Consider the following 144,179-nt stretch of genomic DNA (forward strand, 5'->3'; position numbering starts at 1 on the left):
AAGGATGTAATTTAATAAGGAGTTTTTTAGTAAGAAAAAGTCTGGTTTTTTTCTGACATATGTTACTATATTTATAAAATAAATTGTGTTTAGAGGTCAGTTTATAAATTCAACATTACGTGTGGTATTTTCATCCTACTCCATTAAACTTTGATTTTCTTATGTAAATGGCATGGGAAGTCACATGATTTTTAGTCATGGTCTAGCTGTAAAAACTATACAGTCAGGTCTTTCCTATACTTTGTGTGGTTTAAGGGAGAGTGGTGTTTTGAAATTATATTCTGGTTCTGCTCCTGACAAATTGTGTAACTTTGAGGTCACATCAATTCTTGTAAATGTCGTTTTGTCATCTGCTAAATAGGGATAATTATGCCTGTCCTGTGGGTTGCTGCCTTTTATTAATTCAACAAAGTTCACTGCCATATGACAGGCACCCTGCTGGACATAGGATGCAAAGATGAAAAGATATTACCCATGTCCTAACAAATCATTGTCTCAGAAATAGTATGCAAACACACTATTCAAATAAAGTGTGATCATTTTTGTAATGGAAGGATTATATGGGAAATATATCATTTTAATGTATGTGACAGATTTTAAGTTCATGAAACAATTCTGAATCCCCCTTATATTTAAAGGTCTTTAAGTATATTAAGAATTAAAAACTAAAAAGGCCCATCAACTGGCTCAGCTACCAGGTGGGCTTGTAAAGTATACCTTGAATATAAGCTTTGGTCTACATGAGAATCTCTTTTGAATTATGAAGTCACTGACTAAGCAAACATCTCTGGTCTTCATGGAACTTGAAGCAAGTGGAACAGGCAACCCCAAATTACATAAAATAATATGAAAGAGTGTGTGATCTGATATATTTATTTGGCTTAATATGATAGATTTGTTTAACCCCAATAAATTTTAGAATTACATAAAAAAATCAAGTAGATACCAAGATCAAGAGTATATATTCTGAATCCAAAATACCAATGTTCAATTCTGTATCTGTCCTTACTAACTATATAAACTTAGGTGACTTACTTAAATTCTCTGTACATCCTGTTCCCTTATCTATAAAATGAAGAGTTATAGGACTGTTGTAAGGATAAAAAATGGTATCAGAATTATGGTAATTATATAAAAGTGTTTGTTGTTATAGTAGCATTTGTTGTTAATACTAATATTGAAACTAAATAGTACTAATCATGAACTTATTATTATTATTTTTTTAAATATATTTTATTGATTTTTTACAGAGAGGAAGGGAGAGAGATAGAGAGTCAGAAACATCGATGAGAGAGAAACATCGACCAGCCACCTCCTGCACATCCCCCACCGGGGATGTGCCCGCAACCCAGGTACATGCCCCTGACCGGAATCGAACCTGGGACCTTTCAGTCCGCAGGCCGACGCTCTATCCACTGAGCCAAACCGGCTTCGGCAAACTTATTATTTTTAAGTCAAGGAATTTGTATTCAAATTCCAGGCAGTTCAGCAGATAAAGAAAAAAAACAAAACATTAAAATCACAAAGCCTAGAAATTAGGAAATTAAACTTTATTATTTTCAGGTGATATGATTATGTACATAGAAATTTCAAAAGCATTTACAGACAAAATATTGGAAAAAGTAAAAAATAAATCAATATAAAAAACTCTATCCTATCTAATAAAAGAGAAACATGGTAATTGGCGTACGACCGCTATCCTTCCCATTGGCTAATCAGCGAGATATGTAATTTAACTGACAGCCAAGATGGCGGCCGGCAGCCAGGCAGCTTGAAACTAACATGCGGCTTGCTTGCTTCAGTGATGGAGGACTCCAACGTTCCACGCCTGCCTTGCCGGCCTCTGAGCCTGCAGTTTCAAACATTGTAACAAATATAGACGCTAAACAAAACCCCAGACACCAGCTTTCAGCCGGCTGGGATCTCAGAGCTGGAGTTGATACAGAGTTTCAATTATAGAACCGAAACAAACCAGATACCTGCTTTCAGGAGCGGAGGCCTAAGAGCTGGAGCCTCAGAGCTAAAGCTGGCCCAGAATTAAAAAAAGAAAAAAGAAAAAAAGGAGCAGTTGGAAGCTTCAGTCACCCACTAGCCTGAAAACAGCCCTCAGCCCCTCACCCAGACTGGCCAGGCACCCCAGTGGGGACCCCCACCCTGAAGGGTGTGTGACCAGCTGCAAGCAGCCATCATCCCCTCACCCAGGCTGGCCAGGCACCCCAGTGGGGACCCCCACCCTGATCCAGGACACCCTTCAGGGCAAACCAGCCAGCCCCCACCCATGCACCAGGCCTCTATTCTATATAGTAAAAGGGTAATATGCCTCCCAGCACTGGGATCAGTGGAGCTGAGAGGCCTCCCGGCACCGGATCAGTGTGATGGGGGCAGCACCCAAACCCCCTGATCGCCCTGCGGCTCTGTGTGTGACAGGGGGTGGGGCCACAACCTCCCTATTGGCCCTGCTCTGTTCGTGACAGGTGAAGGTGCCCCAACCTCCTGATCGCCCTGCTCTGTGCCTGATAGGGGGGAGCTCCCCAACCCCCTGATCAACCTGTGGCTCTGTGTGTGACAGGGTGCGGTGCCCCAACCCCCTCACCCCATGGGCCCTACTCTGTGTGTGACGGGGTAGAGTCATAACCTCACCATCGGCCCTGCCCTGAGTGTGACAGTGGCGGTGCCCCAACCTCCTGATCGGCCCTGCTCTGTGGGTGATAGAGGGCAGCACCCCAACCCCCTGATGGGCCCTGCTCTGTGTGTGACAGGGGGCGGTGTGCCAACTCCCCTATTGGCCCTACTCTGTGAGTGACAGGGGGGAGCCCCTCAACCCCCTGATGGGCCCTGCTCTGTGTGTGACAGGGGGTGGTGTGCCAACTCCCCTATCAGCCCTACTCTGTGAGTGACAGGGGGGAGCTCCTCAACCTCCTGATGGGCCCTGCTCTGTGCGTGACAGGGGGGAGCTCCCTAACCCCTTGATGGGCCCTGCTCTGTGCGTGACAGGAGGGAGCTCCCCAACCCCCTGATCGGCCCTGCTCTGTATGTGACAGGGGGTGGTGCCACAACCTCCCCATTGACTCTGTCTTGAGTGTGACAGGGGGCAGTGCCCCAACTCCCCAATCGGCCCTACCCTAAGCATGACTGAGGGTGGCATCGCAACCTCCTGATCCGCCCTGCTCTGTGCATGACAGGGGGTGGTGCCCCAACTCCCCAATCGGCCCTGCTCTGAGCCCAACCAGGGGCTGCACCTAGGGATTGGGCCTTCCCTCTGCCACCCGGTAGCAGGCCTAAGCCAGCAGGTCATTATCTCCCAAGGGGTCCCAGACTGCGAGAGGGCACAGGCCGGGCTGAGGGACCCCCCCACTCCTCCCCGAGTGCACAAATTTTTGTTCACCGGGCCTCTAGTTGTATTTATAAATACCAAACAAATATTGGCACCTGTTGTGTTGTTAATTACCTATGAGACCTTGAGCAAGTGATTCCACTTCTCTGGGCTTGGCATTTTATCTGTTTATCAGTTTATCTCTGTAAACTGAGGTCATTTATTCAGCCATTTATTTGTCCTTTATAGTTCTAATAGATGATGGATCATCAGATTGTCTGCCTTATCTCCTCTTGTTAGTGGTGTTTCCAGATGAAAAGACTGTGACATTTTTTTTAAGTGTATCACTTTATTTTACATGACAATTTTGATATACTCCTTGAATCCGCTGAGTTTATAACCTAGTAACAATAGAAATATTAATAACTAGAGGCCTGGTGCATGAAAATTCATGCACTGGAGTGGGGGATCCCTCAGCCTGGCCTGCCCCCTCTCACAGTCCGGGAGCCCTCAGGGGTGGGAGCTGACCCATTGATCAAGGGGAGGCGATGTTCCCATCACACCTCTACTGCTGCCACTGCCGGCAGTGCAAGCTTTGGCTGGCCCTGGTTACCTGAGCCTCGGGTGGCCCTGGGCAGCTGGGCAGCTGCCATTTGAGGCTTGCCTGCACCTCAGGCCCGCCCTGAGCAGCTGGGGGGCTGAAGGCAGGTCTGGCTGCACCATGTGCCTACTGCCCTTCCCCCCAGCTGGGCTAAAAGGACTGTGGGACTCCAGCGGGGCTAAGGGGACTGCATCTACCATTTGTGGCTATAGGCACTGCCATCTTTGTGATGGCATGACAGTCAATTTGCATATTTCCTCTTTATTAGATAGGATACCTAACATTTTCTTAGCTCATCAAAGTTAATAAAGTGCTTTCATTCATATGATGAAATATTAATGAGTATATAACAAGTATATAAATAATGTAAATACCACACAGATTGTATTAAGCTCAATTAAAGAGATAGAAACTGAATAGTATTTTGGAGAATATAAGTTAATATTGGCTGATTGGTCACTCATGTTTATTTCCCTTTTCTTTTTTTTTTAAAAATATATTTTATTGATTTTTTACAGAGAAGAAGGGAGAGAGATAGAGAGTTAGAAACATCGATGAGAGAGAAACATCGATCAGCTGCCTCCTGCACATCTCCTACTGGGGATGTGCCCACAACCCAGGTACATGCCCCTGACCGGAATCGAACCTGGGACCTTTCAGTCCGCAGGCCGACGCTCTATCCACTGAGCCAAACCGGTTTCAGCTATTTCCCTTTTCTTACTTGACTGTATAATTATAGTAAAGTCTTAAATTTAAAAACAAAAAACTATCAGCTCATAATGATAATAATGATTTATGCTCCATTATTTACTTATGTATTCCCAGAATGTAGAAAGTACTTGGTAACTGGTGGGCAATTAATAAATGTTATTTGCATGATGGATTAAATAAATACACAAAGAGATGAGGAGAGGCCATTAGCAGGTGGTATATTTCAACAAATTTATGAAAGTCAATGCAGGTGAAAAGTCTACTTCCAGTTATATGTCTGATCAGATAGCCTAATTGAACCTCATGCTGAAAAAAAAATAGAAATTTTATGCATATCTTTTAACATGAACTAATTAGCTAGTAAGAAAAGAGGTCAAAACCAACATGAAAATAGAAACCCAGAAAGATAGGCATGGCACTGCATACTACTTTTGCTCTCAAGGTATTTGGTGAACACTGATGACCTAATTTGCATGACTTTGAAGGCACCAGTTACAAGAGGTCAAGCCCATGGTCTAGGGACATTAAAATGGGAGATCCTGCTTCCCTTTCTTATAACTGAGGATACCTCTCAGTGCAGCCATTGGGTTAGTCAGAACTTCCTAACCTTGAGAAGACAGCAAGAAATGTGTCTGTTTTAATCTTTTGTGTTTGTTGGATATAAAAACTAAGAATTTTAACTACAAAATAGCTATCATAAAATTTTTTTTAGCCAAGTTGGCATTATCTGAGATGTTCAAAGAATATCTCAATTTGAGAATTTAGTTCAGAGTTCTAGATTTATATTACCCAAAATGCCTGGCAGAAGCAAATGTATCTACTCTGCAGAAATCCTCAAACTAGGCTTCAACAAATACCTAAAATTTTTAAGTTAATAGTTAAAAGTTAGAAAACAGAAGAAAATGCACACCAAAGAGTCAGCAGATTACAGATAATAGAAGCATATTCAACCTTCAACATTTCAGATATTGAAATTATTGGGCAGAATGTAAACTAAATGTATACGTACATTTTACATAAGTCTGTTTAATGAATTACCTCAAAATTTAGTGGCTAACAGAAATAAACATTAATTTCTTGCTGAGGAAAGAAACTGTTTAGACAAGATATGTGTTGGCTATTGCAGACAGCATGGGGAAGCTCAAACAGGTTTATATATTGTCTAGGAAAGGTACCATTTTTGAATGGGTTGCTGTGAAATTACATATTTAATACTAGTAAGTACATACCATGTGTATACTTTTGGCAGAACATGGCAAGAGAAGCAGGGTATCTCAGTTAGCTTGGGTTGCTTTAACACAATACAACAGACTATGTGACTTAAACAACAGAAATTATTTCTCAACAATTCAGTGTTCGAATTCCTCTAGTAACAGAAAGATTTATATGAAGAGTTTGCTATTTCATAAGTAGTTTCAACCATTTTTATCTCCATCCAAATTTCTCTGTCCTCTTATAATGCCCAGATTACTCTCTGTTTAGAGATTCTACAAAGAGAATATTCACACGCACTAAAATGACTGGACATGATTCCACTATTATTATAACAACTACTAGGGTGGATTTCAGTTTATATGTCTCAGTTGATTCTTGCTCTACTCTGTGAAGTTGGTGATGATGTTCTCATTTTTCACAGGAAGAAACTAGGGCACAAGGAAGTAAAAATAACTAAAATTATAATGGTAGTACAAAGGGCATTGAAGTTTTGAATTACATATTTTATCTGTATCATTTCCTTTGCTTTTTATGTGTTTAATCTATGTAAAAAAATAAAAGCCAGAGAAACATCCATTTATAGGAAGAATAGTCAGATATGAAGCCGTATGGTCAATTATAATCAAGTCCAGATGGTTAGTGCTCTGAGCTACTAGAGACCCCATTTGATGCCCCAGTTACCTACCATCATCATGATCAGGATGGGTATCAGCCGACACTTAATAAAGGAGCCGATATAATTTGTTGGAAAGAACATGAGCTTTGAAATCTGTCCCGGAATCAGTTTTCAGCTCTGCCACTTACTCATCATGTGATGTGAAATAATGAAGACTTAGCTCTTCTGAATCTCCATCCCCATATGTATAAAAGGTGAATAATTGTAATATTTACCTTATGAGAAGTAAGTGAAATAGCAAATAGGAAAGCACTTATGATTGTCCTTGATGCAGAGCAGTCATATCATAGGCATTCAATAAATGTTAGTTGAATCTGAATTATAGTGTTTTATGCTAATATTACTTAGTGTAAAATTCAATCTCTCCCTCACTGTGGTTTACTATCTAATTGGTGAGACTCTGAAGAATTAAGGCAGCAAAAACCAAGTGCCAAGTTAAAACAAATTTGTGGCAGGTCAAGTGGAGATTCTTGAGGACTAGGACAATTAGAACAACCGACTTTTCTAGGAGATCGGGCTCCTGAAGAAAGACAAACCCTTATTTAGGTAGACAGGAAGGAGGAACCATGTCTGTTGTGGAAAGGGAGAGAGGACTTGTAAGAGAAATGTGAATAGCTGAGTATGGGAAGAAGAGTTTACCACTGTGGGGGAAGCAGAGATACTGCAAGGTGGATTGTGCATTGTGCTTTAAAGTTTACAAAATAGTTTGCCTCATTGGAGCCTCTACTCATATGTAAGAGGAGGAGTGGGCAAATTTCAGTGCCTCCTTTTGAAGCATAAAGAAGAAAAAGAAACTGAGAGAGGACTGCCTTAGCAAAGGTGACACCTCTACTAGGTAGCAGAGTGGAGCCTCAAACTCCTATCTGCAGCCTCTTAGGACTTAGGGAAGTGGCAGGGGCAGGATAAGACTACAGAAGTTTAAGAAAAAATTGTGACTTTGAGTGACAGCCTTAGGAGTTTGGAATTTTTATTCTATAAGCATAGAAACTCACAAAAGCTCAGGACCAAATTTTTAAAGATTAGTAGAACAACAGGACCTGGGGTAGATGCCTATTCCTCAGATAAGACAGTGTTCTAGAATCTATCTTTTTTTCAAGACCATTGTCCAAATGAGTTTTAGGGCAAGCAGGGCTCTGTTCTTTATGCCATCTTGGAGAAAGCCCTCTTAATCAGGGAAATGGAGCTATTAGCACACTGGCAGGCTTTTCTGTTCTGCATTTTAAATTGTTAATTCAATTTATTTCTGGATAAAATATCTGTTTAAATCAGGCCAGTTTGCAAAACTGACAGCCCCGTGAAAAAAATGTTTTGGAGAAAAAGATTATACGCATGACTAAGCTATATTTTAATTTCAGCAAGTGTCCTGATTAAATCATAAAGGGAATAAAAATGGCATAACGGGAACATCATAACTCATTGAATTGGGGTCAGGTTCATCTTCCACACAGCACCAATGCAGTAAAGCATTACATTTGGTGAAAAGATTAAGGTTTTGAAGCAGGTCAGATCTGGGTTCAAATCTTGAACCTAAGCTCCAAGGAGTCAGAAACGTTTTGCCCATTGTTATATAACTTCAGCACCTATGAAACTATCTAACTCAGAGTAGGTACTGTACAAATATTTGCCAACATTTAATGAAATGAGAACTCAGCCCTACCATTCACCAGCTGGAAAACATTGGGTAAGTGACTTCATCTTACTTCTGTTCCTCATCTGAAAATAGAGATAACAATATATACTTTACAGAACTATTGTAAGAGCTAATCATAATGAAAGTAAGCAACATCTTGGCTTATGGAGTGGGATAGTTTGTTAGCCATTCCATGACCCCAGATTTTAACCTGGGGTTTCCCTTTCATGTGTTTCCCAGCATGCTTTGCTCGATGATAGAAATGTTCTAAAGGCCCTAACTGAGCCAGTCAATATTCAGGTTTATATCCTTCTCAGGATTAGCAGAGTACTTTTACTAATAGGTACTCTATGATTGAAATTAAAATTTTCACAATGGTAGAACTTTGAATCGAACTATTCTAATTATCAATTAGTTCATTTAGGAAGTTGATAGATGCCTACATAATGGATGCTTTTTATATAATTATTATTTTTTTAAATAATATTATTCTATGACCTCTGCCACCAAGAACATACTATAGTCCTTGATCTCATCTTTTTAATCCCTACAACAAAGTCCCTTCTAAAGTATTCCCATTTTGAAGATGAGGAAATAGTCTTGGAGAAACCAAGTAATAAGCCGACAATGACACACTAAATAAATGGCAGAGCTTACATTTGAGCCAGGACTTTTGGGTTCAAAGCCACAGTGCATTTTGATTGAATTAATGGTCAAAGGCCAGTCCTACACAGCTTTAACTTTCCTTCAGTCACAAGATGTTCTTTTAGCTCCCGCCATGAAAACATTAAAAAGAAGGAATCTGGCTTTGGTTCAGTAGCTAAAAGCATGTGTAGCCTGGAACTGTTAGGTATTTGTTAAACTATTCATAAGTATATATCAGTCTTACAAGAGCAAGGGCATCCTTTCGATTTATTATGTACCCTCCCTTCCACCAAAAGAAAGAGCAATGAAGTAAAATATGATGGAAAGGCTGTGGTAAGGGGGCTATGAATTTAATGTTCATAAAGACAGTAGCTAACATTTATTATGTACCAGTCATATAAATGGCCTTGTGCTATGTGCTTTACATACGTTATTTCATGATGACCCTCTGAGGGCATATTGTTGTCCAAAAGCTGTAAAATAAGAAACTGCTCCGAACTCTCCAGTGGTTTCCTGTCTTACTCAGGGTAGTCCCAAATGTTCTCACCACAGCCCAGAAAACCATTTTATGACCAATTTGATATCATAACCTGAGTGTAGGAAACACAATATTGTGAGTGAGATTAACACCTGAAACTTCAGCACTTCTGCAGATACAGGGATGCAACGAAATCGCAGGGAAGACCATGATATTCCCCTGCGATTTCCAGGTGAAGCTTGAACTCTTACTTGCTTTGAGCTCTGTGGAGAACAGGCTATAAGAGATGGAAGCAGAGCAGCTTAGACCTAGTGGAAGTGAGCTTCCCTAACCCACCGCCTGGATAAAGGGAGCAGTGGATCTACCGGCTGTGCCCTGCAAAACCTCCCCTGTGCAATGACTAAGGACTGGGCCAGGTGCTCATCAATCCTGGGTATGGCCTTACCACCAGCCCTCTGCCCTTCTCCTTTACCCTCTCCTGACAGGTAGAAAACAAATTTGCATAACAACCTGTTTAAACATTCCATTTTTATCCACCTCTAGGGCACTTTTTGTCCTCAGCAGTTCTAATGGTTAGTGACCCCTTCAAAATCAACATCATTTGTCAAATCAAATTAGGTTTGTTACTAACTGCAAGGCAGTGACATTCATCTTTGTGATGCTTTTAAACCAGTGTGAGGTCAAGTTCTCCTATGGACTAGGGCTTGGTTTGCTGAATGAGTCATTTCCTCAATGATGCAATTGTCAGAAAAATAGGAGACTTAGCTCTAAGGTAAATATTGTTGGGTCACTTGAAATGTATGCAGATTTGACATTTCCCTTCTGATTAGCATGTCTACACATTAAAGATTTTTGTATGTCACATCTTATAGTTCAGATGCTAGTGTAATGCCAGTGAACTCTTGATAGAAACTTAATTTTTGCTCCTGAAGAAGAAAATGGAAGGATTAAGGGGAAATTTTAAGTTGGGAATGTCATTTGGGGTGACATATGGAATATACTATAGGGGGAGTTCAGAACAAAAATAAAATGCTAGGAAGGGAGTAACATTATCTGCGATGTGCCAGTTGCTATATAGAACCTAATTTAATTCTTATAGGGATTATGATCCCCTTGAATAAATGAGAGAGGTGAAGCAGAGGAAGCAATGGGCCTATTGTTAAACAAATGGTAAAATAGCAGAGCTGAAATTTTAAACTCATGCCTGTGTGATGCCAGAGTCCAAGCTTCTTCCACTGTAACACGTTGCCTTCTTAAATTGCAAAATATTCAACGTAGCTCTGACAAGAAACCTTAATTGAAAATATTAAGCAGTGCCTAAGCATACTGGTTCTGTCCTTAGCTTGCAAATATTAAATCAGAAACTTACCCTCTGTGACAGCATGGAGGGACCTGGAGAGTATTATGCTAAGTGAAATAAGCCAGTCAAAGAAAGACAAGTATCATATGATTTTACTTATATGTGGAATCTAATGAACAAAATAAACCAACAAACAAAATAGAAACAGACACATAGATACTGAGAACAGACTGACAGCTGTCAGATGGGAGTGGGGTTGGAGTGCTGGGTGGAAAAGGAGAAGGGATTAAGTAAAAACAACAACAACAACAAAAACCTCATAGATACAGACAATAGGATGATGATTATCAGCAGGACCAGAGGGTAAAGGGGGAATAAGTGGTGATGGGAGGAGACTCAACTTAGGGTGGTGAACACAATACAATATGCAGATGATGTAGTATAGAATTGTACACCTGAAATCTATGTAATTTATTAACCAATGTCTCCCCAATAAATTCAATATAAACAAAAATCAGAAACACAGAGTATTTCTTGGTCCAATATATTCCTTTTGTAAATAATGAATATTCTGTCTTCATTTGAACACATCCACTGGCTAGGGGCCCACTATTTCATGATTCATTCATGTCTATATTTATTCCCATACTGCTATGTTTACTCATGTACCAATAGCTCTACTCGGGACCTTATATGCTTAGATGTACAATTGTATCTACATCTAATTATGACTTTGGAGTATTTGCTCTACTATTTTTTATAGATAATTATATGAGTTGTATTGATTGATTAAGGCATTACATATATGTCCTTATTTCACTATTGCCCCCCCCCAACTCATGCCCTCACCCCCCTGGTGTCTGTACCCATTGGTTAGGCTTATATGCATGCATACAAGTCCTTTGGCTGATCTCTCCCCCTTACCCCCACCCTCCCCTACCTTCCCTCTGAGGTTTGATGGCCTGATTGATGCTTCTCTGTCTCTAGATCTGTTTTTGTTCATCAGTTTATGTTGTTCATTATATTCCACAAATGAGTGAGATCATGTGATATTTATTTTTGTCTGACTGGCTTATTTTGCTTAGCATAATGCTCTCCAGTTCCATCCATGCTATTGCAAATGGTAAGAATTCCTTCTTTTTTTTTTTTTTTTACCACAGCATAGTATTCCATTGTGTAGATGTACCACAGTTTTTTAATCCACTCATGTGCTGATGGGCACTTAGGCTGTTTCCAAATCTTAGCTATGGTAAATTGTGCTGCTAGCTCTATTAGAGAATGTGCTGTGTCTTCCATTTATTTGATCATCATAATAAGCCAATAAGATATGTCTTAATATTATCCACACTTAATAGAAGAATTTGGATTTAAGAACATAAGTGACTTGCCCAAACACATAACTAAAGAGCAGTACATCTAAGTATTATTTCACCTCCCAGTTTCAAACTTTTTCCTAACTCAATGGCAATACACAGCCTATAAGATGCAATGAGAACATTCTCAGGAGAGAAAATGCAGCCTTTACTCTCAGTTTAAAATTGGATATCTAATCTTATCTCATTATTTCCTGCTGTCAATCTTATAAAATACTAGAGGCCCAGTGCATGAATTCGTGCACAGGTGGGGCCCCTTGGCCTGGCCTGCGATTGGGACCAATCAGGGCTGGCTGGCCAAGGGGAAGGGACCGAGAGAGGTTGGCTGTGGGAGCGCACTGACCACTAGGGGGCAGCTCTTGCATTGAGTGTCTGCCTCCTGGTGGTCAGTGAAAATCATAGCTACCCGTCGGTCATCTGGTCATCCAGTCATCTGGTTGTAATGGTCGCTTAGGCATATATATATATATATATATATATATATATATATATATATATATCACTAAAAGCAATGAAAAAATGATTGAGATAAATTCAGCTTTCACCCATCATCTGTACACAAAGGCTCCCAGTAGAGACCTTTCTTATGCTTTACACCATGCATTAGGTCAGGGGTTGGCAAACCATGGCCCACAAGCCAAATTCTGTTCACTTCCTGTATTTTTTTAAACAAAGTTTTATTGCAACATAGATATGTTCATTCACTTACAGATTATTTATGGTTTTCTCACTATAAGGGCAAAGTTGAATAATTGAGACAGAGACTACATAGCTTGCAAAGCCTTGTCACTTCTTTAATATTTATTACTCAAGTCAAAACATTGTGTAGATTCCTTACAAATAAACACCCAAACCTGTGTTTCATTGTCCTGCCAAATCCTTAAATGTTTATTGTTTCTTTATCTAATTAGTATAAGAAACTTCCTGCTTTGAGCACAATGTTCTGTTACAATTAAAAAACAAACAAACAAACCAAAAAAACACAAAGTTCTTACTTTGTCCTGCTAACTTGATCTGTTCTGGCTATTGCTGGAAAGCATCTATGTCACTCTTCTCTCCTGCCATTCATGCTAGTCTCATGGGTCTTCTCTTCTGTTCTCAAACACTAAGCTCATTTATTTCTCAGGGACTTTGTCCGTGCTGTTTCTTGAGCCTGGAAACCTTTTCACATCTAGTTCCTCATATCATCAGGATTCAGTTCAGAGAAGCCATTCCTGACTACCCTATCTAAAGAAACGACTTAAAGCAATATGTCACTGTTTTATTTCCACATAACTCTTATCTACATGAAATTGTTTGTGTACTTATTGTCTATCCTCATGCAATAGAATATGAGGGCCACAACAATACCCCAAGAGCCTATAACAATATGTAGTGTATAATTGCTGCTTAATTAATATTAATTAAATGAATAACTACTATTTTTCTTCTTAATCTTTTTTTTCAGGCTAAATCTTCCCATTTTTTCAAATACTTAGTAAACTACATGATCATAGTGTGAGTTCATTAGCTATAAACTGTTCCACTGTCACAAACTATCTATTCTAGCAAACTTTCTATATACTTTCTTAGAGCAGAAGCTGGTCTTTGCCTCCCTTTGAAACCTTCTTATTCATTTAGTACAGTATTGTATACATAGTGGGTATTGAATAAATGTTGATGAATGGATTATGTAATGGGCTTTGGGCTCCATACATCAAGGTCTTGGAGGACAGATAATTACTTCTACTTTATATCTGACATTTTAATATAACTGGTTGTGGTCATTATCCTTTGGAATTGCATCCTAGTCAATTCCTTCAAGAGAAAAAAAAAGAAGAAAATAAGGCAAAATTACCTTGTGAGCAATCCACAATTGGATTTGCATTTAAAAATTGCTGAGTGAGCACTCCTGCCTGATGGCCAAATGAAATTAATCTCTTGTAACTCAAGGTCTCATCTATTTGGAGTGATGGGGGCTGGGCTCAGGGAGGCTGCAGGCTTCCTAAATAGTGAAAATCATCTCTCTCATTATTTATATTTATCATGTGTCCACAATATTCTCACTGTGCTAGCCAGTGGGAATGTAAAGTTGGTCCAGACTGCCCCTCCATCTCTAGTTTACATGATCAAGGTCCCTGCAAACTCCTTGGAAGTGTCCCACAACCCTAGTGAAGGAAGGGGTTGGATGTTGATGACAGTTTGTCTCCTCTTCTGGACACAGCTGTTGGTTTATGGGTAGACACCAGACACAGTGGAGTCCATTTCTCTTTATTGAATGTTTGAATTAAAGAAACAAATACTGAGGGAGTTAGCCCTGAATTATATATATGGTTGAACACAGATGTCCATGAATTCCTTCTGTTCTGATCCTGGGGAAGGACTACTCCTTTTGTCCCGAGACCTGATTGTTTATTTTCCTTTTTGGATTTCAGTGAGGCCTTAAGAAAATTTAAATAGTCTCTTGTTTCTTGCAATAAAACTTCTATAAGGAACAATTATGTATATGAAGAGATATATAAACTGAATTGTATACTTCGGTGTGATCAGTGCTATGATAGAGGTTTGGGCAGGTTGCTATGTAAGCAAATTTGGAATGCTTCAACCTGGCCCAGGAAGGTCAGAGAAAGCTATACAAGGCATCACCTAAAGTGAGTTATGAAGAGTAATAATTATCTTAGTTAAAAATAGCAGGGAGGAAGAGGCAGGTTTATGCAGCATGAACAAATCCAAGGAACTGTGAAACAGCAGGTATATTTTGGGAAATTCAAGTTAATATAATTGGAGCTCAAAGTACAAGGTGATGAAGTGACTGGAAAAGTAGATACAAGTCAGACCATGGTATGTCTTTCTTTTTTAAAATTAAATTTATTAGGTTGACCTTGGTTAATAATATTGTACAAGTTTCAACTATAAAATGCTATAATACATAATCTGTATATTGCATTATGTGCTCACCACCTAGTCTATCTCCTTCTGTCACCATATATCTGATCCCCTTTACCCTCTTTATTCTCCCCCCACCTCCTTTCCCTCTGGTAACCATCAGTCTATTGTCTGTGTCTATGAATTTGTTTATTTTGTTTGTTTGTTGCTTTCTGTTTTATATCCCACATATGAGTGAAATCATATGGTTCTTTTCCTTTTTTGTCTGACTTATTTTGCCTAGCATAATACTCTCACAATCCATCTATGTTGTCTCAAATGGTGGTGTTTCATCATTTCTTGTGACTGAGTAGTATTCCATTGTGTATGTACCACATCTTCTTTATCCAATCATCTGTTGAAGGACACAGGTTGTTTCCATGTCTTGGCTACTGTGAATAATCCTGCAATGAACTTAGGGGTACATATATCTTTATGAATAAATGTTTTCAAATTTGGGGTTAGATACCCAGAAGAGGTATTAGTAGGTCATGTGGTAGCTCTATTCTTAACTTGTTGAGGAACCTTCATACTATTTTCCATAATGGCTCTAGAAGTTAAAATGCTAAGGAGTCCAGGCTTTATTTTTTAGGTTTCTAATCTGTCATACGACCAGTTTTGATCCTTTATCTGAGTAGATCCAGACTATATACCAGGGCATCCTCCAGCTATTTCATAACTCCTTTTTAGGAGTGACCTAAGGCAAATTAATGAAAAGAAACACATGGCATATAGAAAGCAGCCAAGATTCAAAACCAATAGTTAAGAGTTTCAGCTTCTGTTCATCTGCTCTCAAGCTAAGTAATATTGAATAAGGAATTTAATCTCTCTGAGACTCTGTTTCCTCATCTATAAAATGGAACTTAAAAAATACCTCCCAGAGTTGTAGTCAGATCCAATACATGTATTTTTGGTTTCCTACAATATGTCAGTTTCTGACCTTACTCTTCCACAGTCAGAATCTCAATGAATTACAGCCATCTCTTGAGGTAGATATTATTGTCTCCTCCTTCAAAGTGGGACAATAGGCTCATGGAGGTAAAGTCTCAGTTTGGTTTCATACAAGCTATATGTAGAAAAGCTATTTGAGATTATACCCATTGAATTTAAAAATCCAGTGCTATTTCCCCAAACCAGTGGTCAGCAAACTCATTAGTCAACAGAGCTAAATATCAACAGTACAACGATTGAAATTTCTTTTGAGAGCCAAATTTTTTAAACTTAAACTATATAGGTAGGTACATTGTTATTAACTTAATTAGGGTACTCCTAAGGCTTAGGAAGAGCCACACTCAAGGGGCCAAAGAGCCGCATGTGGCTTGCAAGCCATAGTTTGCTGAAGAATGCCCCAAACCACAGCTGCTTAATGATAAGGAAGCAAATGAGAATTTTAAAAATAACAGTATTTTAACTAAAAAATGTACATTTACTAGTTGTTGCTCTTCAGTGGGTAAAGTCAATGTCTGTTGAGCATCCACATCCTTATTTTGGGGGGCTCTTGTCACTCAAGTGCCTGGTGTCTTCTTGGGTTTACTTCTTGTTATAGACAAGAGGTATGCTTCCACATACCTTGGGGCACCACCTAAGCTGCCCACCAAGGCATCACCTGGGTTCAAAGTTCAATTGACCTTTTTCTGGTATTCTATTGCATTAGGGTCTTGCTAGAACCTAAACAGTCATCTGTTTAATTGATTTATTCTAAAGTATAAAATACTTTTATTAGCTTATTTTAGTGTCCCTTCCTTGTATCCTTTCTTTTAAACAGAGGTGCCTTGGAAACCCAGCTTCTTAAATCAGCATTTCTTAAAGCTGTTCTTAGAAATGTTAATGCAAGGAGCTGTTCGATTAAAGAAGAATTCTTAATATTGGTTGACATATTAAAGGTTCTGAGGAATCATGCAGATTTTTAAAAATTAGCTTTTCTAACTTAATAATTTTTATTTTTTTGAATAAAGTCTCTCTTTGTAGATAACCTATTAGTGTCTCAAAATCAGCATTTTGCAGAACACACTTTGGTAAACCCAGGGCCTTAATAAAAAACCATCTTTGTGGAAATTCTGGCATTGTGCTGCCTGGAAGGAGTGATTTTGTGAGAGTTGAATCACATGAGTATACTTCTCAAAATATAACATATTGGCATTATTCTAAGGAGCTTTATGGAACTTGAAGAGTATACAACTATACTTTCTAAAAATACAATTATGAATCAAAATTAGGTTTGTGAGGTGATTTGTGTAAATGAAGAGCCCTACAAATTAAGCTTCATTACCTTTATCATCAATTCACAAAGGACTGGCCTTTTCCAAGTTGGTAAAGCCAAGCCTGCCTTGTTTTCATGCAGAAAGTGAAAGGATAGTGGACCAGGTAACATAGGGCTTATATTCTTATTCAGAATTATCCACTTTACTTCCACTTACTAGATACTGTGAAGTTTTCCATCACATAGGTGTTAGTTTTCAAATGGGGCAATAATTGTCCTATTAATAATGAAAAATCATTTTGAAGAGGTAATTAATGGGGAAGCACTTAAAAAATACATAACCATGTAGCTCCATATAAATATAGGTTATGATTCTTGTAAAAATGCTTAATTCATTTGCTAACAATCATTAATGTTAATACTAACATATCAAATAAAAAACAAATTTGGACTTAAGTAATAAGAAATTTTATTTGAAAATAATATTGTAACAACGAAAGTGAGACTATAGCAATATAGGGAATGCTTTGACCATGAGATCTGCAAGCATCTCAGACTGAAAAGGAATTTTTGTTTACAGGGAGGAGTAAACACCACCGAAGTCAGCTGATTCTCAGGAGGGTCCCCTAAGGAGGGATGGTCCCAGTTCCATAGTCAATGAGAGCCAAAGGTTAGAGAACCCCGAGTAAAGTTTGGTCAAGGCAAGTTATGCACATTGTGTTAGATTGGTCAGTGGAAAGAAATCGTCCAGCTAATTCTGTATGAGATAAAAAATGGGGGTTTGGAAGGCCTGCTTCTGGTCTTTCCTTTCAATAAGAGGATCATCCATGAATCATGGGTAATGGTTCTTGGCAGTAAGTCATTTTTAAAAACGTAAAAGGGAGCTAAGGGGGCTTCTTGACCATTGATGTTTTCCAGGAGCACAAGCTTCGGGTATAAAGTTCAACGTAGTCAAGCATCATCATTATTGTTTTCCTTCTGTCTGGTTAGTCATCCAAAATACAACATCTTTGGGCAAGTTGCTAAACCTTTCAGACCTTCAGTTTTCTCATTAGCAAAATTGAATAATTATAATAATTACTAGTTCACTAGAATAAGGTGAAGCTTAAATGACCTACGAAAAATACAAGGGCCTCATTGATGCAGAAGATAACTTATTGTAACATTGTCTGAAAAAACAAATAAACCACAAACAAAATAAAATCAAAAAGCAAAAACAGCCCCAAACAAACAAAACATGCAACCATGACAAAATTTTGTCAACAATCTAGATTTAGAAATTTAAGACATTTGGAAAAGGAATAAAATATTCTACTTTTATTAGTTCTATCCTTGGACTTCATTAAGATTATTTGGTAGAAAAACTTTTTGCTGTAAGCTGATGGTTGCATTATTTAAGGGAATAGGGAGACACAAAGAGGAGCCTATTTTATTGGGAGATGGGGAGTTACTGATAAAGGGAGAAGAACTTACGCACATTTGGCATGAATAAGGTTTTTCTTTTTGCAGTCTGTGGCCTTGTGATGGCTAATGACACAGGCTTCTTATCAGCTCCACTCATAAAGGAAGAGGCAGTGCTATACGATCTCCTCCACTCTGTAGAACTCCTGCATTGTGGGCATTATTCACAACAAGTGAGTGGAAGGACAAAGGAGCTCCTAGTTGATGGAGCCTCCTACTGAGCCATGGCTGCATCAGACCCACAGCTTGCACTGGTGCCCACACAGCTCCCAGGAATATTATAGAAATGTTATTTATTTAATTTTTCATTATTATTGTTAGTGGCTCCATGAGCTCTGCCACTTTCTCCACTTTCCTCTTGTTCACCTTCTCCTGAATCTTCCTTCTTCCACTTTAATAAAGGTAAATCTCATTTGAGGCAGCAAAATCCCCAAATGCGTATTTATTATCCTTATATTACAAATGGGGAAACTGTGTCTTCGCAAGGTTTATGTGCCTAAGTTCACACAGTTCACACATGATAGAGGGAGATGATAAAGATCTAGAGGTGTCTGGCTCACTCTGTCTCTCTGCATGTAACATGACTGGCCATGTGCATGAAACAGCCCAATTTTATCTCAGGAATAAGGAATAGCGATGGAGAAAGACATCTCAGCTACATCTCCATGTGAATAACTGATTTTATTTTATTTGGAAAGCAATAAGCTTAGTCTCTTATATAGTTGTGTGGTGTGTGTGTGTGTGTGTGTGTGTGTGTGTGTGTGTGTGTGTGTGTTTCAAAGAAAATAATAAAGAGGAGAGAGAGAGAAAGAAAAAAATAAACTCATCAAGTCCATATTGCACGTTGGCTGCCAGCAATGTTTCTTTTAAAAATAAAATAAAAATGTTCAGTTGTAGATTATTTTTTTCTTTTGGAGAGATACCGGAATTGCAAAGAGAGTGCCAGACAGCACTAGCATATGCTTATTTTTCTAACTCAATGTGGGCAGCCTTTCTTAAACATTTTGTATAAATATATTTATTCTCTCACTGAGACCTTGCCTGCCAGGTTCAGGAACAACTGAGTAAGCAGATGTATTAAAAACCAAGAAAAGAAAAGGAGGAATTGCCATGGAAATGCTGATGGCCCCTTTATTCCAGTTGAGTACATTGCCCTGAAATAATAAATTAGTGGCTGATACATTGATGATAAATCTATAGTGGCTTTCATATACAAAGTAAAAGATATTTCACTCTGTCTTTGTTGGAGATGTAGTCGGAAAGCCAGGAAATGTTGACATCCGGTGGGCAGGATTGAAAAAAAACACACACACAAAAACCCTTTGGTGCACAACCCAGCCCACATTTGCAAGCTGTCTGCATTTCTTATATTGGCCTCAGCTTTGACAAATGTAAAAAAGTCACTAATATTTTGACACTCTCCCTGCCCAAGTCTGATACCAGCTGGCTGCGAAGCCACATACTCATTGTTCTGCTGGATTTTAAAGACTGGGTCCCAGCCAAAGGACTGGACTGGATCCATTCATTCATTTTCAAGATTGAAGCTGCAGCTTAACTGTAATGACTATTTCTCAACTCAATCTGGAAACCTCTTCCAAATCCAACAGATGCCTGAGAGGCAAATGTGCATTTGGATTGGAAACCATTCTCTCAGATAAAGCAACAAAAGGTGATCTTTGAATTCAAAAACAATTCCTTGTTTTGAGAGCAATTAATATCCTGTATATTAGTTAGGTCTTACTTAAAAAAATTTGTATGCTTTTACAATCTTTGTAGAAACACTTATTTTGCTATTTGAAATAAAAATGAACATTTTAATTGCAGATAGATTATGGATAAATGTGCCCAGAAAAAAAAAATTGGAAGGAAACAACCAAAATGTCAAACATGTTAACAGGGAAGATCTTTAAGTTTACAGTGGTTTTTTTTCTTTCTACTTTTATATAGTTTTATTCTATAATAAGTTTTAAATTTATAATTGAGGAATAAAGAAAATATACTATTTTTTTCCTTTGAAAACACGCTCTGTTTCTTTTACTATATTTTCAACTCTGGTGACCATATTGTTCTGGTAATCTTAGCAACGATTGCTAAATAGTGTGCTACAGCCATGGAAAATAAAACCACTCTAAGCTACAAAAAAATATCTTTGCTTTCTACTTCTTAAAAAAATGCTCCCCTGCTGTTGTTCCTGCTGTCCCATTTTTTTTCACTCACTTAATAATTGGAGACATTAACCCTGATCACTTGCAAATTTTCCTTTGAAATTTATTTTCAGGTTAGCAGAAACTTGGAAAACCTGCCATCATGGTGCTGTAGGAGAGAGGGAGTTAGTTATACCTTGATCCTTAAATCATGTGATGTGAGGGGATTATTTCCAAGGCTTGATGAGATGCCTATACTTTTTAGTTTCAGAGTAATGTTTGAGAAATTATTTGCTTTATTTCATATAAATAGAATTCATTGTATCCTCCTATGTGCCAGATACTGTGTGAAAGACTTACACGTACTATCCATGTACCCTGATGACAATTTTATAAATTATATGCCTTCGTCCTACCTATACACTTCAGTTGAGGAAGCTGATACTTACATAGACTAACATTTTGAACCTACTTCAGTTTGATTTCAGCCAGTGCCTTGTTTACCCTTAAACTATTGGGTTTTGCATTCAGAAAGACATGCCTTTTGATCTCAGTGGAGGCTCCAACCAATTCCTGTGCCTCTTTAAATCCCAGTTTCCCTGTCAGAAAAATGGGGATGATGAAGTTGAAGACACAGGGCAGTTGCAAGGATTAAAGTAGTTAATGCTATCGACATCGATTGAAGAAAACCCTCTGATTCCACCCAAATAAAAACTACTGACAATGAACACAGAGATAGGTGTCATTAAAAATATTTCTCTATCCTGCCTGTAAAATTTGACATTATTTCTCCACAGCCTGTCGCCATATTCAACCCTCTGGCTTGTGCAGCACTGATTAAAAACCGGGTTGCCAGCAGCCTTCCCTGATTGTCTACCAGGGGATGCCGCTCCTCTCTTCCTCCACCCAGTTGTCCCATGCACTATTCATGAGTTCTACAATATTCCAAACTTTAATTTCCGCAGATTAATTCTCACTAATTATTCACCATATGAACCTTCGCAGGAGAATTCCACTGGATGCTCTTCCATCCTGAGGCAGGGAAGGCAATGTCGAACCGCTTTCTGATTTCAAGTGGAAAACAAACTAATTATGTGGAAATATGATAATAGATGGCGCTGCAGGGACCAGTCCTCTGCAGGCTTCAAAATGTTTGCTTATGACCGGCTCCTCGTGTTATTTCTTCCAGGAGGAGCTGCCCTTTCAAATGCATCAACATTATTGACTGGCCTGTGATTCCTAACTTGGAGTTAAGGTGATTTGCATAATTGTATATTACTTCCGTCTGGTGGAAACAAACAAGATGTTCAGGTGCTAATGATCAAGCAGGCAGCAGTGACTGCTGGGAAAAATAGCATCAGTAAAATCCAAACAACCACGCATAGCAGCTTCTCTTTTTGGCATCTTCCACTACCTTCCTTTGACCCAGTTCTTTATTCCACGTGGCCACAGACATTGTTATTTTTCTGTCAGTCTAAGCATAGCCAGTGTCCTGGGCTAGGTATACATTCCAAATCTTCAAAAACATAAAGCATCCTAAGGCCATGAACTTTCCTACCTGTTTGTATTTGCTCAAGTCAAGTCTTCCTTCTTCTCTCCGGCATGAAGAGTCTTAGCTTCAAAATCCCACTGAATTGGTGCTCTCCTTTGGTGTCCCTCCAACTTTCCCACTTAGTATGGTTGTTCTCTAAATGAACAAGTATCAAATGGAGACAATGGGTGCTCAATAAATTCATCTCATTCATTTGCTTTAAAAAGTTGTTTATTTTTACAATTTGCTAGTTCTAGTCTAGGCACTCTGGATAGAGTGAACAAATAAGAAAAAATAAATATCCCTTCCCCCTTTTACCCCCCCCTTTTAAAATTCCTTAATGCTCCTTTTTTTCTGTAATCATTCCTATCTCTATTTAGCAATTATTTATTCTGCCTTGTGGTATACCTGATGGACAGGGCCATTGCTTAACTTATCTCTGTAACTCCATGATCAGGTACCTAGTAAGGGCTAAATAAATGTCTGTTGAATAGTCTTGAGGTTTCAGAAGAGTGGATGATGCAAACCATTTGATGAATTACACCAAGGATGCAAATGGGGTACCTTATTTGCCAACTCCAAATGATTTGTAGTGACCGCATGAAGTGCTGAGGAAGGATTTTTGAGGTAGCATATGCTTAGTGAAAAAGTTTTCTGTGATTAATTATTCATGGCTGCAACAGAACTATTAATAGCAAGCCACTTATCTTGTATTTGCATTCTTATAGAGATTTAAGCTTGGGCTTCTTCAAGAGTCTCAAGGGGTCTATCTGTGTAGGTTTTGTGGGTGGAGTTGATGAGTTTATCAGGTTGCCTACAGTTCAAGTGTTTAACAGGTTATGCTCTGTCAAGATTACAATATAGTAATTTTGAGCTTGAAGTGAAACATTTTGATTACTTTTTATGGCAGTAATAAGATCTGCCATTTTTGTGCTAGGCACCTCCCATATATCATTCCATTTATTTTTATTTTTTAAAAATATATTTTATTGATTTTTACAGAGAGGAAGGGAGAGGGATAGAGAGTTAGAAACATCAATGAGAGAGAAACATTGACGAGCTGCCTCCTGCACACTCCCCACTGGGGATGTTCCTGCAACCAAGGTACATGCCCTTGACTGGAATCGAACCTGGGACCCTTGAGTCCACAGGCCGACACTCTATCCACTGAGCTAAACCGGTTAGGGCTATATCATTCCATTTAATTTGTCATAGCAATACAGCACATTAGGTCATTTTATCCCATTTTACAGATGTAGAAACTGAAACTCAGAAACTTGACCATGATGAAAAACAATTGTGAATGGCAAATACAAAATTCAAGTTTGGTTCATCCTGACTCCAAAGTTTGTGCTTTCCCCCCCACTATCCTCAATACAAATTGTCATTTAGTCCTAATCTAAAGCATACTGATTTGCATTTCTGAGAAAGGAGTCACTTTGTTTTAGTGGATAATGAGCCAAGTAGATGAGAGGCATTCCAATGATTGCAGTCTTTGTGGGTATTTGAGGAGCAGGGACCTTGTGTGAGGGTCCTTGTACAGACAGACTGAAGGGGGAAGGTGGCTTCAAATGGAAAGAGGTTGAAATGGAAGAAGACTTATTCAGTGTGTTTAGAATGCCAGGCATCGTGTTACATCCTGAATGATTTTCTTCCTTTTTTTTACTTTTAAAAAAATGTATTTTTCAATGACAGTTTACATTCAATATTATTGTGTTTTAGTTTCAGGTGTACAGCATGGTGGTTTACAAAGGGTTCCCTCAAGTACCCACCTGACACCATACATAGTTATTACAATTTTCTTGACTATATTCCTTGTGCTATACTTTACATACCCATGACTGTTTTGTAACTAGCAGTTTGTACTTCTCAATCCCTTCACCTTTTCACCCAGCCCCTCAAACCCCTCCTCTCTGTCAATCATCAATCTTTTTTCAGTATTTATGAGTCTGTTCTGAATGATTTTCTTGAAGACCATTTAGATGAGTATTACTAGCTCCATTCTCAGAAAAAGGAAATATAGGTTCAGATAAGTTAAGTAACTACATTAATGACAGGAGGGATGTTGTTTATTCCACTTGTCAACTTTTATATCCATATTTCAATATAGTATCTTTTGCCCAGCACAAACTAGACTCTAAACAAACAAATAAATACATAGCAATATATTCTTTGAATGTTAATAAGTAAACCAGGTGTTAAATTCAGGTCTGTTCAACTCCAAAGCCTGTGCTATTTCTATCATGCCAGGCTGCCCTGGGGAAGTTTAAAAGGTGCTTGAAACTTTGAAAACAGTTCCATTTTTTAAAGGATAACTTCTTATACAGCTGCCTCAATGCAGCTGGTCATTTGGAAAAAAATATTTATAAGAAGTCTTGGCAGGTTTCTTGGACATTAAGTATCTTTTACAAAATAATATTTTGATGGATTACATGTAAATGAATCAGAAACATATGGCTTTCATTTCCTTTAGAATGTACACATATGGGTTTGGCAAAATGGGTTTTCCGGAATGCCACCTCCAACGTATCCTTCCTCTCTCACCCCAAGTGTATCATATCCAAAAGGACTGGATGATCTTCTAAAAATCCCAGAAAAACCTGGGAACTTCCATCTTTGCTTTTGATCCATAATAATACAGAGATCATTTTCCTTTTTATTTCCAACTAGAAGCCTGGTGCACGAATTCATGCACAGGTGGAGTCCTTTGGCCTGGAGGGCAATCGGGGCAAATCGGGGCAGTCTTGCCCAGTCCCAACTGGGGCCAATAGGGGCCGGCCAGCCAGGGAGGGACCACAGGAGGGCTCCAGGGCATGTCCAGCCCTCTTGCCCAGTCCCAATCAGCCAGACACCAGCAGCAAGCTAACCTACTGGTCAAAGTGTCTACCCCCTAGTGGTCAGTGCATGTCATAGCAACTGGTCAAGCAGTCGACTAAATAGTTGACCCATCGGTTGGACACTTAGCATATTACACTTTAATTATATGGGATAGCAGAGACAGCTGCTACCAGTAAGGCAAGCTGGTAGCCTGCCTAGAGCTTCCCCAGAACATGAGTAAAACATCACAGTAGATGTCCGTTTACCTATCTTGTGAATGCTGAGCACTCAGGCATTGCAAGCAAAGGATTTTCTCTTTGTGCACACAATGTTAGGTCATGTACAGTTTATATTATAAACTAGAGGTCTGGTGCATGAAATTCGTGCATGCATGGGGTCCCTAGGCCTGGCCAGCAATCAGGGCTGACTGGGGCCTTCCTTCGTTTCATGCTACCTCCTGGTGGTCAGCGCACGTCATAGTGAGCAATCCAACTCCCAGTTTCCCGGTTGAACTCCTGAGGGGACAATTTGCATATTAGGCATACACACACACACACACACACACACACACACACACACACACATTTTGAGCCTTTTTAAGAAAAGCACTTTGTGTCGTGGGGCATTTCATCTGAAAAATCCACTGGACTAGACACAATCAGATATTGATTAGGACAGATTAAAGCTGTTATGCCCTGTGGAGAATAAAAGGCACCCACTGTGATTTGATAGCAGGGTATTAACCGCAACATATACTCTCTTAAAGCTGCTGAACAGACTGATGACCAACTGGACCACTAGGAAAGCCAGGAGAATCCAGTCAGGCTTTGAAGAGCTTGTTATATCCATTCTTTTATTCAGGGTAGAGATTTTAAGATTCACTCATGTTGTAAGTATAAATAGTTAATTATTTTTTATTGCTGAGTAGTGGTTTATTGCACGATTATGCCACAGTTGGTTTATTCATTTACCTGTTCATGGGCATCTAGGCTAGTTTCAGCTTTTGTCCATTACACAAAAAGTTGCTATGGACATTTGTGCAAAAGTCTGTGTGTGGACATATAATTTTGATTCTCTTCAGTAAATACTTAGCAGTAAAATGGCTGGATTCTATGATTGGTATATGCATACATTTGTAAGAAACTGTAAGACTGGTTTCTAAAGTGTTTGTACTATTCACTCTCTATTCCCAGCAGCAGTAAAAGAGGATTCCACCTGCTCTACATTATCACCAACACTCGATAAGGTTAGTTTTTAAAAACATTTTAGTCTTCTGAATGTAGTGTAGTAATATCGTTTTAATTTGGATATCTTAGATACCTAATGATTTTAGCATGTTTTAAAATGCCTATTGACAATATATCTTCATCCGTAAAGTACTTAAATGTTTAAATATCTGCTCATTTCCTTAATGTATTGTTTGTCCTATTATTGATTTGTAAGAAGTGACTAAATATTCTTGCTAGAAGTCTTTTTTTAAAATTAATCTTTATTGTTGAGATTACTACAGACGTCCCTCTTTTATCCTCCCATAGCTCCCCTCCACCCAGTTCCCACCCTACCCCAGGCCCTTGCCACCCTATTGTCTGTGTCCATAGGTAATGCATACATGCATATAAGATCTTTGTCTAATCTCTTCCTGCACGCCCCCCCCCCCAACACACACAATCCCTTCACTCTGAGAATTGTCAGTCTGTTCCATTTCCATGTCCCTGATTCTATTCCATTCACCAGTTTATTCTGTTCATCAGGTTATTTATTCATTTGATTTTTAGGTTCACTTGTTGACAAATATGTATTTGTTGTTACTTTGTTGTTCATATTTTTTATCTTTCCCTTTTTCTTCTCCTTCCTCTTCTTAAAGTATACCTTTCAGCATTTCATATAATACTGGTTTGGTGGGGATGAACCCCTTTAGCTTTTTCTTTGTCAGAAAGCCACCAACCACATCTGTGTAGATCTACATCTGTATTCACTATTCTCTTTCTTTGATCTATATGTCAATCTTCTAGCCAAAGCCAAACTGCTTTCAAAATGGAAGCTTTTCAATAAATTTTTGAACCTTTTTATCTGACTTCCAATTTTACATGATGGCTTTGCTGGGTAGAGTATTCTTGGTTGTAGGTTCTTGCTATTCATCACTTTGAATATTTCTTGCCACTCCCTTCTTACCTGCATAGCTCCTGTTGAGAAATCATCTGACAGTCATATGGGTACTTCCTTGTAGGTAATTAACTTGTTTTTCTCTTGCTGCTTTTAAGATTCTCTCTTTGTCTTTTGCCCGTGGCATTTTAATTATGATATATTTTGGTGTGGTCCCCTTTGGATTCCTCTTGTTTGGGGTTCTTTGTAATTCCTGGACTTGTAAGTCTATTTTGTTCACCAGGTAGGGGAAATTTTCTGTAATATTTCTTCAAATAGGTTTTCAGTATCTTGTTCTCTCTCTTCTTTTGGCACCCCCATAATTCGGATGTTGGTACGCTTGTAGTTGTCCCAGAGGATCCTTAGACTATCTTCATATTTTTGGATTCTTTTTCCTTTTTGCTCTTCTGGTTGGGTGTTTTTTGCTTCCTCGTATTTCAAATATTTGACTTGATTCTCAGGATTCTCTAGTCTACTGTAGAATCCCTGTATATTATTCTTTATTTCAGTCAGTGTATGCTTAATTTCTGACTAGTCCTTTTCCTTTTTTTTTTTTTTTTTTTTGATATTCTCACTAAGATTCTTGAAAGTCTCACTAAGTTCCTCAGAGGTTTCTAGAAAATTCTTGAATAACCTTATAACTATGGTTTTGAACTCTATATCCAGTAGTTTCTTTCTTCCATTTCTTTTATTTGTGACATGATTCTTTGTCTACACATTTTGGCTGCTTCCCTGTGTTTGTTTCTATGTATTGGGTAGCTGCTAAGTCTCCTTGAGTTGACAGAGTGGCCTTGTGTTGTAGGTGTCCTATAGGGCCCAGTGGCTCAGCCTCCCCAATCACCTGAGGTGGACACTCTTGGTTCAATCCTTTGTGGGCTGTGTGCACAGTTTTGTTGTAGTTGAGCCTTGATTGCTGTTGGTGTCACTGGGAGGAATTGACCTCCAGGCCAATTGGCTGTGGGGACCAGCTGCGACTCCAGTGGGAGAACTGCTGTGCAGAAGACACCCTTATGGGGCAGGACTTGCTTCAATAAGGCTTTGGTGCTCACTGAGTCTGCCCCTTGAGTGTGATGCTTATGGATGTGAAGAGTTGTAATCTGGTATGGTCTCACACTGACGACTGGTGCACTGGCTCTTGGGTTTCCAGGGAGTTGCAAAATCAGCCACTGCCTGGGGCCATCCAGCAGGAGCTACAGAGAGATCTGCAGATTCCTCCTCTTTGTATTGGGTTTAGAAGTGCCCAGACGAGGCCCAGCTGTGAGCAAGGCAGGCTGGTCCTGGTGCTGGTACTGGTGCTGGTTTTGGGCCTTTTATTGACAGGTTTGGGGCTCCCTGACTCAGCTTCAGCTTGTTTGACGGGTTTTTAGCCTGAGAAAGGACATACTATTCATATGCAAAAGCCACTGCCCACTGTTTGGGTGGGGTTGTAAATTGGGTGGGGGAGGGAGGGGCGTTCTCAGGGAATCACCAATCAGCCCTGCACTGGGGAGGTCCCAGCAAGGGAACAATGACCACTGTGAACACCTCCTTCTGGAAGAAAGCCACCTCTGCATTCCTGCCCCAATGCCAGACAGTCCAGTTTCTCCCTGTTTGTGTCTGGGTACACCAGAGCCTTGCCCGGCACTGGAGCTCAGAGGAAGTGGGAGCTTGTAAATTCAGTTTGTGGTGCTGGCCTTTTAAGAGGAGCACCTGGGTGTCCAGCAGCCTGTGTGTCACTCAGCCCCATCTGCTCTGTATTTTACAGTCTGTAGTTCTTATGGCCTGTAGGGACTTCTTTCCCCAGCTCTGGGACCCTGGGCTGGGTTCTGTTGTGGGGCTAGGACTCTTTGCTCCTCCAGGCAGCCTCCACAGAGGTGATCTCCCTCCTGATTAAAAAGCAGCACACCCGGGTGCTGGACCAGCCTGTTCTGCGCCTCTGTGCCTCCTGCCAGTCTCAGTGTGCTTTCTTCTTTGCCTCTCTAGTTGTAGTATTTCCACTCAGCCAGCTTTCCCGCAGTTCTGGATGATAGTTGTTCTGTATTTTAGTTGTAATTTTGATGTGGTTGTGGGAGGCAGGGAGTACAGGCTCTGACCTATGCTGCCATCTTGGTTCTCCCTGGAAGAAATCTTTTGATACAGGTTGCAAATACTTTGTCACAGTTTGTAGCTTTCCTTTTGTTTTCTTTTTTAACGAAGTATTTTGAAGAACAAAACTTTAAAATGTTGATGAAGCCTGATTTATCATTTCTTTTTTTATGGCTAATGGTGTTTATGTTCTAAGAAAACTTTACTTTTTCCAAGGTTGCAAAGAATCCACCCCCCGTGCTTTAATTATATAAGTTTTACAGTTTAAATTTTATATTTGCTTCTATGATTTGTTGTGAGCACATTCTGTATCTGGAGTAAGTCAGAGTTGCTGTTTATTTCTTTGTGGGTATCTAGTTGATCCAGTACCATTTTTTGAAATGACTTTTCTTTCCTCATTGAATTGCCTTGACATCTTTGTCAGAAAGCCACCAACCACATCTGTGTAGATCTATATCTGTATTCACTATTCTCTTTCTTTGATCTATATGTCAATCTTCTAGCCAAAGCCAAACTGCTTTGAAAATGGAAGCTTTTCAATAAATTTTTAAATCAGTTTAAGTCCCCCAATTTTGTTCTTTGTTTTCAAAGTTGTTTTGGCTGTTCTAGGTCCTTCTCATTTCCACATAAATATTAGAAAAAGCTTACTGATTTTTACCAAAAAAAAAGGTTTTCTGGAATTTTGATAAGAATTGTGTTGAGTATACTGATCAATTTGGTGATAATTAACTAGACAATAATGGGGTGACATCTGTACAGTATGAAGAGAAAATAATTGCCAATGTGGAATTATAATCACGATGAAAATATCTTTCTAAAATAAAGGAAAGTAAGACATCTCAAATAAATTTATTGAGATTATTTATTGCCGGTAGATCTATCAAAGGGAAATACTAAAGTAAGCTTTTTGGGTATAAGGAAAATGATCTCATTTGAAGTTTGAAAATTCAAAGTGGGATAAAAAGTAATAGAAAGGGTAAACATGTGTGGTGAATCTAAATCAAAATTGCGTATTGCATTTAACATATATGTAGAGTCAATGTCCATATCAATAGGAGCAGAAGAGGTAGAATAAGGATGAATTTAGTTAAAGTGCTCTAAAGTTCTTCAGTTGCCTGTTGAGTAATATAAATACTAATTTATGGAAGACTCTGATAAGTGAGGATATATTGTGATCTGTAAGATTATCGTAAGGAAAAAATGTATGCTTAATATTTTCATACAGAGGGAAAATGACACAATAAAAGAATACACAATAAGTTTGAGGAGAAAAAGAACAAAGAATGCAAAGGACAAAGAAAAAATCAAGTAGGAATATAGTAGATTTTAACCCAAATATACTTGTAAGCACATTACAAGTAATCAGAATAGATATTCTAAGAAAATGTTAAAGAATTTCAAGCTGGATATTCAACTAAAGGCTGTTTATAAAAGATGCATCTTAAATATAAGGACTCAGAAAATTTGGAGCTAAAAGTATGGAAGATGTACCATGCAAATATTTAACATAAGATCCTGTTATAGCTTTACTGTTATCAGGCAATGGAGGTTGTAAGGCAAAGAGTATTGGTAGAGATAAACAGAGATTTTTCATAATTATATAAAGTGACTAGGTAAATACACCAGTAAAACATAACAGCTCTAAATTGGTATTTATGTAATAACAGACTCAAAATGTATGAATCTGAAACTAACAGAAATACAAGGAGAAATTAGTCAGATTCCCATTCCTTCCAGGCAAGAATCCCTGCCACTATCAATCAGCCAGTATTGACAAGAGACCTTTATCTGACTGTTGTGTGTTTTATCTCATTGTAGTCTTTCCCAGTGGGTGGCTGGTGGTAATTCTGTGTTATCTGTGTCCCATGCAGAGTCAAGACAATCTCTTAAGCCTTTGTGGGAGTTTGGAGATGAATACAAATGATCTCTGTGAAATCACATAATAGTAAATGGTAATAGAAAGTATTATTGCCAAGTCTCATGTTTCAGTTGGGACACAAGTGTTAACTAAAGGCTGCATAATGCAAACAGCATGGGCTTGGGAGTCAGACAGGCTTGGTTCAAGTTCCAGAACCACCACAGCTTAACTGCAATGTCAAGTCAACTACTTAACCTTTCTGAGACTTTGTTTCTTCATCCTAAATAGAGATAATCCCCGTAATAATTACCTACTGAAGGATAGGCTGATCAGGAAGGGCCAAGCTCTAGAATGTGCTAGACCAGCCTAATAAGATAAAGATGGTGTTTTCTTGATCTTAAAGACCCAATGCCCCAACATCAGCTATCTTTCATTTTCAGCCCGTTTATTGCAGATGTAGCAAAAGTAGCCAATTAGAATATATTTCTGTAGTTACTTAAAAATTTCCAGAGCATGGAAAGAACTAAAGAGAAAACTTCCAGGCCAGATACTAAAGTCCTCATTAAAGCTGAGTTCCCTGGAGGTCAGCAGATGACATTAATAAGATGAGGTCCGGATGCTATCGCTGGCTTAATATGGACATTCAGTCTCCTTTAAAATGCAGTGATCTCTTGTACATCTGTGCCTTTGCACATAACCAGTCACTCAACTGAGAATGCTTTTTCCTCCTCTACTTGATTAACTCCTACTTGCTCTTCAAAATAACTGTGCATATAGCTTACCAGGTGAGTAGTGGTACTATGAGTAATGCACATTACATATGATTTCCTGAGTGTGCTAGTCAGGACTATTGGTTGCAAGTGACAGAAACCCAGACCAAACTAGCTGAAACAAAACAGCTTTTAATGGCTCATGATGCAGGGATGGTTTTTTTCATGGACCTGTCCCTTAGGGTCTAATGCAGCGGTTCTCAACCTGTGGGTCACGACCCCTTTGGGGGTCGAATGACCCTTTCACAGGGGTCACCTAAGACCATTGGAAAACATATATAATTAAATATTGTTTTTGTTATTAATCACTATGCTTTAATTATGTTCAATTTTTAACAATGAAATTGAGGGTCACCACAACATGAGGAACTGTATTAAAGGATCGCAGCATTAGGAAGATTGAGAACCACTGGTCTAATGGCTCTGCCTCCTTCTCCGTTGGCTTTGGTCTCATGCTAGCCTTGCCATCAACAGCTCCAGGCTTACATATTACCTTTCTCACTCATCCCAGTAGAATTCCTAGGGCCAGTTGATAGAATTGAACCAATCTCTGGGAAAGGGGATGCAGCACTCTAATTGGACAGGCCTGGGTTCTGGACCAGACATAGAGCCCAGGGTAACTTTATACTTCATGGTTACTTTTTGATTGTGTCCCACTGTTCGGACAGCTTCACAAGAACTCACTGCACTTGGAGAGCTCACAGGACCTGTGGAGGTAGCAGAGGGCTGTGGGTAGGTTGGGAGGGTCAGGTGATGCAGTGGATAAGGGAAGAGACTGGAGTCAGACTGCCTAGGTCAGGCTTCAGGATCTACCACTTACTGGCTCTGTCACTAATCACATATCCTTTCTGAGCCTGTTTCCTCATCATTCTAAAATAGGAATAATAATAAATAATAACAGTGTCTACCTCATAGGGTGGTAGTGCATACTAATTAATGCATGCAGAGTGTTTAGGATGGTGCCTGGGACTTTTTGAATATATATAATTTTTTAACTCACTGTTCTCTCACTGTTGTTCTTGGAATATGGCATCGTTCCTGGCACATAGTTTGTGTTTATATGTTTCTAATAAATAAATGTCATTTGCTCTTCCTAACAGTCCTATGAATCCAGTGTTGTGTTTCTCATTTTACAGATGCAGGACAGGAAAGCATAGAGCAATTGAGTACCTTAAGGTCATATAGCTCCTGATTATTTAAGCCTGAATTGATCTGAGATCTGTCTGACTGCAGAATCTGGGCTCATCAACAGCCATTAACCAGCTGTAAGATGCAGTTTAGTTATGACCTCTTCTGGGAGAATTTCTTTAATCTTGGACTTGGCCACGGTGAGGTAGGCCCCTTCTCTGAGTCCCTGCTATTTGCCTGCCTGTGTACCTAAGGGCAGGTCTGTGTCTTGCTCATCTTTGAATATCTAGTTTCTACCACATTGCTAGTTTATTAATTTGGTTGTTAATTAAATAAGGGAATGTTAAACCATGACATGATGGATCCAGGGAGAATGAGTAAACTAAACCCTCCTCTTAGCTGAGAAGTATGGCTTATGGGAGCTGTTTCCTTTTAGAAAGAGGATGATGAAGAAAGTTGTGTCACACACTAGAACCCACAATAAAAGAAGGTGCTGCAGACTGACATGAGATCAGCGGGTAAGGATGGGGAGTCTGAAACTCAATTCTTCACTTTACACACCCAGATACTGAAGCTTAGAGGATGGAAGGAACTTGTCCATAGTCACATAAGTGACTATGGCCCAGGTGAGAACCCAGTCTCTGCATCCTCATTACAGATTCTTTCCACAGTCTCACACAATGAACGATTTGGAGACATAGAACAGCCCAGGGGAAATAAGAAAAGAACCGCTAGCCAATAACCTTATAGAAAGGGTGTGAAATGAAAATACATTAAACATTTGGCAAATGAAGAAAAATGCACTAACACGTACAAGAGGAAAAGAGACAGGGAAAAATTTATTAACTTATACATCAGGCTGTGGCCAAGCTGCTGCCGGATCTGGCTTTGGAGTGGGAAAGCATTCTCAGCTGCTTTTGGGGAGAATGGATTACTGTGCTACTCTGAAACAAATGCAGGTAGATAACAAATCATTGTGCACTGCCTGAGAGCACTACAGATCCCAAGGCTCCCTGTCCCCTTTCCCTCGGAATAGACCCACTTGGTCCTTGCCTGGTGCCATGGAAAGAACACAGGCTCTGGGTCTCACTTGGTGTTACCATTCATTTGGTCCATGCAATTGGGCAGCCTACTTACTGATTCTCTCTAACCCCAAGTTTCCTCACTTATAAAATGGAGCTGTAAATCCTTAACTAAGAGGCTAGCAAGGATTAAATGAGATAGACTATGTAAAATTCCTGGGATAGGGTAGGCAATAATTGGCAATTATTGTTATTCCTTCAAAGATGATGGTGCCCATAGACAGAAGGGGAACCCATTTGCCATATAAGCAAACTGGTAGATGAGACAAAATAAAATTGGCCTCACTCAATACTTCCTGTAATCCCCTTTACTTTTTCCCCTAAAGTTTTTATTCTGTACTAGTAGAAGGAGGCATCATATCATGGTGGCCCTATTTAGGACATTTTATTTTTCTGTGTCTGAAACAAGGAGGGGTCCCTTCAGTGTTTTAGAAAATAAAAGGAGGCATAAATTAGCATAGACTAATTAACATTTAATGTTTTTAGCTTTCCAAAAAAAGATATCAATTCCCTCTGTAAACTTTTATCCTCACTCTGACCTTGAGGGCTCCTTTACTCTCTCCCTCTCTCTTCCCACAGGTCTCCTCTGATCCTCTGGTGCTCATTCTCAGAAACAGGGTCAATATTAGGGTGAAGAAAGTGAAACACTTTAGACCTAAAATGTAATGAGACCCTCATTTTATTTTATTTTATTTTTAAATATATTTTATTGACTTTTTTTTTACAGAGAGGAAGGGAGAGAGAGATAGAGAGTTAGAAACATCGATGAGAGAGAAACATCAATTAGCTGCCTCTTGCACATCTCCTACTGGGGATGTGCCCGCAACCCAGGTACATGCCCTTGACTGGAATCGAACCTGGGACCTTTCAGTCCGCAGGCCGACGCTCTATCCACTGAGCCAAACCGGTTTCGGCGAGACCCTCATTTTAGATCCTCAAGTGTTCACTTCTAAATTTTGTGTTCTAAGTGTCTTGCTTGCCTCATCCTAGACCCTGCCCTGCTGGAAAATATGGCTGCCAAGAGAAACCAAACTTAAAAAAAATATGTTTCTTTCACTTTTCTCTCTTGGTCACAAGATGAAACTTCTTAGGGAAGGTGTAACTTACATCACTTTGAATCATTGAGCACCATAAGTCAGCTAGCTGTGGTCAAGTGTTGGGTACCTTTCACACAGTAAGAATCATGGTGCCCATTTGGATGAGATTTGAGAAGAGGCAAGAGGAAAAGGTCCTAGGAAAGAAGTACTGGGCAGAGAATGTGTTGCTCTTACCCCATATACAGGATCATTGCTTGCTATTGGTGCAACAGTGGTCTGAGCGGTAGTCCCCCAAAGATACCTCATCTTAACCCCTAGGACCTGTAAATGTGAACTTATTTGAAAAAAAAGTCTTTGCAGGTGTAATTACAATGTTGAGATGAGACCATCCTGGGTTATTCAGGTGGGCCCTGAATACCATGACAATGTCCTTATAAGAGACACACAGAGGGGAACAGAGAGAGAGGAGGCCATGCACAGATGAAGGAAGATATTAGAGTATGGCAGCCATTAGCTGAAGAATTTCTGCAGCCACCAGAAGCTGAAGGGATGAGGAACAGATGCCCCCCCCTGGAGCCGTGGGAGGCAGTGTGGCTCTGCCAACCTCTTGGACTTCTGGCCACTAGAACTGTGAGAGAACTCATTTCTGTAGTTTTAAACCATCAAGTCTTCAGTGACCTGTTATGGCAGCCCTTGGAATCTAACACAGGTGTTAAGTAAGAAATCGTGGGCAAGTTGTCTGACTCCAGTGACCCTAAGGAGAGGACATGTAATATATTGATTAAGAGCATGGACTCTGTGGCCAGGTTACTGGATTTTGGATACTGATCCTGCCACTTAACAGATATCAACCTGGACAATTATTTAACCTCTCTGGGCCTTCAGTTCCTTTTACTAAAATAAGCATAATATTAGTTAATTCGTGCAGACCTTAGAACAGTACCTGGCATATGCTGTACTTACTGAGAGCCATGGTTATTCCTGTGTAAATTTGGGGTGATGATAATAGTTCCCCTTCCCATTTCATCATGTTGTTGGGATGGTTCGCTGAGAGAATAAATGTAAATTACATTCAAGCAAAATAATCTACACGTACTAGGAAATGGGGTAGGAAATATGGGGGAGGAAGGGATACAATAAACTAAATAAGGTATGTGACCTTGAGGCGTTCACAGTTCTGTTATAGACTAAATTGTGTTGCCCCCAAATTCATTGGAATTCATATTTGAAGATAGAGCTTTTAGGAGGTAATTAAGGTTAATGAGATCATAGTATGGGGCCCTACCCTGGTAGGACTTCTTTCTATAAGGAAAGGAAGAGACACCAAATACCCCCCTCTCTCTCTGCCTATGTGCTCAGCAGAGAAGCCCTGTGAGGACACAGTGAGAGAGAGTCTGCAATCCGGGAAGAGAGCTCTCACCAGAAACCAGCCCTACTGGCACCTTGACCTTGGACTTCCAGCCTCCAGAACTGTGAGGAATAAATCTCTGTTGGTTAGGCTCTTCAGTCTGGGGTATTTTATGGCAGCCCAAGTGGACTAATATAAGTCTATTAGTGGAAATTATAAAGCAATACATATTTTAAGTGTTGTATTTTATTACCATTAATCCGCTAATTTCTCAATATACTGCATATGGAATGAAAAAGGATGCCCCTAAGGTAAAAAACAACAACAACAACAAAAACAACAACAACAAAAAACCTTCCTTTGTTTTACACTGACTCTAAGGAGTTTGTGCAAGCACACAGTGGAATTCAGGGAATTCAACAGCTCTAAAAGAAATGCTCCCTTGAGGGTTGTAAGCAGGAAAGAGATTATGATAAAACAAAGTGTTTTCTACTCAGGGAGACTTTTTGCCTTTGTAAAATGTGTTTTCTCTAACTGCCTTCTCTTCTATATATTTACCTTCATTTTGGAAATGTTAAAATTAAAAAAAAAAAAAGTTTTCCTCCAATATGGACGGAAATGAGTCTAAGGTAAAAGAATATCATTCCCTTTGGAACAGGAAAAATATGTTCCCTTCCACATATTAGACAATGGTCCCTATCCAATTTCACTGTCTCTGCCAGGAAACTTCCTGCTCATCTCTCAGGCGTCTTCCTTCTCGGCACTGCTTTACTCAAACTGGAATTAATTAATCCCTCCTCCCTCCTAGCTCTGTCACATTCTGATTTGGGGTAGATGCATCTCACTAGATGTAAGATCTTCAAAGTCAAGGGCAGTTACTTTTAGTCCTGAACTCATCCCTGCCTCCATCATCAATGGGGTGTTCAGGTTAAAAAAACTTTAATATATGAGTTGAAAGGAGTCTCACCTATTCCTATTCAAAAACACACACACATAGACTGGCCATTTCTGATTAGAGTTATTGACTTTTGGTATAAACTGAGTTTACCATATAACAAAGAAACAGTAAGAATGAAACATTTAAAAGTCAAAAACTGTTATCTTATCCTGACCACTCTACTCTGTACATTTAAACTCTGATGAACCCACTCCCATACTTCATCTCTGGCAGCCATTTAAACCCTGTTTGGGGAAGTCCAGATGCCTGTGGCCATCCTCTCAGACCCGCTGACTTGGCTCCTCAGTTCTAGAACTATTCCAACTTCCTTGGTGTGGTATCCAGTTTTGCACGCTGCTCCTGCCTCTTGAGCACAATGACATTGGCTTTCCTGCTTCTGACTAATAGAATGGGGGTATCACGCTTCAGTCTACAGGGTTTTGGACCTCAGCACTGCACTGCACACTAGAAAAGTGGTTTTTGAAGAGTGGTTCCTGGACCAGCAGCAGCTGGGAATATGTGAGAAGTGTGACTTATACAGCTGCTCCCAGAACTGCTGATTCAGAAGTTCTGGGAGTGGGATGGTCATGCGCTGCAATCTCTGTTTTAATGGATTTTCAAATAATTCTTATGATGCTAAAATTTAAGAATGACCACTATAGGAAGTTTACCTAATTTCTTTGAGTCCTCAAATCTCAAATGGATGAATAATTTCCATTCTGTAAAGCGATTTCTGTGACTGATTAAGTCCTATAAAGTCCACTAAGTTTACATGGAAGGTGCTAAATAAACAGCTGAATCTGAACTTAATAGTCCTGTGCTAGTGCTGTGGGTCTGAGTAACCATAAGTTCACTTCACAGGGCCTTCTATTCACATGGGCTTTCGTGCACCTGTTTCACAAGACAGCAACAGTCCCACCTGCACCCTGGCAAGCTCTCCATCACCTGGCACATATGCTGTTCCGAGTCTCATCACACCTCGGTGAAGGAACACATGGGCCCATATGTCAGCCAACATGTTTATATTCTTTTATACAGAAAGAGGAAATATGTTTCATAATAAATATTTGCATACTTTGGAGAAATTTTTTGTAAGAGGGAAAAAGAGAGAGACAGAAACTTTGGTTGGAGCAAGTAGTTGGAACTTTGTTCCTTTGTGATTTTTTTAAAATATATTTTTATTGATTTCAGAGAAGAAGGTAGAGAGAGATAGAAACATCAATGATGAGAGAGAATCATTGATTGGCTGCCTCTTGCACATCCCCCACTGGGGATAAAACCCACAACCCGGGCTCCACAGCATACTTTAGTTGGTCTTTATGTACACAATGGAGATAGATTGCTTTTAGGAACAAAAACAAAAGGTTTTGTTTATTAAAACAATTATGATTCAATGATAATGATAGTATATGATATGATAAACTGATGTGCTCTCACTTCATTCTCTTCTTGTGTGTGTCTATTTAAGCCTCTGATATTCTTCCTTTTAGGCTCTGAAACAAGAAAAAGTATTGATGCAAAAATGAGCTGTCATAGAGAAAATGAGGAGCAAAATAAATAGGTAAATAAATAAATAGAATTATTGTTTTTATGTTTTAGAACACAATAGTTTAGGTGGACTAAAGAAAGATTTGGAAAAAGATGAGGCCAGGGAGGATTTTACCCAACCCCTTTTCCCCATGCTCGCCCCCAGGAAATAAGCACACTAGAAAAATATGATTCTCCAAGCTAGGACAGAAGAGAACATTTCAAGAATGTAGAATACAAAAATTAGTCATCACTGAACACCTGCCCTGTTTCCCCCTTTCCTCCAGCCTCCAGCCACAATAAGGAACAGAAACCATAGAACCTCAGATACACGGGAGATCTAAGAATAGGAGAAACCCACCCTTACCTCCTACTGGTAACTCAGAGAGTTGATTCACAGATGGTCCCCACAGCACTAAGTCATGGGAATCAGAGAGTACCGAATCATGCCAAGTTTGGTGCTAGGTCCTCTAAATACATTTTCTGAAATCAACCCTGTATTATTAGACTGTTTTTAAAAAATGAAGAAATGAGATTTAAGTAATAAGACCATGGTTGCACAGCAAGTATGTAGGAGAGGTGGCAAATGGAACCAAGTGGCAGATGGAGCAAAGAAGCCCTTGGTAACCTTCAGAGTTCTGCCTCCATACAACTTATGTGAATGCAGACAGAACACTCAGCCTTTCCTCATCAATAAAAATATGGGCATTTACTTTGGCTACATCACTGCCTTTGAGAGAATGGGCAGAATGGGGTATTTCGTATTTGTTTTGCTTGGGGTTCTCTGAGATTCTTGGATCTGTGGCTTGATTTCTTTATTTATTTATTTACTTAGTTATTTATTTGCAACATTTTTATTCTGTCAAGTATTTTTTTTCTGAATCATTATTTCTATTTTGTTCCTCCTTCAACATTCCAGTTACACATATGCTAGACTCGTGCTATTGTCACACAGCTCTTGGATGCTCTGTCTGTTTTTCTGTTTGTTTTTTATGTTTTTAATTTGTTTTCACTTTTTTTTTCTCTTTGTGGTAATTTCCAGTTGATCTATCCTTATACTCATTGATTCTTTCCTTGGCTTTGTCTAATTTAATGATGAGCTTGACAAAGGAATTCTTCATCTCGAATGCAGTCATTTTTTATTTCTCATATTGCCATTTGACTCATGGTTTTCATTTCTTTGCTGAAATTTCCCAATAATGTTCATATGTTTTCCATGAAATTATGTACATATTAATCACAGTTATTTAAGCCCAACACTTGGGGCCTTCCTGGTTTTGATACTGTTAAAGTGATTTTCCTCTTGATGATGGGTTGTGTTCTTGTAATTTTTAATAGAATGTCAGACATCTTATGCAGAATAATAGAGACTTCAGTAAATGCTATTTACTCCTGAAAACCAGCACACATCTGTCAGGCCAATAATGTGGGCTTTGAGAAAAATCTAGCCTCCAGAACTGAGGCAATAAATTTCTGTTAAATCTCCCATTTTTATTTGTACTTTGTTACAGAAGCCCTGGGACATTTTTTGAAATATGTTTTTTAATTGATTTTTAGAGAGAGAGGGATAGGAGGGAGAGATAGAAACAATGGTGAGAGAGAAACATCCTTGATTGGCTGCCTCCCGCATGGCCCCTGCTGGGGATTGAGCCTGAATCCAAGCATGTGCCCTGATGGGGAATTGAACTGGTAATCTCCTGGTACATAAATTCATGCTCAACCAATGAGCCACAGTGGCTGGGTGAAGCCCTAGGATATTAACATAGATTTTGGCACTGGGGAGTGGAGTGCTACTATAACAAATACCTAAAACTGTGGAAGCAGCTTTGGAACTGGTAATGAGTAGAAAATGGAAGAATTCTAAAGCACTTGATAGAAAAAGCCTTTGTTGACTTGAAGAGGTTATTGGTAGAAATATGTATATTAAAGTTGCTTTTAGTAAGGTCTCAGATGGAAACAAGGAACATGTTTTTAGAAACTGGAAGAAAGGTGATTCTTGTTATAAAATGGCAGAGGCTTTGAATTTTACTCTATAGGGTGAAAAGAATAAGTTATAAGTGATAAATTCAGATATTTAGCTGAGGAGATTTCTCAGCAAGTGTTGAAGGTACTGATTAGTTTCTCCTTCTTGCTTATAGTAAAATGAAAATGGAGCGAAAACATTGAAGAAGGAATTCTGCTTCAAGACTGCAACACAGAAATCCTGACAGTTTCTAGCTTGCTGGCCTTCCCTGTGCATTTCAAACTCAAGACATCAACTCTTACCTGAATTTCCTGATATAAATAGGTATGTGACTCCTTTCGGAGCTATGTAAATGCGGTGGTAATTATATAAACAAATTAACTTAAAAGTGTTATAGTTGCTTTTTGCCCCTATACAACCACTGAATCCCACTGTCATGGGCTCACTTCTGAGCCCATTTCACTGTGAAGTGATTTCTTGACAGGTGCTATGCTGCCTGATATTTCATGCTTGTGAATCAGACATTGCATAAGTCCCTGTACTACAGTGCTGTCTAAAGCTCTGCAAATAGAAAAGTCAACCCATAAAATAGATATCTATCTATCCCTCTGAGGATGGGCTGCTGATCCATCTAGGATGGAAGCGACCCAATTTAATTAACTTTCTCTGAAATGGCTGGTTGGGTTGGACATTTATAGTCAACAAAAACTAGGTCAACCTTGGTAGAGGGGTAATCCATAATCCATGCTATTTGACTCATGCATGGCCTCCACTGATGTGTCCATCATACCAGTTTTGGGGCAGCTGACTATCAAGGCTGGCTTGTGCCACTGGCTGAGTCATTTTGCGTACTTTGTTCTTCAACACCTCTTCCCCGGTGGATGCTTTCTGGTGTGATTTAATGTGTAAACAAAACTTTTCATACTTAGTAGTCTCTCACATATAGGCACTCACATACCTCTATCTCAGACCTCCTGTCTCTCATCTTCCAGGCTTTGCCATTAAGGCTCCTATGATCTGGTCAGATAGTTAACTATTGCCCAGGAAGATTTTTATATTTTCACTTTTCCTTCCACATAGTGCAGATCAGTTGTTAGCAAACTCATTACTCAACAGAGCCAAATATCAACAGTACAATGACTGAAATTTCTTTTGAGAGCCAAATTTTTAAAACTTAAACTATATAGGTAGGTACATTGTTATTAACTTAATTAGGATACTCCTAAGCTGGCCTTTGCTAAAAACGTACTCAATCTGATTGAGGTACGTTTGCTGAGGTTTACCCCTTTCAACTCTCCCATCCACACTCGTCTTGTAGCCAGTCTCACTCAACTCGTGCATGAATCAAGTGCGCCTCCCCCGTGCTGTGTATCCCGCGGGCCGCCTGCACTGTGTCTCCCGTTGCCCAACTGAGCAACACCTCCCACTTCTTCTAAAACCTCTTCTTCAAAATAGGCTCGCCCACGCTGAAAACGACTTCTGTGCATGGGCCACGAAGTTTCAATTGCACTGGACATGCGCGCCCGCACGTGGTATTTTTGTGGAAGAGCCACACTAAAGGGGCCAAAGAGCCGCATGTGGCTCACGAGCTGCGGTTTGCTGACCACTGGTGTAATTGAACAGGTTTACCGCTCATAGCCCAGAGTGAAGATTTTTCCCTTCCTGCTATTTTTCAAGTCTACCCTTAAATTGGCTACAATGTAGATTCACATTTTCCCCAATAACCCTTTGTTCATCAAATTCATTTTGATGACTGCTTCTTGGATGAACAAAACTGCAAACAATCAATCAAGCAAACAAACAAAACACAGTGATCTTGAGAGTAGTTTGAGAAAACAGAAATTTAGGAACTGGTTCACTCATGACCAACTGGCAAGGAGGTCCTATCCTGAGTGGAATGCGAGGGACAGATTCCTGGCATACTATTGTACTGTAATTGCTGATGATTTCACTAGTGTGGACCTAGGAAGATATCTAGTGGAAGAGAATGCCCAGATCACAGTGGTTCTGGCTTCTGGTGTTTAAATACTGTCACCTCAGGTAATAGGGCCTTCATCATACCCCTTTCATGCCATCAGAACTAGCCTTTAGAGAGAGCCACAGTGCACTTTTGGGTGATACTGATGTTTCTCTCACCAGTGCATTCTTGATGGTCTTGAGATCATTCTTGAGGTGCAGGCTGCAGTACATATTCCTTGTACAGATCCTATGGAATCGTGTCAGTGGTGGAAAGGATGTAGTAGGAAGTTTATGGTAAACCCTGTTGAGAGAATCACAACATAGGACCCTGAGATTCTGGAGCAAGGCAATGCCATCTGCAATAGAAACACCATTTATTTTGAGAAATAGTTCCTTATGTCTTACTAGGTCCTAATAGAAACAGAAGACTTGCTTGTGGGGCACCAAAATAACATGGTCCTAGAAATACCCATTATGGGCTGGTCATGTCAGAGCCACCAATTTTAAGTCAGGTGGGTCCAGGAATGGTACATTGAATAATGAAAATGGTACATGGGAGATTGATCTAAAGTGTGCGAATGATAAAGGAAAAGGGGAATGAGCCTTTAGGTGACTATGCAGATACCTACAAGCTGCAAGAAGAGAAAGTGGGGGAAGGGGGATAAATAGGAAGAGCCTCAGACTACAGTGCAACTCTGAGAAAATTTTGGCCAGGCTGATGAGAAGTCTCTAAGCAAAGGTGTTCTGTTAGAAGTGTCTCATGTTGAGTGGGAACGGCCTGGCTTTAGAATCCCTGTTGTACTTAATCATTGGTTGGGAGAAGTCTGGCAAAAACCTTGACTAAATATGAACACTTTGTGGGGTCCAAAGTGCATTGGCTGGAGGCTGCCAGGCAGCCACGCTTCTCAGAGAAAGCTCTTCGGAATGAAGATCCAAATGACGCTCCCCTATTGCTGCCACATCTACTAAGTGGTCGGAATTGATTCCCCTTTTTTCTCCTTCTATGAGTCACACAGCACCCTCCTTGTGCAGAGTCTTCACATACGCTATTTTGCTTCTGCTTGGAAAACTCTTCCCCTTCCCTCTATCATTCAACTGACTCTTTGGAGCACAGCTCAATCATCACGTTTCCATGGAGGCTTTCTTTGAATTTCCAAAGAGATCAGATTCCTTACAACATGATGTTATAACTCGCTGTACTTTGTATCCATGATACTTATCAAACTTGTCAATTCCACATTAATAAAGTAATTTTTTAAAATCTCCTCACTAGGCTGTAAACCTGGTGAAGACAAAGCCTTATTCCTAGTCTGTATTTCCAATACCTATCACAGTGCCTCGCATATAGAGAGCATCCAATGTGTGTTGAATAAACAAATGAATGAATGAATGATTGAATTGTCTTCATTAATTTAAACTAATTTTTTTAATAACTGAGAAACTCTGAGAGCCTTAGGTTCATAAATCTGGATATAAATCACCATCATCCTATGTATAGATGAAAGTGCAGAACATTCAAGGTAATTGATGCCAGAAAATTATAGTTTATTAAAAAAAAATTGGCTCTTTTTCCTGAATATGAAGTTAAACATAAGAAAAATATTTATTTTTGGAGAACTTTTCATATTTGGCTTCCTGGTCTTCAAAACTTTATAAAAGGGCATTTAATTAAAATTCTAGTAGTAAAAATAATTATATCAACATAACTTGATCATTCTTTATTATGTGCAATATATTATATTGCCTGTTATATGCACAATTTCACTAGAAATTCTCTCAACTAATATGTTAGGTATTATTATTATCCCCATTTTGTAGTTGAGAAAATGAGCACTTCATGAAGTTACATATTTGCTTAAGGTCTCAAGCATAGGTTTAGATCCATATTATCTGTCTGACTTCAATGACCATAACTATATCCACATCCTACAATTGCTTAAATTTTGAATTTCTTACCCAAATGCTGAACATTTCCTTCTTTCTGGAGGTTATCGACAGGAAAACTAATTGAAATTTTACTTAATTTGAGCCTCAATTCAAATAAAAGTTGAGCCTCAGATTCTCCTCAGCAGGAAAACATCTCCCTTATGAACACTAGACTGCTCCCACCCTTCCCCTCACCTATTTCTGCACCTGGATATTTTTCTTGTTTAATCTTAATAACAATAAGTCCAAGGCCAAACTTCCTGCTTGAGTTCCATCTTTTTCTTTGGGTCTCCTTTTAAGTAGTGTTAGTATAGTGGTGAGCATGGATTCCTCCCTTGGTTCCCCTTTTTAATGAATGCTACTAACAGGTTACCAGGTATTCAGGTTTGAAATGTCAAAGCTACTCATTCCTTCCTCAAACAATACTTAATGTGAGTTTACTGAAGATAGAGATCCTGTTCTATTATCACTATGTGTATCCTACACAGCATCTGGAATAGAATAGGTGCTTAAGAACCAAATTTCATAGGGAAAGTGGGGGTGAGTGGGGTGTGCTGGGAAAGATTAACCTAGGCATTTATATGCATACTAGTGGCCTGGTGCATGGACTTATGCACATCGAAAGGAAACTAAGTAGAAGAAAGGTTCGTGTGGTAATTACGTTACTGCAAAACATTACATGTCTAGGGGACTGTCAAGGGCGGGGGAATAAAAAAAATTACATGTCAAAATAGTATATATCAACACTAATAAAAGAGAAAAATGGTAATTGGCGTACGAGCTACCCTTTTCATTGGCTAATCAGGGCTATATGCAAATTAACTGCCAACTAAGATTGGTAGTTAACTGCCAACAAGATGGCGGTTAATATGCATATGTAGGCACAATGCAGGGAGGCGAAAGGGAAAGCAGGAAGAAGCCCCCTGCCACTGACAGTAATCGGAAACCCAGGGGGGAGCTAAGAGCTGGGGGGCAGGGCAAAGGCAGCCCTGGGGCCGCCTTTGCCCTGCCCCCCAGCCATGATCTGAGAATCAGGTGCCTTTTCCGCCCTGGCCAGTGATAGCAGGAAGTAGGGGTGTAGCCAGCGATGGGAGCTGGGCAAGGTCGAAGCTGGCAGTCCCAGGAGCTAGGAGTCCCTTGCCTGGGCCTAAAGCGAAGCCCACGATCGTGGGGCCCCTGCAGCTGTGGGTCCCTGCTGCCCAGGCCGGACGCCTCAGCCAGAGGCGTCAGGCCTGGGCAAGGGACCGATCCTGCGATTGGAGGGTGATGGGGGTCAACGCCTGAGGGCTCCCAGTATGTGAGAGGGGGCAGGCTGGGCTGAGGGACACTCCCCCCACACACACCCAGTGCACGAATTTCATGCACCGGGCCCCTAGTAATATATAATACAGTATTATAAAATTAAAACACACATGTGATTGGCACCAGTGAGAGCTTTATATGTATCAAGCATGCGCAAGTCAACATTTATTTTTAAATTGCCAGTGTGTGTCATATGTACCAGCTGGTCAGTCTGTCAGGCGGTTGGACAGACGGATGGTCGGTCACTTAGCCTTTTATATATATACTAGGGACCCGGTGCACGAAATTCGTGCACTGGGTGTGTGTGTGTGTGGGGGGGAGTGTCCCTCAGCCCAGCCTCCTGCCCCCTCTCACATACTGGGAGCCCTCAGGCGTTGACCCCCATCACCCTCCAATCGCAGGATCAGCCCCTTGCCCAGGCCTGACACCTCTGACAGAGGTGTCAGGCCTGGGCAGGGGACCCTCATTTCCCCCCATCACTGGTTCTGCCCCCAGCCCAGGCCTGATGCCTCTGGCCCAGGCATCAGGCCTGGGCAGGGGACCCCCAGACCCCTCTGATTGCTGGCTCTGCCCCTTGCCCAGGCCTGATGCCTCGGCCAGAGGCGTAGAACCCCATCACCCTCCAATCACCTGATCGGCCCCTTGCCCAGGCCTGACACCTCCGCCAGAGGTGTCAGGCTTGGACAGGGGACCCCCATCTCCCCCCGATCACTGGCTCTGGCCCCCGCCCAGGCCTGAGGCCTCTGGCCCAGGAATCATGCCTAGGCAGGGGACCCCCATTTCCCTCTGATCACTTGCTCCACCCCCCGCCCAAGCCTGACGCCTCTGACCCAGGCTTCAGGCCTGGGCAAGGGGACCATCATATCCCCCCAATCCCCGGCTCCGCCCCCCACCCAGGCCTGATGCCTCTGGCCCAGGCCTGATGCCTCGGCCAGAGGAGTTGACCCTCATCACCCTCCCATCACCAATCACCAGATCGGCCCCTTGACCAGGCCTGAGGCCTCCAGCAGAGGTGTCAGGCCTGGGCAGGGGACCCCCAGCTCCCCGCGGTTGCAGGCTCCGCCCCTGCCCAGGCCTAACACCTCTGGCTGAGGCGTCTGGCTCGGGCAGCGGGGACCCGCAGCTACAGCGGCCCCACGATCATGGGCTTCGCTTTAGGCCCAGGCAAGGGACCCCTAGCTCCTGGGACTGCCAGCTTCAACCGTGCCCAGCTCCCATCGCTGGCTCCACCCCTACTTCCTGCTATTACTGGCCAGGGCGGAAAAGGCACCTGATTCTCCAATCATGGCTGGGGGCAGGGCAAAGGCGGCCCCAGGGCCGCCTTTGCCCTGCCCCCCACCACTTAGCTCCCCCCTGGGTTTCCAATCACTATCAGTGGCAGGGGGCTTCTACCTGCTTTCCCTTTCGCCTCCCTGCATTGTGCCTACATATGCATATTAACCGCCATCTTGTTGGCAGTTAACTGCCAATCTTAGTTGGCAGTTAACTGCCAATCTTAGTTGGCAGTTAATTTGCATATAGCCCTGATTAGCCAATGAAAAGGGTAGCGTCGTACTCCAATTACCATTTTTCTCTTTTATTAGTGTAGATCTATATATATATATATAAATAGATAGATATGTAGATATATAGATATTCATAGACTGTGGACACAGACAATAGTATAGTGAAGGCCTGGGAAGGGTAGATCTGGGCTGGAGGGAGGTCATTGGGAAAAACAACAAAGGGGACATTTGTAATACTTTCAACAATAAAAATAAATTAAAAGAAAAAAGGGGAAAAAAAGAACTAATGGCAGAATGTCTCCTTCTCCCTGGCCCCAGGCATCCATTGGAGATAAAACAATGTTCAAGGCCCCAGCGCTCTCCGGTGAGGACTAAATTCTGTTAACTGCAGTGCTTTCTAACTGGGGGTCAATCGATGTGTTAGTCAATCCTTTGAAAATATGAAAAATGTTTGTGCCTGGGTGTATGTTGTCATTTTTGTAAGAAAGGGCACATGCTTCAAAATGTATAATAATTACTAGTTCTTTGAATTTTGCAACATGGAGATCATCATCTTTAAGAGCAATGTCAGTGAGTTGTAGAGGCAGAATCAGATATCTGAATGCTAAGGAAATGGAAAATAAAAAGTGAAAATAGAAATAGGCTCAAACAAGAAGGAACAAATAAAGGTTAATATAGGTTAAAAGGATATTATGTTTCAGGATGGGAGAGACTTGAACTGGTGAGGGGATATAAGAACTACATTCATGGACCACTGAATCTTGTCTTTTGCATAAATTATGTATTACTTTATTGATCATCTTGAAGATGATGAAATAGTGGGAGGGAGCTAAGGAAACAAATGGAGCAGAAGAGTTGGCTTGGGTAGCATGAGAAACACCTCATTCTTCCAGACTTGAAAGGGGAAGGGATTAAAGGTACAAATACAAATGATCAGAGCCTAAGGTGATTAATACAGATGGCCTCAAATTTCTCTATCAAGTATAAGCAAGTCCTTAAACAAAGGTGAGGAGGTGAAGTTGGGTGTGGGACTTGAAGAAAATTGAGAAGCTTTTGAAAAATTACTGATAGGCTTTACTTCTTTATTTAAAAATATTTATTAAGACCTCTTATGTAGGTACTGGAAGTACATAGTTTTTATTCTCTAGGAAGTTTCCACATTTAATAAATTATAAGTTCCTGATGGGTATAGAATATGTTATAATTATTTACATATTTCTCAATAGTGCCTCAAGCACAGTAGGCAAATATTAAAGTTTTTGGTGAACTAAATTGAACCCACAAGAAATCTTGCAACTGTTAAGCACCTGAGGCTCTTGGGCCATGGACAGTTTTGGTGGGAGTTCTTTGTAACCAAATAGCATAGGTATGCCAACTGGAAATATCGTTTGCAATACTTAGTAACAGAATACATTTTAGAGCAGAGTTTCTCATCCTTAGCACTATTGACATTTTGGCTGGATAATTCTTTGTTTGGGGAACTGTCTTGTATATTGTAGGATATTTCATAGTATCTGTAGCAACCCCCAACTCCCACCCAGTCCTAACAAAAGTAACTACAGACATTGTGAAATGTCCCCGGGGGACAAAATAGGCTCAGATTGAGAACCCCTGATTTAGAATATTGATGATTAATTTATGTAAAAATGTGCATAAAACATTTTAATCCAGAAAATCCAATTATCATGTGGTGATTAGCAAGGCTTGGCTGCTCCTCTTGTCTAACTGGTATTTGAATAGGTCCCATTTCTCCAGCAGGGAGAAGCCAAAGGACTCTCAAGTGATGACTGTTCTCTCCCCTTAGCAGTTCCAAATGGATGGGTGCTCACATTTTTTTTTTGATCTTTGCCTTTCTTCTTTCAGGATTGGAGAAAGTGAATTGTCCTACTGCTCATACTTTTCAGTGATTATACCGATAGTCACACAGCATGTCTGATGCATGCAGTGAAATGAATGTTGGATTCAAAGTCAAAGTTCTTGGGTTTAAAACCAACATGGTTATATAATTTTGGAAAATCAATTATTTTCTTCTTTCATTGTTACACAATCCTATATAATAAAAGTGTAGTATGCAAATTGTCCCCTTCACCGGGAGTTCATCTGGGAGTTCAACCAGGGAGCGGGGCTGGCCGGGGGAAGGGAAGGAGGCCCTGGTCAGCAGCCTCTAGGGACCCTACCAGTGCACAATTTTGTGCATTGGGCCTCTAGTTGTTTTGATAATAATCTATGAAGAATATAACTTTGTAAACTATAAAGCATTGTGAAAATTGAGAATTAATATTTCTTGCCTATGTGCTTATATTCAAGGTGATCCCTTTTTAAAAATAATGGATTAGGGAGACAATTTAAAGAGAAAACTAAAGATATTTGACTCTGAATGAGTTGGTGATGACCAAAAGTCAAAGCTGTTGCCACATTTTCAAGAGTTTGTAGACAGTGCTAAAGATGGGTGTTCTGGCCATCCTGGATCTTATTTATCCAACTTTTTTTCTTATTTATTGAACACATATTAAGCACCCTTTATATGATAGGTGCTTTCACTGAAATGGACTTATTTATTCTCAAAGTATCTCTATGAGATGTGTCATGTTATTCCAGTTTGACATAAGAAGAAATTCAAACTCAGAGAACTTAAATAACTTAGCCCAGCTCACAGGACTAATAAGAAATAATATTTAAGCTCTGATATTCAAATTTCATGCTCAGGGCCTTTTCCACTAATTTGGACAATCACTCTATGGGAAATGTTTCATAATGAGAGTAATATATTTACTAGCTTTCCATTGATAAATTCTTCATTTCCACAATATGCAAAGTCTTGTGCAATACTACCTATAACAAAATTCCAAGCTATCGCCTGGTCACACTTCACGATGTGATATATATATTTTAAAAGTACATTTTAAAAGTTTGAATTATTTTTGATTATGTAAAGCAGAACCATCATGTGGTCTGAGGACACAGTTCATTAAGGGAGCATGTACATTGCTGGCAAAGGAAAACCAATCCCAACAGTTGGAGTTGCAAGCCATCTGTCTTTAGCTATTTCACATTTTGTCAAAAATCATGCAAGGTTGGAAAAGAACTGTGACCAACTAATATTACTAAAATGTAAAGTATGATGAAATGAAATTTTAAAAAAGTTTATTCAGAGATAACATATATATTCTTTGACATTTTAGGAAGAACATTAAGAATTATGGAAGATATATATATATATATATATATATATATATATATATATATATATATATATATATATGGAAGATATGTCTCTGCCAATCTGCCAGCTTGTTGGAAGAAAAGGGACTTATATACAAATGTTTTATAGGTACAGAATCTTAGTTTCTTACATAAGTACTATAATTGCATTTAGAGATCATGTAACTGAACTCCATTGTCTTATAGGTAATGAAAATGAGACCAAAAGAGGTTAAGTGCCTTGCCCAAGATCATAAAAGACTAAAAATAGATGGCACCTAAATCTTTTCATTATATGAAAACAGAGATTCAGACTATTATTTTATTAATACCATTAAAAATACTGATAGCTTTGATTTATTTGATGCTTATGATTTTGAAAACTTTACATATATTATTTAATCTACACAGCAAATCTAGGTGGCCAATGTTACTATTGCCATTTAACAGAGGAAGAACTAAGGCTCATGAAGGTTAAGAAAGTTACAACATGGACTCTATACATATATACAGAATGATTTAAATTAATAACAAAGAAATAAATTGGAAAAAGTAAAACTTCCTTGGATTACTTCTGGTGCATCTAATAAATGATGAAAGGATGTTGAAATTAAAAAGAAAATCACCATTTGGCAAGCATCATGGTATTCATTCATTAAAGGAAAAATAAATTATTTATAAAACTAGTGAGTGAAACATTGATGGGACTAAGAGATCTACCTGGACCCAAAAGTATTATACTATATGATACTTATTAATTACAAATATATTTCACAAATAATATGTTTCTTCTGACCTTATGCACTGAGAGGGACACATCACCTCTGGAATATCTTTTAAAAAATGCATAACCTGAAACTAATCATGAGAAAAATAAGAAATGAGGGACATTCTAAAATGTATCTTTTTAATAATGTCAATGTCATGAAAATCAAAGACTGAATGTAACAAGTGAGTTAGGATTTTCTTTTGATATGGGGACAAATGGGGAAATATGAATGAAATCTGAAGATTTGATAATAGAATCAATCAATATAATTTTCCTAATTTTGTAATTGTACTATGTTTATGTAACAGAATACCATCATTTTTAGAAAACACACACTAAATTATTAATGGTCATTATGTTTGTAGCTTACTTTGGAATGGTTCAAAAAAGAATGTGTGTGTACATATGTACATGCATGATAAAACAAATGTGCAAAGGTGTTATTTAAAGACTTTGGGAGAAGGCATAGAGGAATTCATTGTACTAGTCCTCTAAAATTTTTTAAAATCTAAAATCATGTCAAAAAGAAGTTAAAAGACAGTGGATGGTTGGCTGGGAACAGATCAAGCAAAGAACTTGTATGCATATATATGTATAACCCATGGACACAGACAATAGTGAGCTGAAGGCCTGGGCAGGAAGGTAGGGGCCAGCTAGAAGGGGTCAACAGGAAAAAAGGGGGACATATGTAATACTTTCAACAATAAAGATTTAAAGAAAAAGAAGTTATAATAAAAAGAATATAAATTTGCAACAATTCACATCCTTAGCTCTGGAACACTAATCACAGTCTGCTTGAGTTCAAAGGTTAGGATCTCTAGACTTCAGTGTCAGAGATTACTTTCAAAAGCTCCAGTGAATACTGTGCATTTCCTCATCTTTTCATTTTATTTTATTGATTTTAGAGAGGAAGGAAGAGAGATACAGAAACATCAATAATGAGGGAATTATTGATTGGCTGCCTCCTGCATGCCCCACACTGGGGATTGAGTCCGCAACCTGGCATGTGCCCTCACCAGGAATTGAACTGCAACCTCCTGGTTTATAGGTGGACGCTCAACCACCATGCCACCTGGCCGGGCTGCATTGCCTCATCTTCACAGAGTAACTCCTACCTCATCCATTAATCCTCCACTTATTACTGAAAACCAGGGAGTTCTATTTACTGAGATTAATATCTCTCATGTAATTTCACTAACAATGTTTCTTCCCTTTATCAGATAGGGCAATTCAAATGTGAAGTCCTGAACCTATTAACTATCCTTTGTAAATTCCTGTTTCTTCATCCAAAAGAGAGTGTAATAATACCTACATCAAGAATTGAGGTGAAGATTAAATGTAATCTTGAGGAGAAAATACCTACATTTTTAAATATATGGTGATTTTTCAAAACAATGTTAATTGTATTTTTATTTTCCATTTGATATCAACAAAGGGACATTTAACAGAAAATGTTAAAATATGTACAAGACAAAAAGGTTCACCATAACCATTTCTTATCAATGATTTTCTATAAGTTCAGGACAAGAACAAAACATAAAAGGCATAAATATAGAAAAAGAAGACATAATGTTGCCATCAATATTCACACATACACTGATTGTTTCCCTATAAAGTAGAAAGAATGTATTTATAAACTACTAGACATTATCAGGAAATTTTCCAGCATTGATCAAAATAATATCATCTGTAAAATTCATTGTCTTTCTGTGCTTTACCAATGAGTTATAATATTAACATTAAAAATTATATAACAATAACTAATGTTATCTAAACATATGCACACATATAAGAAGAAATCTAAAAAATATGTTCGAGGCTTAAAGGAAAAATTATAAAATGCAATATAAGAGAATAAAAGGAGATCTAAAACAACTGAACATTATATATAACACTAGTGGCCCATTGCACAAAGATTCATGCAATAGGCCTTCCTTCCCCTGGCTGCCAGCACCAGTTTTCCTCCTGCACCCGGGACCCAGACCTTCGGTCCGGCCGCAGCAGCAAGGCTTGGCTTCTCTGCTCTGGCTGCTCCCAGCCCCTCCTTTTTTTTTTTTTTTCCAGCTCCTCAAGCAGAGGCCAGGGCTGGCTGGAAGCCTGGGTCACCCCTGGTGACCCAGGCCCCCAGCCCCTCCTTGAGCAGAGTCCATTCCTGCATATGCAAATTAACCACTATTTTTGTTGGGTAAATTTGCATAGTTGCTTTGATTGGCTGGTGGGTGTAGCAGAGTGGTGGAGTGATGGTTAATTTGCATGCTTTTCTTTTATTAGTGTAGATGTTTAAGGGTAGGAAGATTCAAAAGTTTAAAACTGTCAAGTTTTCTCAAATTTATTTACTCTTGTGAAAATCTTACCAAGGCTTTTGAACAACTTGATGGATTGATTCTAAAATTTTTATGAAGGAGGAAAAACTAAAATAAGCCAACATACTCTTGAGGGGAAAAAAGCAGAAAGTGGGGAACATGACCTATTGGATAGCAAGTTCCTTATATAAAACACTAATAATTAATAGTGTTGTTTTAGTTTAGGAGCAGACAAATAAACCAATGAAATTAGAAATAGCAGAAACCAACTCATAAATATATTGAAACTTAATATGTAACAAAACATGCAGTGCAAGTCATTGGGTAAAAAACAGACTACTTAATTAATGATACTGTATGTTATATCAGAAAAAATGTTTGCTTTATATTTATTTCTCTATATACAAAATCCAATCTCAGATTAAAGACTCAAATTTGAAAGAGAACTATAAAATTTTAGAAGATAATATAGGAGACTATCTATGTTATCTTGGGGTAGGAGAAGATTTCATAAACAAGACACAAAAGCATTACCACAAAAATAAAGTGTTATACATTTAACTATTTTATAAAATGTACCATGTTGTATTTCCTAGAAGGGCATAAATTTTAAAGTCTGCTAATACCAAATTTTGATAAAAACGTAGAATGTAACAACTCATATTACTATTGGTGACTATTTACATTTTACCACCTATTTGGGAAACAATTATTTTGAATTATCTTGTAACTTGAAGATACATCTATCTTCCTAATAAGAAATTCCTCTCCCAGATTTATACTTTAGAGAAACTCTTGCACATGTGCCCAAAGAGTCAAGTAGAAACATGTTCATTAGTTGGTTATAGCCAATAAAGGAGCAAAAACAAAGCAACAACAATGAATGCCAGAGGAAACAACTCCATTAGCAAGAGGGTGGCTAAATACATTGAAGTTTACTAATGCAAGTAATTAATGCATAGCAGTAAAAACCTGAATCAACTGAAGCAACATACATCAGCAATACTGAATAACAGAAAAACTCATTGACATGATCCCATTTATATAAAATACAAACAATATATTTTTAGGAGTATATAAACAATTTGAAAAATGATGAAGAAAAGGAAAAGATTGCCCCTTGCCCCTCATAGAGCTTGCTGAAGTTTTTCTGATGGTGGCAGGAACTCCCTGGATAAGTATGCCCTAGAGCTGTCCTTGGCTAGTGGGGGAATAAGTGCTGATGAATAAATGTTCTCCATTTTTTCCTTTGGGACCTAGTTCTAAGTTGCATTTCATATTACTCCAGGGACAGAAGATCAAGGACCAGTCATCTGCACTAGTGACCAACTCAGTAACATCCTGATACCAGTTTTCCCTTCTTCCCTGAACCTTCACCTCTGCTCCTGAAGATCGCTTGGAGAATAAACTGTAAGCATGCCTCAGGTTCTGACCTTGGGGACCCAGACTGAGACAGAGATATGCATTATGCTAATTGCCTTACCTGCATTTCTCATGTACTTAAAATATCCACCCAGTAATATATTTATTCATATCCCTATGATTTTATAGATGAAACTAGTGGCCCAGTGCATGAAATTCGTGCACATTAAAAGGGGATTAATTAGAGGAAATATTTTAATATTGTGATTTGCCCTTTCTCTATAATAGAAGTGTCAGAGATGAAAGAAAATTAATAAAATGTATATGAAAATATTCCTGTCAGAGTCTGGGGTGCACCATGGGACCCAGTGTCAAGTTCCCTGGGTTGAAATTGTGAGAGACCCAGACCCAGCCGGCCCCACCCCCACTGAGCAAGATCCAGACTTGGTTGGTCTCACCCTTGTCAAGCCCCGCCAGGTGGGGTCACAGCCTCAGATCTCCTGGCCCAGCGCTGGGCAGGGGGCACAGCCTGAGGTCTCCCATCAAGCTCCACCAGGCGGGGGGCATGGCCTGAGGTCCCCCGGCCTGGCACCAGGGTGGAGGGAGCAGCCTGAGGTCCTCTGTCAAGCCCCATGGAGGGGGGGATTCGGGGGAGTGCAGCCTCCGGTCCCTGCTGATTTTTTGTTAAAGCTTGTTATGGGAACTCGGCCTCCGCTGTGGGTGCAGCCATCTTGTGTTATGGAAACCCTCTGCCTCCACTGTGGGCACTGCCATCTTTTGTGGCAGAATGATGGTCGATTTGCATATTCCCTCTTTATTATATAGGATATCTTTAACTCAGAGAAATGAATAACTTGCAGAAGGTAATTCAATACACACAACAAGCAATTCATTGATGAAACATGGATTTGCCTTTCAAGTCACAAGTGAGGCTGGTTGCAAATCCTGTGTGTTTTCTGATACACTGCTCAAATTCTCAAATGCTTTGGGGAGATTAAATGAGGTCACCTGTGTGAGAGTTTTGGTATAGTTACTTCTTAAAAAAGGACTTTGAACTGTAGAATCCATTTCCTGTCTTCAGGAAGAGAAATCACACTACATTCCACTTCACCCTCAAAGTAACATTTAAAATTCAGGGGGGACTCCAAATCTCAAGTTCTGTGTTTTATAATTTAATTTTTTATTAAGAAATTTTAATGTTAATATAATTGCAGGTATCCCCCTTTCACCTGCCCTTTAAGTTCTGTGTTTCTTGGAATATTTTGTTCATATGGGGAACTCTTGGAAGAGTTTGTATCAGTCAAAAACACTGTATCCTGGCCACCGCGGCTCAGTGGTTGAGTGTTGACCTATGAACCAGGAGGTCAGGGTTTGATTCTCAGTCAGGGCACATGCCCGGGTTGCAGCTCAATTCCATGTTGCACATGCAGCAGGCAGCCAATCAATAATTCTCTCATCATTGGTATTTCTATCTCTCTCTCCCTTCCTCTCTGAAATCAATAAAAATATATTTAGAAAAAAAAACCTGCATTGTTTTATAAAAAAACAAAAACAAAAAACACTGTAGAGGGAGAAGAGAAATCAGTCTATCATATGATGGCACAATGCAGAAGAGCAGCTGACTCTGATTGCCCTGCACCTTGAGTGCTGCAAAATTCTGGGAATTGGGATCATCTATCATTCCAGACTTGTCATATTCCACTGCAATAAAGCATATAGTCTAATTTGAAAAGTTCTCTTGTGGAAAGTGTCTTAAAAATGTATATAACCTCTGTCCCAGTAATTCCATTAGGAATTTATCCAACCCAAAATATAAAGTGCAGAAAAAAATCTATATGTGGGATACTTATGGCAGCATTCTTTAAAATTATGAAAATTGGAAGCAGCCAAAGTCTCTAGAAGACAGACTAATGGTTAAAGCAATATAATACATCCACACTATGAAAGGTAGCAATCACATATTCAAAATATATTTTATATAGAACATTATTTATGGTATAATATTTGGTTAAAATGGGATAAATTAAATTGTATTTTGTAAAAAAAAACCTCCACATTTCTATGAGCCTGGCAGATTAGACAGTAGTACATTTTTAACTATTTTTCTTTAATTGTTGGGGTTATAGGTGATTTTAATTTTCTTAATTAAAACTTTTAAATTTTTCTAATTTTTTATAATGGTCTCTAATAACTTATAGCTAAAAAGAATACATGTTTTTAAAAGTTTTTTTTACTGTTTCTTAAAAATAAAATGTGTATCAACATTCCTTTAAGAATTTTAGTGTTATTAAACCATTTGACACAGGTAGATATTTGAGTCTGATTAATTTAAGAGTGGGAAGGACTGGTAATCAAGAAGATACAGGCCATATCCTTCATCAGTTTCCTGTTCCATTTATTTTTATTTTTGCTTTTACTTTATTATCTTGACCCCCTGGAATAGATTCCCCACCTTGTGGGCATCAAGCAAATCTAACCATGATACTCCCCTGAGAAAAGCCCTTTGATGGCTCACTATTGTCATCAGGCATAAGTCATTGCCTGCTTTAGTTAATTCTCTCTCAGTTGAAAATATCAGACCCAATATCAGAATCTCTAATAAAAATGATCATTGATCACATTATATTCCTGAGAAGAAGTATGGATAGCTAATAGAATTGAAGAAAAACCTCAAGATCTGAAGGAAACAATCAAGTAATAAAACTGGGAGTTCAATGCTACCCTAACTTTTTTCATGTGAGTTTCACATTTCTTCTCTCTCTCTCTTTTCTGTGAATCTAGGCTTTATTTTCTACTACTGCATTCAGGTGTTTTCCAAGCAGCAGGAAACATGATTGTCCTCAACCCCAGATTAGCAACTTTAACAAAAATGAAGGGCTTCTTTCTATCAACATCTATAAAGTATACTAATCTCAAGAGAGGATTCCATTGGACCTGTTTGTATCACATGCCCACTTCTATCCTGATCCCTATGTCCAAAGAACTAGAATACCATGGTCAATGGTGGGTCTTGTTATTCCCTTCAACCAGTAACGAGTGGAAGCCCCCTGCAAAGGGAACGGGAATGTGCTTGGAGACACAGGGTGGTAATCAAGGTGCTCTATAAAAAAGGCTTTATAAATAGACCCCTGTCTACTTCTGAGATCTTACCTGCTGTCACATTTTTGTGTGCCATAGATTCTAAAGTAGTCTATGCTGGTTTACAGTCTGTGCTTTTGCAAAAGGTGTTTCCTCAATATGGAAACACCATGAATTATTCACCTTTCTCAACTAGAAAATATTTGTTCTTTTAGTTTCACTGCCTCTAAAAGTCTCAGAGGTCTTTCCCAACTCCTGTTGGTAGATATCAATTTTTTTGGTATATATTTTCACTGTAGACTGAAGATGTATTCTGCTCTCATCTATAATAATAAAAGGGTAATAATGAAATGAAATCCATAAAAGATTGAAATTTGACTATATTAAAATTAGAAATGTTCATCAGAAAATATACTATCTCAAGGAAAGTATCTTAAGTTGGATTTCCTAGAAGCAAGACCTAAGATAGAGAATTTTGTGCAAGTGATTGATTGAGTACATGCTCTCAGAAGGAAACTGGAGGGAGATGAGGAAGGCAGTATAGGGTAGAGAAGGAGCTGAGCAAGGTTGCGGCTTTAGCTGCACTGCCTTGAGGGAAGTGGGCCAGTACCTCATATCTGTATAATATGAGTCAGTTACTGGCTGTAGGATTTGGGTGAGGCAGATCTGTTGCCCAAGATCTATTATCCTTTTGAGAAGGACGGAGTTGTAAACTATTAACAGTTACCATTTAGTCACAAACAGTATCTACAAGGAAAGTAAAAAGACAAGATATAGACCAGGTAAAGATATTTATAATATATATAAATGAGAAAGGATTTGTGTCACATTTCAAAGTTCCTGAAGGACAGAAACAGAGTCACTGTCACACCTTGTCTAGAAGGAGCAGAAGCTCAGTGTCACAGGCCTACCCCACCAAAGCCTTACTCTGTGCCATGCTTTATGCTAATTGCTTCACATACATGATCTCAACTCATTCTCATTAGAAGCCTATGAGGAAGGCATATAAATGAGGACACTGAGTCTCAAGGAGGCTCAGTCCATTTTCCAATTTCTCAGAGTCAGTAGGGCACAGGCTCCCAGGGCAAAATGGAACCTAGAGCTCTTTCTACGCAGCTGTTTGAGCAATGGGATATGAAAATACTCTCTTCTAAAACAATCTCTCTCTCTCTCTCTCTCTCTCTCTCTCTCTCTCTCTCTCTCTCTCTCCCTCCCTCCCTCCCTCCCTCCCCCTGGACCATTACAATTTTTATACACAGTGGAGGAAGATTTCTCTATATGAGGGTATTCTGAGCATCAAATGTATGCACAAGCAATTGGACCTTCTGTAATCTAGCCATTTGCTTTAGCTGTGCATTTGCCAAACCTGGGATTTATGTGAATCATATTTAATAGAAAAAGTGTCCCTCAGTCAGGGAAGGCAGGGCTGGGAGAGTTGCTAGACAGGCAGTGGGAAGCAAGGCTGGCAGGGGTCTTAATTTGGGGAGGCAGAAGTCAAATGCAGCAAGGTTAAAAGTCAGCAAAGATGGGAGGGATGTGAATGGATGGGCAAGATAGGCTGTGCTTAAGTCATTTCAGTCCTGGCCTAATAGCTCAGAAAATTATTTTTTTTAAATTGTATCACAAATATGTAAAGAAGTTTTACAAATAAAAAGAAATACATATGGCCAATGTATAGAGACATTCTCAACCTCATTAGCAATTAGGGATATTGCAATCAGGACCACAATGAGATACCATTTCACATTTAATTGATTGACAAAATATAAGAAGCCTAACAACTGCAATTATTGCTGAGAACGTGACCCATCAGTCTCTCTCCTTCTATGCCTTGTTGGTGGGTTTATACATTGTTATAATCCCTTTGTAAAAGCAACTTGGCATTTGTCTTATAAAGTTAAATATTTTCATAACTTACAACTCAGCAGTTCTACTCCCAGGTATAGACTCAAATGAATGTTGAAATATTCGTGGCAGCCAAAACCGGTTTGGCTCAGTGGATAGAGTGTCGGCCTGCAGACTGGAAGGTCCCAGGTTCGATTCCAGTCAAGGGCATGTACCTTGGTTGCGGGCACATCCCCAGGGGGAGATGTGCAGGAGGCAGCTGATCGATGTTTCTCTCTCATCGATGTTTCTAACTCTCTATCTCTCTCCCTTCCTCTCTGTAAAAAATCAATAAAATATATTTTAAAAAAAAAGAAATATTCGTGGCAGCATTAGTCATAGTAGCAAAAACAAAAACCTAAAAATGACCTAATTTTATGTGGATGGCATAATTTTAAAATTGTTCTATATTCAAAAATTGGAATATTATTTAGCAATGAAAATTAAGGAACTATAAATATATAAAATAGTGTGGATAAATATTAGTAATATATTTTTTAATTAAGAAAATCAAATTCCAGAAAACTACATACAACACAATGTTAATATGATGTTAAAAAATAAGAAAACTAAAAAAATAAAATAAAAAACTATACTAATTATAAGGAAACAAAGGAATGATAAACATAAAACTCAAATTAAACATACCTTAGGGTTGGGTGATTAACCAGGGGTTGGTGAGATAGAAAAGGAGTACATAGATGTAGAACATTGACAAAAATATTTTAATGGTATGAATGAGTGGTGGATTCATGAGTATTAGTCATATTATTGAAAAATGAACTCATACACACTTAAAAATGAACTCATATACACTAGCATTAGCTAGTGATGATCATGATAAACCTAGGGATAGGTCTATTTAAAAGTATTGCTACAAGGAATAAATTTATGAGCACATGGCTTTAAAAACTCTGCTTAATTGAACACATTGCATTAGAATAGAAGTAAAAAGAAGAGACAGCCTTGTGTGGTTATCTTCATATTCAAAAGAGACCCTATCTGTGAGTTCACTGTGTATAGCAGAGATAGAAGCACAGAAAGATAGGTAGATGTACACATACATATAGATATGTATGTGATGGTGGTGATTGAAGAATAGTCACATCATCATAACAAAAAGCATTTACTGAATGTGTGCTGTATTCCAGGTATTAAGCTATGCACAGTCCAGCTGTAGAGCTGTAGCCGGTAATTGTAGTAAAAATTAATAAGCATTCATATATGGATTCGATCAAAATATTGTTGAGTCACTAAAGAAGGAACAGTAGAGTGAACTGGAAATGACTTCACAGGAATTAAAATTTTGGCAGATCTTGAAAAATGAGTAGTTTACCACCAAAGAAGAGAGGAAAGCACACCAGGGAGCTTGACTAGCATGTGACTGATGTGGGCTTGAGAAATGTTGGGATTTTGGAGTTACAGGGGCAAAAGGCCAAAGGGAACTTCAGCTGACAGTAGAATAGTGACCAGAGATCAAATTCCTGAGAGTAAAAAAATTTATACCTATCATGAGTTTTTTTAAAAAGAGCTCATTCTATTTATTTTATCTAAGCTAAATCTCTTCCCAAATATCCATAAAGGCCCTTCCCACAGAATAACTAAATCACTGAAATGGATTGTGCTTTTTTGAATCTAAGGGGCTATGAAATCCATTCATAATTAGCTTTTTTAGAAAATAAACTCTTCCGTGAATCATAAGAATACCACTTTTATTATCACTATGAGCTCATTTCCTTCATAGAGAGGAAAATAAACTTCAGGGCTCTATCAACTCCACTCAATTCATTAAGACTTGACTTTGATTCTTAAGAAATGTCTTAAGGTTTTTTCTCACTCCAAATTTCCTACCAAGTTTTTTCTTTGAATTAGCCCTGGGTCTCATTTTATATTTATTAAACTGTCTGAGAAAAACCACAGGGCCCACATCATTTAGAGACCTGTAATTCATGAGCTTAAAAAATCCCCAACCAACAACAATCAGGAGATGATCATATTACTTGTTACTACTGTATGAATAGGGCCTTTGAACGTCTTGCTTTATTTTAGCAATGTTGGACATGGATGACTGTTTTCTTCTATAATAGAGCCCTGTATTTTAGATGCTTAATTACTTTAAGAGTGAAATGTCCCATTGTCCCTTATTGTGTTAGAGAAAAGATGAGAGGTACCATCCCAAAGAGTGGTCATCAAATTTTTAATTCTCCTATTAATTACTTTTCTCTATGGGATTAACATTGCTTTTCTTCTTGATTTCTTATGGCTTCACTTTGGCAGAGAAAGTAAACAACTCTGGAAGAGAACAGTACATCATAGGGCTAATTCAGGGTATTTCAGTGAATCTAGGTCATCTTTTGGTATGTAAAAAGTCAATGTCTTGCCCTAGCTGGTTTTGCTCAGTGGATAGAGCGTCGGCCTTTGGACTGAAGGGTTCCAGGTTTGATTCCTGGACAGGGCACATGCCCAGGTTGCAGGCTCAATCCCCAGTAGGAGGGGATTGCCCCCTGTGCAGGAAGCAGCCAATCCATGATTCTCTCTCATCACTGATGTTTCTATCTCTCTCTCCCTCTCCCTTCCTATTTGAAATCGGTAAAAATATATTAAAAAATAAAATAAAAGTCAGTGTCTTTTAGACAGACAGGCAGACTGATAAACAAACAGACAGATAATCTTTCCTCATAAATGTTGTCATTCCCAATGGTTCCACCCTTATCCTTATTTTTATCTTGCTTTAAAGGCTTTCTGTGGGTTATCTCATCTGCTCTGATAGTTGTAATTACCATCACTAAGCTAATTATTCCTAAATTTCTACCTTATCTCATCCTTTCCCTTTAGCTCCAAATCCATATATTCAGCTTTGTATATAGACTTGAATGTTCCCAAAGCATCTCAGTCTCATCATTTTAAGAATGAAATCTTGTCTTTTTCCCAACTTGCTTTTCCACTTACATTTTAATATTTACTTAATCACCTCCAAGCAAGAAACCTGGGATTGCCTTTGACCCCTTCCTTCAATGGATCAATTTTTAAGTCTTGAGAGATGGTTATCTCTAAATATTTTTTTAAATGTTCATTTGTATTTATTTCCATTATCCCTTCCATAATTCTAACCTTTATTATTCCTTGTCCCCATTACTACAATGCCCTCTTAAATAATGTCCTGCTTCCATTCTTTCCTTCTTCACATTTTGCTCCATATACTTACAGGAATGCACTATCTAAAATGAAAATATAAATGCCTGTCAACTGCTTCACACCTTTCAATGGCTTCATATTGCCCTTAGGAAAATAAATCACAGTTTAGCATGGTATGCATCGTCTGGCTGATCATCTCTTCAAGCCTAGGTCTTGGTACTCCCTCATCACATCCTAGGACCTAGGTATACTGAACTATTGGCAAAGCCATGAATTTGCTACACTCTTTTGCCTCAATGACTTTGAATGATCCCTTTGTCTGAAACATCTTTCCCCTTCTTTCCATTTGCCACAGTCCTCTCCTTTCCTCAGCTCAAGCTTCATTTCTTATTAGGTGTCCTTCCTTATTCCTGGATGGAATTAACCATTTCCTCCTGCTCTGTGTCCGCAGGTTTTTGCATCCCACCATAGCGTCCATCATACTGATGGCTTTTTATTTACGTATCAGTGTCCCCCATTTAAATATAAGCATTTTAAGGACATGTCTTATATATCCTGTTCTACTAGTAAGCACCCTGATTGATGTCTGACCCAGAATAGGAGGCTAGTGAATACTAGTTTCATAGTTAACTGGATTTCTTGGAGAAACAAAATGAGAGCCACAAAATATGTAATTTTTTCCTCCTGTCCTTATTTCAGTCCAGGGATTAAATTGTTTCTAGGATGATTGTGAAGATGCCCACATTCTTCTCCACCTTTTACTGGCAGAGGTACTGTCTGGCTCTATAGCCACAAAACAATGACACCAGAGGGCAACAGTCCAGCATAAATACTGCTTGTGAGACTCAGGTTATTTACCTCCAAATCTACCACTTGCCCGAGGTCACAGCACTAGGAAGAGATGGAGCTGAGATTCAAATCTAGTTCAGTTAGAGCTGTGCCAAGCCCACACAGCTCTTTCTTTCATCCAGTTTCTCTTCCAGCTTGAGTGAAATCCTGGGCCTGCATTTCTTTTTCTACAAATCATGGAGTCTCTATGACTAAACTCTTTTGATCAAATAAAAACATGTGCTCCTTGGTCAAAACAAGCAGTAATTTGCAGCCTAAACTCCTACTTAATAAAGAAATCTTTCTCTCAAGGAGGCAACAAAGTATGCAAAGAAATAGCTTCGCTAAAACATACATTCAATTTGCATTGCCAAATAGCACATTTATCCATTTAGTCTAAAACATATGCATTCAGGTTATTTCACTATTTCCTCTAAGAAGAGGGATGGTGGTGGGGTGGGCTGGAGGGAGCTTATGTTAAATTTGCCTCGCTAGGTACATATGTCCAGAGGCTTCTTCCCACAACAAAGAAGTGATATGCTTCAAAGTTTAATTAAAATACATACCACTTGTAAACTAGAAATGCTCTGATATTACTTTTAAAAAATTTCCACTTGAGGTTTCAAATAAACAATGATATAGTCAAATTAATTCAGAACAAATGAATGAATAAAAAATAACACAATAGCAATAATGGTCATAATAACAATAAAGTATTAATGTTAGTGAGAGTAATATCAACTAAAGCTATTTGCCATGTAAATTTTTAAGCCCATTCATATATGTTAATCTATTTAATCCTCACAATTACTCTGTGGTGTAATCATTATCTCCATTTTATAGATGTCTTAATAAGACATTATTTAAAATAATCTTGGAGATGTAGAGATTAAGTTACTTGCTGTAGTCACATAGAAATAAGTGAAAGAACTAGGGTTTAAATTCTGGAAGTCTGGATTCAGAATCTGTGCTCTCAGCCACTATAATATGCCTCAATGGATGATAAATACACATGCGTATTCTAAAACACATGTATATGTGTATGCATGTACTCAATTTCCAAATCATAATGAACATAAATTTGTATATACATAGACACATTTTCATGCATACACTATCAATAGACACATTCTCACATGTGTTATATGCATATACATAGAGAAATGGAAACATCCATATTTATGTATATACACATATGAAAATATACAATATGTGATAAATATAAACTAGACATATAGCAATAACTTTAGTAACTTTTTCTACAATAATCCAATTGGACCTCCTAAATCCAACAATATAAAAAAAAAGAAAAAAATGTTCCCTTACAATTATATTTAGCAAATGTTTTCCAGAAAATATTGTTTAATCACTTCAGGGAAGCAGAACTTTTAAAGGCTGCAGCCAAGTTAAACTTTTGAAAATTGTTTTTGTAATGTTTACCCAGTGAGATCATATTTTCATTGCCCTGATGAAATACAGGTGCAAAATCCAAATACATCAGCCCCCAAAGTACAGTTTCCCGCTGAGTTCCTTTCTTAGCATGGCTGAAATCCTTCTACCTCTGTTTCTTCTATTTCTGTCCTGCACCCCAGAATTTGACTTAATGTGAGTATAATAATATCCACTGAAAGAAAAAAAAAAACAGAAAAGAATAATACCTGTCAGTAACGTTCACAAGCGTTATTTCATGGAACTCACCGGATGATATTGTGTGGTAGGTATTATTTTTACAAAAGGAGAAACATGGGCCCAGAGAAGTTCAGCGACATAACACAGGGAAACAAAGCTTTTAAGGGGGGGAGCCAGGAATTGTGGTGCTTCCTTGCAGTCACAGAGAAAGAAGGGAAGACTGTAACTGTGGAATACCATTGTTGGAAGGAGCTTTATTTATCCTGTTGTTATTGACTGTTTACTATGTACTCCTGGAGGGAAATGAATAATCTTATTCATATTTGAATTTCTAGCCATGTGCATTGTGCTTATATTTTTAAATTGATTTTGAACATATATTACAACATCCAACAGCGAGCATGTGTCAAACATTTTGCTCTCTTTGTTATATACCTTCTCTCCCTTACTGAACTCTGACATAGCCTTCTTATATTGCATATGAGGAATCTGAGCTCCAGAAATGTAAAGCATTGTATCAGTGCCATCCAGTGAGTTTGGAATTAGTGCTCTTTGCATGCTACATGAAAAAATTCTTCATTACTGGTGCCTTTGTGTTTAGATGACTTGAACTACACAGATTTGAACCAACAGAAAAGAAAACTATGGATTCCTTACCCATCTAAATGCCAGTTCACAGACCAGATGGAAAGAATGTTTACTCCTAATAGTGCTAGGAGGTTAAGGCATCATTTTTGTTTCATAAGCAAGGTGGCAGCTCCCTTTAGCCTGGACCCAGGTCCCCATGCTGAGGGCAGAGTTGCCAAGCATGAACTGGAAGGTTAATCACCTCTTCTGGGGATTCACACCCACATATTCCTATATGAAAAATAAAATCTTTTTTTTTCTTAATTTGATCACATACCCAACTGGCAATCTTGCATTTCAAAATGGGAATCCTGGGAGGCTGTTGGAATATGCAGATCAACAGAAGCTAATTAGCATTAACTTGCAGCCATCCTGAACTGATTGGCAGCACAGCTGTGGGGACCCAACAAAACATGCTGAGTCTCATGTTTGTCAGGCCACCTGCCACTTGGTAGAATCCAAAATAGTGCAAGCCACCACGCCATGATAACTCGGTCACCTTAGCTTGAGAAGAGTAAGGAAAAGACATATTTGGATCATGCGGTAATTAGTACTGCCTTCACCTGACACGTATTCAACAATAGGCTTCATGGCAGTGTCTTCCTCATCTGACATGTTGATGTCTTAATTGAGATTGACAGCTTCTTTCCAAGTCTACCAGTTTTCTATGGAGGTTGCAATCGTACTCAGGATCAATACAGAATACAGGCTGCAGGCATTGAGACTCTGGTACAATTTCATTTCCAGTCTCCCAGAGCTTGGCTTTTGTTTCTTAAATCAGGGGCACATTTTAGGAATAAACACAAAAGACATTAGGGAAAGTACAGGGAGCTTGAGAGCCAGAGATCTGGCTCGGTGACCTTATGTAAGTTACCTAACTTACTAAACCTCATCTTCTCATCTGAATTATGGCACCTTATGGAGTTATTGTGAGGTAATGCATGAAAAGCCCAGCACCAAAGTGGGGTCTCATTAAGTGGCAGTCATTGTTCTTTTTACAGTAATTAAAACACACACACACACACACACACACACACACACACACACACACACACACCATAGATCAGAGGAGCTGACCATTTGGATCCAACTTTTATGACATGTCAGTGGAGACCATTGTAATATTTATGAATCAAATCACTATTGCTTTTATTTAGGAAATTTGCAAAGTACATTACAACCTTCATTTTATTCTTTTTAGGTCTCCACCATAAATATATAGTGATCTTTAATAATAATGATGACAATTGCAAACATTTACTGAGAAATTACTATATGCCAAACATTGTATTAAATATTACATACATATGATCTTGTCTAATACTCACATGCCCAGGAGATGAGTACTACTAACATGTTAAATTTCAAATGGAAAAACAAAACACACACACACACACACACACACACACACACACACACACACCACTGAAAACTCAAAGCAGCCACTGGGGAAAACAGTATGATGTTTTCCTCAGAAAATTTAAAATGGAACTGCCTTTTGATCCAGCAATCCCACTTCTGGGAATATATCTCAAGAATCCCAAAATACCAATCAGAAAGAATATATGCACCCCTTTTTCATAGAAGCATTATTTACAATAGCCAAGATCTAGAAACAGCCAAGTGTCTATAAGTAGGTGAGTAAATGGAAAAGCTGTGGTACATTTACACAATGAAGAAAGGGGGAACTTTTACCTTTTGCAACAGCATGGATGATCCTGCAGAATATTATACTAAGCAAAATAAGCTAGTTAGAGAAAGACAAATACCATATGACCTCACTTATATGTGGAATCTAATGAACAAACTAGCTAGCGAACAAAATAGAACCAGAGGCATAAATGCATGAAACAGACTGACAGATTTCAGAGGAGAGGGTGGAGGAGGGGACTGGATGAGAGAAGGTTAAGCACATATATGCATAATCCTTGGATATAGACAACAGTGTGGTAATGGCAAGAGGGGAGGGGAGGGGAAGGAAGGGGAGGGGAGGGGAGGGTCTTGGAGGAGATAGAGGAAGGCTGGAAGTGGGGGTTATCTGTATTAGTGTCAACAATAAAAATAAAGTAAAATAATTAATAATAAAAGCATAATATGTTAATTAGACCTGACGTCCTTCCGGATGACCTTCCAAACAAAGCTGGGGCTGCAAGGGAAGCCCAGGCCCTGGGTGCTGGAGGGAAGCTGGTGCCAGCAGCCAGGGAAAGGAAGGCCTACTCTTGCACAAATTTTGTGCATCAGGCCTCTAGTAAATAAATAAAAACTAAAGCTCAGAAGGCCTAGTGACTTTTCAGAGGTCAACATTTTGTCATCCTGCAGTACTTTTCGTCATCCTGCAGGTGTTTGATGATTCAAATAATAGTTAGATTTAAAATGCCCTTGGGTTGTGCATCATTCTTATTAAAGAACTGAGCTCTGTAGAAGAAAGTCTTTAAGGAGAAATGGAACACTCCCTCGATGGTAGAAAAGATGTATGCAGTAAGTGCAAGGTTGAGGATATTGTTAGGTTTCAACTAAGTGGTTTTCAAGATTGATCCAAATCTGAGAGACTCTATTTGCCATATTTATTACATTTTTATTATAGTTAGGTGAAAAGTTAGCCAAAGATTCTGTCATTTCCAGTAGTTGAAGCAGGTAAAATAATAGCAACTTCAGTTTTAACAGAATTTTAACTGTGATGACCCTTGGAGAGCAGGATTGAGTGGCCGGAACTTTGTGGAAACGATCACCCTCTTTTGGATCTGGCAATATTAGTTCTCCCAAGCCACTCCATGCAGATGTTCTGATATATTGTGGGTTTTGCTTTTGTCAGAGTTTCAGTTGCTTTTCAAAATCCAATATCATTCTGACTGTCCATTAGGGAACCTTTTGCAATTGCCTGCCAGAGAGTTCACTGTGACAGGGATCCTCTTAGTCACTTTCACCCCATTCCTCACTACCCCTGCCGGTAACCCCTGCTACATTTACACATGGCTTGTGAAATGTTGTAAAAGAATATTACACTTGGAATGGATAAAACGCCAACTCTGAGGTGGCCAAATAGGTTTCAGCTTGTGTCTTGGCTCTCATCTCTTAGTAATGAATGGCAGCTGGGACACTGGACAGAGCTGGCTTACAAGCCCCATTCTAGCTCACTGAGAAAGAGTGAGAATGAGATCCATGGACCATGAACCAGGAAAATGTCATTTCTATGCTAAAATTGCTCTAACCATTGACTACTTTCTTCAAGTAGGTTTAGATTGGAGACTGGCAGACAGAGAGACCATGAAGGATCTCTATACTCGGGTTGGAAAAACAGAGTAATGAAGATAAATAGGGTAATTTGAGTTGGGTGTCCCTTATTGGCATTATCAAATCAAGAAGTAAAAAATAAGCAACTAAATTTCAAAGCATCTACAATGTTTCAGGAGCTCTAACACATACTCTCATAGTCAATCATTTGACAAATGGGAAAAACTGAAGATTCAGGGTTGGACAGGGTGATAGAGCTAACTAATGATGGTGACCAGATTAGAGCACAGTCCTCACTATGCTTAGTTTATGCTCTCTTTGCTAAACAATTCCATCTCTTAGACTTGAATGCAATAACTGAATCAATTAAAGGAAGGAGAAGCAGTATGGAAGCCTACAATGTGATGGAGACCTCTGACTCCTTGTTTTGTTAGTGACCCTGGACAAGTTATTTATCCTAATAATATTAAAAGCCACATTTATTGAGTCAGGGCATACACTAAGTTCTCAATATAATTGCTTGTTTATTTCTTATGCTGCTCTGTGAGGGAGATGTGATTAACTCTATTTTACAGGTAAGGTTCTAGAAGTTTAAATCTTCAAAAAATCATTTTATTGATTTTTTTAAGAGAGAGAGAGAGAGAAAGAGAGAGAGAGAGAGAGAGAGAGAGAGAGAGAGAGAGAGAGAGAGAGAGAGAAGAGAGAAAAATTGATAAGAGAGAAACATTGAACAGCTGCCTCCTGCATGCCCCCTACTGGGGATCAAGCCCACAACCTGGGCATATGCCCTGACCAGGAATCAACCTGCAACCTCTTGGTGCATGGGATGATGCTCAACCAACTGAGCCACACTGCTAGGCAAGGAGGTTAAGTCATTTTTAATTTTTAACATTATTTTAGAATTAACATACTTAGGACCAGTAGGTTTATTGCTAGCTTTACCCAGTGGCCAGATAAGTTTCTATTGAAGGAGTACAAAAAACATTTTACATAAATGTTAAAGGCATGCTTTAAAATTAAATACCCATTGCATTTTGAAGTTATTTATTACATGTTCTTACAAGCTAATATCTTTTTAAAGTATGATATTTTATAAAACACTGTGCAATATGAAGTGAGAATTCTTGTGATCCGTCAACATTAAGACACTAAATCTTGTTGGTGATTTTCTGGAATTCTAATTTCCAGTTCATCCTAAAATACACCTCACTTTGATCTTCTTTGTCAGTAGCCTTCTAACACTTGATTAATCTTCCTCCCCACATTTGGACCAAACCTGGTACCTGATTGTTCAGCTTTGGGACTGGTGCACTTTGCCTTTGGGCCAACAGCACTATGTTAACAACAGTACCTGATATTATTAATTTCAGGGGAGAGTCTGGGGCTTGACATGTTTTTACTCAAGCTTTCATCATCTGGGAATTCCAAAATGGGTGCATGAGGGCAGAATGGAACCTCAAGCCATTGGCCAAAATGGTATTTTTTAAAAATAGCTTTACTGAGGTGTAATTTATATGTAACCACCAACACACTCTAACTTTGGAACCCCCACCCCACCCCCCAACACACACAGACAAAATCTAGTGTCCATTTGTAGTCATACCGTTTCCACCTCTACCCCAGGCAAACATGAATCCTCTTCCTGTCTCTGTAAGTTCACCTTTTTAAAACATTTCCTAGAAATATCATACATTGTGACTTTTTGGTCTGGCTTATTTCACTTTGCATAATGTTTTTGAGGTTCATTTATGCTGTAGAACAGCCGTGGGCAAACTACGGCCCACGGGCCGGATCCGGCCCGTTTGAAATGAATAAAACTATTGAAAAAAAAGACTGTACCCTTTTATGTAATGATGTTTACTTTGAATTTATATTAGTTCACACAAACACTCCACCCATGCTTTTGTTCCGGCCCTCCGGTCCAGTTTAAGAACCCATTGTGGCCCTGGAGTCAAAAAGTTTGCCCACCCCTGCTGTAGAATGTCAATACTTTGTTCTTTTTAAAAAATATATATTTTATTGATTTCAGAGAGAAAGGGAAAGGGAGAGATAAAAACATCAATGATAAGAGAGAACCATTGGCTGCCTCCTGCACGCCCCCTACTGGGGATCAAGCACACAACCCGGACATGTGCCCTTGACAAGAATGGAACCTGGGAATGTTCAGTCTGCAGGCTCTATCTGCTGAGCCAAACTGGCTAGGGCAATACTTTGTTTCTTTTTATTACCAAACTAGAGGCCCTGTGCATGAAATTCATGCATTCGGGGGGGGGGGTGTGGCCCCTCAGGCCAGATTGCGAGAGGGTGCAGGCCAGGCTGAGGGACCCCACCGGTGCACGATTGGGGTCAGGGAGGTATGCGGGAGGTTGGCCAGCCAGGGAGGGGCCGTGGGAGGGCTCCAGGGAGTGTCTGGCCCATCTCAGTGCCGATCAGCTGGACCCCAGCAGCAAGCTAACCTACTGGTTGTAGTGTCTGCCCCCTGGTGGTCAGTGTATGGCATAGCAACTGGTCGACCAGTTGACTGTCTGCCCCCTGCATGACATAGTGAGCGGTTGAGCAGCCTTAGCATTTTATTAGCATATAACGCTTTGATTGGTTGAATGGCCGACTGGCCGATTGGGCACTTAGTATATTAGGCTTTTATTATTTAGGATAGTATTCCATGAAGTGGGCATATACTACATTTTGTTTATCCATTGACCAGTTAATGGACACTTGGATTGTTTCTCCTTTTTACTATTATGAATAATACTGTTATGAACTGCTATTCACATATAAGTTTGGGTAGACATACATTTTCATTTCTCTGGTATAGGTGCCAAACAGTGGAAATACTGGGTCATATGGTACATCTATGTTTAACACTTAAAAATAAGCCCTGCCAAAGTATTTTCCAAAGTGGATGCACCATTTAACATTTCAATTCCCAGTTTTTTCTCATTTACATTAACCCTTGTTTTCGTCTCTTTCTGATTATAGCCATTGTAGTGAAGTGATATCTCACTATGGTTTTTTTTTTAAAATATATTTTATTGATTTTTTACAGAGAGGAAGGGAGAGGGATAGAGAGTTAGAAACATCGATGAGAGACACATCGATTAGCTGCCTCCTACATACTCCCCACTGGGGATGTGCCCACAACCAAGGTACATGCCCTTGACCGGAATCGAACCTGGGACCTTTCAGTCCACAGACCGACACTCTATCCGCTGAGCCAAACCAGTCAGGGCTCACTATGGTTTTAATTTGTATTTCCCTAATGCCTAATGATCTTTCCATGGGATGATTGGCTCATATACCTTCTTAGAAGTAATGCTAGTTAAAACTTCTTGTACACTTTTAAATTGGTTTATTTGTTTTCTTTTTTATTGAGATGTAAGATATATATATATATATATATATATATATATATATATATATATATATATATATATATATATATACACTAAAGGCCCGGTGCACAAAAATTTGTGCACTCGTGTGTGTGTGTGTGGGGGGGGGGGGTCCCTCAGCCCGGCCTGTGCCCTCTCGCAGTCTGGGACCCCTCGGGAGATAACGACCTGCTGGCTTAGGCCTGCTCCCAGGTGGCAGAGGGCAGGCCTAATCCCTAGGTGCAGCCCCTGGTCGGGCTCAAAGCAGGGCCGATTGGGGAGTTGGGGCGCCTTCCCCTGTCATGCACAGAGCAGGGCAGATTGGGAGGTTGCGATGCCACCCTCAGTCACGCTCAGGGTAGGGCTGATTGGGGGGTTGGGGCACTGCCCCGTCACACTCAAGGCAGGGTCCATGGGGAAGTTGCGGCACCACCCCCTGTCACACACAGAGCAGGGTCAATCAAGGGGTTGGGGAGCTCCCCCCTGTCATGCACAGAGCAGGGCCGATCAGGGGGTTGAGGAGCTCCCCCCTGTCACTCACAGAGTAGGGCCAATAGGGGAGTTGGGGCACCGCCCCCTGTCACACTCAGGGCAGGGCGAATCAGGGGGGTGGGGCGCCGCCCTCTATCACCCACAGAGCAGGGCCGATCAGGGGGTTGGGGCGCCGCCACTGTCACACTCAGGGCAGGGCCGATGGGGAGGTTATGGCTCTACCCCATCACACACACAGCAGGGCCTGTGGCGGGGGGGGGGGGTGGGTTGGGGCGCCGCACCCTGTCACACACAGAGCTGCAGGGCGATCAGGGGGTTGGGGAGCTCCCCCCTATCAGGCACAGAGCAGGGTGGATCAGGGGGTTGGGGTGCCTTCCCCTGTGACAAACAGAGCAGGGCGGATAGGGAGGTTGTGGCCCCGCCCCCTATCACACACAGAGCGGCAGGGTGATCAGGAGGTTTGGGCGCTGCCCCCTGTCACGCTGATCCTGGTGCCGGGGGGCCTCGCGGCTCCGCTGATCCCGGTGCTGGGAGGCATATTACCCTTTTACTATATAGGATAGAGGCCTGGTGCATGGGCGGGGCTGGCTGGTTTGCCCTGAAGGTTGTCCTGGACCAGGGTGGGGGTCCCCACTGGGGTGCCTGGCCAGCCTGGGTGAGAGGATGATGGCTGTTTGCAGCTGGTCACACCCCTTCAGGGTGGGGGTCCCCACTGGGGTGCCTGGCCAGCCTGGGTGAGGGGCTGAGGGCTGTTTTCAGGCCGAGTGAAGCTCCCAACTGCTTCTTTCTTTCTTTCTTTCTTTCTTTCTTTCTTTCTTTCTTTCTTTCTTTCTTTCTTTCTTTCTTTCTTTCTTTCTTTCTTTCTTTCTTTCTTTCTTTCTTTCTTTCTTTTATTCTGGGCCAGCTTTAGCTCTGGCTCCAGCTCTGAGGCTTCTGCTGCTGAAAGAAGGTATCTGGTTTGTTTCAGTTCTATAATCGAAACACTGTATAACTCCAGCTCTGAGATGCCGGGCTCGCTGAAAACAGGTTTCTGGGGTTTTTTTTAGCTTCTATATTTGTTACAATGTTTTTTAAACTGCAGGCTCAGAGGCCGGCAAGGCAGGCAGGGAACATTGGTTTCTTCTGTCACTGATGCAAGCAAGCCTCATGTTAGTTTCAAGCTGCCTGGCTGCCGGCCACCATCTTGGCTGGCAGTTAATTTGCATATCTCGCTGATTAGCCAATGGAAGGGTAGCGGTGGTACGCCAATTACCATGTTTCTCTTTTTATTAGATAGGATATATATATATTCTAGACCAGCCGTCGGCAAACTACGGCCCGCGGGCCGGATCCGGCCCATTTGAAATGAATAAAACTAAAAAAAAAAAAAAAAGACCGTACCCTTTTATGTAATGATATTTACTTTGAATTTATATTAGTTCACACAAACACTCCATCCATGCTTTTGTTCCAGCCCTGTGGTCCAGTTTAAGAACCCATTGTGGCCCTGGAGTCAAAAAGTTTGCCCACCTCTGTTCTAGACTAAAGTCCCTTACCAGATACATGATTTGCAAAATTTTTCTCCTAATCTGTCACTTGAGTTTCTCATTTCCTTGTGGTAAGAAAAATTTTTGAAGGCCAAAATTTTTAATTTTGATGGAGTCCAAGTTATTATTTTTAGCTTTTATCTCTTGAACCTTAGATACCATATCCAAGAAATATGTACTTATACAAGGTTACAAAATTCACTCCTTTGTTTTCTTTTAACATTTTAATAGCTTTAGTTCTTATAGTTAGGTCTAGAATCCATTTTGAGTTAATTTTTGTATATGGTGTGAGATAAGAGGAGAGATTTGTTCTTTAGCATATGGATGTCTAATTATCCCAAAACCATTTCTTCAAAAGACTGTTCTTTCCACATTAAATTGTCTTGATCCCTTTTTCAAAAATCAGATGACCAAGAGTGTGAGGGTTTACTCTATTCCATTTTTATATGATACTAGAGACCCAGTGCATGAAATTTGTGCACTTGGGGGTGGGTGGGGTGCGGGGTCCCTCAGTCCAGTTTGCACCCTCTCGCAGTTTGGGAGTCCTCGGGGGATGTCTGATTGACAGCAGTTGGACATCCCTCTCACGGTCCGGGACCCTTCGCTCCTTACTGTCTGCCTGCTCGCTGCTCCTTACCACTTGGCTCACTGCTCCTTAGTGCTGCACAGAGGCAGGAGAGGCTCCCACCACCACCACTGCGTTCACCAGCCATGAGCCCAGCTTCTGGCTGAGCGGTGCTCCTCCTGTGGGAGAGCACTGACCACCAGAGAGCAGCTCCTGCATTGAACGTCTGCCCCCTGGTGGTCAGTGCACATCATAGCGACCAGTTGTTCCACACTTTGGTCAATTTGAATATTAGCCTTTTATTATATAGGATCTTTATAGTGGTACCACTATATGGTTTTTATGGTTGTCTTTATGGTTATAGCTTTCTAGTAAATGTTGAAGTCAAGTGTGAATCCTCCAGGTTTCTTCTCTTTCAAGATTGTTTTGACTCTTTAGACCCCTTGCATTTCCATCTAAATTTTATGACTAGGTCATCAATTTCTGCAAAACTACCAACTAAGGATTTGTCTGAATCTTTGAAGTATAACATTTTAAACCTTTGGAACTTGAAATTGAGTGTTGTTAGGAGGAAAGTTGCTCTCCAATTGTCCAAATCTTCACTGCTTTTTTATTACTTTACTCCAGATTGCTTCACATTGTTACATGGCCCACTTAGTCCCTGAAGCATTTGAATTTTCAACCCTAGGTCTCCACTTATGGATGCAAAATAAGAAATTCACTGAGAATGATAAAGATTGGGGTGTTATAAGATTATTATTATTATTTAAAACATTTTTTTATTTATTTTAGAGCAGAAGAGAGAGAGAGAGATAGAAACATCAATGATGAGAGAGAATCATTGATTGGCTGCCTCCTGCACCCCCACACTGGGGATTGAACCCACAACCCAGACATGTGCCCTACCCAGAATCAAACCATGAGCCCCTGGTTCATAGGTCAATGCTCAACCATTGAGCCACACTGGTCAGGCTAAGCTTATTATTGATAAACTAGAGGCCCGGTGCACGAAATTCATGCACTCGTGTGTGTGTGTGTGGGGGGTCCCCTCAGCCCAGCCCGTGCCCTCTCACAGTCTAGGAGCCCTCGGGGGATGTTCGACTGATGGGGAGTGGGCATAAGCTGTCAGTTGGACATCCTTAGTGCTGCCACAAAGGTGGGAGAGACGCCTGCCACCACTGCTGCACTTGTCAGCTGTGAGTCCAGCTTCTGGCTGAGCGGTGCTCCCCCTGTGAGAGCACACTGACCTCCAGGGTGCAGCTCCTACACTGAGCTTCTGCCCTGTGGTGGTCAGTGTGTGTCATAGTGACCAGTTATTCCACCATTCAGTCTATTTGCATATTATCCTTTTATTATATAGGATAGTTATCAGCAAACACTGATTACTAAGTATAGAAAGTAGATTAGTATTTCTGCCTTTTATTTTACTCATTTCACCTTTTATTTTACTCATTTTATGTACACATCTTACCCCTTACTAACTGAAATTTTTGCAGGGGACAGACCTTATTAAACTTTTCGGTAAGGGTCCAAAGAAAAATTGGAAGTGAATCATCAAAAATTTGATAATATTTTATCTTATTTACTAATCATCAATTATATGTGTGGGGTTTTTTAAATCCTCACCTGAGGGTATTTTTTCATTGATTTTTAGAGAGAGAGGAAGGGAAAGAGAGAAACATCAATGTGAGAGAGAAATATTGATTGGTGACCTCCTGTACAGACCAGAACTGGGAATTGAACCTGCAACTTAGGTATGTGCCCTTATGAGGAATTAAACCCACAACCTTTTGGTGTACAGTACAATTCTCCAACCAACCAGCCAGGTGACTGCAGGATCAATTATAGGTTTGATGATATTTGAGACCTTTTACATATACACTTTCTTATCCAACAACACATCTGCAAAGTAGGCATTATTGTTCCTATTTTATAGATAATCACTAAACGAAATATTTATTTTCCCCCAATAATTCTGATGCACTTTTACCTGTACCAAGTGACAGTGTTTCTATACCTTGGAATCTCATGACATTCTCTTTGGATCTCTCAGGACATACAGAAATATTTCACCTTTTATTTTACTCATTTTATGTACACATCTTACCCCTTACTAACTGAAATTTTTGGAGGGGACAGACCTTATTAAACTCATTGTGTCCCAGACTGTGACTTCTACAGTAAAGACTGAACATCATAATGCACCCATATTTACTGCATGAGTCAATATACCAGCCAATAATTAACTCAGTATATATATATATATATATATATATATATACACTGAGTGGCCATATTATTCTGACCACCTGATGTTTGTAGACAAATTAGCTATAATTTTGCGCTGAAGTTGCTAGGGGGCCAGACCATTATAAAAAGGAAACAGGTTGTTTACCATGACAGTACAAGTGATTTTTTTCTGAAGATATGGGTAAACAATGCAATTTAACAGCCTTTGAATGTGGGAGGCCCGGTGCACAAAATTCATGCACTGGGGGGTGGGGGTCCCTCAGCCCAGCCTGCCCCCTCTCACAGTCCGGGAGCCCTCAGTGGATGTCCTACTGATGGCTTGGAGCGGGCCTAAGCCACAGTCTGGCAGCAGAGGCTCGGAGCTGCCGCCCCCTGTGTGTGTGTGTGTGTGTGTGTGTGTGTGTGTGTGTGTGTGTTCTCTGGGGGCCTGCCCCCAGCCACGTCGGAGGCTCAGAGAAGGCACCCCGTGTGTGTGTGTGTGTGTGTGTGTGTTCACTCGGGGCCTGCCCCCAGCCACACTGCGGAGACATCAAGCAGACGCCCCTCTGTGTTGATCTCTCAGGCTCCTGGCCGCGTGTGTGTGTTGTTCTCTCCCTTGAGCGGCGGCCAGGGTGGGCGGGAAGCTTGGCTTTCTCCATCGCTGGGGGCAACCCAAGCCTCCAGCTCCATAGCCACCGCCACCTTTGTTGGGTTAATTTGCATACTCCCCCTGATTGGCTGGTAGGTGTAGCGGAGTGACACCAATTTGCATGTTTCTCTTTTATTAGTGTAGATACACTGAGTGGCCAGATTATTATGACCACCTGACAGTTGTAGGCAAATTAGCCATACACTGCATCATATGGGATATGGAAGCCGAAGGCCTGTTTGAACACCTTTGCTGTCTGTAGTTACAAAGATAAACATCTCCAATTCGCACAGGAACACAAGGATTGGACAGTCAAGCATTGGAAAAAAGTCATGTGGTCTGATGAATCACATTTCCAGTTGCATCATGCAGATGGCAGAGTGAGAATTTGGTGGAAGCAGCATGAAAGCATGCACCCCACATGCATGAGTACAACCCTTCAAACTGCTGTGGGCAGTGTTATAGTTTGGGGCATGTTTTCCTGGCATGATTTGTGCCCTTTAATTCGTGTGGAACAACGTCTGAATAGCACAACATACCTAAGTATCATTGCTGATCAAGTTCATCCTATCATGTTGATGGCATATCCCAATGGAGATGGCTTCTTCCAACAAGAAAATGTGCCATGCCACAGTGCTCATATTGTGCAGGAGTGGTTTCAAGAACATGAGGGAGACTTTACCTTGCTTAGGTGGCCCCCACAATCACCAGATCTCAATCCAATTGAGCATTTGTGGGACGAAGTTAAAAGGGCCATCAGGCAGCTGGTTCTGCAACCATCAAATCTCACAGAACTGGACAGTGCTATTCATCAGGCATGGTGTCATATTCCTCGCATCACCTTTCAACATCTCGTGGAGTCAATGCCAAGAAGAATCGCCACAGTATTGAAGGCAAAAGGTGGCCCAACGAAGTACTGATGGGGTGGTTGTAATAATCTAGCGCCTCTCTCTCTCTCTCTCTCTCTCTCTCTCTCTCTCTCTCTCTCTCTCTCTCTCTATATATATATATATATATATATATATATATATATATATATATATATATCTCCCACGTTCAAAGGCTGTTAAATCGCATTGTTTACCCATACCTTCAGAAAAAAATCACTTATACTGTCGTAGTAAACAACCTGCTTCTCTATTTATAATGGTCTGGCCCTCTAGCAACTTCAGTGTGAAATTATAGCTAATTTGTCTACAAACATCAGGTGGTCATAATAATCTAGCCACTCAGTGTATATTTTTGACTTCAGAGAGGAAGGGAGAGGGAGAGTTAGATAGAAACATCAATGATGAGAATCATTCATCGGCTGCCTCCTGCACGCCCCCTACTGGGGATCTAGCCCTCAACCCATGCATGTGCCCTTGACCGGAATGGAAACCTGGACCTTCTGGTCCACAGGCGAGTGCTCTATCCACTTAGCCAAACCAGCTAGGGCAATTAACTGAGGTTTTTTTGAAGAGGCAGGACTTTGGGTCTCATTTTATATTTATCCAATAAAATTCTAAAACATTTAAACCATTTTGCAGAACTGAAAAATTTCCTTTGATAGTCTGATAATAAGTATATTCAAATAAGTTCTAATATATGGAATTTAAAAATTTGTCTACAGATTATAATTATGTTACATAAGTGTTCTTATCAGTATATATAAATTTTATTTTACTTACTTAGGATTTAGAACTTTCTAAATCTCTCCCCACATATGGCCCATGCATTGTCCTCCTTTCTTGGTATCCTTATGTCATAGGTTCATGAGAATATTTCATTTGTCTCCTTGTCAAATTGAACATATATAACTTTGCTTTGATCATGATCGATCTCATTGTCAAAAGCCCGATGCGGAACTTGTTTTACTGACTACCAAGGCTCTTTGTTCTGTTTTTGTGATTGAATATGGAGGGTCGAACAGTTATGTCTCTTATGATGCTGCTGAGTTCTTGTTTTTCTTCTGAAGAGCAGTTTGGGAGTGAAACCATGTTTATGACATTTTGTTTTATTGGTTTGCTTGTTTTATTGGTAAATCTAGAGTATATTTTATGACATTTTAAAGCTAAATGAACACCAACATTGAGCATCAAGTTGTTACAGTCTCAATGATCAATTTTAGTGTTTTTCCCCTGCTCTGAGAATGTTTTGAGATTGTAGAAGGAAATACTTTATTCCACAACTCCAAGTAATATGCAAGCCAGGCTCTGAAGCACATCTTCTCCCAGCATTATATCCTGAGCAGCTACATAGTGTCTGGTGTGTGTTTGTGCTTAAATAGAAGACAATTTTCCCTTCCACATTTATCCTCCTTCTTCTTTTTAATCCTTGCCCGAGGGTATTTTTTTTTTTTTATTGAGAGGAAGAGAGAAAGAGAGAGACAGAGACAGACAGAGAGAGAGAGAGAGAGAGAGAGAGAGAGAGAGAGAGAGAGAGAGAGATGTGAGAGAGAAACACCCATCCATTGCCTCCTGAACGTGCCCCAACTAGGGAATGAACCTGCAACCTAGGTATGTACCCTGATGGGGAATTGAACCCACAACCTTTTTAGTGTACTAGACGATGCTCCAACTAACTGAACATCTTTTTAACTTCTCAACTTAAAGGTCTCCAAACATCTCTGAGCTTATCAGGTGTCACATGAAAAATACAATTATTGCTACCAGTAGCTATTATTACAGATCAGAGGGTCTCCGTCCTCCCATGAAACTTCCTAAGACACTGATACCACATAGGCCCCTTTGCAATTATGATGTTGCCCTCCAATGGTCAGGAGATAACTCTTAATTCTTGTTGGTAGCTAATTTTGGAGGTGCCTCTAAGGTTGGATATCAGAAAGTGATGCTGCCTGGACATTTTTAAAGTATTCAGTAGAAGTAGTACAAAATGTTCTTTTATTTGTTTAGTCATTCACGGGATAAATATGGAAATCTACCATATGCCAGTCCCTGTTTTGGAGAAAAAAAGATAGAGACACACTATCTGTCCTCAAGAAGCTTACAGTGTGATAAGACAGAGGAAACACAACAGACTACACTGTACTGAATGCTACCTTAGAGGAATGCACCACGTATGCTGGGAGAGAAGGGAGTGAAAATGTTGCCTGGGGGTGGGTGGGGGAAGCCTGTTTATATTGTTGGTGTGCGTACTCTTTCATCACTGGAAGCCCCGAGGACAATTTTTACACATACTCATTTGGCAAGATAATATTTGTGAAATATTTTAGTGTCCTCCGATCATAAGGGAAACGATTCATATGGCATAGCAGGGCATGAAGCACCAGTCTAACACGGGGTTAATACTTTCAAAGCAGTCACAGTCGTCACTGTGAAATGACCTAGAAAGATCCTAATTACCTTGTGACAAGGGATGTAAAAGGAAACTTGCTAGACAAACAACTGTTTCATCGGAACAAGAATATTTTTCCCTAATTCGCTAGTGTTAAGGGAATCCTTTCTTCCTCCCCTACTTTTTGTCCCTCCTTCTCCCTCCTCCTTCCCCTCACCTTCAAGTTTTTTGTTTTTTTTTTTGAACACTTGCCATGTGTTAGACCCTGCACTAAGTGCTGAGCATACAAAGATGGCTAAAACAGTCTAGCAGGGGAGACAAATAAATCAGTTCTGTTTACTCGGATGCAGGCTCTAATAAAAGTGTGCACAATGCTGGGGACAGTTCAAGAAACAGTAATTATATCTGCCTCAGGGGAACCCAGCAAGGCTTCCAAGTGGGGTGATATTTGAATAGGGTAGTGACAGGCACACATTGTTTTGTACATAAAGTCTTATTTGTGACCTAATTAATATCTGGACAATTGTAGCAATCTGTGCAGTTGAGTCTTCATAAAAATGTCCACATTATAAATTCAAATTATAATCCTGAAATCCATACATTTAATAGAAATCTATTTCATGCATGTTCTTCTGAAGCATTGTTTAAAATGAAAACTAGATTGGCTGAGACACTTTGAAAATAAGTTCGATGAGATTTGGACTAACATGCTTTGTGCTCAATGTTCTTTGGAGTATTAAGGGTCAATAAATGTCTTTGAAATACAATTCTAATTGAAGTGCAATTCTAGTAGAAGGGTGCTTTCCACAGCAATCACATACATTTAAGCAATCTGTTCAAGTACAGCTCCAAGAGGCACTATTAAGAAATAAAGACTATTATAAATTTTCTCCTGTGAGTTGGGCAGTATGATAATCTGATAGTTTCTCAGATGATCTCTTATTTGACTCCTTTCTATGTTATATATGTATGTATATATGAATGTATATATAAACACACATATACATATATGTGTATATGAATACTTTTATGTGTATACATGTGCAAGTATATATACTTATATCTACATATATGTATGTGTGTATGAAATTTTGTATATATTTTTAAATTTTTAATTGGAGTGACGTTGGTTAATAAGATTATATAGGTCAAGTGTATATTTCTATGAAACATGATCTGTGCATTGCATTGTGTGCCCACCACTCAAAGTCAAATCATCTTCTGTCACCATATATTTGGCCCCCTTTACCCTTTACTTCCTCCCTTTTCTCCAGTACCATCATACTGTTCTCTGGGTCTATGAATATTTGTTTTTCTTATTTGTCCATTTGTTACTTTTAATTTCATATCCCACGTCTGAGTGAAATAATATGGTTCTTAACGTTTTCTGGCTTTTTTCATTTACCACGATATTCTCAAGATCCATTCATGTCACAAATGACAGTATTTCATCTTTTCTGTGGCCGAATACTATTCTATTGTATATGTGAACCACATCCTTTTTTATCCAATCATCTATCAAAGTGCCGGGGTCCAACCCCAGCAGGTCCAGGGGTTCCCAAAGGTGTAGATGGAGTCGGCGAAGAAGGAAGGACACGGAGACAGCATTCAGTTGATCAGCAGCCTAGCCAGGATCTCTAGCCCAGATCTCCAGCCAAGTTCTGGTCTGGATCTCCAGAGAGGTTCTGCTGTTTATTGTCTTGTTACATCCGTATTTATACCAGTTGATTTTAATCCTGTCAATTTCTATTACAAAGGTTAGGGCGTTTCTTATCTCCATTCCAGGGAGTAAAGATTATGTAGCTTAAGCATGATTGTTTGTAGTGATTAACTACCCGCCTGGCACTTAGTTAAGGAGTTTCATCCCCTCCCTGACTTCAGGGAAAAATTCCTACCTGGGGAAACAACCTTTCTAGGAGAGGCATCCCCTCCCTGACTTCAGGGAAAAATTCCTACCTGGGGAAACAACCTTTCTCGGAGAGGTGACCTTGGTTAAAACACACAGCGCTAAGGGGAGCAAACATATTAAGAACCGTATGCCATATATGCCAGGTCCCTTGAAACAGCAAGGATGGACCGGCTCCCGGCATCAAAGGACACTTTGATTGTTTCCATGTCTTGGCCACCATGAATAATGCTGCAATGAACATAGAGGTGCATGTATCTTTGCGAATAAATATTTCCCAAAATATTGGTAGATAGCCAGAAGAGAGGCTTCCTATTTTTTGTGGAATCTCCTTACTCTTTTCTTCAGTGGCTGTACCAGTTTACATTCCTACCAGCAGTGAATGAGGGTTCCTTTTTCTCTACAACCTCTCCAATACTTGTTATTACTTGTCTTGTTGACAGTAGCCATTCTAACCAGTGTGAGGTAATATCTCATTGTGGTTTTGATTTGCATTTCCCCAGTAGCTAGTGGAGTTGAGCATCTTTTCATATCTTTGTTGGCCATTTGTATGACTTCTTGGGAGAAGTATCTGTTCAGGCCCTTGGCCCATTTTTTAATTGGTTGGTGAGTTTGTTTGTGTTGAGTTTTATTGAGTTCTTTATGTATTTTGGAATATTAACCCCTTGTTGGAGCTTCTCTCCTACTTGGTCGGTTGCCTTTTTTTTTTTTTACTTTTTAAAATTTATTTATTTATTATTTTTAAAATTTCTTTATTGATTAAGGTATTAATATGTGTCTTTATCCCCCCATTACCCCCTCCGACCCCCTGCTGAGCAGGGGGCCTTTTTGTTTTGTTGGCGGGTGTTTTTTTACTGTGCAGAAGCTTATTAGTTTGATATAGTCTCATTCATTTATTTTTGCCTATACTTCCCTTGCTGCTGGAGTCAAATTCATAACATGTTCTCAATAGCCAAATTCCAGAAGTACAGTACTGATGTTTTCTTCTATGTAATGTGTTGTTTCAGATCTTTGATCCATTTTGAATTAATTTTTGTACATGAGAACAAACTGTAGTCTAGCTTCATTCTTTTACATGTGACTTTCCAGTTTTCCCAGCACCATTTATTGATGAGGCTTTCTTTTCTCCATTGTGTGTTTTTGGCTCCTTTGTCAAAAATTATTTTCCCATATACCTGTGGGTTTATTTCTGGGCTCTCAATTCTGTTTCATGGTCTCTGTGTGTGTTTTTCTGCTAATACCATACTGTTTTGATTATTGTCACTTTGTAGTATAATTTGAAGTCAGGTGAGACACCCCCATCTTTATTCTGTTTTTTCAGGATTGCTTTGGCTCTGGCTGGTTGGCTCACTTGGTTGGACCATCAACCCATACACCAAAAGGCTACCAGTTTGATTCCAGGTCAGGGTACATACACAGGTTATGGGATCAATCCCCAGTCAGGGCAAGTATGGGAAGCAGCTGATTGATGTTTCTCTTTCACATCAATGTTTCTCTCTCTTGCCCCCTCTCCCCTCCCTTCCTCTCTCTAAACATATACTCAGATTAGGATTAAAATAATAATAATAATAATAATAATAATAATAATAATACATCATGGTCAAGTGGGGTTCATTCCAGGGTCACAAGGATGGTTCAATGTAATATACCACATTAACAAAATAAAAGATAAAAATCATATAAAAACAATTGATAAGATATAACATCTATTTATGATTAAAATACTCAATAAAATGGGTATAGAAAGAACATAATAAAGGCTTTATATGACAAACCTTCAGCTAATATCATACTTAATGGCAAAAATGGAAAGTTTTTTCCTCTAAGATTGGGAACAAGACAAGGATGTCTGCTCTCACCACTCTTATTCAACATAGTACTCGAAGTCATAGCCAATTAGGCAACTAGGCAAGAGAAAAAAATTGTGTATATTTTTGATACTTTACAAACTTATATGTAGTAGATATATGTAAATATGGAAATGTATACTTAAGTGTGCAACTCATTTAGTTATCACAAAGGGAACACATTATGTAATAAACATGCAGACAAGAAGTAGAACATTACAATAATATTATTGTAAAGTTCTCCTTATGCCCCTTTATAGTTGTTACTCCCATGAACTTAGCAGCTATTCTGATTTTGAATAGCACTGACTAGTTTTGCATGTATGAGAGGTTAAATTAGTTCTAGCTATATCTTTGATGCATTGCTCTAAAGTTTGCAATGTGCATATTAAACTTTATCCCAACCTACATTTAAATAACATATAATTTTACTATATTAAAAACTTACAACAGCTTGCTTTATGATTTCTTCTGTCCCTTATGTGACTATCATAATTTTTATGTATATGTGTTAGAATTTTTATGTATATGTGTTTCAAACTCCCAAATACACTATTATTACTTCTCTTTAAACAATTATTTTTAAATAAATGTAAAAATGACAAAATAAATATCTTTGAGATTTATCTCACATTTATTCTTGTAATCTTTATTTGTAAAGATTCAAATTTCTATTTTGTATTATTTTCCTTCAGGTTTAAGGATTTCCTTTAGTATTTTCATTATGGTATAGGTATGCTGATAATTAATCCTTTCAGCTTTTGATTGAAATTGTATTTATTTTGCCTTAATTTTTAGATGATAATTTTTGCTGGGTATAAAATTCTAAGTTAATAGCTTTAAAAACATTTTTATAGCACTTTAAAAATTGACTAGTGGCTTCTATTATTCCTTAATCAAAGTCAATATTGATTCTTCTCTTTTTTATTAAATATATTATATTGATTTTTTTACAGAGAGGAAGGGAGAGGGATAGAGTTAGAAACATCGATGAGAGAGAAACATCGATCAGCTGCCTCCTGCACACTCCCCACTGGGGATGTGTCCGCAACCAAGGTACATGCCCTTGACCGGAATCAAACCTGGGACCCTTCAGTCCGCAGGCCGACGCTCTATCCACTGAGCCAAACCAGTTAGGGCTGATTCTTCTCTTTGTTCCTCTTTGTACTGTTAATTTTTTCTCCTCAAGCTTTTTTAAAAAATTTGTTCTTGTTATTGAAATTGAGCAATTTGATTATTATATGCCTTGCTATGGTTTTATTATTATTGTTTATCTCTTTTAGAGTTTACCTCTTGAACCTGTGGGTTAATATGTCATCAAATCTGGAAATATTTTGGCCATTATCTCTTTAAACGTTTTTCTGCCTCTATCCTAAACACCAATTATATGTATGTTAAATCACTGGACATTGTCCCATAGGTTACAGAAGCTTTGTTAATTTTCTTTGACCTGTATGTATGAGTGTGTGCTTCATTTTGGATAGTTTCTATTGCTTGAAATCAAATGTACTGATATTCCCAAATATCTGATTTTCTGTCAAGATCATCCAGTGATTTTTTTATTTTAGTTATTGTCATTTTCACTTCAGCATTTCCATTTGGTCTTCTTTAAGTAGTTTTTTCTAATTGTACTAATGCTGTCCTTTAAATCAATAGACATGCTTATAAAAGCTGTTTTAAAGCCTTATCTACTAATGTCTTCATCTCTATCATTTCTATGTTTATTTCTTTTAAATTGATATTTTTTCATTACTACTTGGCATATCTAGTAATTTTTGGTTAGATAGTTAACATTGTGATGATTTTGTTGTCTTCCTTTAAAAAATGTCTCAATTTGTTCCAAAATAACTTACTTGCAGATTATATTCATCTTTTTGAATCTTGCTTTATAAACTTTCTTAGTGCCGGTTTTGAGATGCCCTTACTCTAAAGCTAGCTTAGCCATACTATTAAACAGTAAACTTCAGGGTCTCTAGTAAATGCCCCAGATGATCAATATGCTATCCTTACACAGACAGGTCATAGAAATGTCTCCCAACTCTGTGTGAGCTGTGATAATTATGCAATTTAGTTTTCTGGTAGCTATTTTTTTTTTCTGTTAATTGTTCTTTACTCTGATTTGCCTAGGCATACAAAACTCAGAATTAAGGTACTGTCTCAAGGGGATTTCCATACAAATTTCTTGAGGGTTGTTTTATTTTTCTCCATATATTTCTCTTATTCTGTACTCTTCCTCACAAATACTAGCTACTTCTGACTCCTTTAACTCCAATCTCTGTGTCTCTGCTTAGTGATACTGCCATGTTCAACTTGGATTCCCCTCCTCTAAATGAGGATCTGGAAAGTGCTTATAGATAGAAATAGAAGTTAAACCTAGGGCTCAGATTTTCTTAGCAAACACAGTGTAAGCTATTGGTTGCCCAATATACAAATAAAGTTCTTACATATTATTTCAGGTTTTTTAGGTTTTATTTATTTATTTATTTATTTATTTATTTATTTATTTATTTATTTATTGTGGCAGGGCTGGCCCAATAGCAGCTATGCATCATTTTTTTTTTAATTCTAAAAATGAAATGCAGTTAGATATTGTCCAAAAATATAGTATATACTGTAATACTCCACTTAAGAGTTAATTGCCTTTTTATTTTTGCTTCAAATATAACACTGTCACTTGAATTTAGAATCACAGACTTCACTGAATTAGTTACTATTGAAAAAAATACATCCTATGGAATTCTTTTTTATTAAAGTCTTATTTCACTTTTCTGTTGACAACTCACTATTTTTGTTTAAAATACTACCTATAATTAAATTACAAGCACTTATATTTTACAACTTTCTATCATACCTAGGATTGGGAATTTGGGATTTGACATGTGATATAAAATCAGTACATACAATTCGCTTATTTATAGATTGTGATATGAGGGAATCTGAAACGTTTTATCAAAATGAAGTTTAAAATTTTTCTTAAAATATTTTTTTATTTTCTATTTTATTTGCTACTTGTTATTTATTTATTTTGTATTTATTATTTTACAAACATCAATCATACATTAAGCATACCTTGGTGGATGACAATTTTTACTTAATATTATGTTTATGAGATGTATCCATATTTTTTAGTGTAGTAGAAAAATGTTCAGTCATGACTTTACAGTAGTCAATTATGTACGTATATCACAATTCTTTTACTTTGGTAGTTTTGATGGGCTGCCTATATGCTTTTTTATAATCAGAAAAGGAAAGAGAACTAACATTTACGGAACAATGTACCAAGTAATTTCTTCACAATATGGCCAACACTGATGTAGCACTGCTAAGTTCCAGATACTGTTCTAAATGCCTACATACAGTAAGTCACTTAGTAATCACAACCACCTTATAAAATAAGTGCTGTTATTACTGTCATTCCAAGTTGCAGATGGAGATATTGAGGCATGAATAAATGCTGGGCTAAGGACACATCAAAATTGCATGAACTGGGATCAAATGTAGGTATTTTTGTTTTAGAAGACATGATCTTAAAAGGTATGCCTTACTGCCTCTGCATGAACAAGCCATTACATTAAAGCTCCTCAAATTGTTACTGCTGCTAGATGCTATGTCCATTTTGCAGTTCAACAGACATACACATAGACAGTTAGTTTCTCCCATGGACAAGGGTCAGGTCTGTCATTCTAATGTCTGTTTTCTCCTTTTATATCCTTTACCTCCAAGACTTTATTTTCATTTCAACTGTTTATTTTAAAATAATTCTAGATTCTTAGGGAGTTTCAAAGATAGAACAGAGAAGTCCCATGTACTCCTTGCCCAGTGTCCTCAATGGTAACATCTTGTTTAACTAAAGATCACACTTAAAACCAGAAAATTGACATCGGTGCAGTCCACAAACCACCCCTGATTTTGTAATAACTTCTAATATGCCAAAAATTATGACACAGAAGAGTGAGATAATTTGTTCTCTTTTCTGTAGTCAAGGCAAAATATTCTACTACAGTATAACCCTTTCACATACTAAAATCTCAATTCCATAAGAGGAGATAAGTTATATTGTGGATCTGTAAGAATGAAGACTTAAGTTTTCTTCAATGCATGAAAACAGTATCCATGTGAGAAATTATAGAACAGGATACCAGGTTCTGAAATATATTACAAGAGTATTGCTTGTCCAGTATCCCTCAGAAAATTGATGACTGGCCTCTTTTAAAAAGTTTTCCATTCAGTCTATGGTAGAATTGCTTACTCTGTAGCATTACAACTCTAAAAATCTTTTCATGGAATTCACTAGACACCTAGATTCATTGCTCAGGAATGAGTGAGAAACCACTTAGACCTGCATTTGCTCTTGTTAAGCCATAAAGCAGTCTCACCTCAGGTACTCCGATAGCTGCAGCTGCATGAGAATGAGAATTGTGATGTGTTCACAAAAGTAAATCTCTGTAGCTTTTCCCACGGTGGAAGACTGAGACCAGTCCCATATTCCTTTCAAATTTGAAAGCCAAATTCTTGCCTCTATTTATCCAGTGCCTAAGATGTTCTGCCCAGTCCATCACTTTTTTTTTTTTATTACATTGATAGAGCATCTTTCTTCCAAAGCAACATCTTTGTCAGAACTGGCTTCTGGAAAGATAATTGATCACAGGATGTTGGGGAGCCCACAGGGTAAGCAGGATTTCAGACACGAAAACACAGAAGTGGTCCCCAGAATCTTTACTATGGAGATGCTTGCTCCCCCCATTTTTTTAAAGGATTATTACTTTAGAATCTTGGAAGAGATGAAATTCTCTATTTTAACATATCTGCAGCCCTAAACAATGATGTCTTCACTACTACCTTGTCACAATCCGATAATGAATTAAAGGAGAATAAGTTTCATTTTTGCCAATTTAAATGAGATGTGCGAAAAAATAGACGTCTCTGGGTCATGGGAATTGGGTGTGGCAGATTTGCAGACTTTTTGATAAGCAGATATACCTTTGTCTTTCCTAGCTGGATCATACCTCCAAAAGTTTCCTAATACACTCCTGAAAACATCAGGCAGAGTTCAAAACTTTGAAAACATATTGCAGATTATTTTTGTGCTTGGAACTACAGGCCCCCCTGACCCATATGATGATTGGTGGCATAAGCATAGAGCTGCAGACATTCCCATCTCTCCGCTTGTGGCTTCACAACACATTACCACATTTCTTCATAGTGGATAATACAGAGCATTTTAAAACTTTGCCGGAGAGGTTGGAGGCACAAGTTCAGAAATATCATAGGTGAAAGCATTACGCCCAGAGTAAGGAAACCTGACGTCTAAGCCCAGGTCCATCATTACTTGCTGTGTGACTTTGGACAATTCATATGCTATCTCTGGACCTAGTTTCCTCATCTATTTATAAACTGGAACTCCTAGGTGATTTATTAGGTCATTTCTTCATCCAGTCTTCTGGGAAACTGAAATTATATTCTTGGAAGTCCTAGTAAAGAATCAAACTTGTGACAAAATTTTCATATTTTATTTTTAAGTAAAGTACAATTCAATTTAGTCAATGTTCAAAAATATTTGTTGCCTAAAAAGGGTACCCCAAAAATGTATATACACATTGAATAATTATTAATTCCAATGGGTTAAATCTGAAAAGAAAGAAACATCAATTGAGCTATCAGCTGTTAAGCATGTATACATTTTTGGGGGACACCCTATATATTTTTTTAATATATTTTATTGATTTTTTACAGAGAGGAAGGGAGAGGGATAGAGAGTTAGAAACATTGATGAGAGAGAAACATTGATCAGCTGCCTCCTCCATACTCCCTACTGGGATGTGCCCGCAACCAAGGAACATGCCCTTGACCGGAATCGAACCTGGGACCCTTGAGTCCGCAGGCTGATGCTCTATCCACTGAGCCAAACTGGTTAGGGTGGGACACCCTATATTTATGGCCTACCTACCATATGCCAGGTGCCATGCTAGTGACTAAAAGATAAGTATAAAAAAGAGACATGCTAGCCTGTCATTGAAAGAGACTAGAGAGATAGATTGAAATTAAATATGAAGGTAAATAAATATGTCTAATTAATTACAATTGTGATAAAAGCTATGAGAGAAAAACACAGGATGTTACTGAGAGCTTATAAAATAATTTGGCCACGTTGTCCAGGTGCATCTTTTGTTGGCTTTTGTTAAAATTATCTTAGATATTGCCAAGGATATTCTCACACATTTGTTTTAGGAAGTCATGGAATACAGGGCTACAATTTATAAAGTATCTTTCAGTATATTACTTATATACTGAAAAGTGCATGCAAGCACTAAAGTATGTCATGATTAGAGCCACCTGAAATGATGCTGGGACTCGCCAGGGCAAAACATGGGGCATCACCATGGTTTCCTGGTTTATTCTGGTGCCTTTTGTTTTACACTGTCTTTGCAAAGATGTTGAGATAGTAAAGAGTCTTGGAAGACAGAGATAATGTTTCCTTCCAGGGAAAAGGGCAGTTTTGCTTATCACCTTAGAAGATAGAGCTAGTATCTCCCCCTGAAGTAAGCACAGGCAAACCTTCTGTCCAGTGCAATGGAGATAACACTGCCCCCACTCCCTGGAGAAGGGAGGGCACCTTCCATGCTCATTTTAAAAGATTTGAGTTCTCCGGGCTCAGGGTTGCTCTCTTACGAAGCAATCCACTGTATTAATTCAAATGTGCAGGTAGCATTTGGCCCTCTTCCTGTCACACTATGGGAATTGGGGCTTGGAGAACAATTCAAAAATTGCTGGTACACTGGCTGTTGATATTGGTGTGAGCAGTAAACTGTCCTTTGTCTCATGTCTTCTAACAGCATAGGTGAAATTGTGGCAGGTAACTTGGTAGTTTGCCTGTAGGTAAAATCTAGATCCTGTAAAGTTCTTAATAGTAGCTAATAGAGATGTGGGAACAAGAGTTTTTGCTGTTGTTTTTTTCTTAGGATGGCAAATACTAAAGCTTTTACAGATAAACTCATTCAGTTCACTTGAGACAAAGAGCGTGGAGAGCCATGTGGAAGAGAACAGAGCTCCCAGCTGACTGCCAGCACCAACAACAGACATGTGAGTGACTGTCTCAGATGCTCCAGCCCAGGCAGCGCCCAGATAACTGTAGCCCCAGCCAACATCACATGAAATAGAACTGATTAGCTGAACTGATTCAGTCAACCCACAGAGTTGTTACATATCATAAGATGGCTATAATTTTAGACAACAAAATATTGGGGGTGGTTTGTAACAGAACAGTAAATAATAGAAATAATATATCTCTTCACAATCTTTTTAACAGTCAGATTTTGGGACAGTTAAACAGAGAGCAAATCTCCATTTGGAAATTAATGAAATATATGATGTATGAAGAAAAAATATTGAATTGGCAATATCTATATATACATATATATATGTAGAGAGGAAATATGCAAATTAGGCCAGGACACCATAACGGGCCACGACTGGACAGGAGGAGGTTGTGCACGCAGGTGAGGCCAGGAGCAGAGACGGAGACAGAGGTAGGGGGACCAGCAAGCTGCTGCGCCCGGCTGCGGGCCAGCCCCCGGAGCCGGAGCGGACATGGACAGGGACAGAGGGGCCGGCCCACAGCCTCTGTGGCCGAGCGTAGGCCTGGAGAGGAGACTGTGGGCCTGCCTCCCGTGGAATCTGCGCGGCTCCCTCCCGGCTCCCGTGGGCACCGGCGGCTCTCTTCTGAAGCAGCGTGGCGCCCGGCGGTGCACTGCAGTTTCCACTGGCTGCCGCAGAAGCGGCGGGTGGCCTATTGCATGTGATATCGCACAATGGGCTACTAGTTTATAACATAATTGAATACCCAGGCACACATTTTGGGGTGTCTTTTGATATTACCAGCATGATCTTCCTAAAAGTTTAATTTTTTTATTTTTTATTGATTTCAGAAAGGAAGGGAGAGGTAGAAGCATCAATGATGAGAGAGAATCATTGATCGGCTGCCTCCTGCACACCCCCCACAGAGGATGAAGCCTGCAACCCAGGCATGTGCCCTGACTGGGAATCAAATCATGACCTCCTGGTTCATAGGTTGACGCTCAACCACTGAACTACACAGGCTGGGCCTAAAAGTTGTTTTTGAACAATGACTTCAATGTTGTATTGTTGGCTATAGAATCAATAAATTCATTCATTCATTCATTCAATTATGCTCTTTATTAAGTAAGCATGAAAGTTGTTTGTGACCTTAGTTGAATCTAGTTGTCCAGTGTCATCTCCCTTCATGATCTTTCTCTTCCCCCAGAGTATTTTTTGATATTGTTTACCCTGAACTAGCTTCTGTTTTCCACATTTTGGCATGCATTTCCTCTATGAATTTTCCTAGGCTTTATTGCTCTCCTCCCTTCTCACTCTATTCTTCTATGGTAATTGTCTTCATCCTGCAAGGTTCAGGTCAAATACTGACTCCTTTGTTAAGATTTTTCTACACCACTATTCAGAACAAATGACCCAACTATTCTTAAATCTGCTGTCATTTTTTTTAGCTATATCCACCAACCAGAAGCATCATATTATGTATTAAATCACATATGGTGTGTCTCTTAATCCACAAAACAAACAAGAACAAAACACAAAAGCTAGAGCCAGTTTTACTATTTCCATTTCATAGGTAAGAAAACTGAGACCCAGGGGGCTTATGTAATTTCTCAGGGTTACAGAATTGTTCGATTACAGAGCTAGAATTCAAGCTTATCTGACTCAATTGGCTGAAATCTTAAATGCCAAATTCTGTTATCTTTTCCTGTCGAGCACATTTGTGTGTACCTTCCATAGTCATGAAAGATCTGTCCCCACTAGATTTTAAGCTCCTTGAGAGACAGCTCCCACAATCTCTGCATTGATCAGGATGCTTACTACTTCTTTGCTAACTGATTTGTTAAATTGATACAGTTTAATTCAGGTTAGTAAAGTATACTATTTTCAAGAACGTTCTCTAACTAAGGTTTGCGATGTCAATGGGGAGAGAGAAGAAAATTTACATCCAATGTTTCCTGCCTTAAGACATAAAAATAAATACATACATACATACATACATACATACATACATACATACATACATAAATAAATAAATAAATAAAAATAAAACTAGAGCCCTAACCGGTTTGGCTCAGTGGATAGAGCGTCGGCCTACAGACTGAAGGGTCCCAGGTTCGATTCCAGTCAAGGGCATGTACCTTGGTTGAGAGCACATCCCCAGTAGGGGGTGTGCAGGAGGCAGCTGATCGATGTTTCTCTCTCATCGATGTTTCTAACTCTCTATCCCTCTCCCTTCCTCTCTGTAAAAAGTCAATAAAATATATTAAAAAAAAATAAAACGAGAAAGGGAAGACAGAAGTTCTACCACCCCACCAGCATAGATGGAGTTAAAAAATGTGTTTACCAAGTCTCCTTTTCTAATTAATCACTCTCTGTGCATGTCACTCACACATTTCCTGTTCCTTCCAGGTTAATGGGATAATGTTCCCAAAGTTGATATGCATTGTGACCCTAGGTGTTACCCAAGGAGGAGGAGATAGAAACACTTACTGCATAGTAAAGTCTAGTAGACAGTTTTTTTTTTACCTGGCACTCACTGTGGTAACATTCAGGATGAGCTCATTGTTTTGGCAATCAGTTTGATGCTATTTCTGAGGGAAAAAGCAGTCTCCTTGTATTTCACAGTTCCCTGATCCCCATCCTCCATCTTCGTGACACTCTGCTCTTCCTCCACCTCAGTGGAAGTAGTAGCAATGACAGTTTTGCTAATGTGGCAATTTCCTTGTAAATTACCCAATGTAGAGAGTACATTTTGGGTAGGATACAGAAACATTGAAAATGGGAATAAGTCTTTACCCCATGCCTCAGGTTCTACATACCACAGTGAAAAGGGGTTATAAGTTTATGATCTCCTTAAGAAAAATATCCACCAACAATATTTTAATATGGTTTTGGTAGGATATTTCAGAGGATCCAAGGACTTTCTTACTCATAAGCATAGTCATGGAGGATTTTCAAAAAAGATTTCTTTGCATGGCATAAGAGGCCCTTTCTCCTTTTCCATCTATGTCCTAACCACTTGTACTGAGTCCCTTTTTGGCCAGATGTCATTTCTTGCCTTATGGTCTAGCAATTTCTGACCTTGTTGGTAGTTTGTGGAACTTTGGGCCTCTCCTGCCTCAGTGCCTTTGCATATTCTTGGTTCTCCAGGTTTTGCCTGAAATGCATACTTATCACCAACTTTTAAGACTTGGCTCAAGTACCAAGTCCTTTGAGGATCCTTTCCCATGTTTCAGGCCATATTAGGTTTTTCTTTCTGTAGATTCCTATTAAAATTTATAGAAATGCCCATCAAATTGTGCTGTAATTGCTAGTTTCTGTCCTTACTTAACAGAATATCTTAAAGGCATAAATCTTGCCTATGTATTTTTTTTGGTATTTCTATGGTCTAATATGCAAAGGAACTCACAAATTTTCTGTTTAATACACAGCTGTAATATAGTTCTCTATTTCAATAGCTTAGTGGTATCTGATTTCAGATCACCTGAGTTGATGCCCTACTTCTACTACTTAATGAGTTGTGTGATATAACACAAGCCACGTGTCCCTGCAGCTTCCATGACTATGTCTCCTACCAGCTCCATATCTTTACATGTCTTTCTAAAGGCACAAACTCCTGGGAGAGAGCACTGAATTGGCTGAATTAGCACCTGGACCCTTCTGGCTAATCTGGGCAAAGAGAGGAGGATCTGTGTTGGGAGTCAACCATTTCCTTTAGGACTACATCACTTGAGGGTCCCCACAAAAGGAAGGTAAGAATGCAAATAGTGTGGCTGACAAAGGGGATGTGAGAAGGGAAGTTATTATTTCATGGGGAAGTTGTTGTTTAATGGGTACAGTTTCAGTTTTGCAAGATGCAGCATTCTGGAGATAGTTGGTGGTGATGGTGATGGTACAACAATGTGAATGGACTTACTAACCCCTGAACTGCACACTTTAAAATTGGTTAAGATGGTAAATTTTATGTTATGTGCATTTAATTGCATTTTTTAAAAAATTTAAGATCAAGTTAAGAAAGAAAGGATACAAATAGGAAAGGGGATATTAACCATAAAAAAAAATGGTCAATGTTATTATGTCCATATTAGGGACCAAAAGAAGTGCTCAGACGTCATTTCTAGCTCTGGGGGCTCCAGGGTACTTTGATGCTGTGGTCTTAACAAGTCACTTTAGCTCTCTGAGGCACAGAGTTAAGGCCAGGTTGTTCCTAGTCAACCACTGCTCTGTTTCTGTGGTCTGATGCTGTGTAGCTCTTCTGGTTCCTTTCGGTTTTCCAGGTCTGCTCTTTCAAACTTCTATCAATGAAATGGGGCCCTAATAACTCCCCAGTAAATTCCTTTTCTGCCAGAGTCTATTTCTTTTGAATAGAAGCAAGAACCCTGAGCATACAGATATTTTCTTAAACAAGCCTTCAAGGAGACAGCATGGGAGGTTCCCAAAGAGGGAAAAATACCCAGAAGAAGATTTGAGACCCTTGTGAAGTTTTCTCATCCCACATAGAGATTTTCTCTAAGAGACACACCTTTAATTATTTCTTGGAAGGTCTGAGGTTTTATTTCAGTAGTTTGTGTTAGTCATCCTTGAAGATGATAAAATTTTAGAAGTTTCATGTGCTTCCTCATGCCTTCTCTGATATCTTTCATCATGGCAATGCTTTTCTGTCATTTCCCCATTGCCCTCCTAATAGGTATCAAATTTTCTTCAGTGTTCTGTTTACACTCTATCCCTCACCCAACTGTCATTTCTTTGGAAAAAAATACATTCTATATTAAACATATATATATACCCTTATATGTCCTAGGAAGTTGCTGTAATCTAGGAAGTCACTAATAAAAGAATTAATGAATGAAGAGAAAACTGAATGAGTGAATGAATTGCTTAGTGTAGTCAGTCTGGTCTGGAGAAAGCTACCAAAGTCTGTTCACCTCTTGATTGATTTCCCTTTCCCCCTCAAGCTTTCTGGACTGCTGACTTCTTTTTGAAGTCCCATGACCACAGTCAACATTTGCACCATGGCTAATAAATTAGCATCACTTTGAAAACAAAAATGATTCCATTTTGCAATTGGAATGTGGTTTTCAAATTAGAAAGGGCAGGGGTGTTATTTTCCCTGAGGCCTGGAAAGTCTCTTGGTGTTTTATTAGGTAACGGTTTCTGTTTTTACTGGATTTGCTGGGCACTAACTAGTTCCTGGGAGCCTGAATAAATGCCAAAGTTAAAAAAGAAACCAAAATGCTCCCCATTACCTAGAGACCAAATAACCTCCTAACCAAGAGGTATCTACCATTGAAATCAAAGGCATCTATGATTGCAGTTCTGAGCATGACTTTTTAAAGGGAAAAGGTGAGAAGAAGTAGGGCATTGTTAAAGACAGGGCTAGAAGTTGGTACCAGGTTCCCTTACTGTTGGCCCTGCTTGCGGGAAAGTGCTAGAAATTAGGAAAATAGAAATAATTTTTTTCTTATTATGTCTCCTACATTAAAAACATGTATTTCAGGGGGCAACCAGAAAATGGGTTTTCTTTTCATACTGTGAGATTCAGGAAAACAGCACAAATTTTTCAGAAACTTGGAGGGAGGGGTGATTTGATGCCACAGTCATGGTCTTGTTACTTCAAAACCTATGTTGGGTTCTTCCATGAATCATCCCCCCTGTTATGTTGAGAACCAGAACAGTTCTGTGTCCTGAAACATGCATTAACTCAGGGATTAGAAGATTTAGGTAGAGCTCCTATACCAACCTTTCAGAGATAGGTGATAATATGTCTGAGTTTTGGTTCCTGTAAGGGTTAGATAAAATAGTGTGAAATTGTGCCTAAAACATGGTGGGTCATTGGTTTTAACTTCTCTCTCTCGTTATGATTTTAAGGGAGTTGGGACAAGAAGGGTTGAAAAATAAAGGTCGAAATTCTGTATATGTTACCCATGGTCTCTAGAGAAATGTGCCCAATTGATTTTGACTATTACTGGTAATTGAGAAATACTGAGACGGGGTTCTTCTGTGAAATAAGAAACATGGCAAAAAAAGTTATTCTCTGACCTGCAAATCAAGGATGCTGATGGCTGTCCTACTTAGCTACCTACCTGCCTATGCATTTAAAAGCCACAGAGGCCGTAGTCTATCAAAATATTTGGTAGGCAGAAAGACGTCATCACAGTGGAAGAGATTATAAGAATACTAGTGGCCCAGTGCATGAAATTCATGCACATTAAAGGGGAATTAATTAGAGGAAATATTTTAATATTTCTATTTGCCCTTTCTCTATAATAGAAGTGCCAGAGATGAAATAAAATTAGTAAAATGTATATGAAAATCTCCCTCCTGTCAGAGTCTGGGGAGTGCCACAGAACCCAGAGTCAAGTCCCCGCCCACCCACATGCACCTCAAAATCACGGGAGACCCAGACCCGGCCGGCCCCACCCCCGTCAAGCCCCACAGGGCAGGGGGTGCAGCCTCAGGTCTTCTGTCAAGCCCTGCTGGGGTGGGGAGTGCGGCCTCAGGTCCTCCGGCACAGCCTCAGGTTCCCCTGGCCCTGACACCAGGGTGTGAGGGCACGAGGGTGCAAGGGTGCGAGGGCGTGAGGGCCATTTGAATATTAGCTCTTTATTATATAGAATTATGGGGGAGAGGAATGGTTATTTGTCCCTTTGCTCACCAGTTGATCTCTTAACAACCCTTAGAAAACCCCTGCACCTTCACAGTGAGGCTACAAAGTAGGGAGCAGAGAGAAAAACCCAGTCTTTGGTGACAAGCAGACTTTGATTCAAATTATTCAAGGAATCTGTCTCCTCTGAACCTTAGTTTCCCCATTTGTAAAACAGATAATAATACCTACCTTAAAAGGGTTCCTGTAGGGGTTAGATAAAATAGTATGAAATTGTACCTAAAACATGGAGGGTCATTGGTTTTAATTTCTCTCCCTCCCTCTCTCTTTATGATTTCAAGGGGGTTGGGACAAGAAGAGTTGAAAAATAAAGGTCAAAATTCTGTGTATGTTACCCATGGTCTCTAGAGAAATGTGCCCAATTGATTTTGACTATTACTGGTAATTGAGAAATACTGAGAGGGGGTTCTTCTGTGAAATAAGAAACAAGGCAAAAAAAAGTTATTCTCTAAGAGAAAAATAGTAAGATAAACAGTAAATTAGAGCAAAGATATACAGTCTTCTGAAAGAGTCATAACAATTTTCCAGCTGAAGTTCCTGAGTAAATGTATTTACATTTGGATGTATTTACAGTTAAAGAAATTGGCCCCCATGTTTAAGAGATATTGGTCAGGTAACAGAAACATCAAGGCGGGGGTGGGGGGTGGGTGGGAAGAATTATGTAGGTGGCCAGTGGCAGAGCTTATTTTAGCTTTGTTCTCTAATGAAAAATTCTCAGCAAATGGACTGCAATATTATGACCCATTGACAGTCACCCTGAGTTGAGGAAGGCTTTGTTAGTCTTAAGCAGGCAGCTTAGTGCAGTAATTTCTAGCACTGCTCTGCTCTCTTGTAACACAGACTGAGGTTTCTGGCATTTACATTATTTTCTGGCAAAAGTAAATGTTTATGTGAATATCTATTTCAGGATAACACTTTTTTTTTTCTAGCAGGGTAATCTTGGCCAGACTATTTAACTTCCCTAACCCTCAGTTTTCTAATCTACAAAAAATGAAGATAATATTATATCCAATTTTACAGGCTGAGAATTAAATGCGATATATATATATATATATATATATATATATATATATATATATATATATATACACACTAGAGGCCCGGTGCACAAAAATTTGTGCACTCGGGAGGGGAGGGGGGTCCCTCAGCCCGGCCTGTGCCCTCTCACAGTCTGGGACCCCTCGGGAGATAACGACCTGCTGGCTTAGGCCTGCTCCCGGGTGGCAGAGGGCAGGCTCAATCCCTAGGTGCAGCCCCTGGTCGGGCTCAGAGCAGGGTCGATTGGGGAGTTGGGGTACCATCCCCTGTCACACTCAAGGCAGGGTCGATGGGGAGGTTGCAGCACCACCCCCTGTCATGCACAGAGCAGGGCCAATCAGGGGGTTAGGGCGCCGCCCTCTATCACCCACAGAGCAGGGCCTATCAGGGGGTTGGGGTTCCGCCACTCTCACACTCAGGGCAGGGCCGATGGGGAGGTTATGGCTCTACCCCGTCACACACAGAGCAGGGCGATCAGGGGGGGTTGGGGTGCCGCACCCTGTCACGCTGATCCCGGTGCCGGGAGGCCTTGCGGCTCCGCTGATCCCGGTGCTGGGAGGCATATTACCCTTTTACTATATAGAATAGAGGCCTGGTGCATGGGTGGGGGCTAGCTGGTTTGCCCTGAAGGGTGTCCTGGATCAGGGTGGGGGTCCCCACTGGGGTGCCTGTCCAGCCTGGGTGAGGGGATGATGGCTGTTTGCAGCTGGTCACACACCCTTCAGGGTGGGGGTCCCCACTGGGGTGCCTGGCCAGCCTGGGTGAGGAGCTGAGGGCTGTTTTCAGGCTGGGCGTGACTGAAGCTCCCAACCGCTCCTTTTTTCCTTTTTCTTTTTTTTATTCTGGGCCAGCTTTAATTTTGAGGCTTGGCTCCAGCTCTTAGGCCTCCGCTGCTGAAAGTAGGTTTCTGGCCTTTGCTTACAATGTTGCGATCCTGCTGGCTGAAGCCCGGCAGGTTTCTGGGGTTTTGTTTAGCTTCTATGTTTGTTACATAGTTGCTTGCAGCTCAGAGGCCTGCAGCGGCAGGCGGGGAACGTTGGAGTCCTCCGTCACTGAAGCAAGCAAGCCTCATGTTAGTTTCAAGCTGCCTGGCTGCCGGCCGCCATCTTGGCTGACAGTTAATTTGCATATTGCCCTGATTAGCCAATGGGAAGGGTAGCGGTCATATGCCAATTACCATGTTTCTCTTTTATTAGATACGATATTATCACAGTGATTGAGATCTAGAAAATACCCAATGAATATTAACCTTTTTGTTGTTATTTGAGCTTGTTACATTAAATACTAGTATTCAGTTAACTCTCTCGGGTTTGATTGTCTGCTTTTGAAGAAGCTTTATGACTTTTCCAGGTTGGTCTGGCTATAGAAAGGAAATGCAATGATTATTATTATTAGGGTCCGTATGATAATTATACTTTTTATTATACATTTTAAAATTGCCATTCTGGTTAACCTATCATTTCCTCGGATGATTGCCTCTGTAATTTCAATGCAAGCTAATCCCTGCAGGTATTCCCTGCAGTAATACAGGGTTGACAAACATCAGATTTCTGGGTCAGGTCCTGATTTGTGTTGAATTCACCAGGGAAAACACCTCTTAATAGGCCTTCTGAAAGTCAGCAAACTGGAAGCTCCTGGCTGCCCCCCAGTAGGATCATAGATGACATTAGGAAGTAATTCAGAAGGGACAATTTGGTGGGGTCATCCTGGTCTCATCTGGCTAGTTCAGGAAACTCAGTTCATTAGCTCATTAGACTAACTTCTACAAAAGTCTTTCTCTAACCTTAGCTTGCATCACAATCATCTGGAGGGTTTGTTAAAGTTCAGATTACTGGACCCCCACCCCCAGACCTATTGAATCAGAAACTCTGGGAGTGGGGCCCCATAATTTGTCTTTTCCACAAGTTCTCAAAGTATGCTGATGCTACTCTTCTAGGGAACACATGTTGAGAATCACTACTGTAAAGTAAATATTTATGGGAATATCCATTTCAGGTTAACCCTTTTTTAATGTAAAAATATTTGTTTAGTATCTTCCATGTTTAAGCACCATGCTGGGTTTTGGATATGCAAGAATGAGCACCTACCAGGAGACAGATAAGTAAACTAGTGGATGGGCCAAAGAGAGTTTTTAAGTCATTAGTCAGATTGGGTCCTTTTGTGGGTACAGTGTGATTAAAATTCTTATGTATGGCTCTGTTTCTGTTCCTACATTTTCCTTCCATTTATTTGGATTGAGAAGATAAACCAAGACTTGTCTCCTTAGGACACACTATGCCACCTTGATTTTTGGCTAAGAGGATGGAAAGTCCTTCATTGACTTTGAGACTCTATTGTTCTGATTAGAATCACCAAAGCTTTACACTGGGTAACATTGAGAAACATCTTAGTTTATTATAACACTAGAGGCCCAGTGCACAAAAATTTGTGCACTTGGGAGGGTCCCTAAGCCTGGCCTGTGCCCTCTTGCAGTCTGGAACCCCTCAAGGGATGACCACCTGCTGGCTTAGGGCTGCTCTCCAGGGGATTGGGCCTAAGCTGGCAGTCAGACATCCCTCTGGCAGCCCGGGAGCTCTTGGGGGATATCCAGCAGGGAGCAGGCCTAAGCTGTAGTCAGACATCCTTAGCACTGCTGAGGAGGCAGGAGAGGCGCCCGCCATCACTGCTGTGCTGGCAGCCGTCAGCCTGGCTTGTGGCTGAGCTGAGCTCCCCCTGTGGGAGTGCACTGACCACCAGGGGGCAGCTCCTGCATTGAGCATCTGCACCCTGGTGGTCAGTGTGTGTCATAGTGCCCAGTTTTTCCCAGTGGTTCTGCTGTTAGGGTCAATTTGCATATTACCCTTTTATTATATAGGATAGAGGCCTGGTGCATGGGTGGGGGCCAGCTGGTTTGCCCTGAAGGGTGTCCCAGATCAGGGTGGGGGTCCTGCTGGGGTGCCTAGCCAGCCTGGGTGAGGGGCTGATGTCTGTTTGCAGCTGGCCACAGCCCCTTCATGGTGGGGGTCCCCACTGCAGTGCCTGGCCAGCCTGGGTGAGGGGCTGATGGCTGTTTTGAGGAAGGCCATGGCCCCCAGCCACCCAAGCTCCCAGTGGAGGCTGGCTGAAAGTAAGTATCTGGGATTTATTTTTCTTCTATAATTGAAACTTTGTTGCCTTAAGTGGAGGCCGCAGTCAGCCAGGATAGGCGGAAATCTTGGCTTCCACCATCGCCCAGGCAACCAAGCCTCCTGCTTGCTCCAGCTCTGTGGCTGCTGGCCGCCATCTTGGTTGGATTAAATTGCATATAGTCACTCTGATTGGCTGGTGGGCATGGCTTGGGGCATAGAGGAGGTGCGGTAGTTTTGCATGTTTCTCTTTTATTAGATAATATACCATTACTTTTAAAAAATAAACTTTGTTTTTTAAATCAAATTTAGGTTCATAGGAAAATGAGAATAAAGTACAGAGAGTTTCCATATACCCTCTTGCCCCCCTACAGGCAAAGCCTCCCCATTATCAATATTATGCACCTGAGTGATACATTTGTTACAATTGATGAACCTGCATTGACAAATTATCATCCAAAGTCCATAATTTATATGAGTTTTTGCTCATAGTGTTGTATGTCCTATGGGTTTGGACAAATGTAAAATCTCATGTATCCACCATCATAGTATTCTGCAGAATATTTATTACCCTGAAAATTCTCTGTACTCCATCTATTCTCCCTTCTTTCTCCGCTAACTCCTGGCAACCACTGATCTTTGTACTGTATCCATAGTTTTGCCTTTATTAGTACACTAGTAGCCCGGTGCACAAAAATTTGTCCACTCGGGGGTGAGGGTGAGGGGTGGGGCCAGACCCCTCAGCCTGACCTGCACCCTCTGTCATGTTCCGGGACCCCGGCCACTCCTGGCCTAGGCACAGGCCTACAGGCTTGTTAGTACATCATACAGTTTTAAATCATCACCATTCATTTTTATATGTTCAGATATCTTAAGAACATTGTACATGATTGCAGGCATATTTGTGCACCATAGACACACAACATCTCCTAAAACAACACCTGCAAAATGAAGAAAGATTGTTGGCTACTAGGCCATATCCAAAGGCCTTGCTAAAGAAAATACACTGTCAAATTCTTACACTCTCATGAAAATAGATTTAGTCTCTGCAGAATACTAGCTTTTCATTAATCCATCCTTTCTTTTTGTGTTATCAGAAGGTATATTAAAACTAGGGTGGGTACTTCAACAATGGATAAAGATATCAGAGGAGGTCATTGGTGTTCCCCTCCATGCTTGGACCTTCCACCATTGGAAAATGGAGGCTTTGATGTCATCCCTTGTACTTTAAGGTCTGGAATGGCGATTAATAATTTTGATTTCATGGACTCATAACTAATATTATAAGTTATAATATTATGAAACCTCTCCCAAAGAAGATGCATTGTCCACAAAAGTTTCCATATAATGTCAGAGACTTCACAGAAGCCTGAAGACCACTGGCTCAATGTAAAACAAAGCAAATGAACAAACCTCAAAAGATCAATATCTGTCTCTGAAAGGATGATATTGTCTAACTCAACTGGGATGTGATTGATTATCAATCAATTTCACTGTCTTACCCAATTAGATTAGATGGTGATTGGTTATTCTGGTATAATTTGAAAGTCAAATGACTTCAGGAAAATTATAAAAAACACCCTCAGCAATTATTAAAATAGCCAGCCTCACGTCTGATCTGATGTTAGGGTCTAGTCATTAAAATTCCTAACCATAACATAAATTTTTTATTTTTCAAAATTTGTTTTTCAATTATAGTTGGTATACAATATTATATTAGTTTTAGGTATACAACATTGTGATGAGACATTTATACATCTTATGAAGTGATCACCATTATCATTCTAGTACCCATCTGGCACTGTGCAGAGTTATTACAATATTGACTATATTCTCTATGCTTTTCTTTATATCCTGTGAATGCTGTTATAACTGTCCATCTGTACTTCTTGTTCTCTTTTACCTTTTCCACACTCTCCTCCCATTTGGCAACCATTATTTTGTTCTCTGTATCTGTGAGTTGTTTCAGTTTTGTTTGTTCATTTATTTTTTGTTTTAGATTCCTTATATAAGTTAAGTCATATAGCATTTGTCTTTCTCTCTCTGACTTATTTCACTTAGCATAATACCCTCTATGTCCATACATGTTGTCACAAATTACAATATTTCATTCTTTTTTATGGTTTAGTAATATTCCATTGCATATTCTTTTTATCTATCAATGGACACTAAGATTACTTCCATATCTTGGCTATTGTAAATAATGCTGCCATGAATATAGGGTATGCATCTTTCCAAATTAGTATTTTCAATTTCTTTGGATAAATATCCAGAAGTGATATTGCTGGGTTATATTATGCCAGAAACTTTTCAAGTGATTTATTAATATAAATAAATACTGATTTCTTCAAACACTGGTTCTTGGAAATACACAAGTCATCTTACTATTTATATTGCTACAGAGCAATATACTCCATAATATAGTTAATTTAAGTTTCAACTTTCCCTGTTTTCAGTGGCTCTAAAAAACTTGACATGCTCTAGATATATGTATTAATTATGAGTTTTCTCTTAGAACTTCTCAGCCATCTCTTACAGGGAATACCTCTTGCATAAGTTTTTTATTCAACACATATTCATTGAGAGCCCATTCATAGGCACTGGGCTAGGCTAGATCCTTGAGGTATAGTGACAGAACAAGCTGAGGTAGTAGAAACAGACTGAAGTATGATACTAGGTACATAAAAATCCAAATTCCACTGTGGAGCCTACTATTTTTTATCTTATTTAGATTCTGTCTTCAAACTAAATTTTGCCATCTGAAATAAAAAGGAGTAATAATGACTATTCAGTAGGGTTTATGATGATTATATTATAGAATGTGAATTTACCTATTTTATTGGTTTTGTTGTTGTTGTTCGCTGCTCTAAATGTGATATTTATTTCTGATATTGTCCCCACAGACTGGAAAAAGGGTAATGCAGTGAAAATTTACTTTTATATACCAAATTTTGCTGTGAAGACACCCCTCCCTCAGTTTTTTTAGGACTTTCCTCACAATTGTCCAATGCACACACTTCGGGGCAGAGTAGGATCCTTTTCATACTATTACAAGCATGAAAGCCTTTGCCAAAAATTTAGCTCTGCTGGGCTTGGCACAGCAATGCAACAGAGAGAGAAATGAATGGTCACTACAATTATAAATGGGTTAACATTCCACTATTGTCCAGAAGAGTAGATTCCAGGCAAGGCTGCAAGGAGAGATTGGGGGCAAGGGGCAGTGTACAACTGACTCCATTCAAACATGGGAACAAACCGTTCTTAGAATGACTACAGAATGAAACACCTGCCACCCAATTCTTCACATAAAAGTCTGGCAGAAATACAGTGGGTGATTTGGAACTACTTTTATATTCCAAGTTAAAGGAACTGAATAAGAACTATACAGATGAATCCCTGAGAATGAACTTTTGTAACTCTGACTGCTGTTTAAAACCAATAAAGCAGAAGTCAGAGTTCAGAACTCATCTTTTTCATCTTGCATCTCCAAAATGTGTTTTCCTTTTGTATTAAGATTTAGTTTGGCCACTTGAAAAATTACAAAATTCTGGCTGGGACCCTGACCCTTCAGAACTCTGCTCTCCTCTTTCTCAGCTGTTAGCAATGCAATCCTAAACCATTGGCTCAGATTGTCCCCAGTTCCTGGGACCATTATTTTTTATTCCTTCCTTTTTCCTTCTAACCCTTTCCCCTCTCTGTCCTTTTCTCCCTCTATTTTTTTTATTGGAGCATAATTTTCATACAATGACATGGCCAGATTTCAGATGTACAATTCAATTAGCTTTGGTGAACACAATTACCTGTGTAACCCACATGCCCATCGAGATATAGAACACGAGCATCTATATATATAAAAGCCTAACATGCTAAGTGTCCGACCATCTGACCAGTCGCTATGATGCACACTGACCACCAGGGGGCAGACACTCAAAGCAGGAACTGCTGTGACGTGCACTGGCACCGTGGACCTGGTGCCCACAAAGCAACACTCAGTTTTCCCCAAGTGGGGCACAGGCCCCACCATCCCCCCGGACTGATAGCCCACCAAATCACAGCTGATGCTGCCAAAACCCTATGGTGCAAAATGCAACTCACAGCCCAGCCCAGCCAGGAAATGGTGGCTGTGGGCACCAGGTAATGATGTCACGTAGCAACACCCAGCTTCCTCTTCCTAGTGACAACTAGACTCCTTGCAGTTTCTTCAGCCCAGGAACATGACTTTCTTTATAGCCAGGTGCAAACATTTTGCACTTTAACCAAATGTCTGTGAAGCGTTTTCCTGTGCCTCATCTCATTTGATCCCCACAGAAGTCCTGGAGTAGGTAGATAGGAGACTTGGTGAAATACTATTTTCTTTTCATTAGCCAGAAAATGGAGATTTAAAAAGTTTAGAAACTTGACCCGACTGAAAAGAAGTAAGAAATGGTGGACCTTGAAAATGACTTCAGGTTTTGTCACTGCGCAGAATATAGTCAAACACTGCTGCAGTTAAATATTTTACCCTTTGTTCTACAATAATAATCTGCTTCCTGTTGATTTTTACTGCTGTGTTGCTGACAATTACCTGAAAAAGAAGTGGGTGCTTTGCTGGGCTGGAAAAAGTTTAGCTATATTAGAAAGCAAGTCTAATTAAGCAAGTTTAGTATATATAAAAGGCTAAGTTTACTCGTGCATGTGCGATACATATTAAGCTCTCACTGGCACCAATTGCCTGCATGTGTTTCGATCTGTCATTGTCAATTGTGAATTTGGTTGACACTTCTATTATAGAGAAAGGGTGAATAGTGATATTAAAATATTTCTTCTAATTAATTTCCTTTCAGTGTGTATGAATTCATGCACCGGGCCACTAGTCATCTAATAATAATTGTTTTTTTGAGTGTTACACTAACCTTACATTCCTGGGATGAATGCCTGTTCTTTCTCACAATTACAACTTTTCTAATTTTGTAGGGTTCAGTTTGCTAATAGTTTGTTATGGGTTTTTGTGCCTACATCATTGAGAAATGTTGGTTTGTAATTTTGTTCCTTGTAATGTATTTGTCTGATTTTAAAAGCAGGTTTTGATAGCTACATAAAATAAGATGACAAGTATTCCATTTTTTTAATGAAGATTTTAAAAAAATATTTTAATGAAAAGATTGGTATTATTTATTTCTGAAAAGTTTGATAAAATATAACAGTGAAATGATCAGAACCCAGTGATTTTCTTGTGGAAAATTTTTTATTAATGAATTTATCCAATAGACTAGTTTATTTTCAATGTTTTATTATATAGGTTTTATATATTCTACAAATTTATAAATGGTTTTCAAATTGTCAGATTTACTGGCATAAAATTGTTCATAATATTTTCTCCTTATTTTGTTTTCTATCTGTAGGGATTGGATTAATGGGGTGACTGTCTGTCTTTTATTCATGATATTTATAATTTGCTCACTCTCTTGATCTTCTTGATCCACCTCTAATTTGATCACTATAACCAGACAAAATGTATAGATATTTTCAAATAAGTGACTTTTGGTTTTGCTGATCTGTTTTGTTTGTTTTTATATCATTAAATTTTGTTCATGTCTTTGTTATTTCCACCCTATTACTTACTATAGGGTTTGTTTTTTTTAATAAATCTTAGTTCTTTGAGTAGATCTTTAGATGATTAATTTTAGAGTATTATCCTATCCTATATAATAAAAGCCTAATATGCTAAGTGTCTGGACGTTCAGTTGTTCATTCAACCAATCAAAGCACAATATGCCAATGATATGCTAAGGTGACTCAACCGCTCTCTATGATGTGCACTGACCACCAGAGGGCAGTCAACCAGTTGACCAGTCACTATGATGTGCACTGACCACCAGGAGGTGGACTCTTCAACCGGTAGGTTAGCTTGCTGCTGGGGTCTGGCTGATTGGGACTGAGCGAGACAGGCTGGACACACCCTGGAGCCCTTCCATAGTCCCGCCCCTGCTGGCCAACCTCCCGCATCTCTCCCCAGCCCCGATCGTGCACAGTGGGGTCCCTTGGCCTGGCCTGCACCCTCTTGCAATCTGGGACCCCTTGGGGGATGTCAGAGAGCTGGTTTTGGCCCAATCCCACAGGCCAGGCCGAAGGACTGCACTGAAGCATGAATACATGCACCATGTCTCTAGTATTAATATAAGACTTAAAGGTATAAGCTTCTTTATGCAATGCTTTAGCTACATACCACAAGTTTAGATATTTTGCAATTTTATCAATTTAAAAATTTTTTCTAAACTTGTTAGGCATTTCTTCTTTAACTTGTGGATAATTAAGAATTGTGTTGTTTAATTTTCTAGCATTTCAGAAATTTAAAGACTTGCCAAAAAAAACCCAAACAAACAAATATCAATACATTTAACAATATTGAAACAATTTATAAGATGTCCTCTGATAAAAATTAAGAAATAACAGAGGTGTATTTTTGTTTTTGACTCCCTGCTTTATCATATACAAAAAAAATTAGTTATTACATCTTCAACTCATACCTTTTTGTTATGTTTTTTTTTCATTTATTTTGAAGCTCTTATATTAGGTGTGAACATATTTAAGCTTGCTCGTCCTTTTGATGAATAGACACTTTTATTTTAGTAAAATATCTCCATCCCTAATAATGCTCCTGTCCTGAAGTATCCCTATTCTGTTATTAAAATTAACCATAGCTTTCTTTAAATTAGTGTTTGCATGATATATCTTTTTCTATTCCTTTACTTTACCTGTGGATTTTTATTTTTAGTACATTTCTTGAAGACAATATTTCCTAGTGTCTTACTTTTCACATAGTCTGATAATATTTTTTTACTTGGAGTATTTGATTTATTTATACATATAACATAATTGCTTATATGATTGAGTTAAAATATACTATCTCATGTATTGTCTAGTAGTGCCATCTCCTTTTGTTTCCTTTTTTCTGCTTTTCCTACCTTCTTTCAGAGTATCCTATCTAATAATAGACAAACATGGTAATTAACCATAACTTTGCTACCCTTCCTGTTCGCTAATCAGTGAGATATGCAAATTAACTGCCAGCCAAGATGTTGGCAGGCAGCCACGCAGCTGAAGCGAACATGAGGCTTGCTTGCTCCAGTGACGGAGGAAGCCAAGGTTCCCTGCTTGACTCAGCCCAGCTCTGAGCTCTGGATGCAACAATGTTGCAATTATAGAAGCTAAACAAACTCCAGAAACCTGCTTTCAGCCGGCAGCGGGCTTAGAGCTTACAGCGCCAGTGATGGTAACAGAGTTTTAATTATAGAATCTAAACAAACCCAGATACCTGCTTTCAGCCAGTCACAGTCTCAGAGCTGGAGCCGGCTCTCAGCTCCAGTGACAGTCATAGAAGGTAAATAAATCCCAGAATAAAAAAAAAAAAAGAAGAAGAAGAATAAAAGAGGCTGGGAGCTTCAGTGACCCACCAGCCTGAAAACGGCCCTCAGCCCCTCACCCAGACTGGCCAGGCACCCCAGTGGGGACCCCCACCCTGAAGGGGGTGTGACCAGCTGCAAACAGCCATCAGCCTATCATCCAGGCTGGCCAGGCACCCCAGTGGGGACCACCATCCTGAAGGGGGTTTGACCAGCTGCAAACAGCCACCAGCCCGTAATCCAGGCTGGCCAGGCACCCCAGTGGGGACCCCCACCATGAAGGGGGTGTGACCAGCTGCAAACAGCAATGAGCCCATCATCCAGGCTGTCCAGGCACCCCAGTGGGGACCCCCACCCTGATCCAGGACACCCTTCAGAGCAAACCAGCTGGCCCCCAACCATGTACCAGGCCTCTATCCTATATAGTAAAAGGGTAATATGAAAACTGACCCTAACAGCAGAAAGACTGGGAATGACTGGTCACTATGACACACACTGTCAACCAGGGGGCAGACGCTCAATGCAGAAGCTGCCCTCTGGTGGTCAGTGCGCTCTCACTGGGGGGAGCTCTGCTCAGCCCCAAGCCAGGTTGATGGTTGCCAGTACAGCGGTGGTGGTGGGAGCCTCTCCTGCCTTCTCAGCAGCCCTAAGGATGTCCAACTGCAGCTTAGTCCTGCTCCCCTCTGGCAAGTGGACATCCCCTGAGGGCTGCCAAGCTGCCAGAGGGATGTCTGATTGCCATCTTAGGTGCAATCCCCCGGGAAGCAGGCCTAAGCCAGCAAGTGGTCACCCCCAAGGGGTTCCCGATTGCGAAAGGGCACAGACTGGGCTGAAGGAACCCTTACCCCCGAGTGCACAAATTTTTGTGCACCGGGCCTCTAGTTTAAGTATATTTTAGTTTTTCATTTTATCTTCATTATTTACTTTTTAGCTACATCTTTTTAAATTTAGTTGCTTTTCTAGAATTTCCAGTATATCACTTTACATATAATACAAGAATATTATCTTAGAGTTGATTCCTTTTCATCATTTGCACTTTTCTCATCATAGACTTCATTTTTATAATTATTACAAACCCCATAATACATTATTATAACTTTAATCACTAATCTTTTAAAACATTAAAAAAGAATAATATTATATTTACCCACATGTTTACCATGTAGAAATATGAATTTCCAACTATTTTTCTTTTCTCATTGTGAAGAGCTTCCTTTAATAGTTCCTGCTATGCTGGCCTACTGGTGATGGATTCTCTTGAGTATTTTTGGTCTAAAAAAGTTTTAGGTTCACCTTCATTTTTTGAAGGATTAAAAACTTAATCTTAGATCTGGGGCCCTGAAACCTATCTCTTGCTTTTCAATCTTTGGCAGGCTCTTCTAAGGATACCCTCCCAGCTCAGTGGAGCCACCCATGTAAGAGGAGCTTACATTTCCTTCGATTAATTCACTAAACCCCAAGCTTGCCTTTATTTTACATCTGTTACTTTAGTCTTCATAGCATCACTCAACTTGTGGAATTCTATTATCTAGCTATTTTTACTAAATCTCATTGTTTGGTATATATTCATTCTTCAATCAATAAGTCTTTTTGAGTTCCTCATATGTGCAAGACCCAGAACAAATTTCCCAAGGCTCTATGTTAGAAATAGCATGGTAAAAACAAACCAATAAGCACCATTGGACTAGAGTGTTCATCTGGGCTCTAGTCCCACACCTTTCAATAACTATCATTAGGTTAGCCACTGACCATCTTTAAACCTTGGCTTGCTCATTATTTTCTCATCTGTAACATGGAGATAGTACGTGTTCTACAAGGTTATTGTGGAGCTAATGACGTAGGAAACTGTCAAACCAACTACCTGAACTCAGTCCGTCATTGGTGGACCTGAATGATTCATACAAACATGATCCGAGAAAACCAAAAGAGTTACTTACATAGAAAGCATCAAGATGAATTTGTAAAATATTGAGTGGATTTATTATACAGACATAAATAACTTCTGGAAATTTAGGGAAAGGAAAAAATTATTTTAAAATGTTAGTTTTAAGTAAAATCCTGGTAGGCTGAACATGTAAAGAGATAATCCTGGGAAGAGTTTAAATAACATATCATTTAATTCAATTTGATTCTACTAAGTTCTATTTCATTTGAATCCTTTTAAGTCCTAAATTCCAATAATTCAGAAAAATTGTTAATATATTTTATTGATTTTTTTACAGAGAGTAAGGGAGAGGGATAGAGAGTTAGAAACATCGATGAGAGAGAAACATCGACCAGCTGCCTCCTGCACACCCCCCACTGGTGATGTGCCCGCAACCAAGGTACATGCCCTTAACCAGAATCTAACCTGGGACCCTTCAGTCCGCAGGCCGATGCTCTATCCACTGAGCCAAACCGGTCAGGGATAATTCAGAAATTTTTAAAAATTCTTTCTATCAAAGAACTCACAGCTTAAAGAGAAACAAGATAAAAAATATTTAGTTGAAACAGCATAGCATTTTATCTAGATGTGCAGACTCTGGCACTAATTGGACTAGAGTGTTCATCTGATTTAACATCTCTACTTCAGCACTCACTATTTATATGACACTTGATAAAATTGTTTTGTTCCCTATGAGTGTTTGTCAAGGAAACGCTAGATACTGTTAAAGGCAAAAATTCCAGTGGTTTGACATGATAGAAGTTTACTTCTTCCTCTTGTAAAATCCAAAGGATTGTGTGGGTAGGGAAGCTCTGATCCACACTGTAATTCAAGGGCCCTGGACGAATGATGACTGCCCAAGGCATTGGCATTCTGCTAACAGATGGGGAGGATCACACCAGAAGTTTGTATGATGGTCTCCACTCCCAGGCCTGGGAGAGGAGACCATCATACTTACTTACATTCTGCTGGCAAGAACTCTACGGCAGACAGGAAAAAGGAGTCCAAATGTGTGCTTAGGCAGAAAGGAAAATTAGATCAGTAAATAGTCAGCCAGTCTGTGTTATACTGTGTCTCAGTTTTCCCATGTGTGAAATCAAAATAATAATAGGATCCATCTCAAAGGGCTATTGTAGGAATTCAATGAAATCATGCACATAAAGTATTAGCCCAGTGCCTGACTCATGGTGTGTGCTTGTTAAATGTTAGTTATGACTGTGAGTGCTATGACAAAGGTAAATGGTGGATTCAGCAGCATACAAAGGGAAGTGCAATCAGATAAAACTAGGATATCAGATAGACTAAACAGAGGTTGATGGGGTTGTGACTGTTAGCTGTGCTGGCTTCCTCAAATCACCAGATGTCATGTGTACACTTGTGCTGCATTTACGTAGCTTCAGGGTCAGCTGCATCCCACCAGCCATCTATTCTCCCGTAGAACTTCCTCCTGCATTTTGGCTCCATTTTTACCCTAGGATGGGGAAAATAATTGCTAATGTTGAAAAGACCTTTTCAGATAGAAAGCAAATTTTAATCATTGCAGATTATCTGTTTATATGTCAGAGTTATTTTTGTTGAGATCCAACCTATAATATTTGTGTAGCAGTCTTGAGTATGCAAAACATGTAATGTGCTTTATTTTTCTATGGTTTCACTTAATTGTTATTTTAAAAGTCCATTCTGGCAGAAAATGCAATCTTGGTCTATTTTAAGTAAATTCAGCCATTTCAGGTTTAAATTCAATCTATTTAGCACCGGCTCCTCTCTCCTTGTCCTCCAGGGTGACAACTAAATTCTGAGGATGTTGACAGAGCATCCTTGGCATTGGGAGGAACATCTGACCCTTTGTGGCCACCAAGTGTCCACATGTGGCATGTATATAACCACGCCTAGTTCTTGTGTGTTGTTGCATTCCCCTACACTTGCATCTGCTGGAGTAGGCGGGCATTTTGTCCCTATGCCAGGTACACCTACTGCCCTGGCATCTGCCATGTTACTGTCCCCTTTTACTCTCAAAATTTCCCTAACTTGGAAAATAAGTGGTCATCCTAGCCGAGGGTCTGCATTGCCACCTGGCCTCTGACTGGCAGTCTGTGGCTACTTTCTGTTCCAGGTATAATTCCTGACCTTTATATCCCTTACGCTGCACCTGTTCTGTGGCTTCTTAGGGACATTAGAAAATGTGGCTGCTTTCCCACTTTATTCCACTGTACTCCAAGGCCAGGGAATACCATATCTCAAGGCCCTGGGTTCTCTCAGCTTTAAAACCTCCATGCAGCCATCTCCACCTCCTTGAGTCACCTAATTGTTGTCAAGCTTCTACTTCTCAGTATTCCAAGCTAAAGAGACTTCAATTTCCAGCCTCTCTCAGGTTTCCAACCCTTTGGACCACATGGGAGTGAAGGTGAGATGTAGCACTAAGGGAGGCCCTCTGGTCAGTGATGTAATTACCAATCTCCCCTGGCCCATGAGAGAGGCAGGGACTGACTTTACAGAGAGGATTTAAGTATAAAGATGAAAATAAAAAGTGCTTCAATTATATTTAAAAAGATATTAGCACCACAAGGCAAACAGACTAAATGAAATGTGTATTTCACGGAAGGAGATGTCATGTTTGGTTGGAAGGAAAGAAGGATTTTAAAAATTTCATGGAGAAGTAGTTACGAGTCTTGAAATTTGTTTTGGGTTTGGTGTGCCTGTCAGGGAAATAATTTGTTGGTCATTGTGGGTAGATACAAAGCTGTTGGAAAATACAAGGTTTGTTCAAATAAATGGAAACCAGGTGGGGCTCAGAAGTTAGGGGTATGAGGTTTAGATTGAGGCACATCTCAGTTTAAATTGTCCCTGTACCATTTCTCAACTTGGTGACTTTTATAATTTACTAGTCGCTCCATGCACGGATTCGTGCACATTGAAAGAAATTAATAAGAAGAAATATTTTAATAGCGCAATTCACCACTTCTCAACATAACCCATGGCTGAAGGTGGAATGTGCGGCCCCATGAGGAATCGGGCTCCCTCCTCTCTGGTTCTGGGTAGCCTTTTATTATATATATTTCATTGCTTTAAGCGGCAGGTTCTTCATTTTTAATTGGAGGTTGTAATTGGGCTTCTCATGCATTTACCCAGAAACACTGAGAGTTCTTACCTCATTGTGCTCTTGAACACCTCTGCGCAAAAGTAAAGTGATGTCCTCTCCCACTTTCTTGTTTTTCATGCCTTTCCTAAACCATTTCTATCACCATCAGAATCGATAAGAAGCGTATCTCAGGTGCAGGAAAGCCTCCATAATTTGTAGAGCCCAATGCAAAATGAAAATATGAGGCCCCTTTTATTAAGAATTTCAAGATAGTTAATAGTAAAACAGTAAACCACACAAGGACTCTTGTAAGAGCAGGGCTTGTGCGATTACACAAACCACAGGCCCTTGAAGCCGGTCCTTTGCCTGGTGCACCTTGCCGTCCTGGGTTTCACTGTCAATTGTCCTGTCTGTCTCTCCTAATAGACTATGAGCCTCTGGAGGACACTGACTGGGTCATAGTCATTTCTGTGTTCTAGACAATGGCACGTGCATATAGGAAACAGAGTATATATACTGGATTTTGTTCCACTTTCCTCTGATCAAATAGGCAACAGAACATTTTCAAAGGACTGGTCCAGGGGGCTTCCCACCCACCGCCCCCTGACTTACGGTGGAGCTGATTAATGGTGAGGAACAGGAATCAGTTCCTTGTGCGGAGGCTCCTGCCTGTGGGACGTGCTCACTAACTCTGCCTCAGTGAGGCTCCCTGAACTCAGGCTGAGCACCATGTGGGGGATCATCCACTCATTCTTTAGGCCTGGTTTTGTGACAGTGTAGCTACTAGTATTAAGCAAGCATTTCTAGTACATAAAAGATTGTTAAAAACTGTGCAAATTGCATAAGTTAAATATGCTGGTAAAACAGCAGGACTGTAACAGGCAAGAAAGGAGGAACACTGTGGGAATGTGAGTCCCACTGAGATGTATACCCAGGCTCCATGCAGTGCAGACTGGGCACTTGTTTAGGTGTTTCTTTGTGTGGCTTTATGGTAGGGGCACTGACCCTGCATTTGTAGGCCTCTATTTGTGTCCTGGGTCCATCGCTCACTAGCAAGCTGATCCTGGGAAAATTGCTAAACTTTCTCCGTTTCCTGGATTCCTCACGTATAAAATCAAGACAGTAATACTGCAGGTGAAATGATTATATTAATAAAGCCAACTAAGCTGCAGAGCATTACCCAGAATACAGAAAGTACGTAAGTGGTCTCCATGCCATGTATTTTGGTTACACACCCCAACTACAAGTTACCTGAGTTCAAACAACATTCATCCATATATTTTTTCCAACTCCCATCTGCTGGGAATTCTAACTGTGGATCTTTTTTTTTTTTTTTTAACGTGGCTTATTTGTCTTTGTCCCTGTTCTCATCTGCATCCCTCATCCGCACCTGAGTGAGGAGGGTCTGTAAGAGTGGATAGGGGTTTAAAGATAGACAGGCCTTGGTTCTTCTGTTTAAAAACTGTGCTTTGGGCCCTGGCCGGTTTGGCTCGGTGGATAGAGCGTCAGCCTGTGGACTGAAGGGTCCCAGGTTTGATTCCGGTCAACGGCATATACCTTGGTTGCAGGCACATCTCCAGTAGGGGGTGTGCAGGAGGCAGCTGAACGATGTTTCTCTCTCATCGATATTTCTAACTCTCTATCTCTCTCCCTTCCTCTCTGTAAAAAATCAATAAAATATATTAAAACAACAACAACAAACAAACAACTGTGCTTTGGGGCAAGCAGTTGAATGTCACTGACCCTTGTACTTTTAGCAAGGATTGTTTTAGAGTAATTGTGAAGGGTTTATAAAATAATGCTTATAAAGCCCAAATACAATGCAGTCCCTACCCAATAGTTATGGTAATGGGTTTGATCCTGCACTAGAGTGGCTGCTAAGAGGAGTGAATACTAATCCCTTCTGGTTCACCTGAATCCACGTGACACACTGGACAAGCTGTTCTGGATCTCTAGGCTTGTGGAGGAACTAACCATCTTTAAAGTGCCCCCTAGCACCCCTAATGCACCAGCTAACATTTAATTATCAAAACAGCCTGTACAACTTAGGTACCATAGTGATCTCTATTTTGCAGATGAGGAAAGTGGGCTTAGGAAGATGGAATAAGATCCACAGAGTGAGAAGATAATGAACTGGGTTTCCACCCCAGCTATCAGCCTTTCCAGCCCTGTGCTTCCACTGCATGTATATTGATACCCAAGTACTCACCCTATGAAAGGACCCCTGGGTCTGCAACCCTTCACTTCTCTTTTTCCTTCTTTATGAGCCAGAGCTTCTGGAACCTTCTAATGGTTCCCTGAACCCTCAGCAAACATGAACATCACTCTTCTCTTGACAAAAATTTAAAGGAGATGAGGCATAGCTGCAGAAGAGAAGGGTGGTCCTCATGCCTGGGAATCTACCTCTGTTCTCTTTCTAAATCTAGTTACAGTTTGGCTTTGCAGCATTATACACATGACTTCATCTAACACTAATTACCTCCCCAAGACCCACATTTCTAAATACCATCACATTGGAGGTTAGAGCTTCAACATATGAATTTGAGGGAGGGGAAATACACACATTCAGTCCATAGCAGGTAATACCTGATAAATCAAGCACAACAAAATGTTAATTGTAGAATTTAAGTGGCAACAATATTCATGTTCACAGTAAAAATTTTTCAACCTTCCTGTATATTTGAAACTTTTTACTAAGATGTTGGGGAAAACATTAAACCAGGCCTCAGCATAACAAACTAACGCTATAAATAGTTGTTGAGAGATGGGTAAATTTAGTGGAAATCTGCTTGCCAATTAGCTCTGAGGTTAAGATGGAGATCAAGACAATCTGTCCTTTTCATGTTTCTGATGCACTGATGCTTTTCTGGAAAGCATTATGCAATATGATCAACACTCCATTTGGAGGTGCTTACACGTTAAAGGAGGAATTGCTGCAACAGGCGTGGTGTTAGAAGCCCGTGCAGCTAGTCCCGGCAATCTGGGCTCTTGTGGGATGTGGGCTGCAAAGCAGCAGGTGTCTTGTCTGCAGAAGTCTTCTGGGAGCCCTCAGGCTACTGTGTATTACAGAGAATGGATTTTATCCAGTTATGTATATGATACTCAAATAGAGAATGAATGGGAGGTTAGGTCAGTGATTTTTCCAGTCCAATTACAAATATTAAATATATGGTTTGTTTATAACCATGTTTAAGGAAGTAAATAAACTCTTTGGCAGATACTAGTAATAAGCCAGTAATTATTTCATTTAGTCATTTAACAAGCATTGTCTGAGCACCTACTATGGGCCAGGCCCTGGGTTAGAAACTGTGAAATATGTAGGCATAAATCAGTGATCCGCCTTTCTGTGGGCCAGCCACTCTAATTTCTAACCTCCAGGCCTACAGCTCTCCTCCACTACCACCCTCAGGTAAAGGAGCTGTTCTAGTTCAAGAACAAAACAGATTTTTAAATGGATGAACAATGGAATCACCATAGGAAGTAGTGCACTTTCTGACAGAAATAGAGTTGAACTTGGATCCGCCTCATGACTCACCCTCCACACTCTCAGACTAAGGTCATGGAGGATGAGGTCTGGTGTGGCACCCTGGGGACGGCCTGTGCGCTGGAAGGACAATGTAGCAAGGGGAGTCCAGCCAGAGGGATGCCTGGAGGGACACTGTAGGCCAGTAGACAATAGAGGGGGGAGATAGGAAAAGGAATAAAAAGGGCTTAAATTGTTTAACCCAGCATTGCCCTGTAAAGAACAACCTGAGGATTCAGGCTGACAATGGTGCTAATAACAAAAAGGGAGCTTTTTCTGGAGTGGCCTTTAAGACAGGTTTGCCTTCCTGAGAGACTCAGCTAGAGTCTCTTTAGATATTTTTTCCCCTTTATTGATTAAGATATTACAAATGTGTCCTTATCCCCCCAATGTGTCCTTATCCCCCCCCTATCCTGCCCTCACCCTCACCTCCTATTGTCCACATCCATCGCTTATGCTTATATGCATGCATACAAGTCCTTTGGTTGATCTCTCTCCCTCACCCCCACCCTCCCCTACCTTCCCTCTGACTTTTGAGCATCTTATTGATGCTTCTCTGTCTCTACATCTGTTTTTGTTCATCAGTTTATGTTGTTCATTATAATCCACAAATGAGTGAGAGCATGTAATATAAACACCTCATCAAGAGTCAAGGACTCCAATCTCCACCCATCTTTTCTCAGGAGACACACCTTACACTTAGCTCAAGTAGCTTAAGTTCTAATAGGGGAAATAAGGTATGTACCCACATAATGACTGCTCATACTACTCGCCTCTTGTTGTAATAATAGTAAATAATATTTTATATTCCTGTCTCCTATACCAGTTTTTGAACCATTAATATTAGGAACTTTTATTTATTCATCTTTCTATTCCCAATATCTAGCACTGTGCCTCATTGTGGCTTAATCATTTTTTAATGGATTAAAGAAATAATTAGTAGATCATTTTTATGAACTGAATGATTATATCCCCCTAAATTTATATGTTGAAGCCCTAACTTCCAGAGCAGCTGTATTTGGAGATGGGGATCTCTAAGGTAGTAATTAATGTTAATGAGGACATAAGGATGGGGCCCGGATCCAATAGGATTAGTGTCCTTATAAGCAAAGACACTAGGGAGCTTGCTCTCTCTCCACATGTACCCACAGAGGAAAGGGCCATGTGAAAACGTAGTGAGAAAGTGCCTCTCTAAAACCAGGAACAGAGTGTTCATCAAAAAGTGAATCAGCCAGACCCTTGCTGTTTGGCTTCTAGCCTCCGCAACCATGAGAAAAAAAATTTCTGTTGTTTAAGGCATCCAGTCTATGGTATTTGTTATGGCAGCCAAATACCAAACTACCAAAATACAAAAAATGCTAGAGCATCAAAAGGATAAAGATAGCAGTTCCAGCTAAGAGAAGGTGCATCCTGTCAATGAGGAAGTAGCATGGGAAAGCCTTAAAACATGAAAGATCCCATCTCCTGTAAGGGGAGGGGGGCATGATGAACAAAAGTGGGGAGAGGGGAAAGAATAGGCTATCAGAGCATAAACAAGAGAAGGCTTGTCCAAATATGGGTTTGATAATTATAAAATAGTGTCCAGCTAAGACCTTTGAATATGTTTTCCTAAGCATGAGAAAACAACCAAAGTTCAAACATGCTACTAATGGGGTCAGAGCATTGCTTCAGGAGGAATGATTTCCAGGTTCAGGTTTCCTATCTGAGAATGACGACACCAGGCATGTCTTCACTGATGGTCCCAATAGGATAGCCCTACTTTGTATATAAGTGCATATGTGATGCTCACATAGTTATAGAGAGTCATTGCTTACATCACTGCTAGTACAAAGGTTAGTTTGGGGCCATCTCTTATTCAAGCAACTTATCCACCTAGGGTCAGAAGAAATCCATTGCAGGAGGAAACAGTAGCTCAGGAATCTCTTTAAATTTTACTGGATTTATTTTCAATTCCTTTGTAATCTTTTCCTCAGAGCAGTAAATTCTGAGCTCACAGGGCTTTACATTTAATTCCGGTATTTGGATTGTGAGAGCTTTTAATACCTGTGGACTTGGCAGTAGCAGGGAGTAAAATGCATCCCCATTAATCAGAACTGGTCTGAGTCATGTTACCCAAACCATAGATTTCTACAAGAAAATTAAAAGGCAATATCATTTCACTTCTGCTAAATGTTTTATTATGATTCAGGGGGAGAATTGGGACACTCTATATTGTGTCCAGTGATGCTGCCAAAAATATATCACACAGAGACAGGACAAATGGATGTATAAATAGGAATTGCTCAGAGGGGTTAGTCATAAATCACTGAATGAGCCGAAACTCAAGCTTCTTTTTTTGTGTGTTGCTTAAAATGAGAGTTGTTATTGGTAACTTCTAGAAAAACAATTTGATTTTGTATAGTTGCATTAAAAAGTTGTGGGAAATAGGGAAGTATAATTTTCCTAGGTGAAATCAAAGGCAAGATACAAAATTTTCTCTAGGAACATATCAACTATTTTGAAAAAGTGAAGTTTGTTCAAGAACAGTGATGGTGTGGTTTTTAGAAGCATGAGTTTTCATCTTGAACCTTTAAATATCTGGACTATGGTGATGGTCTGGCTTTGGGTCAAAAATGCACTATAATAAATTGGATTGAGGCAGCAGCAACTACTATGAGACTTTTCTGTTGGACCCTGTAATTCCTCCATAGTACTTCTAGAAAACCTTAATGGACATAAGACACTGGGGGATAGGGGAGGCTAGGGGACTGTCAAGGGTGGGGGGGGGGGAAAAGGACACATATGTAATACCCTTTGTAATACTTTAAGCAATAAAAAATAATAAAAAGGAAAAAAAGAAAATGCTTTATGATGTTCTGAATCTTAGTTCAAACAGTTATTTTGTGTTAGGAAAGAAAAGTAAACAAGTTCCTGTTTGTTTTGTTTTAAAAATATTAAAGTGAAACCTGGGAAACTGTAGCTAGAAAAAAACAACACATTAAAACCTTCACAGACAGAAGTACTAAGCATTTTGGTAAAGCTGCAGATGTTGTTAATGCTAAACAACTATTTAAACATTTTATTAAGTATGATATTACTATTATGCCAGTTATCTTTGTGGTTAAAAGTATTACATTTCCTTTTGATTAAGAGCACAGTGGTTGAGTTTGCTCCTTTTATTTTTATGAAACCTAGAAAGATGTTTGGAGGGCAATAAATGTGGCCCATCATGAACCCTAATGCATAATCCCTTAGAAAACAGGAGTTAGTTGAGAAGGCCAAAGGCATTGAACATGATTCCCAAAGTGCTGTAATTTCCCATGGCCCAATTTTGAGTTGTTTTTTACTGTGTAACAAACTACTCTGAAACCGAGTGTCTTAACACACTCATTTATAGGTTCATGATTCTGTGGGGTTGGCCATTTGGTCTAGGCATTTGCATATCCAATTTAGTTTCACTCATGTGATTGTAGTCAGCCAGAGGACTGGTTGCAGTCAGAGCACTGGTCCCAGATGGCCTCACTCACACATCTGGAGTTTGGCTGGGGTAATAGAGGCAACTGGACCCCATGTTTTTAACATCTACTAAGCTATCCCTTGCTCCTTCCTATGGTGGCTGGGTTCCAAAAACAGAAGAAGAGGGCAAATTCCAGTGTGCAAGCACTTTTTCAAGTTTTGCTTTCATCATGTTTGTTAATGTCCTGTTGGCCAAAGCAAGTCACATGGCCAACCCCAGATGCAAAGGGTAGAAAAATACACCCCAAACCCAGTGTGGTTTGGTTTGTCCTCGTTATAGGTCTGCTGAGAATAATACTAGTAATCTGAACTCCTGGGCTCTTGAAAGAAGGTGCTGCACAATGTTGTGTTGTTGCTGTTGTTGTTTGTTGTTATTGGTGTGTGTGTGTGTGTGTGTGTGTGTGTGTGTGTATGTGTGTTTGTTTTGGTTAATTTATCACATCTAAATTTTCCTTTAATGATGTGATCCCGATGATGGAAATATATCTTTAGCCTCTCTGCTCCCGAGCTTCTCATCACCTCATGGGATTAAGAATACTATGTACCTAATAGGTTTATTTTGAGAATTGAATGAGCTAACAATTTTGAGGCTTGGGAAAAAAATGCCTGGAATACAATGTGTACTCAGTAAGTGTTTGCTATTACCAGTTTTGGTCCTGTACCTCTAAACTAGTTTCCTAATGCTGTTTTAAGAATTTCCACCAATTGAGTGACTTAAAACAATGCAAATTTATTATCTTACAGTTCTGAGGCTGCTGAGTGACCTCTGGTTTCACTGGGCTAAAATCAGCGGGTCAGCAGGGCTGTGTTAACTTGTTTGCTTGCCTTTCATTAGCTTCTGGAGGTTGCATGCATTCTTCGGCACAGCTGGCCATCTTTCATCTTTAAAGCCTTTAATAGCCAGTAGAGTGTATCGCACATCACACAAATCTGACCTATGCTTCTGTCACATATTCTTCTCTGACTCATTCTTTTGCCATCCCCTTCGACTTATAAGGACCCTTATAATTATACTAGAGGCCTGGTGCACAAAAATTTGTGCACTCAGGGGGGTCCCTCAGCCCAGCCTGTGCCCTCTCACAGTCTGGGACCACTCAGGGGATGTCCACCTGCTGGCTTAGGCCTGCTCCCTGGGGGATTGGGCCCAAGCTGGCAGTCAGACATCCCTCTGGGAGCCCGAAAGCTCTCGGGGGATGTCCACTTGCCAGCGGGGAGCAGACCTAAGCTGCAGTCGGACATCCTTAGTGCTGCTGAGGAGGCGGGAGAGGCTCCTGCCACCACTGCTGTGCTGGCAGCTGACAGCCTGGCTTGTGGCTGAGCAAAGCTCCCCCTGTGGGAGCGCATTGACCACCAGGGGGCAGCTTCTGCGTTGAGCATCTGCCCCCTAGTGGTCAGTGTGTGTGATAGTGACCAGTCATTCCCAGTAGTTCTACTGTTAGGGTCAATTTGCATATTACCCTTTTATTATATAGGATAGAGGCCTGGTGCATGGGTGGGGGCCAGCAGGCTTGCCCTGAAAGGTGTCCTGGATCAGGGTGGTGGTCCTGCTGCGGTGCCTAGCCAGACTTGGTGAGGGGCTGAGGGCCATTTTCAGGCTGGCCAGACCCCCTGCAAGGTGGAGGTTCCCACTGGGGTGCCTGGCCATCCTGGGTGAGGGGCTGATGGCTTTTTGCAGGCTGGTCAAGCCCCCCAGTGGGGACCCTCACGCCATAGGGGTTGGCCAGCCTGGGTGAGGGGCTGAGGGCTGTTTTCAGGCTAGCCACGCCCGCGGGCTGGAAACAGGTATCTGGGATTTATTTATCTTCTATGATTGAAGCTTTGCAGCCTTGAGTGGAGCTCAGGGCCGGCAGAGCAGGTGGGAAGCTTGGCTTCCTCCATTGCCAGGGGCAACCCAACCCTCCTGCTCACTCCAGCTCCATGGCCACAGCCATCTTAGTTGGGTTAATTTGCATATTTGCTCCTGATTGGCTTGTGGGTGTAGTGGAGGTATGGTCAATTTGCATGTTTCTCTTTTATTATATTAGACTAGAGGCCCAGTGCACAAAATGCATGTACAGGTGCAGTCCTTAGGCCTGGCCAGTGATTGAAGCATGAGTTTCTGGTGTGGAAGGGCAGGTCCCAGCTGAGCTTTGGGCCCTGGGCAGCACCTGGACCCCTGAGCCCCCGCACGTCCCTCTTCGCCTGAGTCACAGTGCCCAAGTCCCCATGCAGAGTAGTGGGTACTACTGGAAGCTGCGGGGCTGTGGTACAGTCTGGGCCTCTGGGCTGCCCAGTGGAGCTGGAAGGAAGCCAGGTGGGCAGCACACTCTCTCCTGGCTGGCCTCGCAGACCAGCTTCTGTGCGAACCCATGGGGAACCCAGCCGGACCCCACAGTCCCAGTTCCTGTGGTCTGGCTTCTCGCAGGCACCCAGGGCTACCCCCAGAGCCATGGTTGGCAAACCGCGGCTCGCAAGCCACATGCGGCTCTTTGGCCCCTTGAGTGTGGCTCTTCCACAAAATACCACGTGTGGGTGCACATGTACAGTGCGACTGAAACTTCATGGCCCATGCACAGAAGTCGGTATTTTGTGGAAGAGCCGGTATTTTGTGGAAGAGCCACACTCAAGGGTCCAAAGAGCTGCATGTGGCTTGCGAGCCACCGTTTGCCGAGCAGCAGTTTGCCGACCACTGCCCCAGAGCATGCATGAGCCCTGGTGTCCTGGGGGAGGGTAACAGGGGGAGTGAGAGCTAGCTTGGCAGACACCCACATTCTCACCACACCTCCCTCCCAGTCACCCCTGCCCCCTGCCCCAGGTAGCCTGAGAGAGGTGGAAGGCCCCCCCCTCCTGGCAGAAGGGTGGTTGCAGCCACCTATCCCCTGTTCCCCATCCCAGCCTGGGGCCTGGCCCCATCAGGCAATCAGGGCCTGCTGGGGCCTCTGGTCGCCATTGGTGGGGCAATCAGTTGGGGCCAGGTGCCCTACCTGGCTCCCTCAGTGCCATCCTCAGTCACAGCCTGTGGGGTGATCAGAGAGGTGATCGGGCCCCCGCTTGCACCCACCTTGGCCTTGTGCCACCGCCCGCTCACCTGCTCCACCATGACTATTTAGGGAATTGTTCTGTAATAATGAAGAAATTTTATGGCTACAATGTTGAGAATATCTCTTTCCACTCTAAACAGTCAGGAAGGAGAATAGATATTTTGAATAATGAAAAAAAAAATGTTATCTACCACCTATCAGTTGGAATGTGAAGGAGAAAATGCCATATAATTACCAAACCTTATTTATTTTTCCTCTGGACTTCAACTGTATCATCTAACCATTCCTACTGCCTCTAAGTGTGATCATAAGATCAGTTCTCAAATGAGAGTGTCACATCTGAGATGAGGCAGTTCAGAGCAGCTGTACCTCCCTCATGGTAACTTCCTTGTGGGTTGGCTATATAAAGGGGATTTACCAGAGCACTCTGAGGCCCTGTTGGTAATCAGGACACAAGATAGAAAGATCCTGGGTCCCTGAGTGACCATGGTTCAAAGCCCCCTCTTCCTGTTGCCGAGGCACTGAAAGTTGAGGCTGCATGACTAATACAAGTGGTTACCTGAACAGTAATAAGTGGAAAGACCCTTCCTTCTCAGCCTGCACCCTAAGTGAATGGGGATGTGATCTGTGCTCCATCTAGACCTCACTCATGTACTTATTGCTCCTGGACTACAAGCAGAGACTTTAGATATTTTGCTAGGCTAGAATATAACTAGGATTGGTGAATACTGAAAAAGCATGGTGGCTGTTGACCTTGTCATGCACTTTTGGCCATAATAATCAAAGAACATACAGAGTTCCATTGTCTGCTAGTAATCATTTTATCTCCTTACTGAACAGATGAGAAAAATTAGGCCCATAGAATCTCAGAGATTTTCTAAAATTTTGTATTGAAACTGGGAATTGAATCAAATGCAACACTGAGCTCAGCACTCAGTATAGTGCTGGTATACCAGAGGATCTGTGATTGTCACATAAATGAATGGATGAGTGATGTGCTCATTCTTCAATGCTCAGCTCAATGCTACCTTTTTAGTGGAGCCCTTCTTAAAAGCCCCATTCCAAATGAACCTTCCCTACCCCCTCTCTTCCTAAAAGAGGACATTGATCTTTTATATAGCATTTAATAAAATTTGACTAAAATGTTAATTTGCCTGCATCTAGCTAACCCTGACAAAGAGATTTTATTTGATGTTTCAAATTAGACTGATTGCTGGTTATGCTTGTATCACAATATTGAAATGGAGTATGACACCTTGTCCATCTTAGTACTGTAAATGATTAGTAATGTCTGCCATGGGAAAAGAATTAGAAAATAATGGAACATGTGCCATATGTTTACCAATCCTAGTTTACTGTTTACTGGAATGAAAACTTCTTTAGGAAAGAGGCACGTAGCTTCTTCTTCTTTATATCCTGCATGATACTGAGAAGAGTATCTAGTCTATAATAAAAAGATGATTAATAAATACTTGTTGAATTAAATGGAAATGAAATTCACACAATACTGGATCTATAAGTCTCTTAAAACTTAAATCTTTCATATACCTCTCCCCCACCAATTTTTCCTTTTTCCATATATTCTAAGTTTTTTTGAGAAGTACTCTGAGTTTCTGTGGTTAGTGGTACTTAATAAATCCCAAGGAAATGTTTACTTCAAACTAGTTATTAACTTTTTTTTCTTGTCCTTATATCACATAAAAGTTTTCAACTTCGGTATATTTTTCTACAAGAATATAATAGACCAGTAGTCCAGTGCATGAAATTCGTGCACTGGGGTAGGGGTGGGGGGGAAAGGGGCCCCTCAGTCTGGCCTTCACCCTCTCCAATCTGAGACCCCTCAGGGAATGTCCTGCTACCTGTTTGTGCCCACACTTTTAACAGATAACAGCTCAATTGTTGTTTCTTTCTTATGCTTAAAACCATTGGAATTAGTAGGTATTCAAAGTGTGTATACATTTTGGGGGGACACCCTGTATATCTCTAGTCAGCGGTGAAAGAAACCAACAGCAGACTTGGAACCCCCAGACAGGGAACCTCGCTCACTCCCCACATGTCTCCCCACTTCACTTTCCACCTTCGTGGGCAGCAGGAGAATCAACGTTTTCTCTCATTAATTCGGAAAAGCACGTCCTGTCACCCACTGCCTGACAGGAGTGCGCTAGGCCCCAAGCAAGTGAGGCTCAGTCAGGGCAGCCTTCGCTCATGGGTGCTGGCACCCAAAGTGCATATTCCTCATCTACAGTCTCCCCAACTATCCCACTGTTTCACTGAGAGGACAGAATTCCTCTATGCCTCTGGGTTCTTGATCTTGAATGCTGACCGAAGGCACCTCAGCGAGGGCTGCCCCTGACCACCAGGTGTGTCTATCTGCACCTGCTCCTGCCTCAGCATCTGCATTAACCCCCCAGAGGTGATCTCGTAGCTGCACTGGCCTCCGTGGGAACAGGGCATCACCACTCCGCCCTCTCACTGTCATCTCACAGGCGCCCACCCTCAGAACCCAGAACATCCAGACACTCTCCAAAGGACATGAGTGCATCAGAGGGGATGTGTGCACATCCTGTGGGGGTGTTAGGCATGCCAGGTTGATGGAATTGTGGTGGAGAGGCGGGAGGAACTTGTGCACGCCTTGGTTTGCAACTGTTGCAGGCGCAGGAGGGTGACGGTGTGCAGGGGGGTGTTCGCATGCCAGGGGGGGATGTGCACACCAGAGGCCTCTGGCTTTGCAGATCTGTAAACCCCCATGGTGCGGCCAGGAAGACATCAGTCTGGCCCGCCATGGTGGCTGTCCCTGTGATCCTGCATCTTCTGGGCCAGGAAGTGGATCTTGCGCAGCCACTCCTGGGCACTGATGGCCTGCAGGCGCTACTTCAGCTCAGCCTGCAGGCTCCTCTTGGCGCGCTCACAGCTGTCACCACCGCCATGTGGGGAGTACAGGCCGCCCTCTGCTGGCCTGCCTACCCTGTCCAGAGGCTCTCTGCGCTGCTCACCTGCCCAGAGTGACTGGGGCTGGGTGGAAGCCAGGCATCCTGCCCTGCCCAACCCCGACCCATCCGCCCCTGTGCGAGCTGCCGCCCCACCAGGAAGGGTCACGGATCCAGTCCCAGGACCGTGGACAGCCTCAAGCGCTGCCCACCGCACGGCAGGGTCACAGATCTGTGTCTTGGTCCCATGGACAGCCTCAAGCGCTGCCCCCACCCACCAGGTCACGGATCCAGGTCCCAGACTGTGGACAGCCTCAAGCACTGCCCCCCGCCCGGCAGGGTCAGAGATCCGGGTCCTGGACCATGGACAGCCTCGCCTGCTGCCTCCCGCCTTCAGTATGCAAATTAGCCACCATCTTGTTGCTTCAGTGTGGGGTCCCCACTGGGGTGCCTGGCCAGCCTGGATGAGGGGATGATGGCTGTTTGCAGCTGGTCACACATCCTTCAGGGTGGGGGTCCCCACTGGGGTGCCTGGCCAGCCTGGATGAGGGGATGATGGCTGTTTGTAGCTGGTCACACCCCCTTTGGGTTGGGGTCACCACTGGGGTGCCTGGCCAGCCTGGATGTGGGGCTGAGGGCCATTTTCAGGCTGGTGGGTGACTGAAGCTCCCAACCTCTCCTTTTTTTCTTTTTTAATTCTGGGATTTATTTACCTTCTATGGCTGTCACTGGAGCTGAGAGCTGGCTTTAGCTCTGAGGCTCGGCTCCAGCTCTGAGACCTCAGCTGCTGAAAGCAGGTACTGGGTTTGTTTGGGTTCTATAATTGTAACACTGTTGTGGTCCTGCTAGCTCCAGCTCTGACAGCTGAAAGCAGGTTTCTGGAGTTTGTTTAGGTTCTATAATTGCAACATAGTTGCTTAGACTGCAGCTCAGAGCCCAGCAGCGGCAGGCAGGGAACCTTGGCTTCCTCCGTCACTGGAGCAAGCAAGCCTCCTGTTCACTTCAGCTGCGTGGCTGCCAGCCACCATCTTGGTTGGCAGTTAATTTGCATATCCTGCTGATTAGCCAATGGGAAGGGTCTTGGAGTTATGGTCAATTTGCATCTTTCTCTTTTATTAGATAGGATTTGGTAACATAAAGGGTTACCACAGTTTACCTCTAGAAACTTTGCCTGCCAAACATACTCATTTTAAACTGTATCTTTAAGAGAAAAAAGAAAAGAAAGGGAGTAGCAGATATAAAACAGAGAAGGCAAATATATCAATTAATGTTGCTTTAAACACAAATAAAGAACTTTCAAACAATAACAAAATCTGGGGTACTGGCCAGATGTATTATCTGATATATTTTAAACCTCAGAATACAAGGGCTTGTGCCCTAGTGTAGGATTTGCATGCTCTCCTTGGGAAAATGCAAAATTTCAGTTAGGATGTTCTCTCTAAATAATTACTTTACAAGCAAAGGATCTGACTTGGAGGTCCAGGGCTGTGGGAGAAATACACTCTAATGATACAAAATATATACTGACTCTTCACTTAAAAGCAAAGGTATAGAACAAGCTTGAATACATTATCAAGGGTATTCAGAAATTTCAAATGGTTCTTAAGCACTGAAATTCAACTCTTATAGCTGCCTTTGAAGGTTAGATTTATATGCCCATTTTTGTAATCCAAATTTAGTCCTTGGCCACTTAAAAAAATAATGCTATGGTTTTAGTTTTCCACTTATGACACCCTATTGAATACCTCCCCCTACATGTCCCAGGGGCATCTCAAACTTACCCTATAGAACACAAAACTCATCCCCTATCAGGAAATCAATCCTTCCCTATTCCTGTGTCCCCACTTCTACAAAGGGATTACCACACTCTAAATTATCCAGACACAAACCTTAGGACTTACTGTTGGCTTTTGGGGGTGGTGGTGGAGGGTGTTAGAATCATAAATATTCTTTTTATTACATATTTTCAACTTAAGTGAGTATAATTGACACAATTGTAAAATATTTACATATCTTGGCTCTTCTTTCTCCCTCACAACCACACTCCTTTCAGAGCTCAGTCAGTCTTGTTTATTTTCCTTCAAAGTGTCAGAGCAGGATCTCCATAGCTGATCAGACTGAAATTCAAGACCCAAGTTTGCCAATTAATAACTACTTGACTTGTGAAAAGTACTTACCTCTCTAGGCCTTAGTTTTTGAATCTATAAAATGGGAAGGAGGCCTTATATATTTGCTTATTCTGGTTTTAATGAATGTAAAACACTAACATGATGTCTTTTATAAGTCTCAGTAAAACCCAAGTATGACTAATACTTGCTACAATTTCATATACTTTTATTAGTAATTTTGCCACCACTGACCATCTTGTCCCCTCTTTCCAAATTGCTACTATTTTCAGTCCAAACCTCGGGAACCTCTTACCTAGAATCTTGTACTCTGCTCCGCTCTAATCACTCTGCCTCAAGGCTATTGCTCCAATGCATTTTCATGTGGCTTTTACTCTTACCTTGCTGGTGGTTACCTCTGACCACCTCATCTGCCATTCAAAAAGCTTCCATGCTTCTCTACTTTCATATGTCCTGTTCCTCAGCGTATGAAGTCCCCTTCAAATTAGAAAATGACATTCCACAGGAAACTGTATTTGTTTGAACTTGGTATGGCCTTAGGAACTCCCACTAAGAGAGACCTCAGGTATTTGGAAACATAAAAGAATTATATTGAAGGTTGAATCTCAGCCCCTTTAAGGAACTTTGTCATAGGTCAAAGCCCCAAAATTAAATCTTGCTCTTCTACAAGGAGTGGAAGTGTGTGTGTGTGTGTGTGTGTGTGTGTGTGTGTGTGTGTGTGTGTAGGGCAGTTTGAGAAAAATGGTGATAGTAAATTGCCCATTTAAAAACAACAACAACAACAAAAACAATCCCTGGTTTTGTTTTTTGTTTTTTTTTTTCTTTTGTTGCCATGAGATCTCAAGGTTAAAGGCACAAGAAATAGGTTAAATGAATCTTAGGCAAGAGCCCAAAATGTTTTCAAACCTCACATATTTAGCCTAAGATCCAAGGGTGGATTTTGTAGCCCAAAGTCCCATGGCAGGGGTGGGAAAAGTCCAGGCCGTGCACTATATACTAGTAAGGCCTGAGAAATCATTGGTCTGCCAAGGCATTAGAGGTGAGTTAGTTAAATGTTTGACCAAATAGAGCAGGCTGGTTTTTAAGTTGATAATTTTGTGAAACCCGTGAATGATGTTATAAATATCCAAATAGCCCTTGGCAGAAAAAGTTCCCCACCTCTGCCCTATGGTAATACACATTTTTAATTTTACTGGGTGTTATGGACCTATTATATCTCCTCAGGTGTCTTCAGTGCTGGTAGCAACTCATTGGGGATTCCTGGTTTTGAAGTCCTAGTCAAGTGTCTTTCTGATTCATCACAAGCAGCAAAGGCATTTTCTTAATGTCATTCAGAGAACAGTCCTAGATCACTTCCTCTCTGTCAGCCCCAGCAGATGGCCTGGGATATAAAGATAAGTAAGGGTCAATCTTTGTCGTAGAAGCATTAAAACTTGAGAGAAAGATATAAATAATAAAGGTACTGCATGAAGAATGCTATGAGAGTGGAACATATAAATTTCAATGGCAACATAGATGAGCAAGCAATTAAATCTCTCTATGAGGAAGGTTGTAATTGCCAAGAAAAATTAATCAGAATGCATGAAGACAGTGGAGTGCAGATGCAGTCTGAGAACACGGAAGAAGCTTCCATATAGGAATGGGGTACTTGGGGCTAGAAAGTGGGAAAGGAGGTTGGCTATAAATTAAACAGGAAGAGCATATTGGTATGTGTTACGTGTGAATTTCTACCTTATTCTGTGGTGTTGTGTGAGTTATCTGACCCAGGAAACCTTGCTGTTAATAACAGCAGTCTTGGGAAAACTTTAATGTGGGAAATGATGTGGCCAAATCTACATCTTAGAATGATAATATTGGTGGCAGAGTGGGCATGAAGTGAGAGGACACTGGAAGATTTTTGAACTAACATGAGCTGGTGAAGGCCTAGATAAGGGAAGTGACAGTGGGTAGCCAGGAGAGAACGGGTCTAAGAGAAGTGGTATCATTGCCAAGACCTGATCATTGATTGTCTGTAAGAAAGATATCAAGAACAGCTCTGAGAATTTTTCAATGTAGATGGTTGGGTTGGGTGGATAAAGATAATATAAACAATAAAGAAACAGCAGACAAATAGGCAACATTTAGAAGGAGGAGGATGCTTTTGTGTATATTGAATTTGATGAGCTTTTGTGTACTTTCTTACCAGAAACCTCTAAGCAGGAGGGAATGGGAAATATGAAAACATGTTAGGACTTGGAATGTAGATTTAACAAAACAGTAATAAAGATAAAGGAGGCCTTTGAGAAGATGAGGGTAATGGAGCTCAGCCAAGGGAATATGTGGAGTGTTAAGAGAAGCAAGTGTGAAACAGAATTCTGAGAAACTTGGTCTTTCAAGGATGGGCACTCTTTCTTTGTACCTTTGATCATTTTTTCCTTCAGCCTAGAATTCTATACCTGGCTTTTTGCATTTCTCCCTTGGCATACATCTTGAATTTCATACAATATTTTATTTCAAGAAAGAGTATAGCTATTTGTATAAAGCCCATTTTCCTGTATCTTGTGGAAAGTCTGGCCAACTCCTAGATGGTGTGTTTGGGACAGGACATTAATTGAACCACAATTCTCACACAGACACAGTTTAAATGGGACATATCCCCAGGCAACACCTTTATAACAGGCAAATGGTGCCAGGTACAAAGAAGTGCGTAGTGTGAACACACAAATGGCCTTTCATTGGTTCGCTGCACCTGAAATACACTGATCAGGCTGTGCTGCCATCTGCTCAGAGGTAACGTTTCCACAAACCCACCCAACACTGGAGAACAATAGAAATGGAGGCAGTTGCTGGGCTGGTTTTTCCGTAGACAAAAGACTGATTCTTAGGACTGCCACAGGGAGAGGCTGCCCCTCTAGCAAATGGCTGGGACTTGCGGGAGCCCCTTCACCCAGTTCTCAGGAAATCCCATGTGCCTGTGGGGACCTCAATGAGATGGAAGTCTCCACAGTTGAGAAGAGGAGGCCCCTGTAGGAGAAGAGGTATCTTCTGAGAAATTCAAGTCAGTGAAGGCAAAGCACAGATAACAACCATGATAACTCAGCATCTCATTATAAACATCTCCTGAGAGGCCAGGGTAGCCCATGTGGCTGTGGCACTGGCTTTCACGCAGCAGTCTAAAATGTCTTATCATTTAGGAACTGAGAGAAGTGGGCGCTCATTTAAAATGGATGGCGTATTTTTGAAAAACAGCCAAATACCCAATCCAAAGCCAGCAAACATCCTCCCCCTCCTAATGGCAGTGGTCAGGGCACAGTCAGGAGAGCCTAAGAGTGGTATTTCATGTGCCACTTGCCAAAAGCCACAGGCTTTTATTTCTCATTTATTTTAAATCATCCTCTCCAAACTCACCTCATAGTTCAGATTGCCAAAGCCCTTAAGATCTAGAGGTCTGCTTCCCTTTTCCCACACCCTTCTGAAACATACCGTGGTGTTTGATCTCATGCCAAAGAAGGACCACTGGGGAAATTTGGAAATGGAGCCACTCAATATTTTGTAACCAGAAAAAAAAGGGGTGAGGGATATATAATTTCAACAATATTGCCTACCTATTTCATTTGGTTCTTGTGGAATCTCTGTACTTCCAGAGAAATACATAAAAGTCTAAAGGAAAAAGAATAAAGTCATATCCAACAACCCCACCCATAATCTTGTCATCCCGAAGCAAACATCACTGCCATTTAGTCATGTTTTCTTAGAGTCATTTTAATTTTTGGTTCTAATGTTGCTCAGGTCTACCAGCTAGTTCCTTTATTTATATACATTGTGCCAAATATTTAAAACCACGGAACTAAATATTTTATTCTCACAAAAGAAATTTCCATTTAGTAAATTATTTTAGACTAGAGGCCCAGTGCACAAATTCGTGCATGGGTGGGGTCCAGACAGCCTGCCTTGCCCCTGATCAAGGTGTCTGGAGCCAAGCTGGCCTGGATCAGGCTGGTTGGCTGCCGAAGTGCGTGTCATAGCCACCGGTTGTTCTGGTAGTTCTGGTCGTTTGCCGTTCTGGTCGCAGGGCTTTTATATAAATACTAGAGCCTGGTGCACAAAAATTTGTGCACTTGGGGGGAGGGGTGTAGCTCAGCCCATCCTGTGCCCTCTCGCAGTCTGGGACCTCTCGGGGAATGACCACCTGCTGGCTTAGGCCTGCTCCCTGGGGTATTGGGCCTAAGCTGGCAGTCAGACATCCCTCTGGCAGCCCAGGAGCCCTCAGGGGATATCCATTTGCCAGCAGGGAGCAGGCCTAAGCTGCAGTAGGACATCCTTAGTGCTGCTGAGGAGGCGGCAGAGGCTCCCACCACCACTGCTGCACTGGCAGCTGACAGCCTGGCTTGTGGATGAGCAGAGCTCCCCCTGTGGGAGTGCACTGACCACCAGGGGGCAACTCCTGCATTGAGCATCTGCCCCCTGGTGGTCAGTGTGTGTCAGAGTGACCAGCCATTCCCAGTCGTTCTGCTGTTAGGGTCAATTTGCATATTACCCTTTTATTATATAGGAGTGCCTGGCCAGGCTAGGTGAGGGGCTGATGGCTATTTGCAGGCTGACCACAGCCCCTTCAAGGTGGGGATCCCCACTGGGGTGCCTGGCCAGTCTGGGTGAGGGGCTGATGGCTGTTTGCAGGCTGGCCAAGCCCCCCAGCGGGGACCCTCACCCCATGAGGGTGTGGCCAGCCTGAGTGAGTGGCTGATGGCTGTTTGCAGGCTGGCCACAGCCCCTTCAGGGTGCGGGTCCCCACTGGGGTGCCTGGCCAGCCTGTGTGAGGGGTTGATGTCTGTTTGCAGGCTGGCCACAACCCCCAGCCACCCAAGCTTCCAGTGGAGGCTGGCTGGAAGCAGATATCTGGGATTTATTTGTCTTCTATAATTGAAACTTTGTTGCCATGAGCAGAGGCCACAGCCGGCTCAGGGAAGATGGGAAGCTTGGCTTCCTCCATCACCCAGACAACCAAGCCTCCTGCTTGCTCCAGCTCTGTGGCTTCCAGCCGCCATCTTGGTTGGGTTAATTTGCATATAGTTGCTCTGATTGGCTGGTGGGCATGGCTTAGGGTGTAGTGAAGGTACGGTCAATTAGCATCTTTGTCTTTTATTTGTGTAGATACTAGTGGCCTGGTGCACAAAATTTGTGCATGGGGGTGGGGGGGTGTTCCCTCAGCCCAGCCTACACCCTTTCCATCGGGGACCCCTTATGGTGGGATCAAGCCTAAACCAGCAGTTGGATATCCCTCTCACAATCTGGGACCGCTGGCTCCTAACCGCTCACCTGCCTGCCTGCCTGATCATCCCTAACTGCCTCTGCCTGCCTGCCTGATTGCCCCCAACTGCTCTCCCCTGCTGACCTGATCTCACGCTCAACTGCCCTCCCCTGCAGGCCTGATCTCGCCCCCAACTTCCCTTCCCTGCCGGCCTGTATCACCCCAAACTGCCCGCCCCTGCTGGCCTGATCACCCCTAATGGCCTCTGCCTCAGCTTCCACCATCATGGCTTTGTCCAGAAGGAAGTTGGTCATTCAGAAGATGGCTGGTCACCTTGGTCTAATTAGCATATTACCCTTTTATTAGTATAGATAGATTATATAGGATAGGATTGCTTAAATGGGGGGAGGAGCCTTTTTTAGCAGGAGGAGATGCTCTTGGCAGACAAAAACACATAATTCCTATATCTGGGTTGATAGCCAGCCATATGCACTATACTGCCAAACTGGTCATTGAAAAATTGAACTGCTTTCTTATACCTTACACCAAACAGCTGTTGCCCTTAAAACCCCTCCTCGGCCCCACCTTAGGTTCTGCCTTCATAGTTTACCCAGATTAGGTTCTGATTGGTCAGTTTCTATACCAGTCAGCATTAAAAGCTCCGCCTCCTAGGCAGCCATTGGCTCCTCACATTTCACCCAGATTTGGTTCTGATTGGTCGTTTTCTATGCCAGTCAGCATCTATGAGCCTATCAACAGGCCTTATCAGAGAGGTGGGGCTGATCAGCAGCCCTGGTGGAGGCCTGAGAGAAAGAGTGGCATGGCTGCTGGCCAGGCCCGGAGAGGAAGAGAGAGGCAAGTGCTGATCAACAGCTGCCATGGAGGCTACGGATCAGACCCTGCTTCTCTCTCCAGGCCTCTCTCTGGGCCTGATCCGCAGTCCCCTTGGTAGTCAGTGCTGGGTCGCCACGGCAACCCAGCCCTGACTGAAGGACTGACTTCTGGTTATTTGAGCCTTAGGTCATTTTGGATGGTATGGACCCTGGCTCTTTATATATATAGATAGATGGGATCCAGAGAGGTTAGAAGACTCACTCAATGTCACACAGTTCATGGATAATCAGGCTGTGTGAATATCCTGTACCTAGGATCCTAAGCTTCATTTCTACTATTCTTCTCACTACAACAACCATAGCTGCACAATTGTGTTGCTGATATTGTTCACAAAGTTAAACAGCCTAAATTTGTGTGTTGTAATAAAGCTCTGGCTTCCTTGACCCCTGAAAACTTTGTTCCAGAATAGTATTCCAAGCTTTCTTAAAAGAGTTAATCCGCCTTGATCAGATCACGAATTTTCTAACAGTGAAATGCTGAAATGCTTTTACTGCTGGATTATGATGCAAACTGAATGCAAGATTCACACTTTATCTGAAAAATAGTTGGAAATGGCTAGTTGGCTGCACGAAGAGAGGTGTGTTGCCTTTGTTTTATGAACTGCTGTTTGCACAACTTAATTTTAGATCTTGGTTTCTTGTTGTTGTTGTTGTTTGTTGTTTTTTTAATCTGCATTAGGTTAACCTGTGTTTGACACTTTGATCTTTGTTGCTTTTGTTTGTTTGCTGGGCACTTGTTCACCTGGAATTAAAGTGAAATGAAAAAGTGGATCTCAAAACCATAAATACAATTTTCTTATTTATGTTTCAAAAGTAAAAGTACTCTCTCGACTAAGACAAGATGTCGTGTTCCAAATTCCAGTCAAGTCTACGTTTTTGTAATTGAGTTATGACTTTGCAATAGCTGACTTTTATGATGGGAAGTTCAGAAACCACCTTTCCATATCATATATCATGTATATATTTTTAAGAAATAATGTTAATTACCTATTTCCTCCCTGGAATGTCATAGGTGCACTCATCATCACTCATTAAAATTGTTGAAAACCACTGGTGAGACTATAAGCACTCCCAAATCTTTTCCTGTTCTGGCTCAAAGTTGCCCCATTGAAGTTCTCAGTTGCAGTTGAAAATGTGCCTTTTATCATTCATCAGCTAATTTGTGTCTACTAGAAAAGGTGGTATCACTAACAGAAAACTTTCTTTTGGACAGGATACATTATAAAAGGGATGTCAAGGTACTTTAATTTCTTGCTTTCCTTCCATTATGACCTATAAAGTAGGTTAGGAATTGTCCCAGAATCATTAGTTTATTCAAATTGTACTCCAGAAAAAATAAATCGAAATTGTACATATGGCATGTAACCCTTGTTCTCACTTCTTAAACTCAACTCAACTTAGCTCAATGGCTGAAATAGTACACTTGAATTTATACATAGTAAATTGCATATATAAATTTAAAACTAAGCTAAATTAACTTTTGTAGTTATAACATCGATAAGTATTATTGTATAATGTGCAATAACTATAGAAAAAGAAAAAGAAAGTATTCAAAATAAAAATAAAATATTCAATAATTCTAACATCTATAAAATATCTGCTAATATTTTTGGTATTTAATTCTAGACTTCTATATGTGTGTATGTGTGTATGTGTGTACATATGTTTAAAATATACTGCATATAGATACATTTTTGTATCATGGTTTTGATATCTTTAAAATGTAAATATAATTATTGATGGCTTAATCAAGCACACAATTTACTTAGCTATTTTCTCCTGTCACTGGCTATTTAAGTTGTTTTTTGATATTTAACTACAAATGAAATTTTATTAATTTAGAAATAAATACAAGAACTATTGGGAATGTATGGTTATATTTGTTTATGTCAATAAAAGTTAGAAAATATTCCTGGTTTAGCAAAATGTAAACAAACAAACACTGGATTGATGGAAGCCTTTTTATAAGAATTTTGTTTTATTGCTTAAAGTATTACAAAGAGTATTACATATGTCTCCTTTTTTTTTCACTTTGACCTTCCCCCGGCCTCCCCTACCCCCAGTGTCTTGTGTACATTGGTTATGCTTATATGCATGCATACAAGTCCTTCAGTTAATCTCTTACCACCCCCCACAACCTTCCCTGGCCTTCCTGCTGTAGTTTGACAGTCTGTTCAATGCTGCTCTGCCTCTGATTCTACTTTTGTTCATCAGTTTATAATGGTCTTTATTATCCATAAATGAGTGAGATCATATGGTATTTTTCTTTCGTTAACTGGCTTATTTCACTTAGCATAATGCTCTCCAGGTCCATCCATGCTGTTGCAAATGGTAAGAATTCCTTCTTTTTTACAGCAGCATAGTATTCCATTGTGTAGATGTATCACAGTTTTCTAATCCATTCATCCACTGATGGGCACTTAGGCTGTTTCCAAATCTTAGTTATGGTAAATTGTGCTGCTATGAACATAGGGATGGATATATCCTTTCTGATTGGTGTTTCTGGTTTCTTGGGATATATTCCTAGAAGTGGGATCACTGGGTCAAATGGGAGAACATATTTGCCAGTGTTATCACTGATAACTCAGGGTTTAACCTCCAACATTTATAGGGAATTCATACAAATTAACAAAAGGAAGATAAACAATCCAATCAAAAAATGGACAAAGGACCTAAATAGACACTTTTCAAAAGAGGACATTCAGAAAGCCAAGAGACATATGAAAACATGCTCAAAGTCACTAATCATCTGAGAGATGCAAATCAAAACAACAATGAGGTACCATCTCACACCTGTCAGAATGGCTATCATCAACAAATCAACAAATGACAAGTGCTGGAGAGGATGCGGAGAAAAAGGATCACTTATGCACTGCTGGTGGGAATGTAGACTGGTCCAGCCACTATGGAAGACAGTATGGAGTTTCCTCAAAAAGTTAAAAATGGAAGCCTTTTTTAAAATGTTGCTTTAAGTTATTATCTCTTTCAGGAGACAATGGTTAAAAAATTTCATTTGAAGTCAAAACTGTCTTGGGTACTGATGCTGGTTGAGATATTGGTGATCAATGTATTAGTTATATGACATTATACAGGTTATTAAAGTTCTTCAAGTTTAGTACGGCTAAGGGACTCACTCTTCATATAATAAGGAGTTAATACCTATATCATAGGAGAGTTATGACAATTAAGGGATAATGCATGAAAGGGGCTCATTAGAAGTGATCTACAAGACAGATACATAACCAATACAAACCAGCATCCTAAGTGCTAAGATAGGATGAGTACAGGATCTAATGGGACTAGACAAGAGAGACACCTGACTCGCAGACAGGAAGGGCAGGGGTCAGAAATCAGATCATGAGAGGCTACTTGATGGATAGTAGGAGGCAGACAGGAGTGATTATGAAGTTTAGTGTTTTCTGAAAGGCCAAAATGAAAGAAACAATTTTATAAGGAGAGGACTTAGGAAAAAAGGCATAAGATAAAAATGCAAGAATAGGTACTATGGCATGGGTTGAGTGAGGTGTTCTACAGGATTTAATAATTTATAGGAATCAAGTCTGAAGAGAAGATTAACATGCCTAACCTACTTGATGAAAACATTATGATCTCTTCTTGTGGCTCCTATAGAAAAGCAGAAAAAATATATACCTATATAGTCCCAAGACCTTAATATAGGTACTTTGTATATAGTGATATTTTGGGGTTATTTTTCTCTATATGATTTTTTTTATATGGTGTGAATAGTCTTTGTAAATAATTTAGCATTATTTTGTTCCAAACTTTATGTTATACTGGCAACATTTTCCCATTTTCTTATCAACGTTTGAGAAACATCATATATCATTACTGCATAACAGCCAATTATAGCGATTTACCATAATGCACTTAACCCTTCTCCAATTTAATTTCTAAGTCTATTACAATTATCTCCTAGTGTTAATAGTAAGCATCTTTGTCATCTTTTAAAATATGTTACCTAAATCCTAAAGACATGTACATTTAATAAGGCATAGCAAAGGTATGGTCAATTTGCATGTTTGTCTTTTATTAGTGTAGACTAGAGGCCCACTGCACGAATTCGTGCATGGGTGGAGTCCTGCTGGCACAGCCTTAATTGGGGCAGATCAGGGCTGGGCCAGTTGGGCAGATGAGATGGCAGGAGGTTGGCTGACTGGCCTGCCCCAATTTGGGCCTGATCAGGGCCGGACCAGCTGGGAGTAGGGGCCGTAGGCAATTGGACAGCAGGCCCCACCCCTGATTGGGGTTGGGGAGCAAATTGGGGGTGGAGCTGGCTATGGGGAGGGGCTGTGGGTGGTGGGCAGGCCAGCCCCTCCCCCAAATGGGGTGGGGGGCTGCTGATGGGGGGCCAGCAGCCTGGGGGAAGGGCCATGGGTGGTTGGCCAATTGGCCCTGCCCCTGATTGGGTGGGGTGGCTGATCTGGGGTGGGGCTGGGCAGAAGGAGGGGATTCAGGAAGTTGGCTAGCCAGCCCTGCCCCCTATTGGGGTGGGGGATGTTATCAGGGGTGGACATCCAACTTCCAGGGGGAGGGGCTGGGGGTCTATAATAGTTAGGCTGGAGAAACTAAGATGGTGGCATAGATAAACACCGGAAAATTGCTGCTTCCCACAACAATTGATAAATGCATCAAAAACACAAGCCGGACATCATCCAGAACTACAGGAGAGCTGGCTGAGTGTAAAGTCTACAACTAGAAGGAAAGAAAAGCACACTGAGAGCCAGAGGAGCTGCGGAGGTGAAGTGCAGAGGTACGGGGGCTCGCGCGCATGGAAAGGGTCTGGCACCTGAGGACGCGGCTGTCTTTTTGAATCCAGAGGGAGACACAAGCTCCCGATGGCTCTGAAATCCGGTTCCGGGAAGTCTCTGGGGACCCAGCACTCATACGGGGAGAAACTGGTCTCTCTGGCAGCGGGCGATCTTGAGGGCGGCTTTCCCTCAGAGGTGCTTGCAGCCATTGCCTGGACACTGGGACTCCGGACTCCTTAGGGCGGGGCTGAGGCTCTGCCATAGCTGCTTCCTCTGCCCTTTGATTCCTTGAGACCCCAAGGCTTTTGCATATGAATGCCCTGGCCATTTGCAACCTGTAATTACCTAACCACAGCCGGGCCAGATAGACCCAGAGCTTCCAAGAGAAGGCCCAAGGCCCCACAGCAGCTTGCATTGCTACACAGCTGAGCATCATCAGGGCACTTCCAAACTCCAAAAAAAGGAAGGGGAATCTTCAGTTCTCTTCATAGTTCCTGCTGTGTAACCTCAGGCAGAGGCTAAATTAGCACATCCTTAGATCCAAGAGCCACTGTACCCAGTGGTCAGAGGGGGACCATCCAGATCACAACTCCTCAGATCCATAAGGGACACACTCAGGGTGCAGTCTCAGTGAGCACCAAAGCCCCACTGAAGCAAGTCTTACCCCAGAAGGGTGTCTCCAGCACAGACGTTCTCCCACTGCAGACACAGCTGATTCTCACTGCCAATTGGCCTGGAGGTCAATTCCTCCCAGTGAGCCTACAACAACCAAGGCATAGCTACAACAAGACTGTGCACAAAGCCCACAAGGGGGTGCACCAAGAGTGTCCACCTCAGGTAACTGGGGAGGCTGAGCCACTGGGCCCTACAGGACACCTAGCACACAAAGCCACTCTATCAACACAGGGAAGCAGCCAAAATGCGGAGACAAAGAAACAGGTCACAAATGGCAGAAACGGAGGATATAGAGTTCAAGGCCACGTTTATAAGGTTTTTCAAGAATTTTATGGAAACCACCGATAAATTTAATGAGTCCCTCAATAAGTATAGTGAGACCATGGAGGACATAAAAAAGGACCAACTAGAAATTAAGCATACACTGACTGAAATAAAGAATGAATAATTTACAGAGATCCAACAGCAGACAAGAGGATCCCAAGAATCAAGTCAAAGATTTGAAATACAAAGAAACAAAAAATACCCAACTGGAAAAGAAAAAAGAAAAGAGATTCCAAAAATATGAAGATAGTGTAAGGAGCCTCTGGGACAACTTCAAGCGTACCAACATCAGAATTATAGGGGTACCAGAAGAAGAGAGAGGGCAAGATATTGAAAACCTATTTGAAGAAATAATGACAGAAAACTTCCCCCACCTGGTGAAAGAAATAGACTTACAAGTCCAGGAAGCGCAGAGAACCCCAAACAAAAGGAATCCAAAGAGGACCACACCAAGACACATCATAATTAAAATGCCAAGAGCAAAAGACAAAGAGAGAATCTTAAAAGCAGCAAGAGAAAGACAGTCAGTTACCTGCAAGGGAGTACCCATACGACTGTCAGCTGATTTCTCAACAGAAACCATGCAGGCCAGAAGAGAGTGGCAAGAAATATTCAAAGTGATGAATAGCAAGAACCTTCAACCAAGATTACTTTATCCAGCAAAGCTATCATTCAGAATAGAAGGTCAGATAAAGAGCTTCACGGATAAGAAAAAGCTAAAGGAGTTCATCACCACCAAACTAGCATTATGAAATGCTGAAAGGTATTCTTTAAGAAGAGGAAGAAGAAAAAGGAACTCTTACCATTTGCCACAGCATGGATGGAACTGGAGAGCGGATAAATACCACATGATCTCACTCATTTGTGGAATATAATGAACAACATAAACTGATGAACAAGGACTGATCCAGAGATGGAGAGGCATTGATTGGACTGTCAGGCTTTGGAGGGAGGGTAGGGGAGGGTGGGGGCAAGGGGGAAAGATCAACCAAAGGACTTACATGCAGGCATATAGGCCTAACCAATGGACATGGACAACGAGGGGGGGGTGAGGGCATGAGCGGGGGGGGGGGGGTAGAGGGTAACGTGGGGACAAGGACACATATGTAATATCTTAATCAATAAAAATATATTAAAAAAAATAGTTGGGCTGGCTGATGAGGGGGGCTTGGGGGGGGGGAAGGGTGGGGACATTTGGCCGGCCACCCTGCTCTTGATCAGGGTGGGAGAGTCTGATCAGGGGCAGGCTGGCAGGGGGGAGGGGCTGCAAGGTTGGCCAGCCAACCCCACCCCCTGATTGGTCCAGTTCAGTGACCACAGAGGGTGTCATAGCAACTGATTGTTATGGTCATTATGGCTATTACAGTTGCTGGCTATATAATGGCCATATATATAAACTTGTGCATGGAGGGGGGCTCCCTCAGCCCAGCCTGCACCCTCTCCAATTGGACATCTCTCTCACAATCTAGGACCACTGGCT

The sequence above is a fragment of the Myotis daubentonii genome, chromosome 3 (genome assembly GCF_963259705.1).
Source record: "Myotis daubentonii chromosome 3, mMyoDau2.1, whole genome shotgun sequence".
Taxonomy (NCBI): Eukaryota; Metazoa; Chordata; class Mammalia; order Chiroptera; family Vespertilionidae; genus Myotis; species Myotis daubentonii.